The sequence below is a fragment of the Desmodus rotundus genome, chromosome 3 (assembly GCF_022682495.2).
Source record: "Desmodus rotundus isolate HL8 chromosome 3, HLdesRot8A.1, whole genome shotgun sequence".
Taxonomy (NCBI): Eukaryota; Metazoa; Chordata; class Mammalia; order Chiroptera; family Phyllostomidae; genus Desmodus; species Desmodus rotundus.
Window position 1 is genome coordinate 198,631,147 of NC_071389.1, and position 119,392 is coordinate 198,750,538.

At 59.3% G+C, this 119,392-nt stretch overlaps 2 protein-coding genes across 5 annotated transcripts; both read left to right on the plus strand.

Moving 5' to 3' along the window:
• The first annotated feature begins 17,326 nt into the window (after positions 1-17,326).
• On the plus strand, positions 17,327-90,551 carry PARVB (parvin beta). 2 transcript variants are annotated; one of them, XM_024579323.4, is made up of 13 exons: positions 17,327-17,544; positions 56,404-56,493; positions 59,077-59,147; positions 64,034-64,136; positions 65,480-65,620; positions 66,796-66,911; positions 69,579-69,637; positions 72,339-72,358; positions 78,446-78,507; positions 81,158-81,226; positions 84,368-84,469; positions 87,690-87,762; positions 89,082-90,551. In XM_024579323.4, the coding sequence occupies exons 1-13, from the start codon at positions 17,430-17,432 to the stop codon at positions 89,156-89,158; spliced, it is 1,098 nt and encodes a 365-aa protein (XP_024435091.2). In that variant the 5' UTR covers positions 17,327-17,429; the 3' UTR covers positions 89,159-90,551. The 2 variants fall into 2 exon arrangements, with proteins under 2 accessions (XP_024435091.2, XP_053775644.1); XM_053919669.2 differs by lacking the exon at positions 17,327-17,544 and adding an exon at positions 37,783-37,900.
• A 3,324-nt stretch (positions 90,552-93,875) lies between these two features.
• PARVG (parvin gamma) lies at positions 93,876-116,181 on the plus strand. 3 transcript variants are annotated; one of them, XM_053919670.2, is made up of 13 exons: positions 93,878-94,045; positions 95,554-95,798; positions 97,850-97,914; positions 99,277-99,379; positions 100,260-100,403; positions 101,304-101,419; positions 103,220-103,275; positions 104,892-104,914; positions 107,296-107,354; positions 107,517-107,585; positions 109,515-109,616; positions 115,377-115,449; positions 115,958-116,181. In XM_053919670.2, exons 2-13 carry the CDS (start codon positions 95,717-95,719, stop codon positions 116,065-116,067), a joined length of 1,002 nt encoding a protein of 333 aa, XP_053775645.1. In that variant the 5' UTR covers positions 93,878-94,045; positions 95,554-95,716; the 3' UTR covers positions 116,068-116,181. The 3 variants fall into 3 exon arrangements, with proteins under 3 accessions (XP_045042701.2, XP_053775645.1, XP_024434785.2); XM_024579017.4 differs by having other exon boundaries at positions 95,703-95,798; XM_045186766.3 differs by lacking the exon at positions 107,517-107,585 and having other exon boundaries at positions 93,876-94,045; positions 95,703-95,798.
• Positions 116,182-119,392: the final 3,211 nt, after the last annotated feature.

The following is a 119,392-nucleotide window of genomic DNA, read 5'->3' on the forward strand; positions in this document are numbered from 1 at the left end:
CCTGCCGGCGATGGTGGGCCGCGGGCTCGGTGCCGGCTGTTCAGGTCACTGAAATGTGGGCGGCCTGGTGGGAAGAAGGCAGAGAGGGAAAGCGTGTTCTAGAGAGCGGCAGCCGCATCCACTGGACTGGCCACTCCCTTGGGTTCCTGCCGCCCCTGCAGCCACTTCAGCAAACCTGGCAGCTAAACAGCAGGGCGTGGTCATCCTGCCGCCTGCAGGGGTGGCGGGGTTCTGGGAGGGCCTCCCCGGCTGGGTCCTCCTGGGCGTCCTGGGGCAGAGCCGGTTTCCCGGCCTCCCCGCCTTCCTCGGCCGATGGCCCAGCCTGTGCCTCCACAGCTGGCCACGGGCGTCTGCCAGGCTCTCTCGGACTCTTCGCTTCTCTGTCCTGTCCAAGCCCCTGTGGTCGCGCTGGGCCTGCCCGATATGGCAAGCCGCTGTCCTTGTTTGGCGGCCATCTGAGTAGCCACCACAGTACTGCCTGCAGCCTGGCCTCCCTCGAGGGGCTCCGGTAACATCTGTCACAGGTCCCAGGAAGGAGAATGTGAACATTCCAGGGGGACCAGCATTCCGCCTAACATACCCAGCACCTCTCAAAGTCACATTTTTGAGATATACTTAGTCAGTCACGTGTGGAAAAAGTTTTATTTTTTTTAAGTTAAGCTTCCTTTGAATTCTTAGGAAAAAACGGCATCCGTATAAAGACATCCGGGGTTGCAGGCGGTGCCCCACGGCCCCGGCTGGAGTGCCTTCCTGTTGGGCTGCTTCCCTCTCCAGGCGGGGCGAGTTCCCAGCCCTTCGTCCCCCTGACCTGTGGCTCGGTCTTTGCGGAGGGAGTCCACCGGCCGTCGTGTCCGGGCTGAAGCGCGAGGCTGCCCAGGGCTGTGGCGCCTACCGCCTGCACGAGTCCCGGGGATTCTGCCGACAAGGTGTAGGAAGAAACAGTTTCGCCTCTCCTAACCGTTGGGAACGTGGGAGACTGCTTTTCTCACCCTGAATTGTTTTTATTGTTTCCAGTTTCACAAATGCACCTTGGGCCACACAAGAAACCTGGCTAGAACACCGGCGTGTTCAGACTGAAAGTCAGGGACAGTGAGGTCTGCACAATGCAAAGCCTCGGGCGCGTGGCCTTTGAGAACCCCGTACCACGTCCACGGAGAACGGTTCTTTCAAAGATGTCTTTTGCGAAAGGTGCGTGTTGAATCAGGGAGGCCAGTGACCTCGGGTGGCTTCGGCGGGCACCTTACCGGACGTGCCCCAAGCCGAACCGTCTCCATGTGGATGAGACAGGTGTAACCTGCAGGCGGCTTCACGGGTCGCGCCTTCGCGAGGTGAAGTGGACGTTGGCGTTCTGTTCATCCTCGGGTACCAGAGGGCCGACGGGAGCGTGGCACCGAGGGCGTCCCGGGGGCTTTCTGCGAGGGGCCGGGAGCCCGGACTGCGTTGTGGGCGGCCGTTTTCACCGCTGCTGCATTAGGTCCCCTGATGTGACAGATAGATAGAAAGCATAAGAAGTGCCTCTGCAGAGGCCCCCTTGCCTCAGTGAGTCTTTGCACCTTATGTTCACTCCCTTTCTCTGTAAGTACTGAGCACTCAGGACTGGAACAGAGTTTGGCGTTCCGCCGCACTCGGCGGTGCACGGGTTGCGGAGCCAGCCTCCTCGTCCCCGCGGAGAACGGCGGCCTTCCCGGTGCTGGGCCGGTCACCTTCCACTCGCAACAAGGAACTAACGTAAGAGAACCTCATCCTCACGGTGCCTGTGGAGGGAAAACCCGCCGCGAAGCATCGGGTCCCTGTGAACCTGTGGTCTCTGTATACACCCTGAGTGACCACACACGTGGCCTCGTCGGCAGCGTCTCACCCAGCGACACCTCAGCCGCCCACGCACCGGCTGCTGCCCGCAGTTACTAGAACAAAGGGCAGCCAGGGAGGCCACGCCCAGGAAGACGGCCACCAACCGCCCATCATCCACACTTCCAGGCCCTTCACCCTGATGTCCTCCACACCTCAGAGCTCCATAGGTCGAGAGTTTAATTTGTGAATTTGCTTTATCTTTCAAAGAAAATAGGGGCCAGATAAACACATCTTTAGGATAATTAGATGTGCTCACAGGCTCTGTTTGTTAAGCTCGCCAAGGAGGAGAAAAGGGGGTTCCTTAGTCTAGAGAACAGAAGCTAGAGAACGGTGTTTAAATAAAGTGAACAGTGTTTAAAATCAGGAGACTGCACTCAAAATTTAAATTTCTATCTTCTCTTAAAGATTTTTTATTTATTTTTAGAGAGAAAGGGAGGGAGAAAGAGAGCGAGAGAACCAATGATGTGAGAGAGAAACATTGATCTCGTACACACCCCGGCCTGGGACCAAAGCTGCAACCCAGGCATGTGCCCTGACCAGGCTCAAACCCGTGACCTCTGAGTTTGTGGGACAACATCCAACCCGCTGAGCCACACTAGCCAGGGCGAGATGTGGGCATGTTCGCGTTGGCACTGGGAGAGTTTGAGATGTGGACCGTGGGTAGTTGTTTCGGTGCTGTGTGGGGGCAAGATGGACGTCCCGTTTTTGAGAGCGAACAGTGCTTTGTCAGGGGCCAGCGGTCATCCTGGACAAACGTGTCTCCACGCCTGAGTTGTGACTTTCTTCGTGGCGTTTTCCTGACAAGTAGATGACTGAACTCCTTTGCCGAACCGTTAGATAACGTCTAAGAACAAAGAGCGTTTGTGCGAAAGGACGTTCAGCATTATCTTGCCTGGAAAATAAACAGTAATCATTTTTGAAGAGAAAGCACATGCTGTGAATTTGGACCAGCTGCAAAAATGACAGCCGCTCCCTCCCCGGTCTCTGTTCCCCCTTTTAAGCAGTTTCCCGTGGAGGAAAGCTTTCCTGCATCTATCACAAGACGGATATGCTGGTCAATTAAAACATGCTGACTTCTCGTGGTTGAGATCATGGCGCGCCAGATGCATTTGTCACTGCGGAGTGGAAGGTGACCTCCCCGCATTGAGTCCGCGACCGAGTCTTTGGCCTCATGGTCATCCCCAGAAATGATGGCTCACCTACATGTGATTTCCCAGAAATTCTACGTGGGCAGAGCTCCTGCTAGAAACATCAGAGCATAGCAGAGAGACCGTGGTACGGCCTTGGCATTGAACGTGGTGGGATGAAACTGACACGTTGCCCTCCCCGAGCGGAAGTGTCGAAATCCAGTGGGATGGAATTTCCCGAGATGTCAGTGGAGCCGGAGCGGAAGGGCAGATAGAATTCGTCTTCGACTTCAATCCGGAGAAACGGACTTGGCGCCCACACGAATCGGTCGGTCGCAGCGGCCCTCCCGGAAGAACCCCCCGCGAGTCCAACCCTTCTTTCTCATCCCCACAACCTCCGCCCTGCTGGGGCCTCGGTTTCCTCTCTGTGTGAACACGGCCTCCCTCCGACTCCTCCCGGCTCCAGGAACAGGAAAATGCCCCGAGGAGGACGGGCATGCACTGGGGAGTCAGAGCCGGTCTGGAAATCTCGCCTTGTTCATTCGCTCCATGCACACACGCCAGGCGCTGGGTCAGGTGCAGGCACGTGCGTCGTTTCAGAGGAGAGCCTGGCCTCCTCCTCCATCCCAAGGCCCCTCGGCGCCTCGTGCCTGCTCATTCCTTACTTTGCCCCCGTCTCACCCCAATGCCCCCTTCCTGATGATCACTCCAGGCGGCCTCCAGCTGCCTGCTGCTGGGCCTCATTCCTGCGGCATCACGCCCCTCCCTCCAAGGCCCCCTCCCTTGCCACCTGAGGGAAGCCTGGGTTGGCTCTCCAGTGGTCTGAGATCCAGCTGGGTACTGGGGGGGCACGTTGGTCCTAGTGCGGGGGTCAGAGAAGGCTTTTCTCAAGAAGGGCCCCTCAGGCTGGGACCTGAAGACTAAGTGGGAGGAAGCTGGGGGGGTGCGGGGGGGGGGTGTTGAAGGAACGGCCTTCTAGGAAGAGGAAACAGCAGGGGCAAAGGCCTCGGCGGAAAGGAGCAGGCTGCGGGGTTCTGCAGGGGTCTGTGCAGAGAGGGAGACAAGAAGGAACTGGTGATTTGATCTCAGAGGCTGGCAAGTCCCACTGGCGGGAGGCCCCGGAGAATGGGTGGAATGCATTCTGCATCAGAAGGCCTGAGAACCAGGGGAGCCGACGGTGTGAGTCCAAACTGGGGGCCGAGAAGACAGACGAGGTGTCCTGGCTCAGGCAGTGTGACCAGGAAACAAGCGGCAGATCCCTCCTTCCTCTGCCTTTTGTCCCCTTCTGGCCCCCTCGGGCTGCACGGAGCCACCCGCACTGTGGTCTGTCTGTCTCCAGGACCTGTCTGTCTGTCCGTGCCCTGCTGGTTCCGTTTCTCTGGAAGCCGCTGCTCCTAGAGGCCCATCCCTGTCCACAGCGGCTGAGGCCCAGCAGGTTAGCACGGAGGCTCGGCCTCCTGTTCTTGGGTCAGAGAGGAGTCAGTGAGTCCCGTCACCTTGGACGGCCCCACCAGTCACCAGGCGCCGAGCGGAAGGCCCACGAAGGGCATGCGCACCTGGTGCTGGAACGTCTCCTGCCGGTCACAGGCACCGGGACAAGCGGACCCCTTCTGGGCTCCCCTCGGTGTCCCCTGGGCAAGCTTCCCCTGCTCCGGCTGACCAGGCCAGAGGAGGTGAAGGGCTGAACACCTGCAGTACATTTGAAGGCCAATTGATCTACAAGGGTTCTGAAAGGGTTTGATGGATTCGAAAAGGTTCCTGAGGGGCCCGGCCGCCCACTGGGAACAGGCCCCAGCCAACTTCCTCAGGGGCTCTGAACACTCAGAACATCTTTAATTCGCCATAAAGGTAGAAAAATGCAACTGTTCTTTAAAAATCAATGATGGTATTATTTTTAAAATAAACTTCCCATTTCATAGCTTTGGATTTACAGAAAAATTTTGAAAATTGTTCAGAGTTCCCATACACCTGCCACCCCGTTTCCCCTGTTATTAACATCTACTGGTCTGAGTGCATTTGTTACAATTAATGAACCAATGTTACCACATTGTTATTACTCAGATTTCCTTAGTTCGTATCTTTCCTTAGTTCGTACCAGTTGCTTTTCTGGTATCAGATCTCACAGGACACTGAGTCGTCACGCCTCCTTGGCTCCCCAGGTGGTGAGCGTCTCTCAGCTGTTCCTGGTTAGGACGACCTTGGCAGTGGCCGGAGGGCTGGGCAGGGTTCTGTAGGGCGCTGCCCCTCCACTGGGGTTCGTCTGGTGGTTTTCTCATGCAAATGTGAGAACATTTATGGAGTTAGGGGCTTGGGGACCCCAGACGTGAAGGGTCCTCTCATCACATCCTATCGGGGACACGCCGCCCACAAGACTGATCACAGTGACATTGACTTTGGTCAGCTGGGCACGGTGTGTCGGTCAGGCAGCTTCATACGTAGAACCTGTTGTCCTGGAGACAGTCGTGGATGAAGTAGGGAAGGCGTGTATTCTTTGGTGCCTGGAGGCTGATCCAATCTTTTTTTAAAAATAATTTGCATATATGTGTTTTATAAAGTAATTTCTATTTTTTAAAAGAGATTGTATTTATTTATTTTAGAGAGAGTAGAGGGGAGGGAGACAGAGAGAAACATCAGTTCATTGATTGGTTGCCTCCCATACACCCCCAACTGGGGACCTAGCCCACAACCCAGGCATGTGTCCTGACTGGGAATCGAACCAGCAACTTTTCAGTTTGCAGGCCGGCACTCCATCCACTGGGCCACACCAGCCAGGGCTGATCCGATCTTGGCCGCTCTCCCTTGAGCTTGCATTCTTCATGAGTGAAATGGAAATGCAAAGATAGTGGAAAACAGGCCGGACTGTTTGAGCTGCAAGTGGAGCTAAGAGGCTGGTACATTCAGGGAGTAAAATCAGCTCTTTTATCAACTTTGCCTCCAGACTTGTCGGCCCCCAAACGCGGCTGCGGTGCCTGTCGGAGCCTGGCGGGGGGTGGGGGGCGTGCTCGGGAAGGCCACAGCAGTGGGAGCTGCAGTTAGCGAGTCTCTTGCAAGTGCGTTCCCGACTGCCTTGTGGAGACATGAGTAATGTATTTCTGAAATGGGTAAGGTGTAAGTAGACACACAGGCAAAGGCTTCTGCATAAAGAACGTTCCAGGTTCTGCACAGGTGCCCAAGTTTAAAATCCAGCGACGAATGGAAATCTCTGGCGGCACCAGCTGCCTCCGGGGGCCCCACTAGAGACTAACTTCTTAAATACCCCAGGTCAGTATTTCTGAATAATGAGTAGCAGAATTCAAGAAAGATCAAACATTTAAAAATTTCTTCAAGGAAAATGCTTATTCTTATATTAAAATCTGCATAGTGACCAAGAATTTGTTTGTTTTTTAAAAAGCAGAAAGTTGCCAGGAAACATCATTCTCTTGTTGATTTTTTAAAAAGTATTTTATTTATTTATCCTTAGAGAGAGGGAAAGGGAGAGAAAAAGAAAAGGAGAGAAACTTCGATTAGTTGCCTCTCGCACACCCCCAACCGGGGACTGCACCCACAACCCAGGCATGTGCCCTGACCGGGAATCGAACCAGTAACCCTTTTGCTTTGTGGGAGGACACCCAACTCACGGAGCCACACCTGTCGGGGCATGCTGGTATTTTTTAACCATTTAAAACTATTGGACTATCTTCAGCTCTCATTATTCCAATGTGGGAGGGACAGTGTGTGTGTGATCTCTGTCCCCCAGCAGGGTGATCAGGCACTGATCCCTCCGTGGAGGGAAGGAAAGGGATGGGGAGGGAGGGAGGGAGGGAGGAGTCAGAGAGGGTAACAGTTGCTGTAACAGAAGGGCTCCCCAGGAACAGAGAGTCACCGAGGAGGAGCCAACCTGCTGGGCCTGGGAGGGTGTCAGGTCCGAGGAGTGACCTGGAGCAGGGTCCCCAGGACAAGAGGGTGCCTACCTGCCAGGCGAGGCCTGGGCGGGGGGGAGGGGGTTGTGGTGGCTTGTTTGGGGGAACTGGGCCTCTGTGTGGGGGAGATGGGAGGCCCAGCTGGAGAGTTCAAAGGGGACAAGAGCTCGGAGGGCCTGCCCTGCAGGCCAAGGAGAGATTGGCGGCTGGGATGCCTTTGAAAACAAAGTCAGAGAGAGGGCTGTGGCAGGGCGGGTGTTGCCGGTCAGGAGACCGGGCCTTGGCCCAGGTGAGAGAGGGCAGGGCGTGGACTCAGCTCCACAGGCGGGCTGGCTAAGAGGCTAAGAGAGGATGAGGAGGTTGGACCAAGCAGACTTGGCCAGTCACAGGTCTGGGGGAAGGAGGAGCCCCTGGTGACCCCCATGTCCGTAGCAGGGGGCTGGCTGAATCCACTAAGTCCCGCTGACCTCAGTGCCGTCCTCCAGACATGTGGTCACCTTAGGGCCACCGCTCTCGGCCCCCTTGGGACTGGGTGTGCCCAGGGTCACTCCACGGGGTGACTTCCCCTCTGCTGCGGGGAGCAGCCCTGCCCAGGCGTCCTCCAGACCCAGGAGTGAGGACCACAGGGAGCCCAGGCACATCGACCTTGGACAGACACAGTGGGCTAGCAGGAAATGACCCTGCGTCTCCAGCCCCTGAGTGCTGGGGTCCTTTGTAGCCACAGCCCGACCAGCCGACCCTGGTCAGCAAACACATCGTGGGGGCAGGGACAGAGGGAATGGGCCAGTGGGAGGGTGTCTTGGGAACCAGGTGTCAGGCAGAGGGGCGTGGCACTGGGCTGAACAGGTTGGAGATGCAGCTTTGGGGTCAGGAGCACAGAGGGGCTGGGAGAGCCTTTGGCATGGGGAGAGCCTTGGGCACGGGGAGAGCTGCGAGGGGAGGGGGCTCCGGGGAAGAGCCCAGCCTGGCTGGGCCGCAGGGGAGGCCGCGCCCTCTCCTGCAGGACCAGGGGCTGCGTTGGAGGTGGGCGTGGGCTGTGGGGGACTGTCTGGGGCCATGGGAGCCAAGCACTTTGAACCGAGGCCTGAAACAGCAGACATTTGCCTCTCAAGGCTCTGGAGGCCAGACGTCCAGAATCAAGGTCCTCTGGGCCGCTCCTTCTGAAGGCTCCTGGCCCTCCCTCAGCCCCGCTGGACCACGGGCCGACCTCACCTTGACTGGTTACCGAGGCAAAGACTTCCTGTTTCCAAAGAAGGTCACTTCCTGGGACCCGGCGTTAGGGCGCCTACATGCTTTTGGGGAGAAGCGATACAAGCCATAACAGGTGGTCACCCCGTGACATGCGGTGGGAAGGAGCGAGTTTGATGGTGGGACTGGCCCGCTGCGGGGGTGAGCAGCCTCTGCGAGCATGGGGCCAGCCAGCGGGGATGGCAGCGGGGAGGGGGAGGCAGAGAACAGAAAGTTCTTTCAAGCGAGGCATCGGGAAGGGAGGAGGAGAGGAGGAAGGGAGGGGTTAGGATGGGAGACCCTTGTCCTTGGGCTCTGGCCACACCGGGTGACAATGGCTCTTTGACTAAAGAAGCTGGATCTGAAAGGGAGGCCCTTCCAGTCGGCAGAGGGGACGATGGGCCAGCCCCTCACAATGGCCCCTCTGTGCCCTCCTTGCACAGATGGCCCCGGGCACCTCCGCCCTCGCGGGGGTCCACACCCTGCCCTCCGAAGCTCTCACTGGGTCTCCCTTTCACGAAAAGGGGAGGGGGAGAGCAGAGGGGCCAGCACCCGACTTAAAAAGTAACTATTTGAGTCAAGTAGTTGAGTAACTGGAAAATACGTTGTGAAGGCCGGAGAGCTTTGGGGTACTTGGGATCGAACCCATTCCTTTTAGGATAGAAGCAGCGCCACCCCGCGCTTCTCGAGTATAGCTGGAGCATTCAAGTGGAGTTTCCTCAGCATCGCAGACTTCAACATTGTTGCGGAAACAGGTGGTATCCTGGCCTGGCAGCAACACCTCAATACACTTCAATACTGTGGCCGTGAGGCTGGGGCTGCACGTGTGGGGGATGGGCGGGGAGGGGGAGGGACTGGGAGGTATGAACTTCCGGTTGTACACTAAGTCCCAGGGATGTGACATGCAGCTTAGGGAGCAGAGTCAGTAGCACCGGATGATGACACACCGTGACAGCTGGGGACTGGCCTTGTTGTGGCGGTCACTTCGTAAGGCATTACATGTCGAATCACTATGTTGCACACCTGCAACAGACACAACATTGCAGGTCAGCTGTAGCTAAAATCTAATTTACAAAGAAGAAAGGCAGAGTCTCAGGCCCGGCCCTCCTCCAGGGCCCTTCGTGCATTTCAGGTCGAGGAGTGCAGGGGCTGTGTGGCTCCCGCAGCCCCTCCTCCGAGACCCGCCCCCTAGCCCCCCTCCCACAGGCCCCCCTCCCACACACCCCTGCTCTCCTCCTCTCCCCAGGGTGCGCACAGGCGTGGAGAGCCAGACGGCGAAGCTCCGTTTGTGAGCGTCTCCCGCGTCCCCTGCCACGCCCTCTCAGACAGCAGTGAAGCAGGCCCTCCTTCAGCACCCCGGCTGTCTGTCACCCACCGGGCGATGGGAGGGAGCCATGCTTCACACGGGCCCGTCGATAAGAGCTTGTCTGCGTGGGAGTACACATCACAGCCATCCCCAACGCTGGGAATTACGTGCAGTCATTGCCGCCCGCCTGCCGCCGAGGTCACGTGCCGCCACCCACGCACGCACCTGGTGAACCCTTTCCTAGGAGATATTTCTTCTGGGTTGGTCCGTCGCTCTTCCCCGTTAGGTCTCCATACAAACCCTCACCGTCTCCTCTCACGCCCCAAGGCGGTGCTTTCCGGTGTATTAAATTGCCTTTAGAGTCCAAGCCTCACTTGTTCTGGGTCTTAGACACAAGCTTTTTAAAATTAAAAATCGTGGGAAAATAGACATAAGATAGTTTACCATTTCAACCGTTCTTAGTGTATGGCTCAGTGGCCTGAAGTCCGGCTGCAGAACTCTTTCGATCTTGTGAAACAGAGGCTCTGCTCCCGCTAAACACGAACCCCCCATTTTCCCCTCCGACCCTGGCGACACCATCCTACTTTCTGCCTCTGAAAGCGACTCCTCTCGGAACCTCTCCCGAGTGGAGTAACGCAGAATTCGTGTCGGGCTCGTTTCAGTAGGTGTCACGTCCTCAAGGTCCATCGGTGTCACAGCGTGCGTGGGATCTCCCGTGTGTGTGTGTGTGTGTGTGTGTGTGTACACGCACGCGTGTGGGACAGGCCACAGTTTGTTCACCCACTTACCTGCCTGTGGACCTTGGGGTGGCTGCTGCCTTCAGACAAAGAAATTTGTGACTCATCAAACACTCACCGAGCATGTACTACGAGCGAGACATACGCTTCTAGGAAAAAGGACTCGTTTTGCATTTTTCTTTCAGATGGCAAGAAAAGTACAGCGTTTAGTTGTACGAAAAGTGTTTCTAGTTGCTACTTGAGCTGACTGTTAGAACCCTTTGCCGGTCGGCCACCCCGAGGGCTAGGGCCTCGGCTGGTGCTTTTGAAAAACTCAGCTCTGCATTTTCATCGTTCTCGATAATAAATATTTAAATAGCACTGGTAACTGAATAGTCTTTGTAAGCCGTGCATGTTACTGATTTTCTTGCAAATTTGAAATTTTGACAGTCTGCAGAGAATTTACCACGCAGAGTTGAGCTTTACGTTTTAAGAGCAGGCTCCTGATTCAAGAGCATAATGAGTTCCTGCCGCTCAGCCTTCCGATCCTTGTTAGTGCGAACCCCCGGGGCATGCGGGAGATGGGTAGCCACGCAGCAGAGTTGCACTTCCCAGCTGTGAACCGGAATGCACCAGCACGGGCCTCATTTGTACGTGACTGTGTTGTTCGCTAATGATCGTGCTCAGCCTGAGTAGCCACGCTCTCAGTCACATGTGTTCTAATTAGTTCTGAAATCAGTTCTTTTTGCTGCACAGAAACATCAAGTTGCTACATTTTGTACTGACAGAAAGCGGCGTTCAAATCAGCCATTTCCCCTTGACAAAGTATTTGAAGTTGGGCTTCCATAAATGTTTTAATTTTTTTTATTGACTTGAGAGAGAGAGAGAAGACATCTATTTGTGGTTCCACTTAGTTATGCATTCATTGGTTGAGTCTTGTATGTGCCCTGACTGGGGATCGAACCCACAACCTTGGCCTATCGGAACAGTATTTTAACCAACTGAGCTACCCAGCCAGGGCCCTATAAAAGTTTCTATCTATCCATATACAATGAATGTGATGCATATACACACCTACATGTAGAGGGCACACACGTCTCTATAAGGGTTTTTAAATTGCTGCTTGCATCCCCGCCGTCAGAATGTGGGACCCCCTGGGCAGGTCGTCTTCACTGGTTCACGGTGGGCCCCTGGCCTGGGACCACGCCTAGCGCACAGACGGACCCTCAGTGTTTGTGGAATGAATAAGGACATAAGGACGCAAAGCCGCAGACACCGCTTCATGGGTGACGCCCCCACACCTGCGAGGGGCGCCGGCCCGTTCCGGGTCCCCCTCCCCAGTGCAGCTGGACCCTACTACGGCTTGTGTCACCGCAGGGCACAGCGAGGCGGCCTCCACCTTCCCAAAAGCCAGCCACACTGCAGCGCCCTCCTACCTCTGTGCACAACAGTGCAGACAGGGTTACGGGATACATCACCGAAGAGGCACTGTTACTGGCCCGCTTTTGCAAGTGCTGTGTTAATATCTCTACCGGGAGGAAAGATTTTGTGCACCCCCTCGGGGCTCTAAGTGATAGGATCTGAATCACTGTCATCTTTACACGCTGAATTTTCAGCGGCGCCATCATCGTTAGCATGTTAGGGTTTTTAGGCAAAGATGCGCAGCGAGAGAAATTGTTTGGGTGCAGTCTGCTCCCACGTCTGGGCCAGTGCCTGGTTGTACACAGCCCCGTGAGCTGACACTTTAAATGTTTTGAAAAACAATCAAAAGAAGACTATTTCATGATGTGAAAATGCTGGGAAATCAGATTTCCGAGTGGGTAAATAAGGTTTTATTGGAACGCCACCATACGTGTGGGCTTAGGTCTTATCCGTGGCTGCCGTCCAGCTCCAGCAGCAAAGCTCAGCAGTTGGGACAGGCTGTACAGCCCGTAGATTCTAAAGTATTCACCGTCTGGCTCCTCACAGACCCCTGCCCTGGACCGCTGTGCCCGAGCGATGCTCTCCTGGTGCTGGGGTAGCCAAGTCTCCTGCACCCCCACCCCCGCGGCCTGCAGCAAGCTCCCAAAGTGCCCCACCCTTCATCGTTCCCCCTGCACCCAAAGCACAGCTCTCATTCCCTGCTGCTCCCAAGTTCGGTGGGAGGAGGAAAGCAAAGCCTTTTATTTTTGCAGGCAGGTGATACACATATGGCAAATGAATGGTGAAAGGAATTCAGACTAAAGTGTGAAAGTCTAATAGGCCTGCCTTTATCCTTTCACCCACATAAGATGCACTGGGTTTTGTTTGTTTGTTTGTTTTTAAGGAATTGGCTCTCCGAATGCATAATCTTTTAGGGGCTTTACAATTCTCCCTAGTAGACTAGCAATGAATAACCCAGCGCCAACTTCTCATCCATTCCTCATCTATGAAATCTTTAGGGGAACCAAGGGCGTATGTGGTGCAATCTGCCTACTCTGCAAAAACAACACTCAGAGGAGTTGCTAGTAAATGCAAATCCAACTTCCCTGGTCTCGAAGTCTGCTGACGTTTCCAAAATCGCTTGAGCGAAAGGCTGTTGAACACTGCAGTCGGCGACTTGTGTTTGGCTCACATGGGGAAGGAGTGTTACCCGCACAGCTCTAAAATTCCAGGCACGTTGGGTCATCTTTGCACGCTCCCAGCAGCTGCAGTGCAGATCCCAGGTTACCTATTCTCTGACCAGATCACGACAAGTCAGCAAACTGGTGAAATAACGCCGCTCGCAGGGCCACTCTGGACGTAATGCACGTGTGCAAAGGCTGCCCCCAAGCGCAGAAAGGCTCCTCAGAAGCATCACGGGGGCAACAGGGCTCCATCTCCGTCCCGGAGCCGGGCAGCACTCTCCCCGTTTCTCCACGCACTTCTCACATCCCTCCATCGCTAGGAGGTTTGAAAGTGAGCCGCACAAGAAAACGCCCCACGGTCTTGGCACTCCCTCGCAGGAGGTCCCCTTCCTCTCCCAAAGAGCGAACGGCTCTTTTTAGGTTTCTGAAAGATATCCCTTCTCTCTCGTTATACGACAGGGAAGCAAGGGGAAGCACGCCGCTGCTGCGGGCCTCTCCAGGCGCTTAGGGAGCCTCCGTGGGTTGTGAGGAGGCAAGCTGGTGAGGAGGGGGGTTGGTAAGGGGAAGACCTCAAATTATCCTGCTGAGCCGTGTCACCTGTTTACTTCCTTTCCCCCGAGACTTTGGAGGTTTAACCGACAGGCAGTGAGATGCTCCACTCCTCGGTGAACACGGCCAGGACGTGTACCCAGGCATACACCTGTGTACCTGCCACCACGACCAAGATCCAGAACGCCTGCATCCCCCAAGAGCTGCCTCTGCTCCACTCTCAACGTGGAAGAGAGGCTGCCTGTACTTGAACTCCGAATAAGTGAATTCACTCAGCATGTATCGTACTCTGATGTCTAGTTTCTTTTGCTCGCCATGGTTTTGAGACACGCCTGTGCTCTTGTTCCTTTTTTTTTTTATTTCTATTTTTTGATTTTAGAGAGATGGGAAGGGAGGGAGAAAGAGAGGGAGAGAAACATCAACTGGTTGCCTTCTGTATGCACCCCAGCCGGGGGCTGAACCCACAATCGAGACATGTGTCCTGACCGGAATCGAACCGGCGACCTTTCAGGTTGTGGACAACACCCAACCCACTGAGCCACGCCGGCTGGGGGCCATGCTCTCGTTCTTTTGGACAGCTCAGTTGTATTCCACTGTAGGACTATACCAGCTGGTCCGTCCATTCTCCTGGCTTGTCACTTTTAAGGCAGTTTGTTTGGTTTGCCTCCGGCGAAGTGTTTGGGTGAATTACACCCTTGCATTGCCCAGGCCTGTCCATTCGCGGGCAGACGGCGAGAGCGAGGGCCTGAGGCTGACCAAGATCACACAGTGTGGGGCCCCGCACGTGCTCCAGGAACGTTTGGTCCTCGTCCTTTACTAAGTTCCAAAGAAAGTGGCCTCTCTGAGAGCCACGGTTCAAAAGCAAAGCAACCGGTTTTCTTAAAGAGGGGCTGCTGCATGATTCTCATAACTCTGCTCCGAATGTAGGGCATGGCAGGAAAGAGACGCATGTAGCGGGCGAAGCAGCGGGGCACAGAGTTGATGGGGACTAAGGTCCTATCTCTGCTTCTTGTTAAAATTCTTTCTTAAGTTTTTATTTTTTAAAAAAGATTTCATTTATTCATTTTTCAGAGAAAGGGGGAGAGAGCAAGAGAGGGAGAAAAACATCATTTGGTTGCCTCATGCATGCCCCCTACTGGGGACCCAGCCCGGAACCCAGGCATGTACCTGCCTGGGAACCGAACTGGAGACCCTTCGCCTTGTGAGACAACACCCAACCCACGGAGCCACACCAGCCAGAGCAAATTCTTTTTTTAATTGAAAACCAACACTTTCCAAACTTCAAGTGAGTATTTGTTTACTGCTCTGAAAAGCAATTTGGAAAGTCTTTTTGTTAGATGACAACCCCAGAGAGAATGCTGGAGAATGCGCGTAAATTCCCCAGGGGCCCCGCCAGGCAGGAGAGGAAGTTTGGGGGGTTAGATCATTTGTTACTCCTTCCTCTAACCCTGAAAAAAAAAATACAAACTAATGCTTGACTCTCCTCTGCACACACAGGAGAGAAAGAAAACAAATCCGTTACACCTAACACAGTATTTTTTAAAAAGTCTTCCCAGCTGCATTTGAGGAGAAACCCTGTTCTCCAGCCCAGGAGGGGCCACGCGGGGCGCTCAGTGGCGGGCTGCAGAGGTGGGTCTGCACTGGCGGCAGGGGGGGTGGGGTGGGATGCCACATCGGCTCTCCCAGAAGGAGCAGCTTTGCATGAATTTCTTAGTAATAAGTACCACGCTTGCATCTACAATGTGATTATGCTTTTTATACAAAGCTGTCTACAAAATTCCAGGAACTCTACTACCATGTGAGGCCCAGGTCAGTTCCTCTTTCAGCTAAGAATCCCTTGTTCCTAGTGAGCAGTCCCGCTGGAAGTAGTGGGCAACTGTCAGGGCGTGGGTGTCGACTTCCAGAGAAATTCTCCCGCGGTGTCCGGCCATTGGTGGAAAGCAGGATCCCACCCGCCTTGAAGTGTTCAACGAGCGGTTGTAACTTCTGTGCGAAAACCGGGAAGCTGGAGGCACCGATGAGACCTTCAACCAGTTATTTCCGGGGCTTCGCCATGTGCACCGAACGGCTCCTCGGCCTCCTGGTCCTCGGGGCCCAGCAGCGGGGCGTCTGTTTTCTTTCCCAGGGCTATTCTCCTGCTCACTCCCTCCCCGTCACAGGCTCTACGTGGGGTCTGTGTGTGCGCCCAGCGCGGGCCACCCTTAACACTACCAGGGGCATCCAACCTTTCCGCCTCTCTGGGCCACACTGGAAGAGGAGTTGTCTTGGGCCACACGTTAGATACAATGTGACATGTAATCACAAAGAAGTCTCATAATGTTTTAGGTAAATTTCCGATCCTGCGTCGGGCCACGCTCACAGCCCTCCTGGGGGGGCGCAAGTCGGCGCCCCTGGGGTGTAACACCGTGTCTGTGCATTTCTCTAGAGTAGAGCCCTGTGCTAGCTGACGCTGTCCCTCTACATGCAGAGTACAAGTCTGGCCCGGACTCTGCCAGGCTCCCATCGGGATCTCAGCAGCCGAATTCCCCATCTTCGGGTCCTCCCCAGCTTGGTTCGGGACACCCCAAATTGGGTCATGTGAAGCTTCACAGACCTCCGACCTTTCACTGTCCCAAACCCCAGCATCCGAAGATGGTCCAAACGCTGCGGTCAGTGGCCCCGCAAGGCGGTTCTTACCTGTCCCTGCCCCTCGCTGCGGCCTCTGTGACCAGCCTGGGCAGCTCTGGGTCCGTCTCCGGCTGGGGCTTTGCTTCCATCGGCCTCTGCAGCACTCCACGTGCCAGGCCTGCTCACACGCTTCCAGGGGCTCTGGGTCCAGGCTCTGGCTCCTCTTACCGCCCTCCGCCGGTCCACACCCGGAAGCGTATTGCTCCTGTCCTGCCCCGTCACAGCCCCCAGGGACGAGGGCCCTTGGTCCTGTTCTCCCTTCCCTTCTGTGTGCCGAGACCTCTCTTCCTCTACTGAAGGTAGGCAAGAGGTTATTCACCCTTGACCCCGTCAGATGCCCCTTCCCAACCAGCCTCCTCTCCCCTGTGTGTTCCTGCCCCCCCCTTCCTGCAGCTCCCCTTCCACCTTCTGGGGTCCCTAACTGTATGACTCTTGCATCCGGTGTCACTGGGGCCTTGTTCTTCTGGAGCACAAACTCCCGGAGGGCCAGGCTCTGTCCCTGCAGCCTGGGCACCCGCAGCAGGAGGATGGGGCCTGGTGTCCAATGGGCCCCCATCAGTTTGCTGAAGGGAACTGAAGGAGCGAGTACGCTGTGAGGTGCCAACGTGCATGGCGAGGGGACAACCCCACCCACAGGAGCCAACGCAAACTCTCCCGTCCCCGGGGGTCCGACCTCTTCTGATGAGCCCCATCTGTGGGTGACTGACCCCACCCGTCGTCCTGGACCCCTTCTCCCAGTCTGGGGCTCCCACCTACTGTGCTTGTCTCCTAAGTCCCCGTGGGCCCGGGAACTGTCTCCCAGCTCTGGCCTTTACTCCAGCGCTCGCTAGCCACACATCTGTGAGTTAGCTTTGGACACAGATGGGATCGTGTCAGCGCACACCCGAAATCCCTTCCTCAGCTTCCAGTACTTCCCAGGCCAGCCTCGCTCCCCCTCGTCTCCCCTGCCCGGAGCCCCCAAACTGTCCCCGGGGCCTGAACACCCACTCCCGGAGCTCTGCTGGCTGTTTCCTGTGGCTACACGTCGTCATCTCCCCAGGAAAAAATCCCCTGCTCCCCTAGGACGGGGACAGTCCCCGGGGGTTCCTCCAGCCCCGGGTCTGGTTCTGGGCAGAAGCTGAGCAGGTGAAGTGCCTGTTGGTTTTGGGGTCTTGATGCACAAAGGCCATGCCATGGCCGCGGCAGCCCCCGCTGCCCAGCCGAGTCCCGGCTGCATCAGCAGAACAAAAGGACGTGGGGAGCCCCAAGGGTCTGTCCCAGCCTTGGCCTTCAGAGCTGCACCGCCCCTCACTGCTCCGAGGGTGAGAGCGCAGCGTGGGAACAGCCCGCGGGCCGGGAGCGGTGACCACACTGTCCGGGTCCTTTAGCAGCAGGCGCTGCAGGACCGGGGCGGGGCAGGGGCCGGCGCTGGGGCCGCGCCCTCCGGCCACTCCCTGGGGAGAGCGGGCAGCGGCGGCGGGGCAGCTACTAAGCAGCTCCCCCACGCGCTGCGCCCGCGGCCCATGTCCTCGGTGTTGCTGCGCTCGTCCCCCCTGAGGCCCCCGAAGATGAAGAAGGAGGAGACGTTCCTGGGCAAGCTGGGCGGTACGCTGGCGAGGAAGAAGAAGGCCAGGGAGGGTGAGTGTGCCCGCCGCGGGCCTCCAGCTGCGCCTGCGCCCGCGCCCGGCCGAGACCACGCGTCCCCACGCTCACCACCCAGTTCCGCTGGGACCACGCGTCCCAGCGCGCACCCCCCGATCCCCGCCGGGACCTCGCGTCCCCGCGCCCGCGCCCCCGTGAGTCGCGTCCGGCGTGGCGCGCAGCTGCGACCTTTGGGACAGGCTTTGACCCTTGCTCCTTCTTCCTCTCCGAGACCTTTAAACTCGCCACGAGCCAGGCTGCCCCCCCCTCCCGCGGCCGCTCGTGGAGCCCCTGCTGGGCTCCTGCGTCATTGAAACGCCGCGCCAGCTCCTGCTGCGGGCAGGACTGGGAGCCGATGTGGGCGAGCTCGGGCACGCGCGCGCCCAGCCCCGCGCCCAAGCCTGCCGGAGTCGCCATTTATGGAGCGGCGTCCGCCCGCAGCTCGGCCGCTAAAGCCCCTGTGCTGTGGGTGACCCCAGTTCCACGAGCATTCACTGGACCCGTATGCGGGCCGGCCCGGCTGGCCCGTTGGTGTCCTTGGGGCGGGCGCGCCCGAGGCCCCTGCCCTGCACGGGTGTGTGTGCGTGCGTGTGTCCCATCGGGAATGGGGGGGGGGGGCGCTAAGGCGAGGGGGGAGGGAAGGGGCGCAGAGCAGACGGGCCAGAAGCCGCGGGGTCGTGCTCACCAGGACCGCAGAGCCCCCCCCACCCGCGCCCGCCCATGGCTGTACTTGGTGGAAATAATTCTAAAAAACTATCCGCCTCCTTTCACACGTTCTTTAGAGTCACGAGGGGCGCCACCCCTGGCGCATTGTCTGTGTGCTTTAAATACACCGCTGTCCCCAGGGCCTCGCCCAGGGCCGCATTCCTGAATTTTCCCTTTGTTCAGGCCGGAGATTCTCGCCCCCGACCGGTTCCTGCGGAGGATGGGGCCTGGGGGAGGGAGGGGCGCTGTGAGAAGACAGGAGGGCGAGAGACTGGCCTGGGGCAGGGTGTGGGGACAGCAAGCCCCTGGAGTTAGGGGTGGGCAGAGGGTTTCCTTCCGCCATAGACAACAGGAGCTGGACTTGCCTCCTGGACAGTCCCCGGCACCTCTGTCGGCGGCATCTCCCCTGGACACCTTTGACAAATTCGAGGACTCAGTTCCTGGAGGGCAGGGCCTTGTCACCTTTAGCGTGTCCTCTGGAGCAAACCCGCTGCCCCTCTCTTAGGCTTTGCACTGAAGGGCCCGGTGGCTCCTGTGAGTTTCTACGAAGCCACGCCTCCTGGTGACAGGACGCCTCCAGTCACTGACCCCTCGTCATTCCTGCTGCCTGTCCCGTGGGTGCTTGCAGTCACCGTCACCTTCCCCAACGTCGTTTCAATTCCTGTTCATGCCTGAGAGCAATTACAGACGTGAATGACACTCCCTGTCCCAGCACCTTCCGCTGGGGGACCCCAGGGAGGGAAGCTAGACCCGGTGCCCTCTCCCCTGGAACCCGGAGCCAGCCGTACTAAACAGACCACCTGCACTAATACGGGGTTCCATGAAGAAATGGTAACCAGCCCTGGCTGGTGCGGCTCAGTGGACTGAGTGCAGGCCTGTGAACCGGAAGGTCGCCGGTTCGATTCCCAGTCAGGGCACACGCCTGGGTTGCCAGCCAGGTCTACAGTAGGGGGCGTGTGAGAGGCAACCAACTGATGTGTCTCTCGCACACTGATGTTTCTCTTCTCTCTCTCTCCCTTCCCCTCCCTCTGAAAATAAAATCTTAAAGTAAAAGGTAAGAAAAGGTAACCAGACGAATCAGAGTGCCCAGGGAAGGCGTCAGCACAGGCAATGTTGGGTTGAGACCAGAAGGAACCGGGAGAGACATCTCTGGATTATTTGCCGCTTTTCATAGGTGACACCGGTGCTCTCGGAACACGAAGAGTGCCTGCCGGAAGTCACGGGCCGAGCCCCAAGGCGAGATGCTTGTCCTTGCTCTGATGAGCCAGCAGGGCATGCCGGGGGGCTGGGGGCCTCCGTGGTTTCATCTCACTGCACCAGGCACCCCGGGTCACAGGCACCCGGGAGGAGCAGAGTCCACACGAGCACAGCAGAAGGCGCCACATGCTGGCATGTGAGGCTATTGGATCCCCTGCCTCGGTTCTCCAGGTTGGGGTGCCCGGCACCCTTAGGGATCCCCCACAGAAACCCAAGGCTGCAAACTGTGATCGGGCTCCGACGCAGCACTTGGGGGAAGGCTGGACTTGGAAGGGCCTAGTGGCCTCCATCAGGTCTTCGGGGGAGAGGGAAGGGGACCTGGCAGAGGCGGGTGTGAAGACAGGTAGCGGGGTCCTGAGTGACTGAGTGCTGCCAGTATTCCCGCAGGCCCGTCGCCCTGGCCACTTGCCCTCCCTGCCGTCCGCAGGGCACCTGAGCGGGTCCTGGCCCTGACTTTGGGGCCCTGGGGATGGCGCTGACCTGCCTGCCGCAGAAGGTTCAGGAAGAGGGGGCTTCGGGGCTTGCTGGGCGCTGCCAGATGCGCCGTGGGTTTCGTTTCCTTCTTTGTTAGAAAGTTGACAGAGAGTTCAGGGGCGTGGGCAGAGGGGGGCCCCTTGTCTGGGAGGAGGGGACAGCCCTGCCCAGAAGTTAGAGGTGCAGGGAGCCCAGGGCATGTGACCCCGCCCAGGCTGGCGGTGGAGCTCATGGTTTTGACAGGGCACGTGGGCGTGTGCCCGACCACCCTGCCCTCCCCCAGGGTGACCGCTTCAGGAAAGGTTGAGGAACGGGCGCCGCAAGTGTCTGTGGACAATTTCACAGGGTGAGTAAGGCCCATGTTCCAGGGAGGGACCCAAATCATGTCATGTGGCGGCCTGGTGCAGGAAATGGAACGGTGACTAACCGGCGCATCGGGAAAAGTGGCAAGAAGCACTCAAAAGAAAAAAAAAAGGCCCAGAGCTCCCCGTAGAAGGCCCCGGGGACTTTTCAGGAGCAACGTATTAATAGCCGGGTTGGTTTCACTGGGGCTAGCCAAGCAGGTGCGAGGAGGGGTTCCCCACGTGAGGGCCCCTCGTGACCACAGATGAGAGTTCCCCTGGGTCCATCTGGCCAAAGGCTGGGCAAGGGGCGCGCGCGCCAGGGATGCCTCAGCAGACGAATAAAGTCCTCTGAGCGGTGAGGCCGCCAGCTTGGCAGCCAGGGAAGCCCTGGAGGGAGGGGCCAGATGGCGTCTGCCCCACGCAGGCACCCCCCACCGGCCTCCTGGCCCCGCCCACACCTGTAACCAGCACAGGCCTGCTCCCAGCCGAGGCCATCAGAGCCACACGGAGGCTCTGTCCCTCCTTTTCTGGGGGGGGAAGAGTGTTAAGGGAATTCTAGTCCCTGATTGCCTATTTTTTCGGGGGTAAATATACATTTCAGAGCGGTTTTAGGTTCGCGTGACGCGCGTGTCCTTTCGAGAGCTCCGCGCGCTCTGTGTGTCTCTGTTGCTGCGCCAACTGCTCAGGGCTCTGGCTCCCTTTGTAGCTGAGTTGTTTGATGTCTCATTGCTGAATTTTAACGGTTCCTGGTGTGCTGCGGTTACCCCTCCCTCACCGGTAAGTGCCCCGCGGGCATTCTCTCCCGGCCTGTGGCTCGTCCTCTGGGTCCCTGACCCTGGCCATCTCCTACGTGCTGCGTGCAGAGGTAGTTAACCAATGAGCAAGGTGTTGACCGAGACTTCTGAAACCAGATCTAGTGACAGAGCTAGGTGGCTGCGACCTTGAGCTGAAGGTTGGAAGCGATACGTTCCTTTTGTGACTTTGAATGACTCCGGGAGAGAATGACCTCCAGGTCCGTAACCGCTGCCTATTCATCCCGTGGGTTCCCTTCAGATCGCCCGTCTTTGTAGAGTGATGGGCTGCATAGACGCTGACACCCTGCCCTGTGATAAGTTACGTAAGTCAGCCCTGCAAGGTAGGAGTTTTCACCTGCCTGCAAGTCACACACACAACACTGAGTTTTCCAGCCGCAAATCAAATGCCAAAGGGTGAAGCTCAGCAGACGAACCCTGGCCTTTGTTCACTGAGGCGTGTCCAGCTATGGCTCCCAGAGCTGGTGGACCAGCCCCCTGTGCTGGGGCAGTGCCTCAGGGCCCTCCATGCCAGAGTCTAGAAGGACCCCGGTGCCCTGCTGGGAGCCGGGTGTCTGGGCTCTCAGCTCAGTTTCTTGAAGGAGAGAATCCACGTGGCCCGCCTTGTCCTCCATCCCAGGACAACAGAGGGGGTGGAGCCCGGGAGCTCGGAGGGCCTAGGAGACAGATGAAAGAATCTTTATCTTGTGCTCACCTTGTGGGCTGGGAGCTGGGGACGGGCGGTGTCCTGGCCTGTCCTCAGGAGCCTGGGGGAGGGGGCAAGCCAGTGTGGTGATGGAGAGCCACGGAGGGTGGCAGGGGACACACAGCCTGAACCTGGGGTTCTAGGTTCCGGCTGGAGGTTGCGGGTAGAGGAAGGCTAGGAGCTACCCAGGGGTTACATGGGGTTCCCCACCAGTGGCCCTGGAGAAGATCCCAGCTAGTCCCTTTTGGGGACATGCGGGCAGCTTGTAGTGGCTGGGCCGTGGTGTGGCGTGTGGACTGTGGTCAGCTGTCGTCAGCCACTGGTGAGCTGGAGTGGTCCGCGGGGTCCCTGTCATCTCTGGCACACAGGCTCTGAGAACAAACTTTGGGACAGTAGTGACTTTGAAGTGACTTCCACATTCTGTTACGGAGCAGATGTCAACAGCTTCTCCCCCTTACCTTAAAAATAAAAAGGGAATAGCATCTTTCTCTGTGGTGAGAGACATGAAAAGGAACTGTGATCGGCCCGGGGAGGTAGGACTCCGGGAATTCTGCAAATTCCCGGGCACCCGTATGATGGAGTCGGCCACCTACAGGCCCTGAGAGAGTCACGTGTAAGGGTGCTTGGACTCCCACCCTCTGAGAAGGGAGAGAGAGCGGCTGGTAGGAAGTGGAGGGCCATGTACATGGTGGATTCTAGAATGTTCTATAGGAAGACAAGCCAGGATCAGACCTGTTTGGCCCCCTCGGGCCGATGAGGGTCTTTGCGGACCCTGCCACCAAAGAGGAAAACAATTCCACGCTCTTTCCTCTTCTTGGAGTGGCGCTACCTCTGCCCGCGGGGGCGGCTCTGGCCGGCTCCTGTATTGCGTCAGACTCCTTAGAGAGCCGGGGTGGAAATTGCTGGAAATTGCTCTCCCATTTCCTCTCTCCGGCTGAGAGGAAGTGGCTTTCCGGGGGGCGGGCTTGGTGGGGCTTGGTCAAGTTTCCTTTGATTATTCTGATTATAATCTTCCAGTCCACCATCCCTCCTTGTTTGTCCCGCCGTCATGGCGGGGGCGGGCTGGGCACGCAGTGGGGGTTGGCGTTTACGAGAGAGGCCGGTAGCCTGTGCCGCGCTGGGCTTTGTTTGGCGGCCAGTGAAAACCTGGAAACCCGGCCTCGGGGGGAGAACGGAAACAAAGCCGGCTGGCCTGGGTAATGGCTTCGCAGCCTTGCCCTCCTGTGCCCGGGCAGCCTCGTTCAGGAATTCTAACTCTCTGTGGGTCTCCAGGCCTCCTGGCTGCACCTGGTCTCCGAAGAGGCAGGTCTCCTTGGCAACCTCACTCATTAGAGGAACTCTGCTTTGAAATCCTGTCTCCACTCTGTGGAATTAATATTTATCGCACATCCCAGATTGCTCGCCGTGCCCTCCCTGTCCAGTCGTCAGAATAATTAAGGGATGTTTATGAGACGGAAGTGGGTGAGCGCCTGCTGGGGGTGGTCGGAAGGGCCCCGTTTGATGGATGCCCCTCGAGCGGGTGGGCAGAGGGCAGCACCTTCACCTGGCCGGTTTCTTGTTTTCAAATGCTGGCCTCCGTCGCATGGAGACCCAGTCTACGAAAGCACATTTCCTCCGCACGCTGAAAGTTTTCAGGTTTCCGGTAACATTGCTTTCCTTCCCAATGAGCGTATTCACCGTGTGTCATGCCACACAGTGGCTGAAAGACACCGGTAGCCCAGGATGCGTCCCAAACACGCTGGCCCACCGGTGCTGATCTGCCGATCTGCACCAACGGCTGTCGAGGCAACAGAGTGGAGACCAGGAACGCCATCCACTCTGGGAGTTTTGGTGGCTTCTGCGTCCTTGAGATTCTCTTTTCGCTGCACACCCAGGCGAGAGCCCTGCTTTCTGGTCCTGGCATCGTCCAGCCTTTGGGGCTCCTGGCGTCAGAGGACACCCGTGACCGGTGAGGGGCAGCAGCGGAGTCCTTTCGTTGGGGACCCACTCTGAGTGTCCGGCCATGGAGGCCTCGTCGGGGCTGCGTGCCACCCTCTGAGCTGGAAAGCTCGGGGCCTCACTTCCTCCTTTGTGAGCAGGGGGAGTGTGTGGGGGGAGCCCCGACTCCGCGTTCCCAAGCCTACGGGGCCTCGTGGGTTCTCAGAAGGGCAGCCTGTGCCTGCGGGGCTGCTCGCTGGGGGGAGCACAGGTCTGGGCTCTCACCCTTGCTCCGGGGGGCTGCTGCTCCATCTCCCCAGGGCCCTTAGGTGACGTGAGGAGGAAGTTCGAGGAAGGAGTCGGAGTCTCACCGGCCATTGAGCCAGTGCCCAGTGGGTGTTAGCTGCTGCTGATGTTGAGCAGTGAGGGTGTTGCTGCAGAATCCAGACTTCGGACGGAGCTGGTTAGAGGTGGGGGGTGGGGGGCAGGGTGGTTTCCACCCGAGAGCAGACGCAGCTCCGCCTAGGTAACTGCCTGCCTCCGCGTTCAGAAGGGTTCTGAGGCTGTGTCTGGGCTGGGGAGGGGACCCTGGGACTTAGTAGGCGTTTGAAGTGACCGTTATTGTCTTGGGTCTCCAAACCTTTCCTTGCTGGTGGCCAGAGTCGGGCAGGAAAATGGTGTCCCGGGAAGGCCGTGTTCGTCGCTGACGCCCGTTGTTTTGAAGCTACGTGTTTTCATACTTCCATGTGGGTTGCAGTTCCACTCCAAAGTTACGTCATTAAAAAGTTGAAGAGGGTTCAGAGGGCCCCTCCCACCAGCCCATGTGGTCCCACTTCCTGGCTCCGACGTCTGTCCCCTGCGCCCCGGAGCCTGCCTTCCTGTGGACTTCCGAGTGGTCCTCCGGCGGGGTGGGGGCAGGGCCCCCCTTGCCCACTGGCTGCACGAGTCCTGGGCGTTTCTGCAGAGGTCGTTGGCTCAGTGTCTGGGCGCCCGCTCGCCTGGGTCCCCAGGCCTGGTGTCATTGTGCAGGGTCACTCGGGGTGGAATTTGTGTATTTGCTGAGGTTACAGCCACTGAGCCATCCCGGGGGCCCGACGGGTCCTGCTGCCCTCTGGGGCTTTGACCTTGGGGAAGGTGCTTCCCTGCCCTGCGCTTCAGTTTCCTGTTCTGTGAAGAGTACGTAACGGCTAGGGCCTGGGGGGTGGGAGGGCCGGATTGAGTGAGTTGTTAAGTGGCATTCTGGTTTACATTGGGCGCACGCCTCTGGCGCCAGAGCCACTTCCGATCCCCGGCTGTGACGGCGACAAGGGATTTCCCCCACCGGGCAGTTTTCCTACTACCACCTGGGACCCTGCCATTCAGCTCAGTTCTCACACTATCTGCCCAGGGGCGGCACCAGACTCCAAGGGCGAAGGGCTCAGTCCCACAAGCCTGCCGCCCCCTGCAGATGCCAGTCACGAGTTCAGGTGCTTGTGACTGAGTGGCCTTAAATGAGGGCGTCCCCCGCCAGGTTTGACTAATTTGCTACAGCAGCTCCCAGAATTCAGAGAAACATTTTACTCACTGGATCACGTTTATTATAAAAAGGACACAACCGGGGGACAGCCAGGTGGAAGAGGGGCGCGGAGCCGGGGGTGGGAGCGGGGCAGGGCAGGGGTGGGCGGCACCTTTCTCCAGCCCCTCCCTGTGGTCGCCAACCTGGAAGCTCTCCGGACTGCCTCCTTTTGGGTTTCTTCATCGGCTTCATCAAACGGGCACAATTGATTAAATCAGTGGCCATTGGTGATTGGACTCCATCTTCAGCAGCACCCCCCTCTCCAGTTCCTGGTGGGACTAAAAGTACCACCTCTCTAATCACAGAGTTGGTTCCCCTGACAACCAGCCCCTTCCTGGAGCTCCCCAGGGTTTCCCCTCATTAACATAATGAAAGAACGTAGTGACACCCTGGCCGCTCTCTCACTTAGGCAATGCCTGGGGCCTCAGGAGCTCCGAGCCAGGAACTGGGATGCAGACCAAGTCTGTCTGTTTCTCATTATAAATCACCATTACCCCAGCTCCCCAAACACTTGTCTGAGAAAAGACTGGTGCCCGGGATCCGTAACGAACTCCTGCAGCCCCATAATGAAGAGACGGACGACCCAGGGAAAAGGAGAGAGAAAAGGTTTGAACAGACACTCCAGCGAAGAAGACGCAGGAATGGCCAACACGCGTCTGGATGAGACGTCAGCGTCGTTAGCCGCCGGGAGAGGAGCCACAAATTAGGACCCGAGGGGACGCTCTCACGCCGGCTGGGCGCGGGGGTCTCCAGTGCGGAGGCCCCTAGGAGGTAATTTGGGTGGTTTCTTTCCAAGCTGTGACCCAGCAGTTGCGACCTGAGGCACGCACTCAGGGAAGTGGAACCCTGTGTCCGTAAGCAGACTGCGCGGGAGGTTCGGAGCAGCTTTAGTCGCGATACTAAGGAGCTGACGCGTGTAAACGGCCCAGCACCCGCCCGCAGGAGAAGGGAAGGTGGGCGGGATACATTCACAGGACAGAACACCGGGCAAGGAGAAGGGATGAAATGCTGAAACAATAAAAACATGGTGACTCCCAAGTGCTCAGCAAAGGCAGCCGGACCCCAGAGAGCGCGCGCCGTGCGGAGCCACTTGCAGGAAGTGCCGTGGACAGAGTCATCTCTGCTGGCTGCCCCCCTGGCCAGGGACGGGGCTCCCCCGGGGAGCAGCAGGGAGTTTTCTGTCACGAAAATGTCCTCTGTCCCGACGGGGCTTTGAGAGACACAGGTACACACATTCGCCCAAACTCACTGCGTGGACACTGAAAGCGTCCACTTCACTGCATGCGCGTTTACTGGAAATAAAAACAGAAAGAACTGCTAGTACCCACTGAACTCTAGTGTAGTCCTATGGGGAAGAGATATGCCCGCCTGCAACTGACTTTGAAAAGCATAAAAAAAGCAAGATGGGGTGGGGTAGGCCAAATAATGCCCCCCCTCCCGAGCACGTCCACTTCTCGATACCAGCAAGTGGTGAGATCCTCCCCTTCCACGGTGTAAAGGGCTTTGCAGATGTGGTTAAGGAAGGATGTGGAGGTGGGGAGGCCACCCCGGATTATCCGGGTGGACGCAAGGGTCTTCTAGGAGGGAGGCGGGAGTGTCACCCTAAGAGAAAGGGATGCGTCGTCGGTGGAGCAGGCCGGAGTGACGTGGGCATGCAGGCCAAGGAAAGTGGGCCCCTTTGGAAGCTACAAAAGAGACCTTCTCCCTACCCCTTCCAGAAGGGGCTTCGGCCCCGCCGATTTTAGCCCATGAAACCCATTTGGGACCTTTGACTCCCCGAACTGTGAGATAATAAATTTGTTTTTTTAAAGCCACCGAGCCTGTGGTAGTTTTTGTGGCAGCAACAGGACACGGATGCAGACGGACCGCTGGACAGACAGAGGGATGGACGGGTACTTAATGAAACAAACAGAAGTCAGCGGGACGCTCCAGGCAGTAGGGTGCAGGTGTTCCTGGTCTGGTTCTCCACGTGCTCCCCCCGTTTGTTCGAACATTTAATAATAACACAACATTGGGGGGAAAGGCAGGTAATGAGGCGCCCATCGGTGTTCGCCCTCGCTCTCGTCCCCATTATTACGACCACTGTCACCCCCACTTTACCTGTCAGATGGGGAAAGCGAGCAGGGAACGCCAGGGCTGGGCTGGTGGTACGTGGCTGGAGCCACACAGGCCCCTCCCTAAAGTCAGTTGTCATTTCTGCCTGTCGCCCCGTCGGGTCCAGGCTGCGAGCTTTTGCAGAGGTCGGACAGGGCGGTGGCCTGATAGCTGCGCCCTTCACCTTTGGACACCCCGCGCTGCTGCTTCCGGGAGCCCCCGCACTTCGCGAGGGGAAGTGTTTTCGTGAAGTCTATCTAGAAAACATATTATTAGTATAATGAGATTTTAATGATTTGACATTTTGTTGGAGCAGCACATGGAATTTCAATGTTACCGAGTGCAGCTGGGCTTTGCTTTAGTCTTTTTTCCTCGGGCCCTGTTGCAGGGACCCATTTCTGCAACTATCTTTCGTTTTCCTTCCTCAGAGCCCCGCTTTCAGGCTGCTCTTCACCGTCTGGTGTAGAGGGCGACTCGGGGGACAAAGCATATCCTTTTCGTAAACACTTAGCCGGCTTTGATGGGGTCCTGAGTGCCGTCACTGAAGGAGATTTGTATTTGTTCAAGATTCAGGGCGCACTCTCCGCTCATTATCTTTAATTGCCACAAAGTGGAAACAGCCCGAATGTGCATCAACAGATGAATGGATAAATACAATGTGGCTGTCCCTACAATGGCGTATTATCTAGCATGGAAGAGAAACAAAGTACCAATATGGGCCACAGCGCATCAGCCTTGAAAACACTGCAGGGGGAGAAGCCGGACACAAAAGGCTACATATTCTGTGATTCCGCTGATGGGAAATGCCCAGAACAGGCCAATCCACAGAGACAGGAGGCGGCTGGTGGTTGCCAGGAGCTGGGGGGAGGCGGGACGGGGAGTGACTGTTGAGGGATATGGGTTTCTTGGGGGGTGATGAAAGTGGTCTTAAATTGATTATGATGGTTGCACAAGCTGTGAATATACTAAAACTCACTCAGTTGCACATTTTAAAAGGGCCAATGGTATGGAATGTGATTCTCTCAATAAAGAGGTTAAAAAAAGGATGTGCTGCTGAGCGTGGAGCTCGGAGCCTGGCAGGGTGTCCCTCCAGCCATAAACCAGTGCCTTCGCAAGTTTCCAAGCTGGGTCTTTAACCTGGGGGCTGGAATGGGGGGTGGGGCCCTCCTGGGATTGTTGAATCCTCCTCCTCCTCTTTCTAAAGATTGTCTAGTGGCAGGTGGGGCCCCAGGCTGGGGGCGGGTCTTTTCCCATCACCACCAGGATGCTCCTGAGGCAGGTACCGTGTCCAAATCGGGAAAACAAGAATGGGGACCCCCAGAAATCGCACGCACAATCCCACCTGACCTTGTGCCCTTAGGAGGGGGACGTTGGCCAGGGACTTTTGGGGCCAATAAATGGTCAAGGACCTCTGAGCTGAGATGGTGGCTGTTTAACTTTTATTTTGACCTTGACCCACGGCAAGAATAGAAACTCCAGTTCAACCATCTGTGTATCTGTCTAACTTTAATGTTTCGTGAAATAATATCTCACGGTAAGGGAAGCACATTAACCTCTCCTGCCCTGTTTGATTTCCCCAGAGAAACATGCTGGTCGCCACGTACTGACTGTGCGGCCCGCCGAGCCAAGGGGGATCGTTCAGCCCGATGGTCTGAGGGCCGCGAGGGGGAAGCTGTGTCAGTGTGTGTTAAAGCGCCTGAGGACTTTTGAGGCATACAGTATCATTGCTGGTGCTGGCATCTGGTGCTCCAAGCTGGCTTCTCCACCCTCATTTGCTCATGAATCATTTGGTCTTCCGGGCAGGCCGCCCTTCACCATGCACTTGAGCTCCCTGAGACCAGGCACCAGGCTGGGGCTGGAGCGGATGGCGTGGCCCTTCCCTAGTGCTTCCCGGCCCTGGTGGCCGTGATGGGCCGGTGACATCCTCCATCAGCTCTGCCCTCGCCTGTCCACTGTTGGTCCCCATTGAACAATTTTTCTTTTAAAAATTTTTTATGTATTTATTTTTTAGAGCGGGGGAAGGGAGGGAGAAAAAGAGGGAGAGAAACATCAGTCAGGTGCCTCTCGCATACCCCCAGCTGGGGACCTGGCCTGCAACCCAGGCAGGGGCCCAAACTGGGAATCAAACTGGCGACCATTCGGTTTGTGGGGCGGCACCCAACCCACTAAGCCAGGCGGGCCAGGGCCCCTTTGAATGGTCTTGAGCCCCTTGCTGAAGCAGAGTCGACCACAGGCATGAGGCTGTACTTCTGGGCTCGGTTCTGTTCTGCTCCGTTGATCTGGCGTCCGTTCTGTGCCGGTGTGGCCTTGATCTCTGCAGCTTCATGGTGAACGGCTCCCCCTTGTCCTTCTTCCTCAAGACTGCTGATTCGGGGTCCTTTGAGATTCATGTGGATTTGGGGCATGTCTTCCTACTTCTGTAAAAGCCACTATCGGGATTTGGGTTGAGACTGCATTGAACTCGAAGGCTGCTTTGAGCAGTCTTGTCATTTTAACAACACGAAGTCTTTCAATCCACGGACATGGTGTCTCTCTTCTCTCATCTCCCTTCACGAGGCTTCCTAGGTCCCAGCATGCAGATGGGCTCTGTCCCAGGATGGCCGCACCTTTGGGTGCTGTTGGAGGTGGAACTGCTTCTGATGCCCGTGTGCCAGGCAGCGCCGGCTCCCTGACCTGTGGGACTCTCCTCCATTGCCCACTTGCCTGGTCCTTGCCATTTCCCTCCCCGGGGTCGCACCCTTGGGGCTGGAAGTCCGTGACAACCGGCAGGGAGGTGGAACCCCAGCTGGTCTTGGTTGATGGGGGCGGAGCTGACTGCAGGAGCAGGGAGAGCTCAAGGCTGGGCTGGAGGCAAAGCAGACAAAGTCAGCTCTCAGATGGCCATCTGGCAGGTTAGATAGGGGAGGGGTTCCGGCACAGAGGACAGTGCAGTTGGTGATTGTTAAGCCACGTGGGGCTGGCTGTCTGGATGACACATTATCTCCCCACACAGCCCCCGGGATACGCCTGACCAAAGGAGGCGCGGAGGCGCAGAGGCAGCAACGCCCGGAGCGGCGTGCCAACCTCAGGAGGTCCCGCACCCACAGGCCAGCCAGCCAGGCCGAGGGGGTCGGCCGGCTCACTGCAATTGGTGGCTCAGGACAGCCTGGAGGGCGTGGCTGGGGGCCTGGAGGCCGAGGGCCCTCTCGCTGGACGGTGGGAGCAGCAGCCTGACCTCCGTGATTTCGAGGATTAAGTGAGGTCCTCTTTCAAGGTGCATTTAGTTTTAAAGAGGAGGCTTGCCAAGTAGATCTATGACCCAGCTCGGCTGCGTCATTGTGGGGGAGGCTGAGCCAGTCATTTGGGGGAGGGGAGCATTCAGTGCCAGGGGGTCCCTGTTTAGGGCAGAGCGTGGCCCTGGCCCGCTGTGTCTGTCTCCCAGTGGACTCTCGGGGCTCTTTCCACCCCTGAGATGTGTGCAAACACCACTGCTGGGAGCCCAATAAACAACATCCCCGCCACCCCACCAAAACCCCAAGGCAAACACCAGGTCTTGGGCCTTGCATTAGGGTTAACAGAAACCTCTCACCTCTGTATGGAGGGAAGTCTCAGCTGTGAGCGGAGAGGCCTGGCTGGGATTACCAGTGACAGAGACCCCGCTTGCCTTGTTCAAGCAGAAACCGTCGGCTAAGGCAGCCAGTCTTACCAAGGACAGAAGGGGCTGGCCTCGAGCTGACCCAGGGACCTGGCGCTGGTGTGACTTGGCCCTGAGTGTGGGGCTCACACCCCTACGGCCTCACAGGGTGAGAACCCCCTGCCTCCCACCTTCCGCCCCCTCCACCGAGTCAGCCCAGGAAGACAGACTGAACCGGGTCAGGCCATACCTGCGCCCTTAGCCCACTGTGCCACACCTTTTTGCGGGGGTGGGCAGCAAGCTGTCTGAAGGCTGGGTGACTCCGACACCAAGGTGTCTCAGATGCCTGGCCGGGGAGCCAGGCCGCAGGTCCAGGCTCCGAGACTACGTTCTGGGCTGTGCCGCTTCCCATGAGAAATGAAATGGAAATCGAGTCTCGTTCTGCTGACGGGGAAGTTGAGGCCCGGAGAGTTGGCGGGAAGCCACCTCCAGTGTGGACGGGGCTCCTCAGTGGGGATGTGCCGCCGCAGACTTCCGAGGGCACAGCGTATGTCGGTGTCAAAACAAACGACACCCACCATGAGCGTGGTCGGCCACCAGCAAAGACGAGACCGCGGCTTCTTCCGCCGTTTGCTCGTCTCGGGCTCTGGACCAGACTGCAGGGCCCGTTTCTCCAGGTTCGCTCCGGTCTGATTAAATTTGGGTGTCGTTCTACACACTTCAACTGCTGTAAAAGTACCTGCCGAGTGAACGTGCGGCAGAGCGCCGGCAGCCTTCCAAGGTCGATTAGGTTTCTCCAGCGCCAAAGGCCTGTGGAGGCAGCATCCCCGCCGCGGCCTTGTCTGCCCCATTCATCCTTTCTGTTTTCCTCTGTGACAGAACGATCCAGTTTTAAGCATGATTTCTGAGTGCATTGCAAGACTCTCTAGGGACGGCAGGAGCCCCGGGGAGTCCAGGTGGAGCCCACACAGCAGCTGGTGCTCCATTCTTGTTAAAGGTGGAGACGCAGCCGAGGGCCCGGCTCAGCCGCCCAGACCCCGCATGAGTGGGTTTTGGTGCCCGAGCAGACCCAGCCTTGGACGCAGCCTCTGTCTGTCTCGGTGGGGAGTGCATCTGGAAGACCCTCCCCTGCCCTGTGAGTTTCCCTGTCAGCGTCACCGCCCCAGGAGCCTGCCTGAGTCTGGCTTGCCCAGGCTCCTCCCTGGTGCCTCAGTCCCCATCTGCAGCAGGGCCTGCCCACTTCTACTGGAAAGGATGTCCTGCTGGCTCAGCTGCCGCTGCCCTGAATAGGCTGTGACACTGTTGCTGGGCGCTGGCCACCAGGAGGCCCGTAGGCTGTGCCAGGTGGGTGGTTCTGGGTCTCGGTGCACGGGGAGCAGCGAGGCTGCCGAGCGGGCCAGGCTGCTCCAGGACAGGCTTCCTCATCCCCTGTCCGTGGGCGGGGCCTCTTCTGTAGTTGGCACTGCCCGTGCTGTATGAGCGAAGCATATGCCAAGATGCACTTTGCTTATGTTAATTGTGTGCCTCGGTCCAGGAATGGGCTGAGAAAGGAACCTGAGTGAAGGTCTCTGTTGTGGGTTGAATTGTGTCTCCCGCAAAAAAGATGCATTCAAGTCTGAATCCATGGAAGCCAAGAGTGCGACCTTACTGGGAAGGGGAGTCTTTGCAGAAGTGATTATGATAGAAGTTAAGCTGAGGTCATCCTGGAGTAGCGGGGAGGCCCAAATCCAAGTGACTGGGGCCCTTAGAAGGGGAAGAAGCAGAGACTGAAGTGATGTACCCGTAAGTCAAGGAACACCAGGGACCACGGCCACCATCAGGCGACACCAGGCAGAGGCAGGAAGGACCCTCCCTGGAGCCGTCAGAGGGAGCTCGGCCCTCCAGCACCTCGGTCTCAGACTTCTGGCCTCCCTGAAATGTTAGAGAAGGAATGTCTCGTGGTTTTGGCCTCCGGGTTTGGGGTAGGTCACCCCCGCCACGACAGGACACGAGCAGCAGCCCCTCCGGGCCTTTGCCGTGCTGATAGTCTCGGTGGCCCCCTGCCAGGGCGGCTGTGAGTGCGATTTGCAGGTCGCAGGTAGCAGTCCAGTTGAAGTAACTAAACTGGAGGCGTCGCGGCGGGAGCTCCGCGGGAACTGCTGCCTGACAGATCCGGAGACACGGGAGCTCGGCCCCCACTTTCCTCCCCCAACCCGATGATGCAGGGGGGCAAAAACCGCATCCCTGCGTTCCTCCCAGTCCTCGGTCCCCACCCCTTGAAAATAATAAAAAACCATGTCATGATTTCTGTTAATCGTTGGGAAGTCTGCAGTCTTTTTCTGTGAAGTTCCAAGGGGCAACTACTCATTTAGCCTCGGTGAGCCTCTGTCCCTGCAGAGGTGACCCCACTGTGCCCTGGTCCCTCAATGGCAGCTGTAGGGGTGGCTGTGTTCCAGCAACACCTTCGTACACAGCCAGACAGCGCCCTGCCAATCCTGGGGGAAAGCGACCATTGAAAAATCCCACACTTACGTGACGTGTTCTACTTTCTAGAAAGTTCTCAGAGAGATGGCCATTTGATGTACTGTTATTGCTGCCTGTGCCTTTCACAGTGAACCCCCGAAAGGAGGGTCAGAGCCTGGTGGGCAGATAAGGAGTCTGTGGTTACCGTTGGGGGGCGTGTTGTGAGGGGCCTGGCCCCCAGGGGCACTCAGTGTGCATCTTAGCTCCGTCCTTCTTGGGAACGCGGTCACCAAAACTACATCGTGACCCAGCAACGTGATTCGCCGTAGCGGACCAGTGGAAACAGCCCCATGTCCGGGACGGGTGATGGACAAACACTCAGTCCCTCCCTGCGGTGGAACGTGACTCAGCCGACCAAAGGAAGGAAGCTCCGACAGGTGCTCTCGTGTGCCTCGGGTGGGCCGGGCGGCGCTAGGCCAAGTGAAACAAGCCGGTCACCAGGGGACTGATGCCGAGTGATTCCACTTCTCCGACGTCCAGTCAGATTCGCAGAGACAGGAAGTAGACGGTGGTGGCCAGGGGCTGGGGGAGGCGCACGGGGAGTTAGTGTTTCACGGGGACAGACTTTCCATTTGGGGAGATGGAAATGTTGCGGGGAGGGTCGCATGACGACGTGAATGCCCCCCTAAAGCCCCGGACGGTACACTTGAAAATGGTTAAAGTGGTACATTTTATGTTGCGTGTGCTTACCACAATTTAAAAAGTAAATGAAAAGAGCCCTGGCTGCTCTGGCTCCGTGGATTGAGCCCCGGCCTGTGAACCAAAGGGTCACAGATTCGATTCCCAGTCAGGGCACGTGCCTGGGTTGTGGGCCAGGTCCCCAGTAGGGGGAGCTCAAGAGGCAACCACACAGTGATGTTTCTCTCCCTCTCTTTCTCCTTCCCTTCCCCTCTCTTTAAAAATAAATAAATAAAATCTTTAAAAAAGTTAAAAAGCAAATACGTGAAAATACATTGTGAAATACACCGCGCATACAAAGAGTGCACAGGCACCGTTTGAAGTACAATGGAACAGAGCTGCCGGCTTCGATAGCCGCCTGTGTCCCTCCCCTTCTGGACTTCCCGCCCGGCAGGTGTGCCGCGCAGCCCTGTGCTTCCCTTGCAGAGCTGCCACCCACATCTGTGTGCGCTCCTGTGTGGCCTTGGCCTTTACCTGCCTTTGACCTTTCTGAGCCTGGAGCCACGCCAGCAGCACAGCCCAGCTCCTCGGGGCGGCCGCACCACCCGCCTCTGCGGGGCTGTGTGGGATCCGCAGCCAGGCACGCTGTCGCTTTGGAGCTCGGAGACGGTGATTCAGCGCCTGGCCGCACGTGAATTCCCTCCGGCTGAGTTTTGGTTTAGAGACAGGACAGCCAGGGGCGAGTGGGTGGACTCTGTGGCCGGCTTGCCCCAGCGTTCCCTGCCTCCCACTCCTGCCTGGGCAGGTTACCCTGCCTCTCGGCCCCAGTGTCCCCGTCAGGGGAGGGGACGGCAGCAGGGTGTGGAGACAGGATCAGTGCCCGGGAAGGCGGCGGGTGCGGGCTGGCAGTGGAGCTCTTGTCGGCTGGCATCCGCGCTCACCGTGTCTCTTCTCTTCTCTCTCTCTGTTTCCTTGCTGCTTGTTTCAACTTGGCAAAAATGCTCAGCTTGTAAGCTTGTCGTTCCACTTGTGGGAAAATTAAACATATTTAAGAATAAATTAAATTAGGGGATTTGTGATCGTTAGCCAAGTAAATTATTTTTTGAAAGACGTAATGTACCGAGCAGGACATGGCCCGTGGCGGCACGCTCCTTAAGTGTTCGTCAGGACGACGGATGGTTTTACGAGCCACAGTAACGGGATTCATTGGTTCTAAAACTCCTGAAGTGGCCGCACAGCAGTGACGGCTGCTACAGCGAATCCATGTGTTTGTAGAAAATGAGAGACAAGGGGGAAGGTTGTGCTGCATTTGGCCAAGAGCGCGGCCCAGTGGGGGCTGGCGTGCTGTGTCCCGGGAGACGTCCCTCAGCACAGAGCAGACGGGTCTCGGGGGTGCACCCGCCTGGGCCAAGCCCAGGAGACCAGCGGGTGGAATGGGTGCCCACTCCGTAGTTGACAGTGCGTCTGAAGTGAGGCCGGGACCCTGTGTCTCGGCCCTCGGCACCCGGTGGGGCTGGGGCTGGGCGGCCTGCTCTTGCTTTTCCTAGTTTCTGGTGGTTCACGCCTCTCCACTCTCTGCCTCTGTCTTCACGCGGCCTTCTTCCCCTGCGTGTCTGCGTCCAGATGCCCCTCTTCCTGGGAGGGCGCCCTCTGAGGTGCACCTCACCTTCACTTGATTACATCGCTAAAGGCCCTAGAGCCAAATAAGGTCAGGTCACAGGTTCTGGGTGGACCCGATTTGGGGGGCGCGGCTCACCCCACAGTACTCTGTGCTCGGGAGGAGCCTGAAACCCGCCGGGTATCATCGCTGCTTGTTGTCTTCAGAGGTGAGGGAGCGGTGGAGATAAACACACAGCCGATCACGCTTTCTCTTCCTTCTGCTCACTCCACGGTTCGCGGCGAAGCCTGTTCTCGGTTTTGAAGGAAGAAGATAGGAGGGCTGGCGTTTTTCTTTTCCTGGAAAACACCCTGAAGCTTGTGTTTGCACAGGGCGCCGAGCCCACAGTGAGCGGGAGTGGTGCCCGTTCCTGTGGTCTCGGGGGAGGAGACGGCCCATCACGCAGTCACCCAGTGTGGGTGTCGGGTGTCAATCCGGAGTGGCGTGTACTCGGTGTCTGTCATGGTGGCTGGAGAACTCAGGCAGCACACCCCTGCCTTTCAAAAGTCTCACTGAGCTTGTTTGACAGGCATGGCGCCTGTGTCACTAAACAGATGCAGAGACTGCTGTCATTGGGCTTTTAATAGCTCTTGTCATTCTCCTTGCGGTGTGTTTGCTCGGCACAGCGGCGGGGCGGCTCTTTCTCTGCTGGGCATCCCAGCGCCCTCGCTGCTAAGCTCTGAGAGGGGCAGGGCTCAGAACTGTGACTCGGCCTCTTGCTTGGGGACTTTGGGGGGCGTGGTGGTCACGGGCTGTATCTCCGATGTCTGAGGCAAGAGGAAGTGCTTTCAATAGGAAACTCTGGAACACTGGAGCAGGAGAAACTGGGGCTGAGCCAGAGCGACAGAAATCGGTGGTGGGCAGGGGGCCTGAAGCCGGGAGCCCCGAGGGCCCGCTCAGAAATCCCCTCTTTGCGGGGCGGGGGGTGGGAGGAAGCCAGGTGGGGTGCCCTGGGGTGCTCCGATCACAAGCCAGGGAGCGATGGCTTGATCACTGGAGAGGAGAGGTAGGGGGCTGTGATAGTTTGCCGCACGGTGATGGAGGCCTAGCAGGCTTCGTGTGGCGGCCACCGGGTTCGGTCTGTAGGTGTCGGACCGCAAGATCGCGCAGCAACCAGACTTACGTGAGTCCATTTTGGAAGCAGTGGTGGGGAATGGGAAGAGGAGTAGTGAGCCGGCCAGAGAGAGGCGCTCAGTTCCGCTCAATCCTTCCCGAGCACAGTCCAGTCCCCCCTTCGCGGTCCTTACGTCGTACAAAGTCACCCCAGACGGGGCTTGGCCGACAGTGGGAGGCTCCCCTAGGGAAAATGCACTGACCCGTGCGCTGCGCCCAGTGGCCACAGCGGGGAGCTCTGCCTCTGCCCCCACCCCAACTCCAGGGCCTCCCGAGCCCCTCCGCCCGGAGGTGAGCTGGGAATGCAGCCTGCCCGCAGCCTGGAAGTGCTGGTCTGGCTTAGACTTTGTTTCTGGTATCTGATTTCCGTTGCCCTGGCAACGGGCTGATAAGGTTCCTCTTTGGGCTGGTCCTCCTACTGTGGCGGGTGACCAGGAGACGCAGCAGCGTGGGTGACCAGGGGCAGCGTGGGCGATGCGGGACTTCTCTGCGTCACGGCTCATCTGCTCTGGGTGGGGTCGGAGAGGCAGGCTGGGGCCACCCCGGGGCCTCCCACCGCCCTGCCCAGGGCCCGGTCTCTGGGCCAGGCGAGAGCAGACGTACCCAGGGCCAAAGTCTGTTGTTCCGTGTTCGCTGAGCTGAATAAACGTGTCTGGAGTGGCAGCCCGGGCAGGGGCCCTTCCCCCCCTCCTGCCTCAGGCCCACGGTCTGCCATCCTGGGGGCAGCGGGCTGGCCCTCGAGGCCTGTGGCTGTGAAGATAGAAATGACCTGCCGCGGTTTCCGGGCTCCTATCGATAAGGAAAACCCAGCCCCTTGGGCAGCTCTGTCCTTCCTCAAAGTCTCCCTAAAAGGGCCTTTTCCTCGAACTGCAAGTCATGTCCCTGCCCACGTCCATATATGAACTTGGTGTGCCATCTCCTCAGTCCCCTGCCAAGTCCCCGCCAAGGCCCCCCGGCGCCCCTGGGTCTGCACCTCCAACGCCGCTGCCTGCCGCAGCCCCGTACCAGTGAGTGCCTCCCCCGCCTTTCTCCCTTCTTGTTTTCAGCAGAAGCTAAACCCGGGCCACCTCCGCCCCCGATCCCGTCTCCGCTTTGTGGGTGCAGGTTGTTCAAGCAAGAGTGGACCCTGGCTGGCTGCTGGCCTTTCCCTGGACGTTGGTTCGAGGATGACAGGGAAAGGGGCCCCAGGGACAGGTGCCTGCTTTGCGGAGCGAAGTGTGTTGGGAAGTTTCCGTCGCTCTGATGGCTCCTCGGTCCTTGGGGCCTAGAATAACGGTGTTTGGAGTGTTTTCGGGGTGAGGTTGCAGTGAAGACTTTTTTAGAGGGTGTCTGTTTGGTGGGACAGGTTTCTCTTCAGCCACCCGTTGCTTCTGTTTTCCCCTTTAATTGGCTGACCTTAGCCAGCCCCTGGCCTTTCTTGTCACCGCTGACAAGAGACTCTTTCTGCCCGTTCCTGGGGACGCAGTTGTCCATGGAAGGAGGGTGGCCTGGGGGCGAGCCCAGCTCTGTCGTTATCGGCACAGGTGTGGCAGTTGGCAGTCACTCTGAGGCTCGGTGGCCTGCCTGGGAAGTGGGGACAGAGGTGCAGGTGACGTGGACCGTGCCTTCTAGGCCCCACGGACTGTCTGATTCTTTTAACATGCCCTGTCCCGTGCAATCCTCAGAACAACTGCCTTCTACAGTTGAGGAAGCCGAAGCCCAGAGAGGCTAACTCACCCACCCAAGGTCACCCAGCACATGGGGCTGGAGTCAGGAGTTTAGCCAGGGCTCTTAACTCCCTGTCCCCTGGGGATCTGTTGGGGACCAGATGACACAGTGGCTATTCGAACGCTGCTGGTGGCTCCGCCTCTGAGAGAGCCCCAGCCAACACTCCTTCTCTGTCTGGTAGAGTAAAGGACACACCTTTGTTCTGGGCTCTGCCTGGCATGTCCTTAGAGAAAGGGACACTGGTGTCAGGTCTGCACGTGACTGAGATGGGAGGCTTCCCTCAGGCAGCCGCAGGCCGCTCTTTGCCTGGATCGTCCCGTTAGTCCATGCGCAGGGCCGTGGCCAGAGGAGAGCACCGTAGGAGGGGCCTATGGAGCTGGAGTGCAGGAGCCCCTCGGCTCCCCCGCGGAGGCGGCTCCCCAGAGACAATAGACCTTACAGTGACAGGCAGGGGTGGTTTGACCAGGCCAAGTGGCCCTTCGGGGCAGCGCAGGGAGGGGACGGCTGTGGAAGGGCTCAGTGCTCCGGGAGGACAGGGCACCAGAGCACCAGGCCCTGCCTGCCCCCAAGGGGCTGTGATGGGCTCTCTTCCTCTGGCTCTTTCTAAGAGAAGGGCTGGGTCACTGAGTTCTCGCCCCCTCCGTGCAGCGTAGGAGAGTGAGGCGTGGTTTAGCTCCGCCTCCCTGGCCCGTGGCAGACTGTGAAGGCCATGTCTGAGGGCCTCGCCTGGTCAGGGGTCGATGGGGCCCAGGCATCCCGCGCACACAGGCCCTGCTGGGAACTGAACGCTGTGTCACTGGTGCTTCCTCAAGAGGTCCCTTAGCTTTGCTGATAGATAAGTGGTCTTCAGGCTCCAAAACTTGGGGACCTGAGCTGAGAGTCTCCCCCTGCCCGCCACACTGTGGCTCCGTGGCCACCTGCCTCCATCCCCCGCCTGTTGGTCAGCCCTGCCCCCACCCCCCAGCTCTGCCTTTGCTCCCAGAGGTCTTTTCTGGGGTAGCTCTCACCACCAGTGTGTCTGTCCCCTCCTTGCAGGCTTGACGTTGCTGCCTGTGAGGACTCGGGGTCCCGTTCCGCTCGAGTTCACGAACATGTGTTTGCTCCCGGGGCGCACCTAGTGGGCGCGGGGGCCGCGGGCTCTTTCCTCCATTTCCCCGAGCTTCCGTTCCCTCACTGGTGACATGGAGGCAGCTGGGGCGGCCACTCGCTGCGCGAAGGGCCCGGTGGCCGTCCACACTGGCCCAGAGTAGGCTCCTGGGTCGCCGCCAGCCGCTGGCTGCATCTGCCTGTCCTCTGTCCTGACCTCTTCACCTGCGGCAGGGGTCCAGGACTGCAAGAACTTTCCCATAAATGTCCGTGACTTCCTGTGTTTGTTCTTGTGTGGACAGGACTTGGTGGTCGGGTAGACTCGGTGCCGGCATGAATGTGGCCATCAGCTGCCTGTCCTTGGGCAGGTCACCTTGGGCAGCTGAGCCTGTGTCCCTGGCCGGGCTGTCGGACCCTGAGTGAGCTCCTGTCTGAGGGTGTGGGGTGGGCGGGCCCTCGCTAGAGGCAGACTTCCTTCCTCCACAGCGCTTGCCCAGGAGTCTCGGTCCCCACGCCCTCTCCCACTGCCCTTTCCGGTTGGGGGGTTTCAAGTTGGGCCGAGGGGTGGGAGAAGAGAAGGGAACTTGAGAATGAGGGGCTGGCAATGTGTTGATCGGGACTTTGGTGGCTTATTGGCCATTCTTCTGCTACAGGATGACCCAGAGTGGAGGGACACACTTCTCCTGCCCACCGGGAACATGGGGGTGGAGGCCTGGCACCCTCTCCCTCCTCCCTGTAGGCCAGGCTCCTGGAGGAGGCAACTTTGAAGTTGCCTCCTCCAGGAAGCCTCCCCAAACTGCCATTCTTGTTCTCTCAGGCCTGCAGCCTTCTCACATTCCTCTGTGATTTGTCTCCTGGATGCTGAGGCCCTCAGGGCCCTGCCTGCCCAGTGCCAGGCCTGACGTTAGTGAACATACAACAAAAGGGGGACCCCAAACCCGGATTTTATTTATAGAAAATTGTGTCTATTGTCACATGCTCAAACTTCAGTCACCTTCACAGGACTCTCCCTTTGATCTGACACAGCTGTTGAGATGGTTTCCCACGGCTGCAAACAGTGTCTGAGCTCATCCACTTTGATGCCTGTTAGTGCTTCTGCCGCTTTTCGTTTCACCCCCTCCACATCGGCAAAACGTTTCCCTTCGAGGACTTTTCTCATCTGGGGAAACAAAAAAAGTCACTCTCAGGGTGAGACCGGGTGAATAGGGAGGGTGGGGCATGGGGGTCATGTCGCTTTTGGTCAAAAACTGCTGAACACTTGGGGGTGGGGTGGGCAGGTACACTCATAAATCACCCAGCATGAAACAGGCAAACAGGGTGGAAGTGTCCAAAAAAATCACTGACTCCGAACGCAGCCTCTCACAACAACGCCAGCTGGTGCCCTGATACAGATGGGTTCCCAGAAACTCACTTAGAGGGGGAAGCCTGTGCTCCAAGGGGCCAGCCCTCCAGAAGATAATTCTGTCTTTTTTGGGGGGGTCCCCCTGGGCCGAGTCAGGTGAGCGAACAGCAGGTGTGAACTGAGGCAGATCCCATCACGGCTGTGTGATAAAATGTGTGTGAGAGCCAGGCCTCCTTTATTAAGTGGAGGAGATTGGAAGGGAAAAGTGAATTAACGTAGCGGTACGTCTGTTCCCCAACCCAACGCCGAACCTCTGCAACGCCAGCTACGGGTAACGGGGACCGAGAGAAGAAACACGTCCCTCCCCCCACCAGTTATTTTCTCCAAACGCGACATTTCCATGCAGCTGGGGAGGTAGGATGGGCCTTTGAAATTTGGAGTACACTGGCGACACATTCATGGCTTGTAGAAGGCATGGTGGAGGCCAGGAGGGGACCTCTCAGAAAGGAGGAAGCAGGGGCCCCAGCAGGCTGTGGGTGATCACCTGCTCCTTCCCCTCCAGCCACGCAGGTGACTGGCCTGCACACAGTAGGCCTGCAGACTCCTTTGCTGAGCATTTGTTGAGCGCCTACTCTGTCTAGCGCGCCCTGGTCTCAGCAGTTCACATGATCTCTCAGTGATCCGTGACTCTAAGGCACGTATGGTTATAACCCGCCCCTCACTCAGGTATCAGCGGACATCTTTGGAGGGCCTACTGTGTGCCAGACCTGTGCTGGGCTCCAAGGGTGCAGACAGGACCTAGTGCTCAGGGCGTGTCTGTCCAAGCTGGAGACAGACTGCTGTTTCAAACACAAACTGATGACAGAGTGTGACAACTTCAGGGCAGGAAGGAAGCAAGGTCTGTGCTGCACCCAGGGGACTTGAGGCGGGTGACCTGGAACGCTCTCTGAGAGAAAGGGCCAGTCCCCCTGCCCCTGGAGCCAGGGCAAGACTCCCGCTGATGGGCAGAGGGAAGCCCGGCACGTCGGGACTGTCCCCGAGGTTTTGAGCCCGAGGTGCATCCTGCTGCCCACACAGCTGCCTAGGCGAGCAGAGCTAGTGAAGAAGGTCCCTTGGCACTGTGACCCCGGGCTTGGGTCTGTGCACCTCCAGGCGGCAGCTGTCCGGCAGCAGGACGCACAGGACGCTGGCTGCACACTGGGCTGCCCTGCCCAGCCTCAGTTGCATCCAGTGTCTAGAGCACTCATCTGCCGGAGCCCACTGGCTTCCTTAGGGAGGGGTGATGCCTGGTTGCCAGGACAACCAGGGATGGGAGGCTGGGCCTCAGCAGGTGGCTGAGCTTCTTGCAGTCCCAGAGAGTGAGGCCCAGGGCCAGCTGACCCTGGCCTGCAGGGCAGGATAGGAGGACCCTGCTGGTGCCTTGTCTCCACTGCAGGGGGCGCATGGTGGGAGAGCAGGAGGCATCCCTCACTGCCTCCCTCCCACGGCCACAGCCCCACGGTCTGTGTGTGTGCACCTGCCGGGCCCACGGGCTGATCATGAGGATGGATGGACTGGACATGGGTGCATTGGCTCCTGCCCGGGGTGTCCATCTCATGCCCACACTGGGTGAGACAGCCGAGGGACAGAGGAGTCCGCACTGCCCCTCCGTGCCAAGGAAACCCTCCGCGTGGGCTCCATGGGGACTGGGGGTGGGGGGCCAGTGGCAGCTGGCGAATCCTCTCTTCTGAATGGTCGGTAGGCTGGGCCCCACCCACCCGGTCCCCGAGGCTGAAGGGCGCCCCCTCCCTGTACCCAAAGGCAGTACCCATGGTCTGCAGAGCCCAGGGCAGCCTGGGTGGGGTCTGAGCCACACGGCAACTGGGGGGTGGTGGTGTGGGACCTGGCCCCGAGGGTTCTCAGCTGAGCGAAGGACTGGACAGCCCGTGGAGGCCGCATGGCCACGCGGATGTGTCAGGAGCCCTCGCCCATCCAGCTTTTGGGACCCGAGTCAGCTCCCGCAGGGCCTGCTTTGTCCCCCCCACCTCCCCCCCCCCCCCCCCCCGTTCACAGGGTCACTCTGAGCGGGGGCCGTCATGGCAGCACAAGGGTGAGTGGCACCCCTGGCCCCCACACCCGTGATGGCTGCAGGCGAGGACCGCTCGTCACTGCCACATGTCCCCTGCAGGCGGGACTGTCCCTGGCTGAAAGCCGCTGAGCTAGGAGGGGGTGGCCTCCATGGACAGCACCCGAAGGACCCCTCACCCCCCAGGAGTGGGAGGGCAGGGCAACAGGTGACCCGTGGGCACCACTGACCTTTCCCGCAGGCGGGGGGACGTGGGTGCTGAGATCTGCCTGGGATGCACATGCACACATGCATGTGTACATGCACATGTGAGCACACACATGCACACACATGTACACATGCACACACACGTGAATGTGACCTCGAAGGGTCCCCCTGCTGCTCCTGGATTTTTTAACAGACTTGATTGTTTCAGGGCAGTTTCAGGTTCACAGCAGTGTTTGGAGGGAAGTGCGGGGACTGCGCACCCCCCCATGCACAGCCTCACCCACTATAGGGCCACACAGGGAGTTTCACTGCCCTCTGGGCCCCAGCTGTCCCCGGCTTGTGCGTGCCTGGGACCACGGCCCCGGCGACGACTGGCACCTGGTCTGGCATTTACTCTTTCTAGCGACTTGAGTGACAGCCCCTGGAAAGAGCTCCCTCTAGTACTTACACGTGTCTGAACAGCCTGGGCCGTCCGAAAGGCCAACCCATCAGCACGTCCCTGGCTGCTCCCCACTGAGGAGCCAGGCCGAGCAGGAGGGGAGGGTGGGGGGCCCCCGGAAGGGAAGTGACTTCAGCTCTCGTCCACCTTGTAGCTGACCTGCTCTTGGGCACCTAGGTCAGACATATTAGTGGACTTGCCACTAAAAAGCCAGCCATTCAGGCCTCGTTGTCACGTGAGAGTGACCTGGGACATTTGGGGACAGTTGGGATATGTTGGATGGACTTGTCCTGCGTGTTTGTTGTGCCCACAGGGCCAAGGCTATGCCTGGTGCAGTGACGGCTGTGCCACGGAGTTTAGCGTGGTGCCTGGCGCAGAGCGGCACTCCGTAGGACCGGGGCAGCAGGGCTGCTCGGGCCCCGGAACGGTGTGGAGTGGCTGGGCTGTCTCTGGGTTGTGCTGGTGCCCTGTGGCCGCTGCCACAAGTGACCATCACTACAGACGTTTAACACAGCACAGACTTAGTTGTCTTACAGTTCTGGGGGTCAGACATCCCGAAACCCCGGGGTGGGCAGGGCCGGTTCCTCGGGGAGAACTGTTTCGGGCCTTTTCCAACTTCTAGAACCCCGCCCCCTCCCCTTGACCAGTGTCCCCTCCCTCCGCCTTCGACCTCCTCCACTCTGTGTCTGCTCTCCTCCTCCCATCGCCTCTTCCCGCTCCGGCCCACCCGCACCGGTTTCCTGAACACCCTGAGAAGTCTGGGATAATCGGCCACCATGAGGCCCTTTTGCTTTGTGAGGCCGTAGGTTCTGTGGATGAGACCAGGACCCCGGGGGGTGGGGGCATGGCTCCTGTGAGTCCCAGTCACGAATACCAGAAAGGAGCGCCGGAGCCCTGAGGCATCCATGCACACTCACTCAGTCACTCGCCATTCACTCACTGGGCGTCGCCGGTGCCCCTGGGTGCCTGCGCCTGGCCAGGCGCCCCCAGGGGCTGGGGAGAGGGCCTGCCCTGGCCTGTGCGCTTGCAGAGCGCTGAGGCCGCAGACCCGGTCACAGACACACGCGTGTGCCTCTGCTGATCCTGTTTGAAAGGACCACGGAAGCCTGACCGCAGCGCGGCCTGAGGGGCTCTCCGCGTGCCTTTGTCTCCCAGCCAGTCTTTTGGGGCTTGCCCTCCAAAGCCACCCCCTCCAGAGACCCCCTTCTTGGGCCGTGGGTCGTGGAAGTCTTCCGCCTTTGCTGCCTGGGGTGTTGCATCCACTCAGGATGGGTGGAGCTGTCTGCACCTGGGCAGGCCCCGGAAATGCCATCTTGGCCCCACGAGCATCTCAGGTGGGAACGGAGCTACCAGCGCTGGGGTTACCCCCCACCCCCCACCAAAAGCCAGACTTGCTCAGATGAAACCTTTGCGGGTTCTCACTTGTACAGATGGAAAGAGGCCACTAGAGGGCGCCGTCCCTCTGGCGTTTTCTGCTCGCGTCTTCAGGTTCTCTCCCAACTGAGCTTTTATTTCCGTGGCAGGTGCACGTAGCCTTTCTTTTGTCTTTTTTTTAATGCCTTAATGATTTAATTTCCTTATTTTCAAAGCAGAGCACACTTCGGACGTCCCTGGATACAAGGAGACACATCAGTGATCAGATTAATTAATACAAGTTGTGCAGCACAGGGACGGCGGAACTTGCCTCCCCAGGCTTATTCCTTCTACCGGCAGCTCCGTTTCCCTTTATTGGGCAAGTCCTCTCAGCGCGGTGGCCTCCTCAGGTGCGCCCCCTGCTGGAAGCGACCCGCGGTTTTCTGACCTCCAGCCTTGGGGGGCCATGTCCCTGAGGTTGGCACGCGGGGAGATGTCAGGGTGGCCTTTTGGTTAATTCTGAGTTTCTTTGGGGTTTCACTCTCCACCCCCGCCCTCTGCTTCCTGCTGACTCTCGCTCATCATTGATTGGTGACAGGTTTTCACAGCTCGCAGTCGAAGTCCATTTCAACCCCAGTACCAGCGCGTGGCAGACACGCAAAAAATGCACCATCCCCCAAATCAAGGACACCACGCGCTCGCGCCAAAGGGTTTGCCATGGGAGCAGGGTGACATTGGTCCGGAAGGAGTGGTGGCCAGGCACTTGAGCTAAAGCGGGGCGGATGAGAAAGCGGGAGGCAAAACAGGATGGCCCTTTTGGGGAGTTAGGGAGTCTGGCTTCGGGGGTATGGTCCATCCGTCAGAGGGGTGGCGTGAAGGGACAGGTGCCGCAGAGCCGCAGAAGGGCACGCACTCAGTGGTGGCGGTCCCTGCGGTCCCTGGGGAAGCCCAGATGGGCACGCTTGCCTTCGCCTCTGGCGCGCCCCTGCACCTTGATCTCCCCTGAGTCCCTTGGGCGGTACTTCCAAGCTGCCCTTGGGCCCTGGGGTTCACTTCTGCCGGTCACCTGTCTGTGTGGGTGGCGGCTGGCCCCGGTGGACTCTGGGAGGCACTTGTACTTTTCAGAATTGGGGGTTGGGGGTGGGGGGGTCCAGGCTGTGTTGCCGGCGCTGCCCTGACAGGTCTGTAGGGACGAAGCTCTGTTCCAGTCCACCCTGACCAGTGTCTGTTCTAAATGCTCGGCCACCGTGCGGAGATGCTCGTGATGACGCCCGGGCAGTAAATCCAGGGTCTTTGGGACTCGGCCAGGCCTGGGGTGTGGGGAGGCAGATGTTCCACTATCTGGATTCTTTGAGGCTGGTGACCTGAGGGCCCGTGGCCCGGCAGTCCCTCGGGCAGTTTCCTGCAGTGGCCGTTCCCTGCCTCAGTGCTGGCGGACACCTGAGGCTTCCCGGGTTCGGTCCAGCTCTGTCCCGTGCAGGCCAGTGCACCTTTGTGGGGTCTCCTGTGTGGGCTGGGCCCCTCTGGGTCTCAGGGGGGATGGCACGGGACCTCTGCTTCTAGGCGTTTATAATCGAGCAGGGAGACACCCACACAGCCACTAGATCCTCGACTCTGGAGGCCGGGTGGTCTGTGAGTTCGTGGCCGGACCTGACACCTCGCATGGTGCACTGGGCCCACTTGCTGAACCGACAGCTGTAGATGCTCAGCCCGCCGGGAGCCCAGCTCAGGTGCTGATGACAAGGAAGAAGTGGGCGGGGACACCCAGTGTTGAGCTCCGCTTCTCCACGCACACCTGCTTGTTAAATTAGTTGTCATGACAACCTTGATTGGGGTCTGGTTATCGCCCCCCCCTGCCATGGAGAGGTGTCCAAAGGAGTTACAGCGTGGGCCTGAGGGCACGTGGCCATTCCTCCTGAGTCTTCCACTTCCCCCACTGTCGGCAGTGGCGGACCCTGGGCCCGGGACAGCTGCCTTCTAGCAGGGCCTAGCAGAGGGGAGTTTGCCGAAGCCTTAGAAGGTCAGCGAGCTGGGCCACCTGGCAGGGCAGCTGCAGGATGCTGCTCCTGGAGGGTGGAGGAGGGGCCACGGGGAGGATTTTGGGCTGTGTTTCCGGAGGCAGCAGAGGGTGGGACAGTCTGTGGGTGGAGGAGGGACCTGGTGGGCCCCTGTTCCAGGACAAACGATGTCTTGATACACTGTAGGAGGTGGACCGGGAGCCCGGGCTCGCAGGGGCCACCGGCCTCCCTGGCTCTCACCCTGTTTCTGGCCCCGAGGGCTCTACCTGCTATGTTCCCAAGGGTGGCTTGAATAAGCTGACCCACCTCCTTTCTGACTGAAAAACTGAACAAAGCAGCACTCATCCCTGAAGGACCGGCCATCCACTGTGAGTGAGAGGCCCCCCGCCCCCTTGCCCTGGTTTCTGCTCGCCTGGTGGTTCTTGTGGAAAACCTGACATCTCACTTTCACCTGGAAGCCTTTCTTCCTCGTCTTCCTCCCACAGACAATCTGTGTTCTGTGGCTTTTCAGGTTTCCTGAGTGCCCAGGGCAAAGGGGGACAAAAGGGAGGATCTCTGGCCTGAGGGCACGGTCTGGGGGACATTGGCGTTTTTGTGTCAATATCTGTGCTTCAGCACCTGGGCCGTCAAAGACCTGCGTGTCCCTAAACGGATGGATGGCCTCCTCCCGGTGGCCCCGTAGCCGCAGGTGACTGTCTGAACGTGAGAAGTGCCGACAGGTGCGGGCGCCTTGCTCCAGGGGTGGCCTGTCCCCAATAAGTCCCTAATTGCAGAGCAGAGTCCTTCCTCCCGAGCCCTCACCCTGTGTGCGGCCGCGTTGCAGTAATTGGGTTCTTGGTGATTCATGAAGCCTTAATAGGAACTCTTAATCCACCCAATTACGGGGCAGGAGGAGGAATGTTCTGCGGGAATAGTCTGTTCCCAGCCCTCCTGTCTCTCTGGTTCTCACCCAAATTCTCCGCCCAGGTCCGTCCTGCCTGCGTGAACACCTCTGTGGTCGTTGATTGACGGGTCATTTGTCCGTTCGTTCCGCAGATATTTACTGAGTGCTTGTCGTGCTCCAGGCTTTCTTTTCAAGTGTGTGGGGGCCGTTTGCTCTAAGTCCTGGGCCCAGAATCAGGGCCTCGTGTGCGTTGGTTTAGCTTGGTCGTGCGGTGCTGGTCCCTCCCCTGGCCTGTGCCCCTGAGGCTGGCTGTGCTGATGGAGCCTCCCGCACCTCACCAGCCTCCCAGAGCCGCTGCGGCTGCTGAACCCACTTTGTTGGGGTGTGAGAACCAGCCCTGTGACACGGAGGGTCTTGGAGAAGCCAGGGTGGCCAGCAAACGGCTTCACTGTTGCTGCCACGTCAGGCCGCTCCGCCCTCGGCTCAAGATCAACACCAGGGACTCAGGGATGAATAAGGAGATTCTGGGCTCTCCCCACAGGCAGGAAGAGGTCTGTGCTTCCCTTAGATCCCACCGGAAGCTGGGAGGTCGTGCGGTTTGGGGTACCATGGGCCTTGGGTGGGCCAGCTGCATCCCTGACCAGACAGGGCAGCTCGGGTGTGTCACGGCCTTTTCGAGACCTTGTCTGCACTGGGAGCTTAGTGTGGCAGCGTGTGTGAAGTGGGTACTCAGTAAATCTCCCTCCTCCCTGCAAACCCAGGGCCGGGCAGGTGCTGGCCTGGTGGGAAGCTGTTGAACCGTGGGCCTCCCTTAATAGAGCCGCATAGTTTGGGTTCAGGCGCAGTGCAGGTTCTATCGCTGTGCCTGGTGTGGTCCGTGGACCCGCACTGGCGGACCGCACCTGCAGCCCCGCCTGTGAGCTGGTTGGTGACGCCGTGCCTGGGACCCTGCTCCAGACCTGCTGCGTCCGAATCTGCCCGTTGGCCCAGGGGTCCTGAGAGCATCAGAGTCTGGGAGTGCTTAGGAGGGTGAGAGGTCAGCGAAGGCTCCCGGGCAGGCTGCCTGATGATGGGCCGGTGGAGGGGATTGCTGGAGAGCCTGGTGGGGACCAGGTCATTCGTGGGTGTTGTCTGAGAGTGGGTCCTTTTGCACCATGCAGGTCTCTGGGCTGGGTTCCCTGAGGACCCAGGCCCCTCAGCCACCCTTGCACACCTGTCCCAGGCACACCTAGGTAGCCCTGCCTCAGTGTCACTCGAAACAGGCCACATCTAGTGACAGCACGGGGTGGGGGTGGGGCAGGCAGAGGGTCCTGAGGAAAGGTGACTCCGAGGGTCTCGGCTGTGTGGGTGGCCTCGTGTCCAGCAGGAAGTGTCCTCCTGAGCCTGGGGGTGATGGCAGAATGGAGATTAGTTCTTCTACCCCCAAAGCATACTGCTTCTCTCCTGCATCTCTCTGGCCCACACACAGAGGGTGTGGCCTGGTGGCCCTCTGTGGCTTACTCAGGGAGGCCTGCAGCAGACCCTCCTGCAAGGAGGTCCAGGGTCTGAAGTCCCTGAGGTCTGAGGCCAAGGCTTCCCCTGAGACAGAGGGGCCCCGTGCAGGCCCGGGCAGCTGAGTCCTGCCACTCTACCTCTGGAAACCTCCCCTCGCCCAGGGGCTTCAGGACAGGCCTGGCCTCCTCCCCCGGCTGGTCTCCCCTGTGTCTGCTGCCCGCACCAGCCTCTCCCAGCGTGCGGGCAGTGACTAGTATTTGTCAGCTCTGCAGGCTGTGAGACCCGGGCTTGCCGCCGCCTGGGCAGGCCATTCTCCAGCTGCAAGCCAGTTGTGGGGTCAGTCCTGCCTGTTGGCCACCTTTAGGTTTTGCTTGTTGAAATGTTCACATGTATTTTAGTTTCTAAGCTTACTTCATCTCGAGAAATTGGACGGGACACCGTGCCCCGGCAGAGCAAAGCCCGTAAATCAGGTGCTTGGGCAGCAGACACTGCGCCCTGCACCCCTGTGGTGTCGTCAGCACCGCCCCCACACTGAGAAGTTACAGCGCGGCCACTGAACGGTCGCCCATGGAGCTGATCCCCGTGGGCCCTCGCCCTGTGGGCCGAGGCCGGGACCCAGTCCTCAGCGCAGACAGGACAGGTAGGGCAAAGAGCTTCTTCTGTTTACGTTTTCTTACGCAGATCGCTGGAAGGAACTTCTCTCTTTTCCCACGTCTGGGTCGGGAGGGGCAGTGGTTCTGCTGGGCTGTCTGTCCTCGCTGCCTTTACCCCGGACGGGGCGCTGCCCTCCATCCACCGTGACCCCGAGAATCTCGAGATTGAACCTAGAGTTCGTCACCTCGCATGTCAAGGCCTTTCCAAGTGCGACACACCGGAAACAGCTCACCCCTTTGAGTTAAGAGTGGAGCTGGTTCTGATCAGCGTGTCCGTCCCGGCAGGAAGCGCCGCCCCCAGCCGCAGTGTCTGCAGGTGCTGTTGCTCTTGGTCAGGGCTTGTTGAAGCCTTATTTAAACTCCACTGAGCCATGAGATCGTCCCATGAAGTACAGTTTGATTTATTTTTAGAGGGGCCATTCTGTGATGAAGGCCTTCCTGGCCGACGAGTTTAATTATTCCGATAAATTACGACTTCTGCCAAGAAACAGCCCTCTGAGCGCAGAGGGAAGTTGAATTGATACAAAGCCCTCACTTTCCTGGTGGAGGCCCGAGAAGCGCCGCTAAACAGAGATTTTGTGGGTTCCTCCTGAAACACTTAGAAGTCGGGGGCCAGTGTGGGGAGCGGGGGTGAGGAGGGGGAGCGGGAGCAGCTACGCCTTTGTGCATCCGCCCTTCTCTTCCCTCCAACTCTGAGGACCACAGTTCCTTTGAGGGGATCAGTAATAACTAGCAGTGGGTCCGTCTTGAAAGGAGCTGGTTAAGTGTCCCAGATTGAGGCCGCCCTCCCACACTTCCGAGTCCTTTCGGCTGAGGGTGGGGGCAGAGCGTGGTTTTTGTTGGCGTTTTCTCTTTGATCCTGGCTCAGACAGGCCCAGTGCGCACTTTCCCCTGGTCTTTTGTTCCCTGTGAAAACCAGGACATGAACACAGGGTGGGAAGGCCCCCACTGGGGACAAAGCATGTCCACTGTGTTGAAATGACACACTTAGAAAAATGCCAGAAAATGGGATCGTCCCGGCTTCAGTATCCCAGGGCCATGCTCACCGCCACCGGGCCTTTTTGTTCTTGCAGAAGCCCCATCCGGTGAGCGCTCCCTGAGAGCTCCCTGCACCCCATCTCTGCAGGGGGTGTGTCATGACCCCGCTTCCTGACCTGGCGCCCCTGGAATCGAGAAGTCGGGAAGCCTTTGTGTCTTCAGACCCGTGTCCCCTCACAGGACCCCTGCTGTGGAAGCCAGCCGCTTCCACAGTTGTGTTTTCCTAATAATGTCAAAAGAAAGAAAAGAAAGCTGCCTAAAAGCTTTTTTTTTTTTGGAAGGAACCTAGGTATAAATAAATAAAGTGAAACCCATCCAAAGAAAAAGATTAAAAACAGAGAATCAAAGCTGGAAGCTTTGCGCTTGGCCCGGGGTATAAAGGGCGGCTCCCGAGGGGACACTTCCGAGCGGCCAGGTTTTCATTCTCGAGTCTCTTTCTTCTTTTTTGTGTTTGTCGTTCCGATCGGGGGAGGTGGTTTTGTGTTCAACCTTGCCCAATCTTTGGGTGGAGTGATGGGAAGAGAATGAGCTTTGGAAACACATGTATGCGTTGAACAGATGCTAAAAGCCAGCATTGATTGAGTGCTTACTGCACGCCAGCAGTTATTAAGGGACCTCATGTCTCTTAGTGGAAACCGAGGCACAGAGCAATGACGGAGCCCCCCTAGGGTCACCCTGCTTGTCAGTGGCCGAACCGTGATCTGAAACCAGTAGACTGACTCCATAGGTCTAAGCCCTTCATCATGCTGCTCTTCAAATACACTCGAAGACCCAGTATGTGCAGGAGCTGAGTTAGCAGTGGTGCAGGCAGATGGTCCAGGAAAGAGATAGTTACAGGGCTGTGTGACTTGAGCTGGGCAGAAAGGAGTCTGGGGTGGATGTGGAGCACCCAGGAGGGCTTCCTGGAGGAGGTGACTGGTAAGTTGAGGCTTAAAGTTGGGTGAGACTGAGCAGGGGACAGTGAAGTGCAAGACCAGGTAGAACCAGGTCCAGTCCTGACTCCAGGGCTCGCTGGTGGTGTGCTTCAGGTGCCTTTACCTCTAACAGGTGCCGGCCCAGCCAGGGCCCAGCCACTCCCTCACAGACTGGTTAGCAGATGAGATGAATGGACAGTAGGGAAGGTCTGGCACATAGTAGGTGCTCAGGAAATGTTAGTGGCCCTCTTCCCTTTTCCCAGTGACAGGCGGGATGTTTATTGTGACCTGAGGGTACAACCTGGTGGCCCCTGGCTGGCCCACAGAATTTGAATTCCTTGTTGACATTGATAAATTGGGAGGTTCTACACTAAACCCCAAATTTCCTGCTTTACTTGAAAACTCCTGAGAGCTGATGACAGCAGCCAGCCCCGATGGGGCCCTCGCGCTGCCGAACACTCTCCCTTGGCGCTCTCCGCTGACTTGGCCTCCGCGCCCCCTCTCCTGGACTCTCCTGGCGCTCTCCAGCCTGTGTCCACTGTGTGGCCCATGGCCACGAAGTGTCACCCCTGGGAGGTGGACGTGGGTGTGTGTGGCCGGCCGGCGCCGACTGCCCCGTGGCTGGCTGCTGGGTTCCGTGTGGACAGTGGCCGACACTCAGCATCGGGCCCCGTCCCTTTGAACGCCCACACCCGCCGTGCACTCCCACCAGACATCCGGATCTTTCTCCGTGACTCAGGGCAGCTGGGATCTCACGTCTTTGAAGTGCTTCTCTCTCTGGCAAACGGACCGGTACTTTAAAAACCAAAACATTCCTGGGATTCATGGAAAGCCACTCATCTGGCCGAGTGGGGTCCTTGGGGAGAAGCCGTGGTTCAAGAGGAGCCCCCCCTTCCAGTCATCTGACCCTTAGAAAATGGGAATCAGGTTCAGACCGAAAGCTCCTCAGCCAAGTGCCCCTCAAAGAACCCAAGCTGAGAAGCGCAGACGAGTCTCAAAGGGTGTCTGAGAACCCGCCTGTGGTTCGGCGTTGCCGTGGCCGCCACGGTTGGCTTTCAGAATTCCGCTCTGCTGTGTCACCTGTACGATTTGACAGAGTCCTGACGTCCCTTCTCTGGATTCTTGGCATCCTTCAAGGCCATACTTACTGGCTGCCTCCTCCAGGAAGCCTTCCATGGTTCTCCCTGGTATGAGGAACCTCACCTTCCTCTTCATCTCTCATTTCTCAGTTGGCAGCCCTCTCAGAGCCCCTATTTACCCACACCCGACCCCATCACAGAGCTTGTACTCCGAACCAGGAGCTGGGTGCTCTCAATCCCCCTTATTCCCCAGAACAGCCCTGGAGGCAGGTACTGCTGCCCCTCCCCTCCACCACAGATGGGGAAACCGAGACTGAGCAAGGTGAGGGGTCTTGCTCCAAGGCACATCCCAGAATGTGGCAAAGTGCAATTTGAATCCAGGACGCTGTGACCACACGCCCAGGCTCCAAGCAGCTGGTGGCTGTTCCTGTGGTCTGCATGGGACCCCCTGCTCCTGGCCTGGGTCCTTGTTAACCTCAGGGTGTTACGCGTGACCAGCCCCTCTGGAGCTCGCAGCTGAACCAGGGCCTGGGCGGGGCTGTGAGAGCATCTCTCATTCATTAAGGTCATGAAACTCGGGCCCTGGGCCCTGTTTCGTGTTATCTCTGATGTTCAGGGGCGTGTGGAGATTGCTCTGTTTTCATGTGTCCCAGTTTCTGGGCTTTGAAAGTGCCGATCCCTTTCTCCCTCCTCTCGCTCTCTGCCTTGAAGCATTTTTTCAACGTCCCCCTCTGCCCCTCCCGCCAGTCCCGAGTCCACATGAGTGGACGGCCTTCGCGGCAGCCTGGGGCTTTCCGAGAGGAGTTGTGGGCTCGCAGTAATGGCTCACCTGCATGGCTCACCTGTGCCCTGAAGCCCACTGTGTAATCCTCTGCCTGTAGAAAACCAGAGTCTTTGTTCTTCCCTGGCTAGGAACACAACCGTCACGGCCGGCCCTGACTGGCAGGGCCTCCCTGGCCTCTCTGTCCCCGCTCTGTGACATCGGCCCAGGAAACGGGCCCTGGGAGCCCAGGGTCTTCTGTGTACACCCATTTCACCCAGGCACGAGCACGTGTGAGGACTTTGTGGAGAAAACCCTTCTCCTCCTTCCCCTTCTGTCTTTGGAAAGTCTTTTCTGGTTAAATACTTTGTATTGCATTATGTAGTAAAAGTAACAGCTGAAATTTCGTCTCTGGTGTCCAGCGTGGCCCAGGGGAGCTGCAGGGGTCTCTGGAGTATTCATAGGGCAGAGAGGCAGGGGGTCTCCCCAGTGAACCTGCCCATCAGTTTCTCGTGACGGTGCGGCGTGCTGGCTGCTTCTCGCACCGAGTGCAGCTCTGGTTTCCAGGACTGTCCGTGGGCTGAGGCGGGGTGCACGCCTCCGGCTGCGGGGCTGGCTTCCAGACCGAAATGTCGTGGCAGGGGTCCACTTTTTTCTTTTCTTTTCAATAATGTTACAATATGTGTAACATAAAATCTGTCGTCTTAATTATTTTTAAGGGTATAATCCAGGGGCATTACGTCCATCCACGTCGTGCCACCAACCCCACAGTCCATCTCCTGTCCCCGAGCTGACGCTCTGAGCCCGCTAAACTACGGCATCTCCTCCCCCCCACCCAGCCCCTGGCCCTGCCCCCCCTTCTGTGACTCACACGGGGTTGGTCCTTTTATGTCTGCCAGCTCTCTTGGAGCGTGACGTCCTCAGGCTTCACTGGTGCCAGCGTTCCCTCCCTTTTTACAGGCCGATCACAGTCCACTGTGTAGACGTACCACAGAGTCGAGCCATAGTGGTCCCTGGACACTCGGGCTGATTCCACCTTTGGCCCTTGGGACCAGCGCAGCTGCTAGCCTGCGTGTCCTTTGTAAACAGCCTTGTATGAGAAACTTGAGTGATGTCAGAAGCCAGTGTCCTGGGGCCCCACTGCCGTCCTCCTGTGAGGGGCGGAGGGCGGGTCGTCCCCAAAGCTGGGTCTGCAGCGGAGTCCTGAGAGCCCGCTGTGTACCCAGCTCCAGGCTTGGGACCGGACCGGGCTCCCCGTCTCCCCCAGCCCTTCCGGGGGCCCCAGCACTCAGGGGAAACAGCCTCATCGGGGTGACTGGGACCTGCCTGGTGGCACCGCCAGCCAGGGCCGATCTCCATAGCCTGCAAGTTCCTGAGCCATTGTGCCGCGTCCCCGTGTTCCTCTGTCACCTGTCACTTCAGTGCCTGGGTTGGAGGTGTGAAAGGTTCGAGGTGATGGTGGTGTTGAAAGAGGAACTAGGTTGTCACCTCTAAGGACATCCGTCAAGGAGGGGAAGGCCCAGGCACTTGCCACTGGCAGTCACGGGTGCACAGGGCTGGGTCCGTGGCGTGTGATCGGGGACTGTGAAAGGGAGCAGGTGCTCAGGCCCTACCCCACACCCCGAGAATCTGACCTTGGGGCCGAGGCTGGAAACTCACCAGCTGCTGGGCTGGAAGTCACAGTTGCGCTCCATGGAAGAAACATGGGGGGGGCTGAAGGTGAGGGTGTCAGTGCCCCATGTGTCAGGGGCGCCCCCTGGTGGATGTGACTTCAGGTGTCTTTGGGGTGCTCTCTCGTACCGGAAGTGAGGGATCCTTCCGCCACTGCAGGATCCACGCTGTGCTTCTGGGCGCCCCGGGCTCGGCGGACCCTCTACCCCAACACGCACGCAACCCGGGCTTTCTGGGCAGGAGGCCGTGGCGCCTCCAGAGCAAAGCCTCTGCGGCACGTTCTGGGTTCCTGACCCTGGGCGGCACCTGTCATCACACAGTCAGGGCTCTGTCCCCTTGAACGTGGCCTTGAGAATGGTGTTGCTTGCATCTCCACGCTTGCCAGGGCACGTGTTGGGAGGTGCCTTCACACCGGGGGTCACTGTCGTGGGACACAGCTCTCCAGGGAGGGATGGGAGCCCTGCCTTCTCAGACTGGCCTTGTCCGACTCAGCATCCTCAGGCAGCTCCAGAAGCTTCCAGAAGCTTCTGTGTCTTAGTCACGTATTCTGGAGGGCAGTGCAAACAGCCCGGCGGGGCCAGGGACGCACTTGGCAAGGGGGAGGGCTGGCAGCACATGTTCCCCTCGGGTCCTTTCTCCTCAGACTCCTTCTGGGCGACGGGCCATTTGCGAGTGTTTGTGAAATGCTTAGAAAAACAGGAGTCGATTTCTCTTTGTTTGTGCTGCCAGCCCCAGGGAGCCACGATATTCGGATATTCCATTCACACTAACCCGTTTCCCCTTCCTCTTTCTGCCCGACAGTGAGCGACCTGCAGGAAGAAGGCAAAAATGCCATCAACTCGCCAATGTCCCCCGCCTCGGTGGACCTGCACCCTGAGGACACCCTGCTAGGTATGGGGGACTCCGCCACCTCCCGAGACCGCTGAGCTGCCACGGTGTGCCGTTGGGCTCAGTGAGGCTAGAGAAGCCTCTGACCTTGGGGTCAGACGTCACACCAGGCACCCTCCGAATGTCTGGGCCCGCAGCTCAGGGGCATGTTAGGAAAGTAGGCAGGAAAAAGCAGGTAGATTTTGCTTTCTGGTTGAACATGTGACTTTTATTGTTGCTACGGTCCATCGAGGCCGGCAGATCAGCAGAGAACCACCGCAGAAGGACAGGGGGATGGTCACAGTTGCCACAGTGGGGGACCATGCCTGGCGGGTGGGGCGAGGTGGGCGGGGGGCGGCACACGGGCAGGCACCAGGAGGGAGAGTCGAGGCCAAAACCCTTCTGTGGTTCCCGTGGGCAGGAGAGGGTGAGGCGGGGCAAGCAGGCTCAGGCCTGGCTGCCAGGGGAAGTTACAGGGGGCTCTGGAGCCCGGAGTGCTGCTGAGGGGCCTGAGCCTGGCCCTGCTATCCCTGGGAAAGCGGCTGCCACCTGGGAGTGTGCAGCCTGGTAACAGAGGTGGCTGGGGTGTGGCCTCGTGGGTTTGCATGGGAAAGGCCAGCACGGGGCAGGTGCTGGCTGTCTTGGGAATTAGCTAGCCCTGGGAGGGGCAGTCTCTCCCATCCGCAAGGCCCCACGAGGCCCCCCGGATGAAAGCATCGGAAAACAAGGCACGTGAGGAGCTCTCCGCCATGCACATCTCTGCAAGCCAAGCCGCAGCGCCCCCAGGCCTGGGGCTTGCTGGGTGGGGCCGGCCGAGGGCGCCCTGGTGCGGTGACAGCCTGGACACGCTGGTTTTGAAGCGTGTGTTGGGATCTGGTCAACCTGGAAGGCGGTGGTGGAACATTCTGTTGACTTCCAAGCCCTGGTTCAAAGGGAAGTCCCGGAGGATCCCTCTGTTGTGGTTTCCACGACGAGGCCCACCCGGCGCAAGTGTGTGGAAATGCAGATGCACACTCAGCCCGAAGCCGCGGGCTGGCTGCGCTCCCCACAGTCCCGTGGGTGCGCTGAGGCTCTGCCCTCTCCTCTCAGAAGAGCGCGGCTCTTCGCTGTTACCTCGGCTGAAGCCGCTGCCCAGCGGACAGCCCCGGGCGCCTCTGTCCAGGAGGAAACTGGAGATCGGCTTGCGGGTCTGGTGCTCGGCGCGGGTTCAAGCAGGCCACTCTAGGGCAGCAGGCGCTGGTTGAGTCCTTGCTGTGGGGCCCCCCTGGCCTGTGTTCTCTGGAGCATCCCCTCCCCGCTCCAGTTGGGACCACCAGAAACCCTGGGGCGGGGCATGCAGGCAATCCTGGCTGAGAACCCTGCTCAGACCAACAGGGTCAGAGAGCGGATTCGTCTTCAGTGTGTGGCAGGTTCTTGTTTCGCCAGCGATGCCTTGAGCCTGCCTGTCCCTGGGCCCCAACCCCCTACTCTTACCATCTTTCTAACTAGCTGCCCTGGAGCTGGGGGTTGGAGTTCTCCAGGTTGCTTCCTGGGGTCCCGTGGCCCCTGAGGCTCAGGCAGCACCTGGAGCTGAGCTCTGAAGGGTGAAGGCATACGGGGTGGGGGAGGGGTGGCAGGCAGGCTGGGCCCCGGGGCAGGTGGCGGGGAGGCCTCAGAGCCCCGCCAGCCTTTGCCCCAGAGAAGCGAGAGCCTGCCGAGGGCCTTAGCAGGGACGTCACCCGGGCACCCGTGTGGTTGGTTCCCTGTGTGTTACCTGCAGCATCCTTCTCAAGCGTCAGGTCTGCACGTCTCCAAAAATAGTTTTCCCACTGAGTCAGGTTTTTAAATTTGCTGCTGCAAAGCCACTGTCCCTCAAATTCGTTTCATTACCACCCACACGGACAGGGTCCCCCACCCCATAGAAGCCTGTCCAGGCCCGGAACCCCAGTCCCCACCGCTTCCAGGTCACCTTCCCCTGTGTGTCCTGGGGGCCTGGCCCCACCTGCAGCACCCCACCCCCACCCCGTGCCTCTTCCCTGTCCATGCTCAGTTTGTGCCGGTGGTCGCACTTCCTCGTTATCACCATGTCACTCCTCCTGCGATGAGCTGGCAGGTCCTCTGCTGTCCCTGGGTCAAGGCCTGGACACGGAGGCAAGACAGGCGGGTGAATAATCAGAATAAGGATGAACGCATTTCGCTGCAAAACATCAACCTTTCTTCTGTTTTTGCTTTTTTCCCTAATATTTTTTGTTCTGTCCTCTTTCAGTAGCTTCCCCAGCGTGTCCATTTGCTCACAGTGGCTTTCCCCGCGGGTCTGCTCGGCCTGCGTGTGGCTGCCTCGCCCAGGGCCCCTCCCACAAGATGGGGGAGCCAGTGAGGGGTGAGGCTGGCAGAGCGAGGGGTAACTGCACCCCCTTCAGGGAGAGGCGAAGGCGCAAAGGTGCCGCGGTCCGCCTTCCAGGTGGCAGGTCCCACCCTGGGCTGTCACTCCATGTGCGGCCAGTGTGACTCGTCCTCACTGAGAAAACACAGGGTTCTCTGTGCTCAGCCACCTCCCCCCTTTGTGCTCGGCAGCCCGGTGCGCCTGCCCTGCCCCCAAGGCTGACCTGGCTCCCTTGTCCCCTGCAGAGGAGAACGAGGAGCGCACGATGATCGACCCCACCTCCAAGGATGACCCCAAGTTTAAGGAGCTGGTCAAGGTAAGGAGGAGCATCCTGGTTGGAGTGTTCCTGTTGGGGTGAAGCTCTGGGGGTCTGGGCTCTTATGGGAAAGGAGCCTTCCTGCTGCGTTCAGTGAGGGACGGCCGTGTAGGTGAGGAGGTGGAGTGGAAGAAGGGGCCCAGGTCATAGCTCGGACACCTCCCAGGGGCCTTCACAGCCAGGGACTTACACCCTGCACTGGGCCGGAGGGGCAGCCGGCGGCCTCTCGCAGCCCCGGGCACATAGCGCTCAGACCCCTCTGGCGCGTGGTTGGGGCTCAGAGGTGGCCGACCCTGCCCTGGTGCTGGCTGCCCCTGCTCAGGGACCATCTGATGCTGACACCCTTGCTCTGGCAGACGGTTGGCTTCCTCAGTGTCTGGAAGCACAGACACAAGCTAGATGAGGAGATGGCTGCACTGTTCCCCAAACTCAAGGTCATGAGGACAGGAGGGCTGCTGGCTCTGAGCTTCCTCCTGGCTTTTCTCTGCCTGGCGTGGTTTCTAACCTGCAGCTCAGCAGTGAGGTTTATTCGTTGCATCTGCCACGTCTGGGCACGGATGACAGGTTGGATTGCCCCAGTTGGAACCACAGGAGGGCTTCGGAGGTCATCCCGGCTCACGGGGGCCCTGGGCTGCCCGCTCTGCCGGCGCCAGCTCTGGGAAGGCAGCGGCCGACATCGCTTTCTCCCGCAGCCTGCAGCCAGCTCCGGCGACCCAGGCGCTGGGTTTTGGGCAGTGCATGTGGCAGTTGGAAGTGCTTTTCAAGAAGTTCCTTCCTCTGTACCACTGCTGAGCCTTCGCTGGCACTGAGACAGGATGAAGGAGCCCTTTGCGAGGTGTATCCTGTGAAAACCGAAATGGAAAGCACCAGTTTGGGGGCCCACCCAAAAACGTTGACTCCCAGTTTAACTTATTAAGTTTATCCCCCTGTGAATACCAGCTTGTTACTCCGAACAAACTGAGTGTCGCTGAGGAAAGTAGCCTGTCTCTTGGCCACTAGAGACACCCAGAACATCCTCCCTGCACTGTAGACTGACCACCCAAGCTCCTGGCTGGTGGAACCTGAGGGGCCTCGGCTAGGCCGCCTCCCAGTGGTTCCTTGTTGGGATTCAGAAACAGCGGTTTTCGGTGCAGAGTGTGGTCCATGTGCCGGCCTGAGCGGGCCAGGGCGAGGTACGCGTGACATCCTGACCGCTGGCTGCGTCCCAGTCCTGGGACCAGCAGGACGTCCCTGAGGAAGCACGGCCAGTCCCTGTTTCCTTTCTCTGTTTGCTGCCATCGAAACGATTTTGCCTCTGGCCTCGGCCCTGTCCTGCCTCCCTCTACAGGCTGGTGCCGCTGACCCTGCTGCCTCCAGGCTGTTGCTGTGTGCAGTGCCCTCAGCGGCCCTCGCTTCCAGAGAACAAGCCCTGGCGCTGGGTTCACGCAGCGAGTCTGTCTGAGCCTCTGCTGTGTGCAGGGCAGGTTCCGGGGCGAGGGGTGCGCTGGGCTCTGGAGTGCTGCTTCCTGGATGGAAAAACCAGCCCAGACGAAAGTGGAAGAGCCGTCGGGCCTCCCTCCCAGCGCTGTCCCGGGGCTGACGTAGGGCCCCACACACGACTCCACGCTGTGGTCCTACGACAGGCCCCACGCCAGGTGCACACCACGAGCGCAGTGCACCGGACGGAGTTAGAACTGGCCCATGGCCTGTAGGTTCAAGAGCCCAAAAGCCTTGGCCCGACGTCACCTGGGCTGGTGTCCCGTCCTTTTCTCTAGCTCCCCCCGAAATGCCCCAAATTACAGGCAGACAGAATGTGGCCACCAGGGCAGAGAGCGGTTTACAAGTGAGACACTTCCTGTCTTTAACGGGTCTTTGGAAGGCGGAGTGGCAGGCCTCTTACTTCCCAGAGGGAATGAATGGCTGGAGAAAGGCCGCCACCCCAGAGGGCACAGTGGCCCAGAGCAGGCTGGCTCAGTTGTCCCTGGTGTCTGCTCTTCTCCCCGGAGCGGCTCTCCTGTCTCACTCCCCAGTTTATCAGACAAGACTCGTCCTGGCTGCTAAGCTCCGATTTTGGCCTCCCTTCGCCCCTGTGAAGACAAGCAGCTGGGCCGAAGACGCCTCTCTTGGCGCCGCGGGAGGCGTGCTGGCGCTGCAGCTGGCCGGCCTCCGTGGGCTCGGCAGCGACGAGAGCGTTTGGAAGCGATTAAAACGTAACTGTCAGAGCTGGGGGGAGACGGCCGCAGATCCTGCTTAGCATTCGGAAGGAATAAAGGGAGAGTAATTTTGTATGCTGGGTTAAGCAAGCTCGTAAAACATGTGTGAGAGCCAGTGCCAAGGGCATCGTTCAGATACGACCCAGACGTGTGGCCCACAGGACTTGGGGCTTCGAAGGAGACGGCCCCGAAGTCACGGAAAGGCTGTGACACAGGATGAAGATGGTGACCCGGGATGTGCAGGGTGGTGTCCACCAGGAGGTCACACCTCCGCAGGGGACTGCATTTGCTCCTCAGAGAGGGGCGAGCCCCTGGCCCCCGCAGTGGAGTTTGATCTTCACCCTGTTCTGGCTGTGGTTTCTGCAGTGGGCGTTGGCCGGTGAGACACCCAGTTGGAATGTTGGAAGCTTCAGTTTCTCTGTAGCAGAAATGTCCGGTGTTTCCCGACAGGGCCGAGCCCTGGGGCCAGGTGGCCTCTGGAACCCCCGTCTGCCCGTCCGGAGGCCTGGGTAGGTCTGCAGGCACTTCTGCAGCTGGTTTGGGCACCTTCTCTGGGTCCGTCCCAAGTTTAGCTGCTGGGGACCTGGCACTGAGCACGGTGGTGGTCAGTGTCGCTGTGACCGCCTGGCTGCAGCATGCTTGAGGCCCCTGTCTTCACAACATTGACCTCAGCCTAAAGGGCGTCTTGTTTGACCTTGACATCTGATTGGGGGTGGAGTCCAGGTTCCTGAAACTAGTGGGGTGTCTCTTTCCCACCAGCTGGTGCAAAGGTAGGACTTGGGGTTTCTGGGACAGGGACAGAGAGGAAAGGAGGGAGGAAGGGAAGGAGAGAGACATTGATGGGAGAGAGACACATCAGTCGGTTGCCTTTCACACGTCTGCAACTGGGGACTAAGTGCGCAACGCCGGCGTGTGCCCTGGTCAGGCATCAAACTGGTGACTATCTGGTCCACAGGCCGGTGCTCAGTCCACTGAGCCACGCCGGCCAGGGCAGGAACATGCCTTTCGAGGTCAGGAGGAGAAGGAGGTGACCAGGAGGACCCCCACCTTCCAAGGGACCTGGAAGGGTGGTCAGAGAGGAGGCTGGAAGCCAGGAGGGGAGGCAGCTTGGCTGGGAGCTAATGGCACCCCGTCACCGGCCAATGCCCTGTCCCCATGTCCCCACGCCACCTGATCCCCTGGGAGGGAGACGGAGGAGGCCGAGCCGCGGATTCTCCCAGGACGGCCTCGCAGGACCAGAATGCCCAGGGCCGCCCGGGACTGCACTTTAATTTATTTCTGATCTTCAGGGGATTGTGCGCCCGATCTGATGACGGAGTTGGCGGGAAAACAGAATATACTCCACAGAAACTGGCTCTGTGGGCAGTGTCTCAGGCTGCACGTGTCGGAGAGTGACAGAGAGCACTGTATTCTGGATTCACACCCTGAGGTCATCTCTGAGAGTGACAATAAATGGCCGTTTCTTAGAGTTATGGGGCTCCGATGAGGCCGTTTTTTAGGTTTGTACAGGAAAACTGAGGATGGCGTCTGTTTTCGATGGAGTCAGTTCAGGCGTCCATTTGATTTTGTGAAGTGACTTGCGCAGCAGGGGCCGAAGGGCATGGCGGTCTGTGGGAGCCCCAGCTCTCTGTGGCTACCAGTTCCACCCTCAAAGCTGTCTTCGTTTGTAAAATACCCCCCGTGAACACAGTGGACTAAGTCGCTGAGTGAAGGCTTCGGGGGAAGGCTGGCCTGGAGACACGGACACGTGTCCACGTAGCAAGCGTGTGCGCCCACATCCGCCACGAAGCGGGCCGGCCGGCCCCGGCTGACGAGGGCTCGAGCAAGTGTGTGTTTATGCCCTGGACTGTGAGTCGCCCGTGGAAAGGCATGAGGTACTGACACCACCGCCCCCCGTACCATGGACGAGCCTCGAAAACACCATGCTAAGCGAAAGGAGGCAGACACAGACGGTCACGTGTCCTACGATCCCACTCACGTGGAGTGTCCAGGGCAGGCACATCTGCACACAGGGAGTGCAGCTTAGTGGTTGGAAGGAACGGGGGCGGGGGGTGGGGTGGGGAGAGGCTGTTAATAGGTACGGGGTTTCTTTCCGGGGGGTCGAGGTGTCCTTCCGTGGATTGTGGTGACGGTTGCACAGTGTCGTGAGTCTGCCAAAGCCCACGGGGCCGCACACTTCACAGGCACAAGGGTGTGCTGTGTGACTCTTATCTCCTCAAAGCCACTGGGAAGAGGAGGAGCTCAGAGCTTCCCACCCTTTGTGATCCTCTTTGCTCTGCAGCCATGGGCTCGGCATGATCCGGGACTGTTTTCATGCAGGTGTCCTGGGAAGGGAGGGGACATAGACTTTACTGCCGGCCTGTCCTGCGTCGGGCCAGGCGGGGCCCTGCTCCCCACACTTAGTCATTTAATCCCCCGTCCTCCATGCACGGTGAGCACGTGTCGTCATTTCCCCCAGTTTCCGCCTGGAGGAGGCCTAGTCTAAGGGGTTCTCGTGAACTCCTGCGGGAGGCCCTGGCCACCTGGGGGTGGCTCAGCCCCCTCCGGCCCCCTGCAAGCTGGGAGAAGCTTGCCTTCCCCATCCTGGCCTGCCCGGCGCCTGTGCTTCAGGCAACGACCTTGGTTCCTATGCCGACCCTGGGGTTGCCGGGCCCGCCTGGCGCTGCTGAGCCAGCCGTGCGCCTGCCTCCCCAGGTCCTCATCGACTGGGTCAGCGACGTGCTGGTGGAGGAGCGGATCATCGTGAAGCAGCTGGAGGAGGACCTGTACGACGGCCAGGTGCTGCAGAAGCTCTTGGGTGAGTCTGTGGGAAGGGCGCCCCTACCCCCTGTGCCCCACCAAGGGCCCCAGCTCAGGGCCACCCCCAGGCCAGGCCACACAATTCTCCAGGAAACCTCAGCCCCGAGCCCACAGCTCCCAGGTGGCGTCCCCGGGCTTCAGGCCACCCATCCTCTCATCTTTTTTCGGGGGGGGGGGGTGGAGGCATCTCACCAGAGCTCCCAGCCATGGGGCACTGGCTGGCCACGCACAGCTTCCAGAACCGTCCATGCCTTCTGTGCTGTCGGGCGCACTCACCCAAGGGGAGCACAGACAGGTGTGCACGGGGTGCTGTTTCCTCTGGGTCCGCCCTCCCTGCCGGCCTGCGCCCTGGCCTGCGTGCAGTGTCAGCCCCTTCAGGCGGGGAGGTGCAGGCGCGGGCGGGTGTCCAGAGGGTGTTCTGTGAGTGGGCTGTGAACTCGAGGGGTGTGACTCGCGGGGGCAGGCGGGCAGCCCTTTCTGTGTCATCAACTGAGACAGTCGGAGCTCCCCACTGAGCTCATGCACACGGACCAGTTGGCAATGCCGGCACACCGTCTGGAGTCAGTCAGTGGTAGCAGAAAAAAAGACAAATGGAAAGCAAGAGCAGGGACTGCAGAGTCCCCGAGTTCCTCTGGGTGACGGTCACATGGCCACTTTGCCAACCGAGTCAGTGAGGAGCGCCCTGCGGTCCCCTCACCCCCAAGGGCGGGAGGTGGATGGAGTGTTTGCCTGGGTCTCTGGGCCTCGGCTCCGTCCAAGGGACAGCTGTTTGCTCCAGTCTCTTGTCCCCAAGGAGCTCTAATGAGTTTTCAGGGCCCCATATGCTCTGCAGGGGTGGCCTCGAGGACTCTGTGTCCCCTTGCACATGGGACAGCACACTTCCTAAGAGTCAACAGGAGACCCTGCCCAGGTCTCAGGTGGGGCCATGTGGGCTGCAGATGGGGGGGGCCGTGTTTCCCCAGAGTTACAGCGGAGGGTGCCAGGTGGGGGGTGACGCAGCAGGCCCTCCTCATCTTATTGGGGTCCTCCCCTCCCTGTCTGCCCCCCACAGGCCACCCCCGTGCCTGCCCGCTGCACCCTGAATCATTTTGTCTGCTTTCTGTGAGCATCTAGGACACCCACTGCTCCTTCCTCGCGCCCCCGCCCCCTTTTCATTCTGAAGCACAGATGGTGTGAGATTCGGGGTCCCGTGGCTGAGCACCCTAAAACCCCCTTTGTTGCAGGTGATGTACTCCGCCTCGGGACCGGCGGGGAGGGGACCTCATTGCAGCCAGCTAACCAGGAGGCTCTGAGTTCTCCCAGCTCTGCCTGACACTCTGCCTTTCGCTCTTCACCTTGTAGAAAAGCTGGCGGGCTGCAAGCTGAACGTGGCCGAGGTCACGCAGTCGGAAGTCGGGCAGAAGCAGAAGCTGCACACGGTGCTGGAGGCCGTGCAGGACCTGCTGCGGCCCCACGGCTGGGGGCCCCAGTGGACCGTGGACGGTGAGCCTCGGTGGGGGAGGGGCATCCTCGCGGCTCTCCACATGGTCGCTTGTCACAGAACCTAGCCTCGCGTCGAAAAAACCCAGTCCCGCTCCTGCTCCGTGACAGGCAGCTAGGAGAGGAGAAAGCCAGCATCCCCAGGCTCAGGAACTCATAGTTAAGGGCCTCGGTCACAGCCACCAGTTTCTGTCCCCATCCACCGAACCTCAGAGCAGAGTGGAGTTGTTTCTGGTTGTGTACATTGGCAAGACTTCAGAGGGCAGACGGGAATTCTGGTTGTACCGGAGAAGCCGTGTGGGGCTCTCGCAAAGGACCCCACCCCATATACAGAGGGAAGCTGTATTACACCCCGCCAGCGCAGGTTCCCGGGAGGGCTGGCCCCAGACTGTGTCTCTTAGCATGCTGGTGTTAGGAATGCACGACGTCACCGTACATCCAGCTCGACAGGAGCCGGGCAGGTGGAGAACTAAACCAAGGAAACCAGAGAGTTTTTCCCGGCTTCCCTTCCCCCGCAACCCACCCTCCATGGAGGGCAGCCCAGGTGTGGCTTCATAGCGCTCCCCTCGTTGTAGGGACATCTGTCCCTGGTTCCTTGGCATCGAGACTTTGGACAGACCCAAGCTGACCTTGTGGGTGGCAGGACTGTGTGGGTAGGGAATCGAATGCCTTGGAAGCTGGAAAGCCTGCACCGAGTCCCTGCCCTGGAGAGGAGCCGGTGGAGGCCTAGGGGTTGGGGTGGGTGGCAGCCACGGCTCACGTTCCCACGGCAGCATTGCCCGCCTAGCCTCCCCTGCGGGGACGCTGGCTGCACAGGGAGAGAGGTTCCGAGGGGCTGAGATAACAAGGCACGTCACTGTGATAGCTGTGTGCCAGCCTGTTTCTCCCCGTCTTTTCCCTTCTCCACTCCCCACTTTCTCCCTTTGAAGAGCCTCAGGCTCTTTAAAGTGGTTACACAAGTCGCCTTAGCCAACGGGAAAGAAAAACATGAGGAGCTACAACTCAGCTCACTTAGGATGCTTATTAGCTCTCGTCATCTTTCCGTGGCCTGTGGTTTCCCCTGCGGTTCTCCTCTGAGGTCTCATTTACACGCAGCATTTTTATTGCCTTTTGGACGTGGGCTCTGAGTTCCGATGCAGCCCGTCTAAAGTGGCTCCTGCTTTCCTCCCCCCCACAAGCAATTCACGGGAAGAACCTGGTGGCCATCCTCCACCTCCTTGTGTCTCTGGCCACGCACTTCCGGGCCCCGATCCGCCTCCCCGAACACGTGTCCGTGCAGGTGGTGGTCGTGCGGGTGAGTATCAGTGGCCGAGCGGCCAGCTTGCCCGCGACGCTGCTGCGGAGGCACCTGGAATTTTTCCTATTTTCTCCCTCCCCTACGCCCACCCCCAAGAGGCTACCTTCTCCTTTTCCCTCTTGACAAAACGTGGCTTCGAGATCAGTGATTGGAGCAGGAACAATGGCATTGATTTGAAGACGCAGCTTCAAATCATGGGAGTGTTGAGGTTTAATTTTCCACATTTTGAAAAAGAACATTCGTTTCTCTCTGAAGCCAAGCAGTCGTAATGCAGCCCCGTTGAAGAAGCTTATTGCTCGTTGCAGAGGGAGGAGCCCTGTGTGTGAAATGGACACCCCAATTAAAGCCACACACCCCGCTCTGTCCACGCTGTGCCTGCCGCCCCCATGCACGGCCTTCTCCAGGGTCCTTTCTCTGGTTTCCCTTGGAGAGATGTAACCAGGACGCGGGGCCCCTCCCGGGAGGGCGGGGCTGCCTGTCCTGCCCGGGACAGGCCCTGCCCTGGCTTTGTGTTTGCAGTTTGGTCCAGCACATGTCTATTAAGCGCCTATTGTGTGCCTGGCACCCCACAGTGGCCATCGGGGTCACTGAATGAGGAAAACCCACTTGGGTCTGGCAGGAACAGCGGCTTCTGCCAGAGCGTTGGGGTGACTCTCAGAACCTGGGTGTCCGGGTGTCTGGCTCCACACTCTCCTTGGGTTGGTAAACTTACAGGGTCTCCATAGTCTGCGAGGCTCTGGCTGCTCCCATGTTTCCCCGAAGCTGTGACCCTTCCGTAACCGGGGAGCTTGGCTTTGAGCTTGACCTGGTGGACGAGAATGCCCTTCTCTGGCCTCAGGTGAGGGTCCCCTGCCATCTGGCCCCTCTCACATCCTGAGGAGGAATGCTTGTGGTCAGCGGTGGTGTCGGGGACAGGGGACCGCTCCTGTTGCCATCACCTGGGATGGTCCCTCAAGGCGGCCGGCCGGGAAAGGCTTCCTGAGGACACGGGCCCGTGGCTCGCAGACCCACGCACGTCAGCCATGGGGCCCCGAGAGCCGTGCGGCTCAGTAATTGGGGTGTTTCCTTTCAGGCCTGAGCTCTGGTCCAAGGAAATCTTTTGGGTCTGTGGAAAGTTTCCCTGACCCGGGCAAGCACTCGCTGGCACGTCCTCCCAGACCAGGGTTACGGAAGGATTCCCTGGGCCACAGCCAAAGTGGGACGCGCCGCGGAGAGGCGGTCCCAGAACGGCCAGCCACAGGCCTCCGCCTGATTCCCCGAGCGTAGAGCTGCCCACCTTCCGGGCAGGTCCCTGGCCTGTCCCCCCATGCCCCACTGTCCAGGGTGAGGTCAGGAGGTGCAGGAGGGCGGCAGTTGGTGGGGGGAAGGGAGGAGGCCAGGGCCTCACGTGCTACCTGGCAGTGACCCTGGGATATCCCTTGATGCCTCTGTGCTACAACGACCCCCATAAAACTGAGGTCACACCACAACCCTCTAAAACACTCCGCCTCGTCTGTTTGGTACCTAGTGCTGGGCCTGGCACCCAGTACCTGCCCAGTGCACAGCCGATGTGCACATGGAGAGACTGGGTGTCCCAGAGAGTCAGTCGGGGCGAGGTCATGAGGGAGCCCACAGCCGCCCGCCCGTTCATTGGAGGTCACTTAGGATCCAGCGGCAAGTGTTCCCTGCAGGCCAAGCTCAGCCATGCCTAGGACACGTCTCAGCTGAGCAGCGTCCACCGTAGGGAACCCCAGCAGGGACTAAGTGCCCTGTCCCTGGAAGGGGTTCAAGGAGGGGCTTCCGGTGGGGGGTGGGTTAGCTGGCTACTGAGCTGCACCCTGACTCCCATGGCATATAGGCTGCCCACCGCCATCCTCCTCACACCTGTGGGCTCCGGGGCACATGTGTTGCACAGTGTCGGTGTCCTGGGGCCGCTTGCCCCGGAAGAGGGGGTCAAATGAGCAAACATGTGCCCCCACTCAGTTCTGGAGGCTGAGGTCCCTCTGCAGGCTTCAGGGGAGGGTCCTCCCGCCCTCTCCCAGCTTCCGGCGGCTGTTGGAAGCCCCCGGGTGTCCTTGGCTTGTCAGCACGTCCACCTAGTCTCTGCTTCCGTCGTCACGCGGCCTCTTTCCTCTGCATCCGTGTTTCTGTGTCTCTACTTTCTCTCCTTAGAAGCCCCCATCCTGCCGGGTTTAAGACCTACCCTTGTCCAGTAGGACTTTGCCTTAACTAATTGTATCTGCGAAGACCTGTTTCCCAATAAGGTCACGTTCTGAGGTTCGGAATGGCCACAATGTCAGGGGGGGCCCCATTCAATCCAGTGTGGGTGTGCGAACATGTGTTCCTCGGCGCCCCTCCGTCTCCCAGGTGCAGGACGCGGAGCCTGGAATGCGGGGACCGGGAGCTGGGTGTTCCTCCCGAGACCCCCAAAGCTGCCAGCTCTCAGAGCAATGTGGAGAACCTGTGGGGGCAGCTTCCAGCCACCAAAAGGGGCACCACCTCTGGTCCCTCTCAAATGGCTTGGATGTTCTGCACGGCACTTGGTTCTTTTGTGGCCCCTAAGGGGGTCTCCTGGCCCTGGCCACCTGTCTACGGCTTCAGCTCTCCTCAGGCGGCGGTGTTCCTCTCGTCTTTTCTCACTGCCCGAGTGGTGGTGTATTTATTTGTTCGTTTGGGGGTTTTCAGAAGCGGGAAGGCCTGCTGCATTCCAGCCACATCACGGAGGAGCTGACGACGACCACCGAGTAAGTAGACCCGTGGCCCCGACCCCAGGCGCTGCAGCCGCCAGGGCCCTGACGTGCCACCTCCCTGAACTGTAGGATGAAATTTCCATACAAGCATCTGTCCTGGCTTTACATCCTCCGCACGCTTCCTTCAAAGTGTTTTAGTTTTCTTCTTCGTGAGGAAGGGCAAGCGCGCAGTTTGGTTTGGTACTTCAGTGAGGAATTCTAGATCTGCCATTTCTCCCCAGGTAGAAACGTAAACAAAATGTACGGCTTAGGACTTAGGACTTCTTTAGGCCTCCTGAAATCTTTTCTGGAACGAGATGGAGAAGGACAAGAGAGTAAAAATATAATTGTTCAGAATCTCTTACAAGGAAGCAACGGATGAAGAGAAATTTGTGACTTTGAACTTCCATGTCGTGGGAGCGCTCGACTTCACAGGGTTCAATGTCAGAACGAGTTAGTCCCTGAAGAAGCCGGTGGGACCGTAGAAGGTGGCCTTGGGGATGTTGAGAGAGGGGGAGAGGGACAGAGCGGGCATTTGGCCAGTGGAGGGCCCCTCACTTACCCCCACACTGGCTCCAGCAGAGGGAAGAGCCGCGTGGCTGAACGAGAGCTGTCCTCTGGCCGGCGGGCTGAGCCGTCTCTGCCTCAGAGCAAGGCAGAGGGCCCTGGTGAAGGAGCCTAAGAGGCCTCACATCTCCTGAAAGGAGCAAATCAAACGTCATGTTTCACATGTTGCGTTTAGGGGCCCGTGCGGCACCTTGTTAAGTGTCTTTAAAATTCACGGCACTCGTGCCGTCCACGAGATGCGTTTCAGATGAAACAGAGCGTTAAAAATGGATGGTCTCAGCGAGCCCGTCCGCTTGGTTCACGGACTGATTAATTATGGTGTCCCGAATTCACGTGTGGTCTCTGCAAACCCGGCGCTGACACGGGAAGCCACTCCTGGGGTGGGCGCTGTCAGGTGGGGTGGGGGGGATGCTGGCCGTGGCCTGAGACATGTGCACATCTGTTCCAAGCCCGTGGAGGGGAATTGAGGGGTGGGGAGGGAGGACAAGGGGCAGCTAGGGAGGACGTAGGAGTGGGCCGGTGTCTACGCTATCCGTGTAACAGACCGCCCCAAAACTGAGCAGCTTGAAATGACAGCGTTTTATCTGATGACAGTCCTGGTCAGCAGTCCATGCCGGGCTCAGCTGGGCGGGTCTTAGGCTCGTCAGGTGTTTGGTGACAGTGTGGAGCTCTGTCCCTCCGCACGTGTTCTCCTGAAGCTGGGCTTCCTCCCACGGTGCCCTCCGGGTTCTAAGGGAGTGAGAGCAGCCACGGACCCCCAGGGCCCCAAGCTCGTGTCCTCGAGTTCCGTGGGTCAGAGCCAGCGGGAAGGTCATCCTGGGTCGGAGGGTGGGAGGGGCAGCCAGGCCCACAGGCAGGCGGAGGGAGACCTGAGAGGAAGAGCCGGGGGCGGGGAGCCCTGTTGTCAGAGGTAACGGGTGGGAGAGTGACCTCAACAATCCATGGCAGTAATTGGCACGCAGCAGGCCTGCTGTGAGCCAGGCGCTGTGCTGGGCACCGAGAGGCGGAAGAGCACTCCTCTCCCCAGGGCTGGTGGTCCAGCTGGCGAGGAAGGGTGTGTCCATGGAAATGTGAAATCCAGCTGGTAGGAAGTGCCACGTGGCCCAAGGGGATTTCAGCAGGATGGGAAGCACCCCCAAATCAGGGTGGGGAGTCTGAGCGGCCTCTGCTGGAGGCCGCTCAGCCTCCCGCTTGGTCTCCTGACTCTGGGTTTGCTTGCGCCCACCTGTTCCCCTCTGCGTGACCTCAGCAGATGTGGCATCAGACTTCTGCCTCCCTGCTACATCTGGCTTTGGTCCCCTCACAGCTTGTCCTCCTGCGATACTGAAGACCCACCTTCAGTTTCTTCAGGCATCCACCCCACTTCCCATCTAGCCTCACCATCCTTCCCACTTCTCTTTCTAGAGGCAGGCCTGAGGTCACCTCCTCCAGGAAGCCCTCCCTGTTTGCAAGCAGGAGTGGTTGGCTTCCTTTAGTTCCCATAGCGTCTCCTGTATGTCATACTGGGTGCACACAGGCCATGTGGAAATGTGGGCTCATGGGTCTCTGTCACCACTGGGTGTCACGAGGGCAGGGCCAGGGCTATTCATTTCTGTATCTCCATGACCTGCACACAGTAGGTGCTCAAGAACATGCTTGTTAAATGAGATGGAGCCAAAGGGCTTGAGTCTAGAAGGCTTTGGGACAGATCAAAGATCGCCTTGCCTCTCAGGAAGGTGTCTGGGTGTCTGTGCCCTTGAAATCGTCAAGGAGAAGTGAGGTGTCCCGCCTCGTGGGTTCCGCAGGACCCTTTAGGGTCCGGGTTCCTGCAAAGTGCACCGTATCCACTCACGGACATGGACCCTGCTGTCACCCACACCTCTGTGTTTTCAAGTTCATGGCTGGTGGGAGAGCCGTTGGCTGCTGAAGTGCTGTCTGTGTTATCCGCTTCCATGATCTAAATACCCCCCTAGAGACGCTGAAGGAGTGGTTTCGGTAAAGATGGAGTGGTTTACTGCAGGGTGGAACTCACCAAAGTGGGGCTACAGTTTTATAAGCCCCCCTTCGGGAGGGCACTTCAGGGCCCTGCTTCCGCGCCGCCCCATCACGCCCGTACTGACCCGGTCTGGGTGCCCCTGCTGACGGCTCTCTCTCTCTTTCTTGTTTGCAGGATGATGATGGGTCGGTTTGGTGAGTAACCCCAGGGTTGGGAGGAGGTTGGGGAGTCTGGGGTCGCAAGGCACTTTGGGGTCATCCCAGAAAGCCCCCGGGGTTCAGGCTGTGACGTGGGGGCAGCAGCACCACTGTGCCTGTTGCTTGTGCCCCCCACAGTTCTGGCATCCAGAGGGTGCTCGTGGCTCCCGTGGGCCCGTGCTGTGGGCTGTGTTTGTTCTCGGGGCCGGGCGAGGCCAGGTGGTGAGGAGGGGCGGGTGGTGGAAGGGAGGACAGGGACAGTCCGGGATGTGGCATGCGCTCTCGCCCTCCTGCAGGGACTGAGAGGGAGTGGCAAGGACAGAGGGGAGGGCGGAGATGCTGGTCGAGTGCGGAGCATCATTAGCCAGGAGAGGGTTTCTTTACGGGTACACTTTTGTGTGCAGCCTTTCCACCTTGACACCTCTGGCTCAGCAGACATCCTCAGAGCCGGGCAGCCTTGGCTCTGATCCCCGCTGGGCGCCCTTTGGCTTGCTCCTTCCCCTCTCTGTTCCTCCTCTGTGGTGCGGGTTAGTCCAAGGTCGCTGAGCGGATCCGTAGGATAACGGTGGGTGCTGCACTTGCCGGCCCGGCTCCTTCTGTGGATGGTTTTTACTGTGCATTTTCGGTGGCTGTTGCCCTGTCCTGGTACAGCCCCACGACCCCATCTGCACCTCAGCAAGGGACAGTGGACAGAGGGATCGCTCGTGGCAGCGTTCAAACCCAGAGGAAGGCTGAGCCAGGCTCACTGCTTTGCAGAATGACCCCCAGACACCAAGCTCTCCAGTGAGTGGGGAAGGGGTGTGGCTGTTAGAAGGAAGAGTGGGAAGTGAATAGAAGTTTGCACGTGTGCCTCGGGTGCCTGCGGCTCTGGAGCTAGTCCCGAGCTGCGGGGCCTTGGGGTGCAGAGCTTCCCTGGAGTCTTCCATGGCCAGGCCACCAGGCTCTGTCCCCTCAGGTTATTATGGGGCCCACAGCAGCGTGCGCAGAGGGCTCTTCAGATCTCAAAGGCCTTGCACGCGGGGAAAATGCACGTCCCTAAAGCTTTGTTAGGGAGGTGGGCCTGGGAGATGCAGCCTTCAGCATGTTTTTAAGTAGCAGTTAAGGGTGTTTAAGTGTCTTTATTAATTTACACAAAAGGGAGGAAAGGACAGAGAAAAGGAAACCGTCCTGTGTCCAGTTGCTGAGGTCCCAGGACAGCAGTTGGGGTGCTGTGCATGGCGGGGCCAGCGTGGGACACCTGGTGGACTGGCACCGTGGGCAGCCTGGCGCTGTCCTGTGTCTGGGTGGAGGCCCGTGTGAGGGTGCAGTGTGCCCCTCTGTCGCCTCTGTCCTTTCTGCAGGGAGGGGTCCAGACCCCTGTGGGTCGCAGAGGTGCAGAGGTGACAAGTGGGGCCCTTGGAGCATTTTTAGCTGTCGTCTAGTTTTCTGGTATTGTCACTCCTGTGTTTGGGACAGGCCGGGTTTGAGGTCTGGGGAACTTGGGGAGAATCGGCGCCGTTGGGGGCTGTGTGGCACCCGTGGCCGAGTGCAGACGCTGGGTGAGAAGCCCGGCCCCGCTGTGAGTGGGCACTCCAGGGCTGGTGCTCAGGATGGGACTGTGGGCTGAGAGCCAGGTGTCCCCGTGTGGCAGTGGGTGCTGCTGCTGTGCTGATGAGCATGGAGCCGGCTGAGCATTGGTGGGGGGGGGGATGGTGGAAGCACAAGCCCGCGGAGTTGGCCTCATTCCTCACAGGCTCTTGCACGCGTGTGAGATGCAAACAGGCTATTAGCGCGTGGCAGGCAATTAGTTCCACTCCTTGGTGGCTTTGCTGACGCAAGTGCCAGGTTTCCTGGTGACTCAGACCGGCAGCCTCGGGGGGCGTAGCAGGGCTCCCGCCAGCCCTTCTCCTGTGGGCACCTTCACCCCCCCCAGTTGGGCTCTCCCTGGGGTGCTGGCCCCCAGCTGGCCCCTCTAGTTGGTGCCTGGGCGCTCTCACCGGGGCCGGGCTTCTTAAAGCACCCCTGCACCCCTAACTCTTCTTTCCTCTATGTCCCACCTTGTTTTAAGACAAAGCCACAGCCCTTGCGTGCCCTTCAAGGCCCTCTCAGACCACCCCTCAGGATGCCCCCTCCTCCTCTCTGGCCTCCTCGCTCCCCCTGTAAGCCCAGCCCGCCTGGGGCTCCCTCCCTGCGCCCTGGGACCCATTCCCTTCAGCTTTCACACGCAGAACCCCGCACCTGGGGTTCTCTCGCCCTAGGATCCCCCCAGGTCTCCCCCGTGGCTTACTCCCTCAGCTGCTCCAGCTCTCCTTCAAATGTCACCTATCCAGGTCACTTACGGACCACCCTGCCCCGAGTGACCACCCTGTGGCTCGTCCCTCCTCGTTGCTTCTTTGCGCACGTCTGTGCTCCCAGGAAGCAGGTTGCTCTGCTCCCCACGTCAGTGCGTACTCGCGCCGGGCCTGCCATGTGCCTGGCAGACACGGGGTGCCCGGGCGTCCTGGGGCCCTGGCTCTTCCCACTTCCCGTTCACACGTGGCTGCCTGACTGTAAGCGTCCTGAGGGCCGGAGCCGGGTCTTCCTCAGCGTGCATCACCCAGGGGCCTCTGGAGCCCCAGGCAGGCCCTCCTCGGCAGGTGGCCGCCCCGGGCTTCACACGGAGCCTGTTCTCAGCCTTGGCGTGTCTCACATAAGTACTCTGAGCTGGGGGGGTCCACGCTGCCCCCCACGCCCCGCCCCCAGCTCCTGACACCACCTCTGCGCTGGCTGAGGTGGGACTGGGAGGCCCTTCTCTCCCCAGGGGCGTTGGGGAGCTGCAGCCTGGTCTCCATGGAAACGGGGTTGCTGGTTGCCTTTCTGGGAAGGTGGCCCTCCCCCTTCCTGGGTAAGTGGGGAGAAGGGAGCAGAAGCTTTCTTCCTCTTCCTCTTCCTCTCCTGGCTCCTTCCCATCACATCCCCCCCTTTCTGCCAGCTGAGCTTGTTTCCACCCTGCAGCTGGAAGGACAGACCACCACCCCTGGTCACGGCCCACCCAAGCCCCTCACCCAGAGTCCCCCCCCACCCTGCAGGAGCCAGCCCCTCTGACCCCCTCACAGGCCACTGCTGGGCACCCATTCTGGGCTTCTCAGGCCTCTCTGCTTGCTGTTCTCTCTGCTGGGAGTGCCCCACCCGACTCTTCTCGTCCTGGCTCCTGTGTGACACTTCTCCAGGGACCCGGCTGGTCACACGGAAAGGGGAAGTGGCTGGAGTGTCAAGTTACAACCAGCAGCTGCTCTTCAGCCTCCATTGGGTGGCAGTGGGGAGAGGTGGGGTCTGGGGCAAACTGCAGAGTCCCCGCCCCACTGCTGTGGGTGGTGCGTCAGTGCCGGGTGGGAATGGAGCCCCAGCTTCCAGCTCTTTAGAGACGCCAGAAATTCAGAACTATGGGTAAATCTTCTGATTTAAGAAATGCTGGACTCAAACAAACAAAATAACTTTCTCTGGACCAAACCAGACATCCCTGAAGTTGAACTTGGCAGACACCAGCACGCTCTGGTTGATTTGGCCCCTTTCTGTGTCCTTTCTGGCCTTTTGGGGCACCTGTCTCCTCTGTGCCAGCTTGGTTCACCCAGCTGCCCACCTGCCGGGCCCCCCCCCCCAAGGACGGGCTGCTCCCGCTCATTTCTGTGACTGTGCCCAGAGGAAGAGGCGAGGGTCTGGGGCAGGACAACGGGGGGCTGTCAGGGGCGGGGTGCCTGCCAGGACAGAGTGCTTGCCCCTCCGTTCCGAGCCTGACGGTGAGGGACGGGCACCCTCACCCCGATGTCACCGCGGAGGAAACAGGTTTAGGGTGGGGGCCACCTGCCTGAAGTCAGGGCACTCTGAGGTTCGAGCCTGGATCTGGTGTCCCTCCTGGGCCCAGCCCGCAGGGTGCTGGCCGCGGGTGACTGGCTCTGAGGCCACCTCTGCTCCCTGGCTCTGCCAGCCCAGCGGTGGCCCAGCTAAATATACCCGGCTGACGTCAAGCGCTGCTCGGCTGCTGGGGCTTTTTGCAAACTGCATTTAAATTTTGTATTTTGCTTGTAAGATGAGCCCCACTACCCGCTTCCTGTCCCCCCCCCGCCCCAGCCCCACCACCCAGACTCTTACTGAGTATAGTCTGACTTGGAGGATTACAAAAGTGTTGGCCGGTAGAAACGCTTTGCACCTTTTGGTCGTTCCCCACACCCCCACCGAACACGCACACGCCACGTCCACGTGTGTGCATATCACACACACACCCCTTCCTTCTCTCCCTTCCTCTTGGCTTCTCGCCTTCCTTCCCTCCCCCTGAAGCCAAGGAGGAGGACCCCTGGGCTGGGCTGGGGTGTGAGCTGCCCATCGCAGCTGGTGTGGATACCAAGCACAGCTCATCTTCCTTTGGGGTCCCGGCTGCAGGGGGACAAGGGCTGGGAAGCTTCCTCCAGGACACCTGGCCCTCCAGCTTCCTGGGCCTGGGACCTGCCTTCCGCTTCTCATTGCCCCCTTCCCCCTGCCTCCCCGGGTCAGGCCAGACAGTCCTGTTGAACCCCTGGGGCCGGCTCTGGGCCACCCTCCTGGCTGTCCTCCGACGGGCTGAGCTTCCAGCCCACGCCCCACTGGGCTGAGTTTCCCAGCCCCACTGAGCTCCACATTGGGGTTTGGCCTAAGCCCTGGCTAGTAGTAGAGGACTTCTCTGCAGACCCCAGAAACCTTGGGGGGACAAGACAGAAGTTGGGAGCCCCAGGCCCTTCCAAATGTCCTCCCCCTGCCCTCCTGCCCCGCAGTGACCCCTTACAGCCCTGCGTCCACACTGGCGACCTCAGCCCTCCTGCCTGGGGTCCAGCCGGTAGCGGCCTCTGTCTGGTCCCAGTCCTGACCCTTGGGGTCCGGCCATGGCAGCATCAGGCCAGGTCCAGGCTGTGGGCCCCCGCCAGCCCTGCTCCTTCCTCATCTGCCGAGAGCCGTGCCGACTCAGCTTCCAGCCGCCGCTTGCTGGAGAAGTTTGGGGTTGATCCTGTGTGAATTCAGGGCAGCTGGGCCTGTGCGTGGGAGTTAGAGCAGGTTAGGGCTGCCTGGGCGAAGGCAGACAGCTGAGAGACATAGTGGAATGTGCTGCCTCAGGTCCCCCAGATGTTCCCACATGGGGAACCCCTTGAAAGAGTTTCTGTAGAGCGAGTCTGGGGCGGGGTGTCCTCTGGCTCCATCCTGTGTCCCGAGCATGGGCTGTGGGCCTTCACTGTCGGAGGTAGTTCAGGGAACGAGCCACATGAGGAGCAGACAGAAAAGCACAGCGTGCGCTCAAGTAGCCGTTGACTGCTGTGAAAAGTGCCCCCGGGTAAGAGGCAGACAGTGCACTGGGCTGTTCCACAGCCGTCGGGGGCGCCTCAGAGGCGGTCATTTCTGAGTGGCCTGCAGGAAGGGAGGCCAGTGAGCGGCAGGTGCGAAGGCCCTGTGGTGAGCGGGTGACAGAGCAGCTGCCCATAAGCCAGCTGGCGGCGTGATATCAGGGAGGCTGAGTGTGTCGGGGTGACGCTGTGCTCTCTGAGCTCCCCGCGCCCATGGGAGGCAGGACGGTTTTTACTTTAAGAGTGATGAGCAGCTGTCGAATGGGGAGGAGGCAAGAAATGGGCTAATTTACACTTGAAAAAGCTTGCCCACCCGCTGGGAAGAATGGGTCCTAGGGGCCTGGAGTGGAGTGTTAAGCCAGAGGCCATGGCTGCACCCAAGTAAGGGGCGGTGGGGCTTGTGGGGGGCAGCCATGAGCAGCTGTGGGATGGGGAAGAGGTGGCCTGGTGGAGCCACGGATGTGCTGTAGGCGAGGAGTGTGGGAAAGCACACCCCCAGGCCTCCGACGGCTGGGGGGCTGATGTCCGTCTGCTCCCTGTGAGTCTCAGGTTGGAGGACAGACCCTCAGTTAGAAGGAACTCCAAGCACCTTTTCCTGGCTGGTACCTGCACTTCGGTTCTGGCAGGAGCTGAAAGGGTTCCAGGCAGGCAGGACCTCCCGAGGGATAGAAGCCGCCTTTTCCTGGGACAGACGGGCGGGGGGGTGGAGCAGCCCCTTTGCGTCCAAAAACCCTCTCCCCTGTGTCTCCCTGTCTCGCAGAGCGGGACGCCTTCGACACCCTCTTCGACCACGCACCGGACAAGCTCAACGTGGTGAAGAAGGTAGGCACCTGGCTCCTTGCAGCGCGGATGCTGTGCCGGGAAGGGGGTGGGGAAGTGTTTGAAGTCTCTGAAATGTTTGCCACACGGATTGAAGCGTAATTACAGTCAAACGGTAACTCCAGTGCATGAAACTGGCAGCTTTCAACTCAACAACATCTCTGCTGGCTGGGTATCTGCCCGCCTGCCTGCCCGCCCACCCACTGCTGCGTGGAGTGAGTCCCCAGGCGGGCCGTGTGGCGGTTTGTTCCAAAGCGGGGCTTTTATTCAGTGTGGAAATGCCTGCGAGCGGGTCAGCCTGTGGGCCTCGTTGACCTCATTAGCACGATGCTGCGCTCACCACAGACAGGAGGCCTTTGTTGCTGGAGCCATTCTGCACGTGGACTTGGCCCACTTCCCCTGAGACAGGAGCCAGGAGAACAGGCCCCTCACCGTCCACCCCGGCAGCCTGCCTGTAGCCTTATAGATGGAGAAACCCAGTTGAACCCGAGCCTCTGGAGTCGGGGGCTGGGGAGTAATGAGCTTCCAGGGGGGCTCTACCAGGAGGGCTTGATCCCCCAGGGGGAACTGAGTGCCAGCCTACAGCACGTGGGGTCATCTGAGCCCCAGCAGGCGCATCACCGGGGACGGTGGCAGTAGGGCAGGTGTGCGTCCTGCCTTCCTGGGCCATCTGGGAAGCGACCATTTCTGCCTGCAACCCAGGGGACAATCTTTGTCTAGGACAATTTCCCCAAACAGGTCTATTTTTAAAAAAAATTTAGTCTTGTATTTTTTCCATTACCGTTTAGTCCCCTTATACTCCCCCACCAGCAGTCCCCTCCCTGTTGCCACATCCATCCCCGAGTCCTTTTTCCTCCCCTCCCCCCACTACTAGCTGTCATCCGCTCTCCATCTCCGAGTCTGCTCTGTGTGGTGTGTTAGTTCAGGTTGTTGGTTAGACTCCACGGCAAGTGAGATCACACAGCGCCTGTCCTTCTCGGACGACGACACATTTGGCAGCGGTGTGGCGGGACCTGGGGAGCCAGAGCAGTCTCTTACTGCTGGGTTTCTCAGAGACTGTAAGACACGGCCGCGCCGGAATCCTCCCAGAGAGAGCTCGGGGGGAGGCACTTTCCAGATGTGCACGTCAGGAGCCAGATCTGCCTGCCCGTTTTGGGGGGAACACGTGACGTGGCCGTGGAGCCCACCTGCTGGGCCGGGCTGGGGCCGGGAGGTCAGCAGTTCTCGGACGTGCTTCGCAGGAGGCCACAGATTCACTCCACTCGTCCTTCGGGGTGGAGGCTTCCTAGCATCCTTGGGTCAGCAGAGACCCCCATCCCGCCCCGGCCACATCTGGCCCCGGCGTCCCTGGCTCAGTGGATAGGTCAACTCATCTCCCTCACTTAGCAGCCGCGTGGCCTGAGCCAGATTGCATGCCGTGCCTCAGTTTCCCCATCGGTCAAGGAGGGACAGAGGCAGCCCCACCTCACAGGGTGCGCAAGCGTAACCTGTGACCATGTCTGGGTGCGGGTCCATTGCTCAGTGCCCGGTCACCAGAGGTGTTGGACACGCTGTCGTGTGTGCGGGTGGGTGAGCTTTCGTCTGTCGGCAGCCACGAGGCCACGTCGTTCTTCGAAAAGCCGGACTTTGCACACTTGGACCTGAGCACTGAGGGAGACGCAATCCTTCCATTTGCCCCACAGCTTTCTGCGCCCCGCCTGGCCCTTCCCGCTCCCACACTGAGAGTTGCCGTGTCAGGGCTCCCTGCGCACCTGTCCAGGTCTTCCCAGACCCTCCTCCGTCCCATCCCTCCCACATCCAGCCCATCCAGCCCCGGCCCCAAGAGCCCACAGCGTTTGCACAGGTGCTCACAGCTGGGGGCCTGCTCTGCTCATCGCCCCCTCCCCCAGGCCCAGTGCAAAGCTCCTGCTGCGCCCCACTTCCAGGCAGGGAGCCCCTCGCCCTCCCGTGGGCTCGCCAGACCTCTCCTCCCGTCCCGCGGCTTTGCCGGGTCGCTTGATTTCTCCGTCACCCTCACTAGGAGTGTATGCGGGGAATTAGGTCACGGGGTCTCCAGGATGGGGCTCTGTCCTGCTGTCGCCGTGTCCAAGCACATGGCCCGTGGGACCTGCTCCGTAAATTTGAGTGGAAGGAATGAGGAAATGACGTCACGTCCAGGGGGAGGGAGGGTGGACCTGGGCTTGAGTTTCCATTAAACTTGGGTCTGTTTGCTGAGAAAAGTCACAAGTGACAGTTTACAAATGCCTGCTTCCCCGAGATCAAGCCTGTGTGTGGGGTGGCCCCAGGCAGCCTTTCTCTCTCCATCTTCCACGTCCAGGGTGACATTTAGGATACATTGAAATGTTTAATTGCCTCCCCCTGACAGTTGTGTCCTCCTGAAGGGCACTGGTCCCCCCGCGGGGCCGTGGAGTACGGATGGAGCGTGTGCGAGCAGGAGAGTGAGCTTCCTGCTGCAGTGGGGGCAGTTTTAGGCATAATCTCCTTGAAACCGGGGGTTAGAACGTATGAATCTCCTTGAAACCAGAACATTTCGTTTTAAACATGAGCTTTTTATTTTGGTAAATGGGGCCTAGGGAAGCGGTTCACAAAGCGGGGGGGTGGGGGGCACAGAGTGGGGTCTCTCTCATGGCTCTTGTGTCCTTTGCCTCGGCAGTCCCTCATCACGTTTGTGAACAAGCATCTGAACAAGCTGAACTTGGAGGTGACGGAACTGGAGACCCAGGTGAGCTGCGTTCTGCGTCCTGCGTCGTGTCCAGCCGGTGCTCTGACCCCGGGGTGGGGGGACCATGAGCACATCACATGACACCTCATTGGAATGGCAGGAATGCCCGCCCTGCAGCCCCAGCCGCCCTCGCCGCCCCTCAGACCTGCTGTCTTTGCGTCCTGGGGCTGTGGGGGCAAAGCACATCACATTCATTCCCTCCCAGCCCTGGAGGCTACAGGTCCTGGGGCGGCGGGGAGTGTGGGGTTGGCTGGCAACCTTGGATGTCCATGGGGTTGTGGCTGTCTTCACCCTGGTCTCCGCCTCACCATCACAAGCGTGACAACGCTTTTGTAACAACGTCAGCCACGTCGGAGCAGGGCCCACCCGGCTGACCTCATCTGCACTGGTCACTTCCAGAAGGGCCGTTTCCCATAAGATTGCATTCCCAGGGCCTGGGGGCTGGGAGGCCAACCCATCTCTTTGAGGGGGGGGTGCAGTTCCACCCCGAACGCCCTCCAAGCTGCCACACTACCCCACCAAAGAGCCTCTGCCTGTGCCGGTCCGTCAGTCTAGAATGTTCTGTCCCCTGGCCCCCAGCAAATGCTCACTAGATACCTGCAGCGAACAGGCGCAGAGCATTTTCATCTGCAGCGAGTATGTGAAGCACAGTGGGCCCTTGAAGAGCCCGGGTTTGCACCGCCTGGGTCCAGTTACAGGTGGATTTTTGTCCAACAAGTCTATTGGAAAATTTTTTTGGTATTTTTCGTTACTAACAAAACAATCCTATCGCTGCTTCTTTGTTATTAAGGCACGAGTCCTTATGCTTGTAAATAGATACTTTTTTCACGTTCTCTTTCAGTTTTGGTGTCTTGTGTTAGTAACACTGTAACACCTACAGCGGTTTCGTTTCGTGGGAGGCAACACTGATGCAGGTCTTGTAAACAAGCAACGTGAACTTGTGGCCCAGAACTGTACATGTATTTTCTCTTCTTTGTGATTTTCTTAATAACATCTTTTCTCCAGCATTCTTTGTTGTAAGAATACAGCACACGGTACGTGGATTCTCGACTACCTGGGATGTCAGCATCCCTAACCCCTGTGTGGTCCACGGGTCCACTGAGCCCTCCCCCACCCCCACCCAGAACGAAAGCAGCATCAGGAAACTATGTTTTGAGCACGCAGCAGGTGTTCAAGACAAAACATAATTTTCTCGGGATTAGCTGGGGCTGGAATTCGGAGCTGCGAATTCTGGGTACCAATTTCTGAAATGCACAGCTGATCCTTCCTAAAGCCCTGGGTGCTTGCATTCATTTCTTTCTCTTTAACTTTTCTCATTTGCTTTCCTAATTAAAAAAGTAATTCAGGTTCATTGTAGAAATGTCTGACAATGCAGAGACGCAAAGCCAATAAAAACGCTCTGTAACACATCACGCAGAGATGCTGTGCTGAGAGGGTAGGCTCGGAGCTTTTCTCTGTGTGTCGTTAATCCTGGACAGTGTGGGTGTGTATCTGAGAGCCAAAGGCCTGTTTTTATTGATTTATTTTTCTTAAGATTTGTATTTATTTATTTATTTTTAGAAAGGGGACGGGAGGGAGAAAAACATCAATGTGTGGTTGCCTCTTGTGCGCCCCCTGCTGGGGACCTGGCCCACAACCCAGGCATGTACCCTGACTGGGACTTGAACTGGCCACCCTTTGGTTTGCAGGCCGGCACTCAATCCACTGAGCCACACCAGCCAGGGCCAGAGGCCCGTTTTTAATGTGCATGTGTGTGTGTGTGTTGTGTGCAAATGCATTTATTCTTTTTAGCACTTTACAAACATTGCACACTTAGCCTCTGGTCCTTCCTCCCTCCCCACAGCCTCCCCCGCCATCCTCTCCAGGGGTCACTGCCATTCACGGGTGGGTGTGTATTTTTCTAGCTATTTTATATGCATAAATGTATTTTCTAAATGGCAATGGAGTGTACTGTGCTGTTTGTGATGTGCTTTTGGTTACCTAATATATTGTGGGCATCTTTGTGTGTGAGTGTGTGTGTATGTGTTTCTGTCTACTCTTATCTCCGTTGCCTGGCCTGTCGTCTGTGTTTGTCACGTTTAATAGCTGCTGTCTGTTCGTCCGAGGCTGCGCATCATTAGCCCCGTCCCTGATGATGACGGGGCATTTCCTGCTCTTGTGACTGACAGTGCAGGGAGCGTCTTTGCGGCCCTGTTCAGTCCTCTGTCCCCTCGGGGCTCACTCCTGGAAGGGGAGCCATGGAGCAGGTGGAGAGGGGGTGCTGGATGGCCGCAGCGGTCATCTCAGCGTGGAGAGACACGTCCTCGTGGCGGTTCCCAGCCGTCCTGGGCCGGTCACGCCAGTATAACAGACGGAGGCTGGGAAGCGAAATGTGCATTGATCCTGATTTACTCAGTGGGTATCTCCACTGCTCTTCCATCACCACACTGTATCATGTAGTATCTTAAAAGAATTTTTAACCACTGGTCTACCAGAAGAGATCAGAGGCCGCAGAAATGCAGGGAACTCTTTTCTTTTGTTGCCGTGGAATGGCGTATTTTTAATAAATACTGGGTTGCCCAAAAAGTCCGTATGGTTTCCGTAAAATAAAAGACACATTTTTCATTTTCAACAATAACGTTCTCGATTTGGATATTTTCTGTATGTGGTAGAACTCCCACATGGTAGAACATTGATTGTTCTCAATGTTTCGATTTGATCTCTATCAACTTCAACTGGTCTGCCCAACCGAGGAGCACCGCCCAGAGAGCAGCCGGGGCTGCAGACCCCAAAGCACAGCACAGGCCACCACTGAGCCCATGGAGTGGCAGCGAATCACCGGCCCCTGGACCTGCCCACCACCTCTGAGAGAGGGAGCCTGCGTTGTCCCCAAGTCAGTGGTGGGGGACAGGCCTCAAGGCTGCATGGTCTGGTCCCGGAGCCACAGTCCTGTCCACGCAGCTCTGCTCCACCCCTGAACACACGTGCGGTCATGCCCAGCCCCCAGTGCAGTGCCTGCCCCAGGTGCCCCCAGGTTGCAGGTTCTCTTGCCCGAACCAGAGACGCACCATTTTGCTTAGAAGCATCTTCCTGCTCTCAAGTGGACACATAGCGCTCACCGACGCCGTGTGTGACCCAGGGCGTCACCGAGTGTTTCTCTAGTTTGCAGATGGCGTGTACCTGGTTCTGCTGATGGGCCTGCTGGAGGACTACTTTGTCCCCCTGCACAACTTCTACCTGACCCCGGACAGCTTCGACCAGAAGGTGTGTGCACGCCTGCGTCCCGGAAATGCCTGGCATGGGCCGAGGACTCTGGGGTGTGCTCCGGTCTCCAAACACAAACACAAAGCTGCGCCACAGGCGGCACTGCAATTGGACAGACCCCGGCACCGGGAAGAAGCCCGCTGGCAGTGCCGGGTGCCGCACTCTCTTCCGGTCCTTCCCCACGGGGAGGGGTCGTCCTTAGCCATTGTGGTCAAGTGTCGGTGCAGCCACACATCCGTCCCCTGCTCTCGCCACGCATGTGTCACGTCTGGGGTCCCCGCTGCATCTCCAGCCTCCCGGGTGCCCTCTTCAGGGGTGGCGCGTGGTGCAGGGCCCCGTGGAGTGGCTGCGGCTTCCCCCAGTCGCGCAGTCAGTGTGTCCCTGTTTTTCCCTGTTCACACAGTGGGCACCTTCTTGAATGTACACACTTCATTCCTGCGGGTTGCTTGTGGGAAAACTCCCCAGTCAGGGCTGTTTGGATCGAGGGGCCTACCCTTTACCTGTGGGTGGCTGGTTCTCTGGTGTCCCTGCCCTGTGTCACTGGGCCACTTGCTCCCTCCCCAGGGCCTCCCCAAGTTCAGCCATCTGCCAGGATTTAGTTGCTTTTGGAAATCTGGTGTGTGGACTGACCATATTGCTTTGGACACACGGGCATCTGTCATTTCATTTCCCTAAATTGCTAGACCCGTGAGTCGGAGAGGCAGACAGCCAGAGGAAGCTTTGGAAGCGGGGCCGGTGTTTATCCCTTTCTCCTCTGGCCCCTGGCAGGCTGTTTGCTCATGGCTGCAGGTCGGTCTCGTGCTGCAGCTGAGACGGAGTCAGAGCAATTACACGGGTCCCAGCACATCAGAGCCCACGGGGACCCGGGAGTGTGTGAGCAGGGGCGCAGCGAGACGGCAGAACCCAGGCAGGGGCACTGTGTGGTGCGACGTCTGGGGAGGTTCCAGTATGGTGACAAGGCTCATGCATGTCCAGGCCCAACGTGGTGGCAGCAGAAACACCGTTTCGGAGAGAGCTTTTCTTGGTCCCAGTTCATAAGAGAGCTGGGGAGAGCAGTGACGTTAGCCAGGGGATCCAGGCGAAGCTCCCTGCCCGGCCTTCTTCCCTTTAGAACGGGATGAGAGTCCTTGCCGGTCGCTGCCCTGGCCTGGGAGGAGTGAGGCCCGCTCATTCCTGTTCAGTCCGCCTGTGCCTCTGAACGGGAACCAGGAAGAGAAGGCGGTCCCAGCAGTGGTGTCCAGCGCAGGGAGAGACCACTGCCCCTTGGGAAGTGGAACCTGGTGGTGGCCTTGGGGCAGTGGGAGCTGTCCTGGGGAGGAGGCTGGTTCTGGGGGCTCCTTATCAGCCTGTGAGCCCCACCCTTGCATCCTCCCTTCTCCCCTCACAGGGAGCGGAGGTATCATGGAGCCCCGGGAGGTTCTTCCTGCGCCGTGAGGCTATTACGCCTCCTGGTCCCCCCAGCCAGCTTACGGGCGATGTTTCCCGGCTGCATAGACCTGAGCCCGCTTCAGGCTGGTCCCAGGCACTGCGTGCAGATGTGGTAGATGGTGGTGGTGGGGTGCAGCGGGGCCCCTTTGCTCTGGCACCCGGAGATGGTGGTTCAGATCAGAGATGCATGGTGGGCCCATGTTCTGAACGATCGCAGTGGATCTGAGGAATGAGGCCGGGCCCTTCGGTTCCTGCAGACGCGCCGCCTGCGCCCTTTGAACTACCTTTGGGGCTGGGGTACCACCCACAGCTCTTCATTCTAGAGCCACGGATGGGTCTTACTGTGCACTGGCCATTTTGCTAGGCACTCTTTGTGCCCATCCCTCAGCTTTGTGAAAGGTTCCACAGCGCCCCTCACTCTCTGCAGCACACTTGGAGGTTATCCCTAGAAGCAAGTACCAGAAAGGGCTCCGCAGTTTCAAAGTCCTGTCCCTCTGTCCCCCCATCTGCTTCCCTCTGTCCCCGATGAGAAAACAGAATGTCGGGAGGGCTGAGACAGCCCAAGGTCAGTTACACGGGCAGCAGGGGAAGAGCCCACTCCATTCTGGGACCTTCTAGTCTTCTCTCACTGGGTCAGGGTCTCCAAAATCCTTCGAATTGCAGGGAGAAAGGACTGCTGGGTGTCCTGCCATGTGGCTGGCTCCCAGCTCTGGCATGGGGCTGTGGGCTCAGTGTGCAGGCCTGGTCCCTGGGGCCCGGGAGCTGTGTCGCTCTGCAGTCACAGTCAGGGAGGGTGGTCCCACGGCCATGCTCAGTGTGCTGTCTGGGGCCCGGGCTCGGGGCGAAGGTAGGGCCCTGACAGACAGGCGGAGGATGGTGGCCATGTCCTGCCTGGCAGTTCCTCAGACTAAGGAGAAAGCAGGAGGAAAGTCTTGCTTCCAAGCCAATGGCTGTGGGGCTGAGGGGCTGCATGGGGACTTGGAAGGGAGCGTCCCCTGAACTGCTGTCTCCGTGGGGCCAGGGTGGGGGGGTTGTGACCCACCCATGCTCAGTGTCGAGCAGTTTTGAGGAGCCGCCTCTCCTCCGAGGTCTTAGGCCTGACCTGCTGGGGGCCAGGCACCGACGACATCCCCCTGCCAGTTACCTGCCAGTGCTGGGAGTATGGGGAGCAGCCACCAGGCCATGGGGACCCCCAGGGAGGCGCCGAGAAGACGTTGGTTCCCAAGCTGGGCTGATATCTAAACCCGGCTCTTCTGCCTGGGCCTGTGTCCTTCCGCCCTGTCTTTGCCTCCACCACAGCCTGCTGGGCGCGTGCAGATCCAGTGACCAGCCGGTGGCGAGGGGCAGGTGCTCGGGAAGAGAGGGCTGCTCTCTGCTGGGGACAGCACAGGGCTGGTACCCCTGGGAAGTGACTTGTCTTCTTCAAGCCTCAGTTTCCTTATCTATAAAATGGGGCCACTGTCCCTTCTCACAGTGTGGATGTGCCGGGGCCTGGGGCAGACACTCAGGGACCCCAAGCCCTCAGCGCAGGCTCTGTGCTTTCACCTCTGCGTCTCCCAGCCGCCCCTGATCAGACCCCTGGCGGGGGAGGAAGGACCATAAGTGAGCGTGTGTTGCCCTCACAGACCTCTGCGCCCATGCCCTGCGCCGGGTACCTGGATCCTCATGGTCCTTGCAGGGACCTGGTCCGTCCACGCCTGCTCCCATCTGACCTTTAAGAAGGAAGGTGGTGGGCAGTGGGTGGGCCTGGGGACAGCCTCGGCCCCGGCGTCAACTCTTGCACCCTTGGCAGGTCCACAACGTGTCCTTTGCCTTTGAACTGATGCTGGACGGAGGGCTCAAGAAACCCAAGGCGCGGCCAGAAGGTAATGCCCCTACTGGGGCCCTTGGGCAGGGTTGGGCATGGCTGGGAGGTACGGCTGGGTCTCCCAGGTGGTGGGAGGCCGGACCTGCCTCTCCCAATGGGGCTGCAACTTGGTGGCTCACAGGCCGGCTCTGCCGACCCCGGGTCGCCCCTGGGACCCCCAGGTTCCTGGTTTGGGGAACTGGGAGGGTTGTGCCAATGGAGCCACCCGTGCTGGTTCCTCAGTGACCACTTGATGTGGAGGCTGCGTCCTGTCCCACAGCCTCAGGGTCTGGTGCCTCTCCAGGGCCCAGTGCTCAGGCGGGTGTGGCGGGGGCTGTATCCTGGCCTGGAAGGAAAGCATGGGCTTCCTGCAGGTTAATGGCTGTCGGTCTGCATCCTGGTGGCCAGCAAAGGTGGATGCTCAGAGCAGGGGGTGGTGCGCTCCTGCTCAGTGAGGGGCCGAGCTGGGAGGAGCCAGGCCCCGCCTCCCTGCCCTCCCTGGACGCCCTCCCCGTAAATGAGCTGTTCCGGGGTTCTCTTCCCCTGAGGGAACGTCTAGAGAAGGGCTTCCTCAAGAACAAATTCTGATGCAGGGCCTGCAGGGTGGGCCCGGCAAGTCCTGTTTCTAACCAGTTCCCAGGTGGCACAGCGGCTCCTGGCCCGGGGACCCCACTGCCCTCCAGCCACAGCGTGACTTCTGGGTGGGTGGGTTCGTGACCCCTAGACGCCCAGCTTGGACATTTAAGGCCCCTCCAGGGACAGGAGTTCCACCCCGTGACCCATGAACACAGCCCTCCACCCCTAGTCACTTGTTGAGGTCTCAGGGTAATTGAGGCTGAGAACTTGGGGCCTCACTTACCAGGAGGAGGGGGGCCCTTCCTACCAAAGAAGGCGCCACACTGTTGGGCCCCAGCTGTCATCCCCAAAGCATCCTGGGGCAGGCCAGGCCATGTGCCCAAACTTGAGGGGTGGGACGGCGACCACAACCCCACCCCCGCAGGAGGCCTGACCCTGCTACAGGCCAGGTTAGCCGGTGACTGTTTGGTCCCCTGCAAATGTCCTTGGCCGTTGTCGACCCCATCCCATGTGGATGTCATCGGTTGTCACTCTCGTCCTGATGCTGATCCTAAAGGGGACGAAGGGGCACCTGTCCCGGCCACCGCAGGGGCACACCCCACAGGGGTGGCCTGGGGGTGCTTGCGGAGGCCTGTGTCTGGGGGCAGTGCTGCTCCGAGTGTCCTGGGTGATGGGACGCAGCCATGCTTAGCCGTGGGCGGGGCACCCGGCCCAGCGCCCCCCAGGTTGTCCTGCACACGGCCTCCCTGTTTCCTTCTGCAGACGTGGTGAACCTGGACCTCAAATCCACCCTGCGGGTTCTTTACAACCTGTTCACCAAGTACAAGAACATGGAGTGACCTCGGCGGGGACGTCCCCTGCGCTCCCCTGCAGGAAGGGGCTCTGGCTTCCCCACAAGCCTGCAGTTATGCCCCCCCCCCATTCTCTAATTGACTTCCTTTCCGTGTGATTCAAATGCAGGGCCCCAGCACTGGGGCTCGGTGCTCTGGTGAGAGGCCCCGCTTCACCGGGGGCTCGCTCCTCCGTGAGCTGAGTCAGAGGTTGTCGGCTTGGATCGAACAGCGAAAGGGAAAAAGCCAATAAAGCCGGAACCAAACCCTCGGGCCCCGGGAGGGGCGCCCTGCGTCCCTTCGGGTGGCACTGATGGGGCCTCATCAGCCTGCGGGTCTGGCGGCCCCTCCTGGGAGGGCTGCCCTCGGAAGGAGGCCTTTCCAGTGCAAAGCGCCTGCAGTTTTTAAAACTCTGCTCGGAAGGCCCAGAGGCTTTTGCTGTGACAGGAATGTCCCCCACGTCCCTCCTCCCTGGACGCTCTATATTGTTTTCATTTCGTTGGCGCACTGGCGTCCAAGACCCAGATGGCCCAGCTGCCGCCCGCCTGGGGAGGGACAGATGCGCTTAAGGAATGTCTGTGTTTCTTGCCGCGGGCTGGGCTGGGTCGGAGCCGGCCCGTGGAAGTGTCCCGTCTCACCTCATCACCCAGGTGGCTACCTCATGCTGACTGACTGCGTGAGGCCATGGTTCCGGCAGAGGGTGTGACCCTGTATCCAAATTATTGGTGTGCCGGTTGGTGCAAAGGTGAGGGTGTGCCTTCCACACACCCCGAAGGACCACCGAGGGCTGTGCCAGGCCCATTTTCCTTCTCCCACGTCCCAGTGTGAGTCAGCATCCACTGCAGGGCCTGGGTGGGGCTGGAGTCTGGGGTGGCTCTGCTGTGGGGAATGAGCCTTCTGCCTGATCAACCCATCATCCCCATGGGCTTGGGGACAGCAGTGGTCTGGCCGTGAGTTCCAGGTCAGAGAAGTGGGGCATCTTCTTGGGGTAGCCGAAAAACTTTCCTTAATTCCAGGAAGTTCTGGGACGCACATTTTCAGGGAACTGCGTTTTTTTGGAGAGGGACCCCGGCCCGCAGGAACTCGGTGGGAGCTGAGTAAGGCTCCGCAGGGCCGAGGGTGAAATTCCTGTCTGTGTCCTTCTCTGTGGGTGTGTCCGTGGCGCCCTCCCTGGCCCCGGGGCGCCTGCCTGAAGCGCAGTCCCCCCAGAACAACCGCAGCACCGAATCCAGAGAACAGTGCCCATGTCCTAATTGGACGTGACACGGAGCTCTGTTGTTCCAAAGCCACCGAGTCCTTTTCCACCCCCTCCACGTGCCAGCGTGTCATTGTCTTTTGAATCGTTTTAAACCATGTTTACTTTGGATTTCTGGATGTTCAATAAAAGCCACTCAAACCCTGATGTGTTGTTGATCCGGCCCGCCCAGCGTGAGGAGAGCCCCGTGTGGAGCAGACAGAGTGCTTCTGTTTCCCGGTACAGAGCCCAGGAGCATGGGCCGCTGCCGCTGCCTCTGGTTGCGCCTGCCCAGGGCCAGGTGCTGGGCCCCATGACCCCGCCGAGCCCCGCTCAGCAGGAGCTGGCAGGGGGGCGAGGACGTGGGCGGGAGCCAGCAAACAGCCCTGGGTGGGCAGAGGCTGAGGGTCCTGTGGGCGGGAGCCACGGGGGACGGGTGGCAGTCACAGCTGCAGGTGAGTGGTCACGAAGAACAGAGTGGGGCGGGCGGCCCTTCTGCCTGGTCCCAGATCAGAACGGGGGCTGCTGGCGTCCAGCAGCACTGGCCGGAGAAGATGCTGCTCCAGGGGTGGGCGAGGGACACCTAGCGACCTGTGATGGAGGCCACTTCTTCATGCTCCACTGGCCCTGCTGTCGGCCTTCCCCGTGGGAGTCACGGGGACTTCAGGGCCATCGGACTTCCCTCTAAAAGATGTTAAAACTGACTGAACGGATGGCCAGCCTGAGAGCAAGGCCATAGTGCTGTTCAAAAAAATGCCAAAATCACAAACTTGCTCGGAAGAGCCGGGCTTTGGAGAAAGCTGGGCACAGATCTTGTCCTGCTCCCGTGGACGGCTGGTGAGTTAGTCCACCCTCGCTTCCCAGAGCTGCCCCTCCCCGGGGCAGGGCCCCTGCCCTTGAAATGCAAGCCTTCTTGGCAGCGACATCTGGGGACAGGTTGGGTTGTCACACTGGGTGAGGTGGTGCCAGTGGCGTGTGGCAGGTGCTCCCTGGGGGGCTGAGAAACTTCCTGCAATGCACCGGACAGGTTCCTCTTCCCCTGACACCCCGACACCGTCCCCTGGGCCCACTGATGGTCGCACTGAGGTTGAGAGGTTGCTGGGCCCCTGAGTCAGCCTGTGTCAGTCTGTGCTTTTACGGGGAGGGGCCCTCTGTGAATGTGGATGACGATAGAGCGCTGTTAGTTCTTGTGGGCCAACGTCAGCACCCAACCCTCCGGTACCTTCGGGTTGCTCCTGTTCGGGGGAAATTCTCTGAGGGTCTTTTTGGTCCAAGGGCCCTGTGACACAGCCAGGCCGATGCCCTTGAGCCACAGAGAGTGACACAAGCGTGTAGGCAGTCTGCAGGGTTTGCGGGGGGAGGCAGGGGCCCAGGGAGTGGCTGAGGAGAGGCTGAAGCTGTCCGAGGGGTGCATTGAGGACCTTCTGGGGAAGGAGGAGGGACAAGGGAGGGCTTTGGGTTGATGTGGAGTGGAGGTGGGCCCTGGACCCCGTATTCCTGTCTTTTGTAGAAGTAGTTTTGTCTCCTTTCTCCTGGGCAGGCACCCTGGTGTGACTGGCGGGCACCCAGGAGAGCCTTGAATTCAGCCCCCCTCCCCAGGGGGAGTCTGCCAGCAGAGGGTGGGTGTCTCTGCTTCCGTCAGGGTCCCCTGTGTGTGGCCAGCATCTGGGGAACAACTGTGACATTAATTACATGGCCACTTGCCCTCAGCAGAATCTGAGCGGCTGGGGGAGAGGTCACGGACGGCAAACCTTCTATGTGATACAGCCCGTTTCCACGCGGTGCAGGGCAATGCCAAGTCCACGCTCAGTAGCTGCCCGAGCGAGCAGTGTAGTCCCGCCCTTCCTGCCCGTGTCCCGGGCCTCAGACCCCACAGCGAGAGCATCGATCTCGTGAGTGCGGGGTGTCTTCTCCCTGCGAACAGCCTCGTACGCCTCTCGGTTCCCTGTGTTGCACTGACATGAATTAGCGAGCGTTTGCAATTCTTTAGAAAGACACAAGCCTTTTTCTCTCCGGTTTGACTTAGTGCTTGTCCTCTGGAACAGGCTGGGACTGACTGTCCTTTAAGTCTGGGGGCAGGGAGGGAGGGCAGGGACAGGGAACAGAAGAACTGGCGTCCCCTGGCCTGGCTTGGATGCCTCAGAGGAGGTCACTGCGGAGCTTCCTGGCAGGGGAGAGCGCCCCCCCCCACACCCCGTCAGACATGGGGGCGGGGCTGCCTCGGAGGTGCTATGATTCATGTGGGGTCCCTGGACTTCTCTGCAGGCCATGATTCCAATCTCAGAGTCCCTCTCTTCCCCCCACGACACCCTGCCTGTCACATGCGAAGCGGGCGCTTCGGGCTGCGTGGTGATCCACAGGCGTGGGGTCAGGGCCTGCACCTGACTTTCAGCTCTAAGAGCCCCTTGACCCGAAGCGATAGGGGTCCCCTAGGGCTCTCCCAGGGGCTCCCTGCTGCTCTGAACGCACTGCACACGGAGGAGCTGAAGCCCGAGACTGTCCTTTTCTGAGCTCTCGGATGTGACAACGAAGAGCAAACAGCCTCGGTCCTTGAACACACTGTGCCACAGCCGTCCTGGGTAAGACGGCGCACAGCTGGGGCCACGTGTCTCCGCTCGCCTCTCCACACCCGCTCTCCACGCCCTCCGTCCTCACAGTGAGTGTGAAGACCTGGAACAGGCAGGCATGTGACACGTTCAAGGAGCGGAATGGGGGTCAGCCTGGCCGGGCCCAAGGGCAGGAGGGGTTGGGAGATAGAGCTGGCGGGTCAGGGCTGGGTTGTGCAGACTGGGTCTGGTTATTTTTGTTCATTTTTATTTATTGATGTTTTTAGAGAGAAAGGGAGGGAGGAAGGAAGAGACAGAAACATCGATTTGTTGTTCCACTTAACTTAGGCACTTACTGGTGATTTGTGCACATGCCCTGACTTGGGGTCGAACCTGCAACCTCCGCATAGCAGGACAACGCTCTAACCCACTGAGCTACCCGGCCAGGGCTGGTGGGTTTGTTTTAGGAGCTACTGGACACCATTTGTGGGTTTCGAGTGAGTTGGGTCGAGAAGCAGGTCCTCTGGTTGCTTGTGGAGAACAACTTGGGTGGCAGTTGGGGGTGTGGGAAAAGCTTGCAGCCCAGGGTGGGGGTCTAGCAGGAGGCTCCTGTGTGGCCCAGGTGAGAGGAAGGGGATCCCGGCCAGGTGGGGGGACAGGGGGCCTGGGGGGAAGCTGACTTCCACCCTGTGGCCTCATGGCTAGGTGGCTGGTGTGCCATCTGGAGACGAGAAGCCTGGGGAGGGACAGGCTGGGTTTGTGTAGTGGGGAGGGGAGGGGGAAGAAGAAATACTAAATTCGAGTTGCCCGCGAGGCATCCAGGGGGCTGGGAGTGTGGCTGGGTCGTGGGCTCCAGGGCAGAGCTCTCAGGCTGGTCTGCAGTGACATCTCTGGAGGCCCCAGGCCTGCACCCTGCTGGAGGAAGCAGCCTGCAGACACAGCAGGCCCTGCAGAAGCCGCGGCCCAGCCTGGAGGAAGTGAACGGCCTGGCCCCTGCCTCCTGGGGCCCCGCAGCCCCCTGCTGACCTAGGGAACCCAGAACCTGCCTCTTTGTGGAGCCCGGGCCACCGTTTCAGCTCCGTGACCTTGGTGTCCTTGCGTGGAGGAAGCAGCCAGGTGAGTCCTGCATCTCGTCCCAGGAGTCCTGGCCTCTGGGGCGCTCTCTCTGTCCCCAGTGCTCTGGAGTCTGAGCTCACGCAGGGAGGGCCTGAGGGGCAGTGGGAACCGAGCCCAGAGAGCAGTCTCCACGGAGGGAGCCGGCAAAGTGGCCCTGCGCCCCCAACGCCATCCCCCCACGCTGAGAGGCCCCGCTCCTTCCTCCCCTGAGGCCCAGACGGGAGGAAGGGGTCTGCCCCTTCTATGTGCGGCCAGGTGAACCTGTTCCGTTCACCATGGCTTCTCCCCTGGGCCTCATCCACCCTGGGTCTTCCAAGGGAGAAACCGAGGCCTGGGCAGAGAAGGGACTGCCTGGGCTGCTGATGGCTGGAGGCAGCTCCCGGCTCTACATCCACCGGGCTGCCTTGGGCTGGCATGCAGTCCGGCCCCTCCTTGTAAAGAAGCGTCAGGACCAGGGAAGGGAGGGCGTTTGCCCAAAGTCACACAGCCAGAATGAGGAACAGCTGGCCTGGAAGCTAGGCTTCCTGATGCCCAGGCCTACCTCCTTCCTCTTCTCTGGCCACAGCCCTCGAACCGAATCCCAGTGTCCAAGAGGAGGCTTGGGAATGCAGGGGACAGGGCCAGCCCAGCAACAGTGTTCTCCCCACCCCACTTCAGGACAGGACGGTCCCTGGGTGTCCCCAGGCCGGCTGCTAGTGCAATGCAGGCGGTGGGGGCGGCCTTCGGCCCCATGAAGGCCTCTGAGCACAACTCCAGGCCCTGCTACCAGGGCTGGAGCCATCTACCCACTCAGCCGCAGGGCGCCTGGGCCCCCAATGTCTGTTAGGGTTGGGAACCCTAACAGGGCAGACAGGGGCTGGAGAGGGAAAGATGGAGGCAGGGCTGCTTGCAAGCAGGAGAGGAAGTCGGCCGGGGAACAGGAAGGAGGCCCAGCTGCGCCTGAATCCACCACCCCACTCCGGGCGCAAGCGGGCACCCCCCTCAGATTGAGGTTGTGTATACTCTGTGGATGCTGGCACGAGTGTGAGACCCCCAGACCACCCGAGAAGGAGCTCCACTGCAGGGAACCTTGGTCGGAATTGGAGGCCAGGCCGGGCCAGGCCACCCCTGGCGCCAAGCCTGCACAGAGTGAGGGGCCAGCCCAGGGGCAGCGGCACTGCTCACTCAGGCTGGAGGTGCTGCTCAGTGCCCACCTGTCTCGGGCTGGGGCCCTGCACCCCACCCCGCGGGCTCAGGGTCTGTGGGTAACACCCATCAGCATGTTCCCCCCACAGGCCCCCAGATCTCCCCCTTGAGCTTGGGGGTTCTTGGATTGGTCAAGCTCTGAGGAGTGGCCACCCCCTTTGTGCTGACTGTGGGGTGTGTTGGGGGTGGTGAATGTAGGGGGGGGGGGCTTCCTGTGCTGCAGGAGCAGGGTGGGCTGGCTGCTCTACGCCTGGCTGAGGACGCCCCATCCCCTGCTGAGCCTGTGCCCGGAGTGCCCTTGCCGAGTGCCTTTCTCCACCCAGATTCCTGGCTGTGTGCTGCCTTCAGGAACCCTGGCCCCTTGCCTAGGCAGCACCGTGACCTGTCCCCTGCCTCCTGGTCTGGAAGAAGTGACACAGAGGGGGTTTGGGGCTCTGCAGACAGTGATGCCCTCTGACCCCTACACCCCCAGGACTGGCAAGGACAATGGAAAACGACCCCCTCTACCTCCTGCTGCAGTTCCCTAAGGGGGCGAGCCCGCCGGTGGAGCCCGAAGAACTCCTGCAAGGTGCGTGCCCAGGGGGGCTGGGGGGGTGCAGAGGACAGAGGGGGAGGGTCTGCATCGCAGAACCAAGAGAGTCCCGGGAGCGTGCACTCTCCAAATTGTAACAGCACCAGTTCTGTTTGGCCCCTGTCTACACCTCCCGTCTTATACTTGACACCCCTCCATGCTTCTGGAACCTTCCATAGTTATCCCCATACCCCTCATCGCCGCCCAGCTCCAGGCTAATGGGGACGCCGAGCAGGAAGGCCCGTGCGGCCACTGGTGCCTGCGATGCGTGGGGCTGCGTCGTGTCCAGCCCATCTTGTCCATCAGCAGCATCACCTTCATCGCCTTGAGGGGACATGCTCTCACCTCCTTTGTATAAATGGGGAAACCGAGGCACGGAGAGTCGCATGCAGTCCAGGTGCCGATCCAACCTCTGGCAGGGTGGGGGTCTCCTGACCTGCTCCCTTCACACTGGGGGTCTCTTGAAAAAGTGGGCAGGAGAGGACAGGAGCAATTCAGTAAGTGCTGGTCCCCGTCGGCAAGCCTCTGTTTTCTGAGCGTGGGGGTGTCGCGGCCGGTGCCCCTGCGGTCTCTCTCCGAGGAGACGGTTGGGAAGCAGGAGGGAGATGGTGGGCACCCAAGGTTGTCCTCACCCTGTAACTGGAAACAGGTCTGGAGCGACCCCCCAGTCCCCCTGGGCAGGTGCGTGAGGGGACCTCCCTGGAACTTAGGTGATGTTAAAACATAAATATGACGATGGAGAAGCCGTGTGAGGTGATTTGCATGAAAGAGCAGAGCGCAGCTTTGCCCAGATCCCAGGAATACAGCTTTCTGAAGCAGGCGTGGGGGCCTCAGGCCTCGGAGCGGGGGTGCCGCCGGCTGTGGTCCAGAGTCGCCGGCCGATGTCATTCATCGTCTGGGGTTCTCTGCTTCCGGTTAAAGGTTGGGGAGCGGCAGGAGGACCGGCTGTTCGGGTGCAGGGCTCAGCAGTGAGGAAGAACATTTACTTTTGTTTCACAGCTGATTTAGAGATCGTTAAAGCAGAGCAGGGACATGGGGTCATGGAGTGGCCAGAAATCTGTCCAGGGAGGGATGGGCAGTGTCGCCACGGCCATTCCTTTGTGCGCTCCCTTGCTGGCCCCCCGCTCCCCAGGTGCCCCCACACAGCCATCCTCCCTCCCGTCAGAAGATGCAGGCTGGGCCATCCACGAAGTTTTGTAGGATGTCTAGGAGGGTCTCCGGCCGGGTCACAGGAAGACAGAGGCGATGCATTCTGTTATCTTGGGCAAGGCCATCCCCATGTGGTGACTCGGTTTCCCCCATGTCTACTGGGACCAGGTGACCTCTTGGGTCCCTACCAGTCCTGACGTTCTGTGCCTTCTGTGAGTCTAACGCGGGGAAGCTGCTGAGCAGGCTGCCGGGGCTCAGAGAGCGAGCTGGGCGCCGCTGTATCCTGCTCACACCCGGGAGCCAGGCAGGCGTGGGGGAGTCAGCCTCAGCCCCCGGGGGCTCATCAGGGCCATGGCTTCTCATGTAAGTGGGTAGAGCTGCTGGATGAAACGGGGCACCCAGTTAAATGCAAATTTCACAGAGACAAGAAATAGTTTTAAAGTGTGTTCCCAAAATATAAATATTGCAGTGTCTGAGAATGAGCTGGTGTTCCTGAGGGAAATTTTGGGGAGGGCACATGGGGTGCGGGGGAGCCAGCCTGTGCCAAGGGAGGGAGGTGGGCGGGCCAGGCCTGTTCAAACCCCATGTCGCTGTGGCTGTTGGGTGCTCAGGGCCTGTGTGTCTGAGTCTGTGTGTGGTATGTGTGTGCAGGTGTGCGCGCGCATGGGTGTGTGTTGCTGTGTGTCTTAGGTGCCTGTGTGTATATCGGTGTGTGGGGGTGACTGTGTGTGACCACACTTGTGTTCGTGTGTGTGTACACCTGTGTGCACCTGTGTGTGAAGCCGCAGGACCAAGTTCCCCTTGTGGTCAAGGGAACTGGTCATCGGGTGGCCTGCAGGGACAGCTGCCAGGGCTCTGCTGGGTCCGCAGACATGCGTCACGCTCGCCTCTGCTTCCAGGGGAAAAGAAGAAATTCCTGCCCCCCACTTCCCGGGAGGACCCCAAATTTGAAGAATTGCAAAAGGTAAGGCAACCTCTTCAATCCTACTTTTCGTCTTCTTGGGGTGGGGACAGCAGGTCAGCCTGATCCCCTGAACTCAGGCTGGCAGGTGGTAACACCCCAGGCCCCCAGACACCTGCTGAATGGCTGCATGAAGGAACATTTGTTGAGCACTAACTGTATACCTTTATATGCATGATCCCAGCAAGCCTCTTGGGATTGAGAGGGATCTGTGGTCACTGGCAACCCAAGGAGGGGACAACAATGCCTGGAAAGGGGACCTGACCTGTGGGGACACATGGCTGGTTGGCAGCAGAGCTGGGGCGTGGCCCAGGCCGTCTGCCCAAAGCTTGGGCTCCTCTGCTTGCTTGGCTCCCCATGGCCATAGGCAGCTGACGGAGTGGCAGGAAGGGGCGTCGCCCAGTGCGTGGTTCCCTCCCTGGCTACAGGACCAGCGGTGTGCAGGCTCAGGGCTCCCGTCTTCCTCTGCCCGACTCTGCCAGGCCCCCCGCAGCCTTTCTATTGCCTCCTCCAGGGAGGTTCCTGCGCGGCACCACCTCCACTCCCAGAGGATTTGTGGCCCATTTTCCAGCCCTTCCTTCCTCCCTCCCATTCTCTCACTCCTTCCTTCCACCTATCCCCTGTCGGGCACTGGGACACTGAGTGGACCCCACATGGTCCCTTCTGGAAAACCTGGCAGGGTGCCGACATGCCATATCAGCTTGGACTCCTCCAAAAACTGATCCCGAGATGAGGATGTGGGTTGAGCTGGGAAGTGACAATCACGGGTGACAAGGGAAGTAGGGAAATAAGATGGGAGAAAAGGCGCCCCACCCCCAGGGCGAGTGATGGAGCAGGTGGCAGCCGTGGGAGCTAGGGCCTGCTGGAGGCCAGTGTGGGCGGCACCACAGACAGTGCCTGCCCAGGGGTGGAGGAGCCTGGTGTTCACACACCAAGCCCTGGTTAGCTCGGGGCCGCTCCCTTAAAGGGAGAGGCATTCATTCTCTGTTGCCAGGAGCCCAGGCAGAGTGGGGCTGGCCTCCAGGGGAGCCGCAGCTGGTGTGTCCCACGATGGTAGAAGTTAGGGCCTGGGAGGGGACACTGGCAGCCCCGGATCACTAACACCTTACACAGGACCCACAACAGTCTCCTGGTGCCCAGGTCTGTGGTGGAGAGAAGCAGAGGGGCAACAGGAGCCTGGAGCAGGCCCCAGCTCAGTTTGAGAGATCTGGGAGGGCTTCCTAGAGGAGGTGATGTTGGACCTGGCCTTGGAGGATGGGTGGCAGTTGGCAGGTGGGAAGAGGGCATTCCAGATGAGGGCAGCGCTGTGCAAGGTGAAGGGCCAGGTGGAAGCAGCCCGGGTCAGCATCCTCTGGGGGCCCGCAGGTGCTGATGGAGTGGGTCAACGCCGAGCTCCTGCCCGAGCACATTGTGGTTCGGAGCCTGGAGGAGGACATGTTTGATGGGCTCATCCTGCACCACCTTTTCCGTAAGTGGCAGTCCCCCCCCACCTGCTCCCTGCAGGTGGGCTTCTCGCCCAACTTCATCCCCTCTGTGGCTCAGCTCTGGACCACTGTTCTTGCTTTGTTTCCGCTAAATCTTGGGCTCCCCACCTCCACACTACCTCGCAAGCATTTATGTAGTGCTTGCTGTTGGTAGGCTGCTGGGGATAAGAAACCCCTGTCGGCCCAGGGCTGCTGCCCCGCCCCAGCTGCCGCAGGCCAAAGATGGCCCGGCAGCCCCAGCCTGGAAAGGCCCCTCAGGGCGTCTCCTGGCCCTCCGGACCTTCCCCACCTACCCTCTCCCTTTGCTGGTGTGAGGTCGAGTTGGTCTAAGGTCTGTCAGTGCACAAAGCTGGGAGGTGCCGGAGGGCGGGTGGATCTGATTCTGGTCCTCGGTGAGCCGAGAGCCTGCCCAGCACCATTTATAACGGGCTCGGGAACGATTCCGCAGACTCGGCTAAGGCTTCCTGAACCCTCACTATGGAGCAGGTGGGGTTAATCCTTGGAACAGCTCCATGAGGTTACTGTCCCCATTTCACAGAGGAGCAAACTGAGGCTCTTGTCCAAGGTCTCACAGTGAAGAAAGCAGGGGATGCGCTTTAACTATTGGCCGCACTGCCCTGCAAAAAGGAAGTATGCAGAGCTGTGGGGGCAGGCACAGGAGTGGTCAGAGTGAGGGGGCGGGGCTTGCTCAGGTCCCACAGCTGCTTTGCCCCACGTGGGCAGGGGTCAGAGCCAGGCTCGGCCTCTGGGAGAAAGCACCCTGGTTGTGGGTCCCCCTGCAGGGCCCCAAACTCTGTCTCCCCTCTCCCCCTTTCTCCCCTTCTCCTGCTCTCACCACCCTCCCTTGCCCCCTCCCAAACTCAGAGAAGCTGGCAGGGATCAAGCTGGACCTGGAGGAGATTGCCTTGACTGCCATGAGCCAGAGGCGCAAGCTGGAGGCCGTCCTGGAGGCCGCCAACCGCCACCTGCAGGGGGACAATAAGCAGCCGGTCAAGTGGAGCGTGGAAGGTACCTGGGCTCAGAGGGGTGGAGGGCAGAGTGGGACTGGAGAGCCTCGGTCCTTCCTTCGGAGTGGGGATAGCTTCTCCTTTATCCACCAGGCACAGGCTCAGCCGCCTCAGGTGACAGCACAGCCTGGGGGCCTGGAAGGCAGAGCCGCAGGCAGGTGCAAAGTGGGCACCAAGTCACGCTCCCAGCTGAGGAGCACACAGCCCCTCCCCGAGGGCATCACGGCAGCGACACAGCAGGAGGGCGGTACACGGTCTTGTCCATGACACGGTCATTGCCCCGTGAGAGGCCCCTCCTAGGCCGCTCTCAGGTGCTTGCTTCAGTTACCTCCGCAGTGCCTGCTCCTAAGACGTGAGGCCGTGCAAAGCACCCAGACTTCCCGCCCCATTAACAGTCTGCTGTGAACCTCCTGCCTCTCTGATCTCCACTGAGAGATCGGAGAAATGGGGAAAAGTCTCCCCATTTTCCCGACAGGCAAACTGAGGCTGAAGGAGCCGAGTAGCCTCTGCAAGGCTGGGGGCAGTGGTGTGGCAGTCTGCATACCCACTTTGTGCTGGGCACATGCCACTGCCTTGCTACTTGGTTTCAGGTCTCCCCTTCAGGCACCGATGTTTACAATGGTGACCCTGCGTCAAGTCACACTCCGCTAAGTCCAACAGTTTGTCCAGCCAGCGTCCCTGCTGTAGGACAGGCCAGGCCGTTGTTTTCTGCGGTAGACTGTGCTTCGGAGAGCACCTCCGTGCCTGACCCCGGGCCCGGGGTGACTGTTTTAGGTCTGAGTGTAGATCTCCAGGCCTCTGCTCTCCAGAGGTCTGCAGAGGGTTGTCGTGACAATAAGGAGACCTCCATGGGGTCGCAGGTATCCATGGCCCCTCACCTCGTGTCCCTCTCACTTCCCAGCCATCTTCAACAAGGACCTGCTGGCCACCCTGCATCTCCTCGTGGCTCTGGCCAAGCGCTTCCAGCCCAACCTGCCCCTCCCCACCGACGTCCAGGTGGAGGTGATCACCCTGGAGGTAAGGGCTGGGCTGGGGGGGTGGGTGGCTCACTGTGTAGAGCGAGCTCCCTGGGTCCACCTCACCACCCCCTGGATTGGAGGTGCTTTGGGGGGAGGGGGAGGAGCCAAGTGTGCTCTAGAAAACCGTGAGAACTATGCAGCCCCAGCAGGGCAGCAGTGGGTGCTGGGCTAGAGCTGCGAGGGGAGATGCTGAGATGCCAGGGGAGGTGGCAGGGACCCAGAGAGCCACGCGGAGGTTGGTGACCTGTCCCAATTACATCAGCAGGTGGCCCCTGCTGGGGGATGTTATAAAGGTCCTGGCTGCTGGCAAGCATATCACGTGGGCCATAAGTGGCCATCTGTCCATGGCCTTGGAGCCCTGATACCACAGAGTCCTAGCCACTGTCCTCGGCATTGTCTCTCATTCACTAGCCGATGGCTGTCGACGGTCCCGGGCTTTCTCCACCCCGAGGGGCACTCTGTCCAGTGTGTGCATGGCTCGTGCTGTGGTTGGGGCAAGGAGTCCAAAGCCCAGAACCTCTCTCAGATTCAGCGCTGCAGATGGGGCCCCACTGGCTCCCCGGTCCACCCCAGGTTCCGGTGCCCAATGAGCAGCAGGCATCCCATCCCGGTGCTTACCTTTAACGTGACCCAACAGAGTACGCCAAGTCCAGCCTCGCTCAACTGAGTGATTCTTACTTCTCTCAAAACCATGCGTTAAAATGATCCATTGAGCAGTTTCGTGGCTTTGTTCATGCTCCTTCTGTAAGTCAGAGGGACTCCATTTCTTCACTCGTTCAGTTACTCATCCACCCACCCACCCACCCATCCATCCATCCACCCACTCATCCACCCATCCATCCACCCACCCACCCACTCATCCACCCACCCACCCATCCATCCACCCACTCATCCATCCACCCACCCATCCATCCACCCACTCATCCATCCATCCATCCATCCATCCATCCACCCACTCATCTACCCACCCATCCCCCCATCCCCCCATCCACCCATCCATCCATCCACCCATCCACCCATCCATCCATCCATCCATCCACCCACTCATCCAACCATCCAACCATCCATCCCCCCATCCATCCATCCATCCACCCACCCACTCATCCATCCATCCATCCATCCACCCACCCACCCACTCATCCACCCACCCACTCATCCAACCATCCAACCACCCATCCCCCCATCCATCCATCCATCCATCATCCATCCATCCACTTATCTGTCTATCCATCCATCCATCCATCCATCCATCATCCATCCATCCACTTATCTGTCTATCCATCCACCCACCCACCCATCCATCCTTCCATCCATCCATCCATCTATCCATCCATCCATCCATCCACCCATCCATCCATCCATCCATCCATCCATCCACTCATCCGTCCATCGATCCACTTATCCATCCGTCCATCATCCATCCATCCACTTATCTGTCCATCCATCCACCCATCCATCCATCCATCATCCATCCATCCATCATCCATCCCTCCACTCATATTCGTTCATTATTCAGGTCAATGTAGTTATTGACCTCTCTGAACCAGGCACTGGACGAGACTCTGGGGATTCTTGGGGAACGAGGCAGACGCGGTCCTAGTCCTCGTAGGCTTGAGGCCCATGGACGAAGGACCGTCAGCTGGACCACTGTGGTGAGACTGCCCAGGAGGCCCAGAGAGGCGCTACAGCAGGGTCGCCTGGGGTCCTTTGGGCTGCTTGGGCCCCCACAAGACTGAGCAGCAGGTAGGGGCCCTGAGTTTTCTGGGACTGCAGTTCCTTTCCCCCTGTAATCCCCTAGAGCACCAAGAGTGGCCTGAAGTCGGAGAAGTCAGTGGAACAGCTCACCGAGTGCAGGTGAGGGAGGGCAGCCGAACCGCTGGGCACTGGGGGTGGACCTGCCTGGCCTTCCAGGTGGGGGTGCTCCCACTCTGCCTGTCCTCCCCGCCCTGTAGGGGGCCCCAGGGCCCTCCACCCTGCTGGGCCTCACAGGCATGTGAGCACGGCACCTGGCTGACTGAGCTCCCTTGGCCCGTTTCACTCCAACAAAGCCCAGCTGGGAGAGGTCAGTTCTCCTCGGCTTGCAGGCCGGGCGGCCAGCTCCCCCGGGCTCAAACCCAGGCTCGGCCACGTGTGAGCTGTGTGACCTCGGGCAAGTCACCTTCCCTCTCTGAGCCTCTTGCTGCTCTGAAAAATGGGGACCCCTTCCTACCTGTTGAGGCTGTTGTGAGGGTTATAGATGATGTGTGTGAGGCCATCTCCTCTCACCCCTGTACCCCCCAAGTCCCAAGGTCCTTCCAGTCTCGAGTGCCTGGATTTCCACTGGAGAGTGGAGGTGGGCCTCGAACCATGGTAGGTAAGAGACAGCCATGCCCCAAGCAAGTCAGCTGAGTGTGGCGGGGGACTGGAGTCGGCAGGCCTAGCCAGCCCCTCACACCAGTGGGTTCTGGGCACATTAGCCCACTTAACTTTCCCACGGACACCCCTGGGGGAGGTCTTGTTCCCCCAGATTCAATGAGGCCAAGTGGCCTCCTGGGGATGTGCTCTGAACTGGCTCCAGCGAGGCTGAAGCTTCAGGGTCTAAGAATGAGTTTGGGGTGCTTGGGGGGGTTACTGAAGTCCATGACACCATGTTCCTTCTCCCTTTGTGACACTAAAATCGCCCTTCTCTGCCCTGCGAGCTCAGAAACAGCTGTGAGCCTGCCTCTGGCTCTCTGCATGTGTCCCGGCCCCACGGGGCATCTGTCTCTCTTGGCAGTCCGCTGCTATGCTGAGCGCCGGAGCCCTGTTCCAGGCTGCCCCCTCCCCAGGTGGGCGGCCAGCTCCCTGCAGGAGGCCGCCTGGCTCCCGAGAGAGCTGGGCCTACTTTGGGCCCAGAACCTTGCTTCTAGGGGGTGGGGGTGGGGTGGAAAATTTAACAAGAAAGTCAAAGAAAAACCATTCAAAAATAATAAAAACGGGGTGAAGGAAGCCAGAGCCACGAGAGCACATACTGTGTGATTTCAGTCACACAGACTTCCAGAATAGACAGAACTAACGGACGGTGAGAGATGAAAACGGTGGTAATGTTTGGGGGGGGACAGGTGGGGGGGCAGGGGACACACCAGGGGGTGCTGGGAAGGTTCTATACCTCTTTGAGGGTGAGGATCACACAGGTGTGCAAAAATACATAAGCTATAAATGTAGAATTGTGCATTTTATTGTCTGTGGAAGACACACCTTCCCCTTGAACTAAAGGGGCCACCCCCAAAACAACCAAACCCAGACCTGCGTGGGGGCAGGAGCCCCAGGAGAGGGTACGCCTCCTGCCGGGCACTCCCACAGGCTGCCTCCTCACAAAACCGCCGGGGGTGAAAGAGCCAGCTCTGCTGTCCCCCTTGCCAGGGCCAGGGCCTGTCACATTAAAAAATTACAAGTCTCAAGACTTTTTAACCGTGTGTTCACTTTTTTCTCCCCTACCATTTTCCCCTTAGCACAGACAAGGACCAGCCTTCAAGTGAGTACTTTCATAGCTTAAGAAAATCTGTGTCTGTCCGATACGTGTTCAAACAGCGGTGCCCAGCCTGTATGGCACCAGGGACTGGTTTGGTGGAAGACAGTTTTTCCACGGACTGGGTGGGAGGGGAACAGGGGGCGGAGCTCGTGCCCCTGGATCTGAAGCTTCTCTCTCTGGGTCCGCCGTTCATCTCCTGCTGTGTGGCCTGGCTCCTGGGTTCCTAACAGGACCCCCACCCGTCTGTGGCCTGGGGGTTGGGGCCCCTACGTTAAAACTGAGAGGGGTTAATTTCTGGATGTCCTCTCCCATTTCCTCTATGGTCTACGGTTGTGTCTCGGGCTTCCTTCCAGCCCCTTTGTGCCTTTTTCTGTCTGTCTTTGTGTGGGCCCGGCTGCCCCTTCTCGTGGTACTGCTCCTGTGGGTAGAGAGACTTATCGTTCCCATTGGCAGTGATGATGGGGTTGTGAAGTGTGTGGGCTCTGGGACCAGAAGGCCTGGGTTCAAACACTGATTCTCCTGTTTATTCGCCACGTGACCTTGGGTGAGTCTCAGTCTGTGCTTCAGTTTCCTCATCTGTGAAATGGGATTAACAATGGCACCCTCCTCTTAGATCTGTAAGTGCATTTAGCTCGTAGTGAGTGCTTCACCGTGATTGTTCAACAGTGTGGCTGCTGCTCTTGTGACAGAGCTGGTCACCAATCGACGGACCGATCCAGCCCTTCCTTCCTTCATTCCTTCATTCCTTCCTTCCTCAGTTAGCCAGCCAGGCCAGCTCTTCATCTATTCATTCATCCATCTACCCATCCCACTATCCACCATCCATCCATCCATCCACCCACCCACCACCCATCCACCACCCATTCACCCACTATCCACCATCCGTCTATCCATCCACCCACCATCCATCTATCCATCATCCACCATCCATCTGTCCATCCATCTGTCCATCCATCCACCATCCATTATCCATCCTTCTACCTTCAATCCATCCATCCATGCGCCCACACATCCACCAATCCACCCTAACATTATTTGTCCTCCCTGAACCCTCCCCACCTAGGACACAGACCTGTATGGGCAGGGGGTTGTCTGAGGGGCACCGCACCTGCAGAGATGGAAATAATGACCCATAAGGGGCTTCTCAGGACGGGGCAGAGGGAGGCTGACTGGGGGGAGGGAGGCGAGGGGAGGTGCAAGGCTGCCTGTGCATGTGCGTGTGCGTGTGCGTGTGTGTGTGTGGAGGGGCAGCATGAGGACACGTGGGGTTGCCCACAGAGCAGAGTTTGCTCAGGGGCAGTGCGAATACAGGTCACTCGGTAAGGGGCAGGGACCCAGAGCAGGGCCTCCTCCAAACCACTTCTAGCACATTCGCCGTGTTCTGGCCTGTGTCACCTGAGCACACCTCTGCCTCCCATTCCTGTCTTCTTCAGTGACAGTCTCCCTGACCACAGGTCAGGAAGGGACGCTGGTGTCTGCACTGTGGTGATTGGTTTACGGGGCTCTTTGATGGCACCATAGCCCCGGTGCCACTCTTCCACGTTTTTTAATAAAGGGACCTGCAGGCAGAGGGGGAAGTGACTTGCTTGCGGTCACACGGCTGCTGAGAGGTAGAATCCGAAGGTCGTTCCCCTGCCCACTGTGTGCATTCAGTGCCCGGGCACCAGTCTCCCCAGGGGAGGGTGACAGCTGCAGATGGTGACAGTGTCAGCCGCGCAGAGATGGTGTCGAGCGTCTGCGGCTGGACCAGAGCCCGAGCTGCCAAGGTGCCGTTCTGTTCCCAGACCCCACGGTGTGGCTCAGCCTCTGAGGGCACTGGCCGACTGCACACGGCAGGCCCAGCACCTGGGAGAGCTCCGTGCCCTCGTTCTGCCACCACAGACGCCCACGAGGGGACTTGCGGGCGGAGTGTCAGTCCGGACCTGACCCTGGCTCACCACCTACAGCAGCTCCCGGGGATGTGTGGGTGGAGCAGGGGCCTGGGAGGAGGCCAGGCCCATTCCCAGAGGGAGGGGTGGCGGCCAAACACACAGTGCCAGGCATCCCCCGCAGAAAGGAGGACCGTTCACTGAGGCTCTGCTGTGTGCCCAGCCACCAGGCCCGCTCTGATCCTTGCAACGACCCTACCTGGTAGGTACGATGGGCCACGCTTTGCAGATGAGGAAGCCAAGGCCCAGAGAGGGGCGGTGATTGCCTCCCTGTCCCCCCAACCCCCCAGAGAAGTGGTGTCTTGGAGCCAGGTCTGTTTTTAAATTCAAGAACCTTAAGCCAAAACTATAGTTCCATCTGGACTGATTACTCAGAGAAACTTTGGTGGAAAAAAGTCCCTGTTTGGCTCAAAGATAATAGCATTGTAATGAGATGTTTATTGGGTCTGTCTGCAGAAGACATCTTTGATGAGTTATTCAAGCTGGCCCCGGAGAAGGTGAAGGCAGTGAAGGAGGTAAGAGAGATCAGAGCCCGCCCTGTGCCTCCGGTCACAGCCGGAAGAAACTGGGCCCTAGGCCACACCTGCTGTGGGCTGTGAGGGGAGGGGCGGGCTCTCTGTCCGCCAAGCGGGAAGGGGGCAAACCTGAGCCTGGGGTCCGCGTTCTTTTGTGGGCAGGCCATCGTGACCTTCGTCAACCAGAAGATGGAGGGCCTGGGCCTGTCTGTGCAGGACCTGGACACACAGGTAGGGGCTCGGCTGTGGGGCAGGCAGGGACAGCTGTCAGGGAAGAGGGCCCACAGGGTACTGGGAGCCGCCCGCCTTGTGTGGCCTGGGGTGGGGCGGGGGGTGTCACCTCTCAGAGCCTTGGGGTAACCCTCTCCAACCAGGGTGTTGCTGGCAGGCAGCATTGCCAACCAGAGACACCGTGGGGGTCCTGTGAGATGGGGACCCACTTTAGAGGGGCCCATCGATGCTGTTCTTACTTTTCATGGTAAAAGAAGCACTTTCAGCTCTTTTTTCGAGATTAGCCGTAGACAGGCAGACACCACACTCAACGCACGTGCCCATTGCCTGCGTTGTGCGTGCGCCATGGAGTTGGTGAGGTTTGCGTGTGTGCCCAGCACAGCAGGTGCCGATACCACCCTGTGGCTGTGGGCTCCCCACGGCTGACGTGCACCGAATCGTCCCTGGGAGGACCTAAGCCGTGCGTGTTCCCTCAACGCAGGGGCATCTGGAAAGCCGAGAGGCGGATTGCCAGTGTGGCGCTGGGCGGGAGGGGCAGGTGTTGGCTGCCTGGGCTGTGCTCACACAGTGTGGCTGGGGTGGAGCAGTCAAGTCCGGCCCCAGGTGGACCGAATGGCTTATGGCGATCTCAGCCAGAGCTGTTGACTTCTCAGACACACCCTGATGTCAGCCAGCGAGGTCGGGTGTCACTAGCCTCTGGGGCCTGGCAGCTAAAGCCAGCAAAGCCCTCACTATGTGCCAGTCTCCAAGCAAAGCACTTTACAGACCTCATCTCCTGGAGGCCTCCCAACAAGCCCTGAGCTGGGAACTGGTGCTCTCTCATCTTACAGATGAACGCATGACGGCCCAGAGAGGCTAATGAACTCACCCAATGTCACACAGGGATTTGAACCCCAGCCTGCTGAGGCCAGTGTTTGTGTTCGTCTCCACCTCGCGTGGCGGCCCCTGGGGAAGTCTGTGTGGGATGTGGCGTGGGGCCAGGTGGGGCAGAGCCACCAGATGGACACGTGTTGCCCCTGGGCTCTGAGGACACCTCCACACTGGCTGTGCACCCTTGGGCCTGGGCTTCTCCGAACCTCAGGTTCCTCTTCTTTTAAAATGGGTACAAGGGCAGCAACCTTATGGAACTGCCGGAAATGAATGAGATGGTGACTGTGTGCCCGGGGCACGTGCTGTGCATACCGAATTTGCGTTTCATTATGTTGTACGTGTATGAACAGGGTGACTTGTTAGGGTTACACTCTGCCTGTGTCATCTTTCTCCCTCCCCTGGTGAAACCAGTGTTTGGAGGATGGTGGCCCGGGCGAGGATGGCGTTCAGAGATGGCTGGACAGGAGGGGGTTTCGGGGTCCCTGGTGTTTTGGTGGCATCAGAGCAGCAGAAAAGATTTCAGGCTGAACAAACAACAACAGAGAGGACCTAACATGAGAAATTTCCATTAAGGTTCGAGCGGAGGTTTTCCTCTGATATCCAACCTTGCACTTTGCATCTTTGAGGAGGTTGGATGGGACTGGATTAGCATAGGCCACACCAGCTTTGTCTCTGAGCGCACAGAGAAAACAGACGGAAATATTGAGGCAGCAGCCGGCCCCATGAGCCGCGTGCTGTTCTCCAACTCTTCCTGACGGAACAATTTTACACGGAACTCCGCTTCTGCCTGTGCTGCTGCAGCTCGTGGAGCAGGATGTCCCAGCAGAACGCAGCTCCTTTTATTGGGCGCAGACCAGGTGCCAGGCGGCCTGTAGCCTCTCTGTACTTGCTGCGGCCGGTGTTTACAGCGATGCTTCAAGGTCAGGGAGGCCGGCCCCCTTTCCCAAAGAGGACGCTGAGGCCCAGAGAGAAGGTGTGACCTCCACGGGCCCACACGGCCTGAGAGGCCAAGCGGGATCCCCGGGCCGTGTGCCTCCCCTCCAGAACCCTCCTTTGTAGTTGGCAGATGGAGTCATCTTACTGTTGCTGATTGGACAGCTGGAAGGCTTCTTCCTGCACTTGAAGGAATTCTACCTCACGCCCAACTCTCCTGCGGAGATGGTAAGTTTCCAAAGATACTCCTCGGCGATCTGCTTCTGAGTGGACCCATTGGCGGCATTGGCACGGCCTGCCTTTACCCATTCACCTCCAGGTGAAGTGCAGGGCGGAAAGGAAGTTTGTTTGCCTGTGTCTGCTCACCCATCCACCTATCCACCCATCCACCCATCCACACTCACACCTCTCCTTTGACTTGCCCATTCACCCATCCACCCAATTCTTTCACCCCTTCCTCCTTCCACCTATTCACTCATCTGCCCATCCATCCATCCATCCATCCACCCGCCCCCTGTCCCCCCACCTATCCACCATGCGCTTCATCCCTCATTTCGGGATGCCAAGGCCCTGCTTGGGGTCATGCTCTGTGCTATGGGGGCCCCAAAGCCAATGCAACACCTGGCCAGTTTTTGCAACCTCTTGGTCTCTACCCTCTGGGTGCTCAACGATGCACAGCCTTCCAGGGCCACGAGGAGGCGTGCTGGCTCGCTGGGGGAGGGATCTGAGGAAAGGGCGGTCAGTATAACCTGAAGAAATCAGGAAAGACATTGCATAAGAGGTGACTTGTGACGTTGATTAGGGTGTGGTCCACACAGTTAACTGGGGAGGTGACTCTGAGGGGATGGCACAGTGTTGGCAGAGGCTCAGCAGTGGACTGAAGCACCAGTATTTGGTGCTTCGAATGTGGTGCTTTGAAGCAACCAGTATTTGGTTGTCTGAGGTTTGCCCCTGTGGCAGGGGCTGGCCAGGGTGGTGGGGGGCTGGCCTCGTGGGAGTCGGGAGTTGCCCTTTGGGCCTGGAGGCTGGAAGGCTGGTGGGAGATGGCTGCCTCCATCGGGCAGGGCCTGAGCTGGAGAGAAGGGCCAGCCACTGAGTGCAGGCTGACAGCCTCCAAGCCTTGGAGGGGGCTCCTGCTGTTCCCCATCCCTGGGCCTTTGCATGAGCTACGTCCTGACAGAAATACCCTTTCCACCTGAAATACCTGCCCATGAGGGCGTCATCCTCCCTCCCCAGGTAGGAACCTGAGGCCTGTGCAGGCAGTGATGAGGCGCCCGGCTCCCTGCCAGGGCAGACATGGCAGGGAGGGAGAGGCCTAGGTTCTGGCCCCTGCACCACTGCCAGCTCAGTGCCTGCACCTCAGGCTTTCTGTCTCCAAAATGGGCTCACAAACCCCACCCTGAACATCCCTGGGTCACACAAATAGCAGGGAAGAGTTTGGGGAATCATACAGGTGGAGGCATCGAGGGCCAGAGTCCTCCTGAATTAACGGCCTTGCGGGCGGTGACACGGGCTGTGTGGCTGGGGCGGAACACTGGGTGGCTGGGAGCCTGCCCAGGACCCCAGGTGGCAGCTCAGCTCAGTCGCACCGGGGTCCCTGCAGCTCGCTGAGCACCGACCAGGGCAGAGGGCAGCCCTTCTGCTTCTCTGCATCGGTGGCTTTTCCTGAAGCAAGAACACCTGGCAGGTACCCACCACGGGGGCCACTCCTGAGGCCATTTCTGGGAGGAGGAAAGGCTTTAGTCCCCTTTGACGTCCCCCTGTGTCCCTGGGGAGGGTGAGAACTCTCTGCCCTGGGTCTGGATCTGATGTTGGGGCTTGCTTGGGGGCCCAGTTCCATACTGCTTCCTCAGCCCACCCCCCTCACACCCCGGGGCCTGCTGTTCATCCCTTTGCACCCTGGGGACATGGGGACCCTCTCTTTAGTGGGCGTGGTCCCCACTACCCCAGGTGCGGGGTTGCTCTTGACTGGACAGCTGGTTCCAAAAGGCTGGAGCAGGCGCCTGTGGCTCGGGGCGGTGTAGGGACAGGGGCGGCACTCATGGGGTCCTTGCCACTCCCCGCAGCCGTTGCCACAGAAATGCTGCGTAAGAACTCCCTGAACACCCAAGGGCTTAACCCCCGCTTCGCCCTCCCAGATCTGCAGGTCGGCCAAGTGTGATCCGGGCTCAGTGGGCTGCACCGCTTGTCTGGGGGCTGCCAGGGGCTGGCGGGGGGCGGGCAAGCCCTCCTGGCAGGGTACAGCTGCGGCAGTTCAACTCTGTGCCCGGCACCCCCCGCCCCCCTCCTGGGACTGGCGGCGAGCCCGGCGTGGTTTTCTCATGGCGATGGCAGGGGCACAGGGAACCAAGCGGGACACGGGCCTGGGCCCAGAACTGGCAGGCAGACACTCCGCCTCACGCTGTTGGCCGAGCAGGCCCTGCGGCCTTGGCAGGGATACGGGAGAGCCCTGCAAAGTGTGTGGGTGCTGAATCGGGGCCCACGTGGGCTCTCCCACAGGCCTGCTGGATGCACTCTCCAACTCCCCCCAAGCTGGCCTCTGCGGTAGGGACTGCCCCATCCCCGTCTCCATAGGCGGGAACCAAGTGCAGGGAGGTCCAGTGATCCGTTCAAGGGCGCACGGCTGGTTTGGGCAGAGGTCAGAGTGGCGTCCAGGCTTGTCTGTCCCCAAAGCCAGAGCTGCCTCACCCTTTGCTTCCTTCCTGGGGAGTTGGTGGGAGCCCCGAGCGGGATTGAGGTGTGGAGCCTCTCTGTGGCCAAGGAGGAGGCTTACCTCCCCGGCTGTCGGGCCAGCACAGGGCCTCAGGAGGATCCGCACTGAGGCTGAGACCGCGGTGCCAGCCCTGGATCTGGGAGACAGGACCCTGACACATGAGCCGCGCGGGAAGGGGGAGGAAGGAGTGGGGCAGGACGCATGTAGGCTGGGACCCAGAGCAGCTCAGGGGTCCCCGCTTTGTGACTCGGGTGCTGAGGGGACCTCTAGACCCAGGCTCAATATTTTGTGCTCTGCCCACCCCCAGTTATTAGCTAGGGACAAATGTCCTCATGCAGCTGAATCCACAATTTTAGAACTAGCAGCTGAAGATGAGCCACCGTAAATGTGGGGGAAAGAGCAGCCTCTCAGCTCTGGCTGCAGGCACCAACGTGGTCGGCAGGTTATTGGGAACCTCAGCTGTCCGTAGTTGAAGGGGGGCGGGGATGACAGCCCTTCCCAAAGGCGGGACACCCGAGGACTTGTTATCCTGGTGGAGTGGCCTGGGGAAGTCGGGCTGGTCATTATCAGGCCTTCCTTGTCGATGGGGTTTGCGTGAGATCCCCATTCGGTGCGGGTCAGACGTCAGGGACAGAGGGAGGGAGACAGATCGTCAGCTCCGAGGAAACCACAGCCGTGGAGCCAGGAAACGTCGCTTCCGCCCACGTTCAGTTATTTGTCCCCTGAGGACCAACGCCTCCTCCCGGTCGTGACCTCCCCTCAGCTCAGTGGAGCTCAGCATTTTCACCTTCATCATCTCCAACTGTGCACGGAAGGAAGATGACGCTTTGGGCAGAGCGCGGTGAGACGGCTCTGGAGCCAGGGCAGCTCTGCCTGCTTCAGGCTGTGCACTGTTGAGGAGGAGTGACAGACAGGAGCAGGTGCGGCCCTTCTGTGGCCCTTACTCTCCAAGCACGAGCTGCAGGGGCAGGAGCAGGTTGGCTCTGCTGTCTGCAAGGCCAGCGTGGAGCCGATGCCCCATAGCTACTCTGGAAATGAGCGAGTGAACCAAGCGTCTCCCAGACGGTGGTCTCCTGAGAGGCTGTGACCAACGGACCCGATGGTTAAACAACTCGGGGAAAACGCGCATCGTCTTGAAGGTTCATGGTACGGCGTGCCGTGCCCGTGGCTCTGAGAAGGCCTGCGGCAGGGGACCTCCATGCCACTCTATTGACACCAGCGTCCTCCCCGACGGTTCGGGCACAAACACTCTCCCGCTTCTGCCCCCGGCTCCTGCCGTCAGAGGCAGGGTTCTGAGGCCGGAGAGCACGGTGGCTGCTTCTCACTCTGACCTGACTTTCTGTGCAGAGTGTTTGTGAGGATGTGGACAAGAGCACCTGCAACCCTCACTTTCCAGAACCTTCCAGTCCAGGGAGAAGACTCAGGGACACAGCTACAGCGTGAGGGGGCAGCTCAGATCTGCTCACTCGGAGATGCCCTCTGTCCCCAGAGGTGTGGCCACCCCTGCTTAGGACCCTGTGGCAGCTTTTGTTTCTTCTTGACGGACTGTGGAGGGGACAGCCCTGTGGGGCTGGGACCCTGCCGTTCCCGCACCCTCTTCCATCCTGGAGCAACCCCGGCTCAGCTGCTCTGTCCATCTGATGCTCCCACACCAACTGTCCCCAGTGGAGAAGGACAGCCTTCCAGGTGCCAAGGAAGGGCCGCCTCCTGGGGCCACGTAGCCACCCCCCCCCAGCTGAGCCAGCTGCCGGGAGGATGCCAGCCCTGTACCCCAGGACACAGCAGGAGCCCTGGGGGGGCGGGTGGAAGATACTCACTCCCTTGACTCTCCCCAGGGCCCCCGGCCCAGGACTGTGACCACACCCTCCTCTCCCTTGGGGTTCATTTTCTCTCGGGGCTTTGGGCACTCCTACCCGTCCCAACCCCGGCCCTTGCGGGAGCCCCCACCCTGTGGATGTGCGGGAAAGCCTTAGCTGAGGCGAGGCCCCCACTGTGCCTTCCTCACCCCACCTTCAGATCCTGCGCTGTGCCTTCAAGTCCCGTCCTTCAAAGATCCTGCTGCCAGCCTTGGGGTGGCAGGCTGCCAGCTCCAAGCTGGGTCCAAAGACCCAGCTGGAAGGTGGGCTGTTTCCCGGGAACAGATAGGGGCACTGAGGCCCAGCCAGGGTGTGGGCCTCGTCTGAGCTGTGCCTTTCGACCTGGTGGGAGCCGATGCACGGACGTCCCACCCAGATCTCAAGACCCCTCCTGCCTAGACCCACCAGGTGACAGGAGGGACCCTGCATGGGCCTGCCTGCTCCGTCCACCACGCTGCCACCCGGGCCTCCAGGCGCCTGGCTAGGTTGCCATGGGAACTGCCTGGCATGTTGGAATTGGGCTGTGGAGCTGGGATGGCTGGCCACCTGGCTGGGATGTCCAGCCCCCACAGTGGACCTTTGGGTGGCTGAGACAATCGAAGGGAGGACCTGCTTGAGGTCCCAGTGAGTCAGGAGTGCGGCCAGCTTTAGACCTCACTCGTCCCACTCCTCCCTCCCCTCTCCCTACGGGCCCGGGCTGCTGCCCCACACAGAGGGTGGGCTCCATCTGGAGGCATCAGAGGCCCAAGGGAGAGGCTAGATGTGACAAGGGAGGTGACCCCCGACAGAGGGTCTGCTCTGAGCCCAGGATGACAGGGCTCCCCACCCCGTGTCCTGTATTGAGGTGTGGGGGTGGCGGTGGTGACCCTGCCCTGCAGGGGAGCAGGGGGAGGCCTAGGGGCAGGCGGCTTGCTCAAGGTCACCCAGTGACTGAGCTGGACTGAGGGCCCAGTGGCCTGGGCAGGGGAGGGCCCCCAGCTCCCCTCCTGCTTTGCACAGGCGTCCGAGTGACACAGACCTGCTTCTCGCACTTCCTGTCTCATGAGAGCGGAGTGACCCCTTGGCCGTGAGCAGCCTCGGTTTCCTCAGCTATGCTTTGCCTACGACACCGAGCTGGTTCTGAGGGGACCTGTCACCACGGGGTGAGGGGCGACCTCAGAGGAGGTCAGGGTGAACCCATGCTTCTACCCCTGGCCAAGTCCCCTCCCGTGGCAGACTTACCTCCAGATATCACCTCCACCAGGAAACCTTCCCTGACCCACAGGCTGGGTGTCCTCCTTGGTGACGGCGTTCCTGCCAGAGGCAGCCTCCCTGATGTGTGACAGATTCATGGGTGAGGGGCAGGCCTGCCACTGGGGTCAGGGCCTGGACTGGGGTAGCCTCATTTTGATAACATCTGATGGGGTCTTGTCATTATAGATGCATAATGTCACCCTGGCCCTGGAGCTGCTGAAGAACGAAGGCCTGCTCGACTACCCCGTCAGCCCTGAAGGTGAGTGCTCGGCCCGCGTGGGGCTCTGGCCCCGTTCCTTGGGCAGCCAGCCCACGGTGGGATGCACAGAGTGGGGTGTGTTCCACTTGCTTGGTGTGGGTGCATAACGAGCACTTACTGAGGCTTCCTGGGGGTGGCTCCCCCCACCCCATGGTGGAGGGAGGAACCCCGGGGAGAGGGGGTGGGGACCGGGTCCCCGGGGATGGGCTGTCCAGAGAGGTGAGACCTTGAGGAGCTCCTGTACTGTACTGCACAGGAGGTCGGGGGCAGGCGGGGGGGAGGGGGGCGGGGGGGGGGGCGGGACTGGCGGGAGGGGAAGGCAGGGCTGGGTGGTGGTCCCGGGCACTCAGGCCGAGCACGACCGACTGCCCAGTTTGCCTGGGGTTTCTGGAGTTAGCATGGAAGCCCCTGTCCTGGGAAGCCCCTTGGTCCCAGGCAGAGTGGGACGGTCGGTCGGCCCCTCCCCTGCCCAGGCCTGACTAGCCACCCTGCTCTCCTCTGACGGCAGCCATCGTCAGCAAGGACTCCAAGAGCACACTGCGGGTCCTCTACAGCCTGTTTCACAAGCACAAGCTGAAAGAAAGCATGGACAGGATGCCCCGTGGACCCCCAAATTAACCAGCAGCCCCCCAAAGCTGCTTCTCTGCACAGCTGGAGCCCGTGGCCCCCCACCCCATCTCCTGTTTCCATCCATATGACTGTCTCTAAACCCGCTGGGCGTGGGTCCATTTTGAGCCAACCTCTGGCCTCGCTTGGTTTATTTTAACAAACGTATTTCTGGGAGGGGTTTGGGAGCCTGCCAGGGTCCTGGTAAGGGCCACTGCATACGCATACACACAGCGGACCCTGCTTGCAGCCTCCCTCCCTGCGGGGCTGGGTGCGAAGGTGCCAGCCCTGTGGGGCAGCCAGAGCCCCACCACCTGACCTTCCCTGGGGTTTGCGGGTCGGGCTCTGAGAGCAGAGGGTCCCTCAGGTGTTAGGGCTGGTGTCCGGAGGCCCGGGCCTGCCCACACTCAGCTGCTGCCACCTGGGGTGACAGTCCCTGGATCACCGTCCAGTGGCCGGAGCCCTGCGTGTCTCCAAACCCATGCTCCCAAGCCACGTGGGGAAGCTAACTCAGTCCCTTTTCAGAAGAATGGTGGCCCAGGCCCACCCCCGTGACTAAAATCGTGAGCTTTGCTCAAGTCACAAAGAGGAAATCTTTGTGATCCGTCAGTGGCCTGTCCCCAGGGAGGTGTCTGGTGCTCTGGGTCTTCCTGGCATCACTGGCTTTGTGACCTTCTCGATGGCCATGTTCTGGCCCCCACCCCACCCCAGCCTCTCCAAACTGAAAGCCACATGCTCTTTCCAGGGCTTTCTGATGCTGTCAGCCCACCTGAGATCATCCCACCCCCACCCCCAGGAGCTTGTCACTCACAAAAGGAGGGGCCAGCCACCCTTGAGCCTTGAGGAGCCAATGGAGGAGGAATGGGCCCTGGGATGGGGCAGATGCCTGGGGTCCCAATGCTTGGGGGCAGGTGGAGGGAGTGGCTCACACCAAGAAGACAAAGGAGGGGACAGCAAGGCCTTCCTGCCTTGGCGGGCAGGGCACCACCCTGGCTCTCTCTGGCTCCCTCCTCCCCGAGAAATCTGACTCCAGCTGAAGTTGCCTCCGAAGTTGGAAGCAGGGTATTTCTAGTGGCCGGGGCTGGACGGTGGCCAGGGCCGGGAAGGAGCTGGCAGGCTCGGCTGGGTGTGCAAACAGCTTCGGAGCGCCGGGAAATGCCTCGAAGGCGGGCGTGCCTCCGAGTTGAGCCTCTTCCCAAAATAATCCAGGGGGCAGCTGTCTCGGATTCTGAAACTGGGTCTGGCCGCCTGAGCGGTGGGAAGCCCCAGGCCCCACACCAGCTCCGCTCTGGGAACAGATGGCCTGATGAATATTTTTTTCTTTTACCAAAGTCAGCTGGTAGGCGAACAGCTTGCCTAGAGAGAAGTGTGTTCCTCCTCCACTCTCTGTGGTAACTGAGCGAAGTTGCCACCTGCCCTCCCCCAGCCCTGCCCCCAGGCCTCTTTCCTTGTGAGATGGGGCAGCCTTTCTCACTTCAGAGCTCACAGGGTCCTCCCCCACCGGCACGTTCGCCCCAGGGGGCATCCGGCCCCTGGGTTCATGGGGGCCTGGACTGAGCTAGGGCAGCAGCCTCCCAGAGGCTTGGGTGGTGGGAAAAGGAAGGATGGGGGTGCCCCAGAAATGCTGCTCCCACAAAGAGCAGCCAAGTGACCTGGGTGGGCCAACAGTTGTGTGAATTCATTCATTTATTCACGAGCAGTTCAAGTCAATTGATACGCTTATTGCCTAAAAAGGCATCAGTGCGCGGGTGGGCTTTTACACCCCACAAACCCTTGTGGACAAGCCATTCCTCACACCTTCCCTGAGCACCGACTGTGTGCAGCCCGGGTTTGGGGCTGAGGACGTAGAAGCACCTCAGGTGCAGCTCGGTGCTGGCGGCGCCCATGGGAGGCGCAGGTGCAGCTCGGTGCTGGCGGAGCCCACGGGGAGACTCAGGTGCAGCTCGGTGCTGGCGGAGCCCACGGGGGGCTCAGGTGCAGCTCGGTGCTGGCGGCGCCCACAGCCAGAGCCCCAGCGGAGGACACATTGGGGTACGGTGCTTGAGCGTGAATCTGGGGCATGAATCCCAGGTGCATCCTCTACTCACTGTGTGACCCTGGATCAGTCACTTCCCTTCCTGAGCCTCAGTTTCCTTCTCTATCAAATAGAAGCAATGGGAATCTACTTTTTGTGGGGTTATTATGAAAGCCAACAAAGAGAATCCATCTAAAGAGCTTGAAACATTGCTGGGCATGTTGAGTTCCATAATGTCAGACGACATCACCCTCATCATCATCACCATCACCATCACTCTGATCTAACACTCTGAACCATCTGACAATGGAATGAACGCTTACTAGTGGTGAGCTCCCCATCATTAGTGGTATGCAAGCAGTAGTTGGACGAGCACTTGTCAGGGTGCACGGGAGGAACAAAAGCAGGAGGTAGAACTCAAGCCTAGGACACCCTCATCTCCCCTCCGAGGGGCTTCGACCTTCCAGTGCCCCTCTCCCTGTCCTGCCACCACCTTTCTGTGAGATGCTGGGTGATGTCCTCCCCTCTCTGGGCCCCAGTGTCTCCGGACTTCTAGAAAACCAGAGGTGACAACATCTATGTGGCTGAACCACTCCAAAGGAGAAGGCTGCAGAAGGAAAGGCCAATATTTATTCACTGTCACATTCAGAAATTAGACTGGGAGCCACAAATAGACGTTCCTAACAGGAGCCGTCTGGCCCTGCCTCGGGCTCTGGCTGCAGATTCCTCGTGAAGTCACGTCTTGCTGCCTCCCCCACTGGGGCTTGGCTTGAATATTTGCCAGCTACTCAGTTTTTTTCTGAGGCAGTTAATGCAAAGGGGGCGTCTGGCCACAGTCAGGATGTTCGTTTTGTTTTTTAAAGATTTTATTTTATTTTTAGAGAAAGGGGGAAGTGGGGGGAAGAGAGGGAGAGAAACATCAATGTGTGGTTGCCTCTCACACACCTCCTACAGGGGACCTGGCTTGCAACTCAGGCGTGTGCCCTGACTGGGAATCGAACTGGTGACCTTTCTGTTTGCACGCTGACGCTCAATCCACTGAGCTACAACAGGCCAGGACAGGATGTTCTTTTTTTTTTTTTTTTTTTTTTTTTTTTTTTTAGTTTTTTATTTTATTAAATTTGTTTTTTTAAAAAAATATATTTATTGATTATGCTCTTACAGTTGTCCCATCCCCCCCCACTCCACTCCATCCTGCCCACCCCCCTCCCTCCCACATTCCCCCCCTATAGTTCATGTCCATAGGTCATACTTATAAGTTCTTTGGCTTCTACATTTCCTACACTATTTTTACCCTCCCCCTGTCTATTTTCCACCTATCAT

Coding starts and splice junctions, on each gene's coding strand:
- PARVG (XM_053919670.2), top strand. CDS start 95,717: ATGGAAAACGACCCCCTCTACCTCCTGCTGCAGTTCCCTAAGGGGGCG. Junction 97,915..99,276: donor AATTTGAAGAATTGCAAAAG/GTAAGGCAACCT, acceptor GGGGGCCCGCAG/GTGCTGATGGAGTGGGTCAA. Junction 107,355..107,516: donor AGGTGAAGGCAGTGAAGGAG/GTAAGAGAGATC, acceptor TTTTGTGGGCAG/GCCATCGTGACCTTCGTCAA.
- PARVB (XM_024579323.4), top strand. CDS start 17,430: ATGTCCTCGGTGTTGCTGCGCTCGTCCCCCCTGAGGCCCCCGAAGATG. Junction 64,137..65,479: donor GGTGCTGCAGAAGCTCTTGG/GTGAGTCTGTGG, acceptor TTCACCTTGTAG/AAAAGCTGGCGGGCTGCAAG. Junction 78,508..81,157: donor AGCTCAACGTGGTGAAGAAG/GTAGGCACCTGG, acceptor TTGCCTCGGCAG/TCCCTCATCACGTTTGTGAA.